General features: G+C 48.1%; 8 protein-coding genes across 16 annotated transcripts; 5 read left to right on the top strand and 3 right to left on the bottom strand.

The window, feature by feature from the left end:
* The first annotated feature begins 8981 nt into the window (after positions 1-8981).
* On the top strand, positions 8982-9891 carry LOC108033044 (uncharacterized). Its single transcript, XM_017107170.3, has 2 exons — positions 8982-9354; positions 9412-9891. Exons 1-2 carry the CDS (start codon positions 9070-9072, stop codon positions 9601-9603), a joined length of 477 nt encoding a protein of 158 aa, XP_016962659.1. The 5' UTR covers positions 8982-9069; the 3' UTR covers positions 9604-9891.
* Positions 9892-26297: 16406 nt separating this feature from the next.
* On the top strand, positions 26298-28697 carry LOC108033035 (uncharacterized). 3 transcript variants are annotated; one of them, XR_007763982.1, is made up of 5 exons: positions 26298-26422; positions 26503-27023; positions 27152-27289; positions 27563-28291; positions 28351-28697. XR_007763982.1 is itself a non-coding variant. In XM_050887531.1 (4 exons), exons 1-4 carry the CDS (start codon positions 26401-26403, stop codon positions 28097-28099), a joined length of 1218 nt encoding a protein of 405 aa, XP_050743488.1. In that variant the 5' UTR covers positions 26298-26400; the 3' UTR covers positions 28100-28697. The 3 variants fall into 3 exon arrangements, 2 of the variants coding, with proteins under 2 accessions (XP_050743488.1, XP_016962651.2); XM_050887531.1 differs by having other exon boundaries at positions 27563-28697; XM_017107162.3 differs by having other exon boundaries at positions 26304-26426; positions 26510-27023; positions 27563-28697.
* A 17717-nt stretch (positions 28698-46414) lies between these two features.
* On the top strand, positions 46415-61737 carry LOC108033206 (probable G-protein coupled receptor B0563.6). 3 transcript variants are annotated; one of them, XM_050890434.1, is made up of 9 exons: positions 46415-46808; positions 46918-47258; positions 51877-52061; positions 52561-52726; positions 53802-53955; positions 57892-58041; positions 58330-58423; positions 58484-59093; positions 60281-61737. In XM_050890434.1, exons 4-9 carry the CDS (start codon positions 52583-52585, stop codon positions 60389-60391), a joined length of 1263 nt encoding a protein of 420 aa, XP_050746391.1. In that variant the 5' UTR covers positions 46415-46808; positions 46918-47258; positions 51877-52061; positions 52561-52582; the 3' UTR covers positions 60392-61737. The 3 variants fall into 3 exon arrangements, with proteins under 3 accessions (XP_050746391.1, XP_016962944.1, XP_016962943.1); XM_017107455.2 differs by having other exon boundaries at positions 59224-60385; XM_017107454.2 differs by having other exon boundaries at positions 58484-60385.
* Positions 61738-61795: 58 nt separating this feature from the next.
* LOC108033013 (putative uncharacterized protein DDB_G0287113) lies at positions 61796-62880 on the bottom strand. The gene is made up of 2 exons (XM_017107140.3): positions 62508-62880; positions 61796-62269 (listed from the first exon to the last, which is right to left on the bottom strand). The coding sequence occupies exons 1-2, from the start codon at positions 62772-62774 to the stop codon at positions 61976-61978; spliced, it is 561 nt and encodes a 186-aa protein (XP_016962629.1). The 5' UTR covers positions 62775-62880; the 3' UTR covers positions 61796-61975.
* Positions 62881-68283: 5403 nt separating this feature from the next.
* On the top strand, positions 68284-69051 carry LOC108033149 (enhancer of split mbeta protein). The gene is made up of 2 exons (XM_017107374.3): positions 68284-68506; positions 68705-69051. Exons 1-2 carry the CDS (start codon positions 68339-68341, stop codon positions 68984-68986), a joined length of 450 nt encoding a protein of 149 aa, XP_016962863.1. The 5' UTR covers positions 68284-68338; the 3' UTR covers positions 68987-69051.
* A 93-nt stretch (positions 69052-69144) lies between these two features.
* LOC108033148 (frequenin-1) lies at positions 69145-98429 on the bottom strand. Of its 3 annotated transcripts, none has more exons than XM_017107372.3 (8): positions 98006-98429; positions 81232-81440; positions 74557-74581; positions 73949-73997; positions 73176-73265; positions 73031-73109; positions 72245-72333; positions 69145-72184 (listed from the first exon to the last, which is right to left on the bottom strand). In XM_017107372.3, exons 2-8 carry the CDS (start codon positions 81293-81295, stop codon positions 72014-72016), a joined length of 567 nt encoding a protein of 188 aa, XP_016962861.1. In that variant the 5' UTR covers positions 81296-81440; positions 98006-98429; the 3' UTR covers positions 69145-72013. The 3 variants fall into 3 exon arrangements, with proteins under 3 accessions (XP_016962861.1, XP_016962862.1, XP_043949138.1); XM_017107373.3 differs by lacking the exon at positions 98006-98429 and adding an exon at positions 87830-88099; XM_044093203.2 differs by lacking the exons at positions 73949-73997; positions 98006-98429 and having other exon boundaries at positions 81232-81324.
* LOC108033147 (uncharacterized) lies at positions 95806-96789 on the top strand. Its single transcript, XM_017107371.3, has one exon. It carries the CDS (start codon positions 95892-95894, stop codon positions 96636-96638), a length of 747 nt encoding a protein of 248 aa, XP_016962860.1. The 5' UTR covers positions 95806-95891; the 3' UTR covers positions 96639-96789.
* A 2537-nt stretch (positions 98430-100966) lies between the features above and the next one.
* Positions 100967-121652, bottom strand: LOC108033154 (frequenin-1). Of its 3 annotated transcripts, XR_007763663.1 has the most exons (9): positions 121294-121652; positions 114840-115090; positions 107058-107082; positions 106907-106955; positions 106340-106429; positions 105442-105520; positions 105246-105334; positions 101606-105145; positions 100967-101540 (listed from the first exon to the last, which is right to left on the bottom strand). XR_007763663.1 is itself a non-coding variant. In XM_017107381.3 (8 exons), the coding sequence occupies exons 2-8, from the start codon at positions 114901-114903 to the stop codon at positions 104978-104980; spliced, it is 564 nt and encodes a 187-aa protein (XP_016962870.1). In that variant the 5' UTR covers positions 114904-115034; positions 121294-121652; the 3' UTR covers positions 100967-104977. The 3 variants fall into 3 exon arrangements, 2 of the variants coding, with proteins under 2 accessions (XP_016962870.1, XP_016962869.1); XM_017107381.3 differs by having other exon boundaries at positions 100967-105145; positions 114840-115034; XM_017107380.3 differs by having other exon boundaries at positions 100967-105145.
* Positions 121653-121896: the final 244 nt, after the last annotated feature.

A 121896-nucleotide genomic window follows, 5' to 3' on the forward strand; every position in this document is an offset into this window, starting at 1 on the left:
GGCAGGCTGGGAGGCAAGCAGGCTGCTGGGCCGGGGAGTCACAGTCGGCGGCGACAGATTCAGATTCGCAGACGAGGCGAAGGCATTTTTGTCGTTGGTCGAGATGCAAACGGAGCGATTAGGCCCGAAATAACTCATTCATACGCAGCGACAGAAACAGAAACAGAAACGGGGACTAGGGCCCAGGATGTGGCATGTGGCATGTGGCTCTGGTCTCCGGTCGCTGGGCTCTCTCTCTCTCTCTAATCTGCGGAATGCCATCGCAGGAGCCGCAGAACAATGGCCCAGTGGATCAGGATCGCGAGCGGCAGTGGGAGCCGGAGGTGGTGCAGCCAAGATGGCGAGAGATCAGCCATCGGCCTGCCAAGATGGCGATGTCCTCGTCTCCGCCTCCGTCTCCGTCTCCGTCTCCTGCCGGCGGGCACATTTGCATAACAGCCCGCCGCACTATCTGCATCTCCCTCCCGCCGCTCTGGGCCCGGCCTATCCCCGTCTCGCTCTCCCCCCAGCCAGCCCTCTCGCTCGCTCCTCGCTCCTGCCGTCTCTTTCCCGCTCTGTCTGCGGCTCGTCGGAGCGTGCTTAATGCGGGCGGACACTAAGCCACGTGTGAAATTCAATCACCGGCTCTCGGCCAGGATCAGCTTGTCTCACTCTCACTCGCCACCAGCGAGCCAGTGAACCACCGAGCCCGGCACCACCGCAGCCCAGGAGAGGAGCAGGGGAGCGGAGGAGCAGGGCCGAGCCAGTGGCTCGAATATCGCCATCGTCATCGTCATTGTCGTCGTCATCGCCTGGACACCTCGTTAGGGGCTCAGCGCAAGGAGCAGGGGAGGCGCAGGAGGCGGAGGGGGCCGCACAGCGGCGTGGGGTCCACGATTCCAGGGCCCACGGCCCAAAGCCCAGAGTCCAGAGCCAGAGCCAGAGCCAGAACCTGAACCTGAGCCCAGAACCCAAGCCGGGGCTCGCTCCAGTGCGGTTTCGGTTTCGGCAGCGGTGTCGGTTTCGGTTTTCATATTTTGAGGTTCACCGATGTGTTAACAGGCGGCGGCTGTCGCATATTAGGCGGCCGGGCCCCCGATCTCGCCCTTCCCGCACTGACCACTTACTGGCCGGCACCACCACCAGTGCCAGCACCGTCGCCATCACCATCACCAATCCCTATCCCAACCCCAATGCCAATGCCAGAGGCCCCTGGCAAGTGTCACGTCGAGCACATAAATTAAGCACCCAGCAAGTAGGAGCGCTTTTTCGACTAGGAGATACCTCGAAGCCGGTAAAAGTTATATTAAACTGTTGGCAAATGATATTTGATGGTTAGCGGTTCGCATAGCTGGGCCTATGCCACAGAGGAACTCCCTAGGATTTCGATTTTTCTAACGCTGTTTGTAGTCTTATAAAAACAAATTGAAAGGTAAGGAATAAATTCAAAATGTAAATGTTTAAATTGCTACATAAATACGAAATAAAACCAAACTAAGGGTTGTTTTAACCGATGCATGTTAACCTATAAAAACCATTTAAACTATATTAAACAAAGTCAGTGAGTTAAATTGATTAATAATTATTATACATATTGGTAGGCTCATATTTTATAAAACATAATAAACTAAAGTAATGATCGTTTTCCCAACTGCTTGTTAAACTAACAGGCGGTCGAGGAAATTAACCGAAGTAAGTTAGTAGTAATAAGACCAGTGGAGAGCAGTATCGAAATTAAATAAAATATAGTATTGTTTTATTATTTTACAGCTGAGGTACTAAGTCCGGCACTTGACAGACGCCTCCCTTTCCTTCCCCACCCCGCCATCCCAAAGACCTGCCCCATGCCCCGCCAGGTATGCCCGACGGCTGGGAAAGGGTACGGACACCAGGTCCGGACACGAGAACATGAATAAGCAGCCGATCGAAACGAGCACAAGACAAGATAAGCAGATAATTTTCTAGCCCAGCTCCGGACTGCGACTCCTGGCCGCCGGCAGAGCCAACAACAATGGGAGCGACGACGAGCGGCGGCATCGGCGACTCCAAATTGGACCACAGAGGCTGCTCTGCCCCGACTCCTGGCCCTGGTCCTGGCCCCTCCCGCTGCCCGCTGCCCGCTCCCCCCTTCCTGACCCAGTGCCTGGTACCCTTAACAGCGACATGATGTTTTACTAACCAGCGAACGGCAACCGGCGATCGGCAGAAGACGGGCTGCTAATAATTTGTGTACGCGACGCCGGCGAACAGGAAAGCCGCGTCCCCGTTCTCGAGGAGCGCTCACAATGGATCCGAAGCCGAAACCGAAACCAAAACCAAAACCGAAACCCAGCCAAGAGCAGGGCGGAGATCAGGGGGCTCCGGCTCCCCTGCACTGCTTTTGGGCCATTGTCGTCCTTCGTTTCGTGCTAAACGTGTTGTTGCCAAATTGTGAACAAGATTCATTCATGTTTCAACACATTGAGCAACACGGAGTCTGGGTCTCCGCGGCTGCGTCTGCGTCTGGGCTGCCGGCTCAGATCGGCCCGACTGGGGACGGGCATGGGAATGGGCCGGGCTCCGTTGCCAGGGCCATCAACCGTCGTCAGCCAGCTCGTGTGAACAGACGCCGCCTCGTCGCGAGGAGCCCTGCCTGCCCCCATTCAAATCTGCACGGTTCGGGGGAAATATTTAGACACGTTCGATCTATGGGGCCGCGATGAATGAAATGAATCCGGGCAGACAGTAATTAGGAAGGGCTGCGGCTGCGAAGCCCCAGACACCACTGACTCATCCGCAGAACTTTGACCCCCTCTCCAACCCCAGGCCTAGCCCAGCCCAGCCCTAGCCCGAACCCTAGCCCGAACCCTTGCTCCAACCCCAACCCCAACCCCAACCCCAACCCCAACCCCAACCCCAACCCCAAGCGCTGTGCGTTCTGGGCCAACCGGAAACGTCCGACATTCCAGCGGCATTCCAGCGCCGCAGTTGGCCATAAAAATAAATAAAAAGAGAAATACACACGAAGTGCGCGCTCGTTTATTGTGTGCCTGAAGATGTTTCTTATTATGAAATTAGACTGAACCGGCGGCGACACTTGGCCAGCGCTCGATGAATGAAACCGAACCGAGAAATGAATGATATCATGCGCATTGTTAGCTGGGTCGCCTTCGCCTTCGCTGTCGCTGTCCGTGTCCGTGTCCGTGTCTCTGCCCCTGCCCCATCCCATCCCGATCCCTATCCCTGTCCCTGTCCCTATCTGTGTCCCTAACCCAAAACCAGAGCCTGCGGGTCGCTGTCGATCCCAGGGACCGGCAAGCGAGAGATCAAATGCGATAGCGCCACGAAAACGAGCCACCAGCAGCAGCGGCGGCGGCAGCGCAACGGCAGCAACGTGTTGCTCATTTAGCTGGCAGCCCGAGCGCGGCCATAATTCAGCGCTTTTGATAACTGCGTTAGGCTTAGGCACCATCCTTGCGATGGGCCGCCGCCAGGAGCGGCGCGCGTCGGCACTTGGAGGGACCCGAGACCCGGCGCAGGGACCGGGCCTCGGGACAGTGGTTGCAAAGAGCTTGCCTTGGCCCTACTGGAGCGGGACCTCCATTGAACTTAGGCATGGACTTTCACTAGATCAACGGGAACAGAATCTTGGAGGAATCGCTTACTTTCCTCAGCTGTTTCGCGTGCTTATTAAAAGGGGATTATTTGGAAGGAAATACAATTGATTTAGAAGACTAGAAAACATTTTCCATTTTAAATAAATTAAATAATAATTGTATAATGATCTTATCTTTGGGAACCTTCATTGAAATATATGCAAGGGGATAGCTAGACTGTTACTGGAACAACATCTTGGTAGAATCGTTAACTTTCCTTTGCTGTTTAATAGGAATGTTCTGACTGATGTATCGGAAGTTGACTATTTGGCTTCTTTCGAGGATTGCAAAAACATTGGCATAAGCGTATTTCATCAGGAGGAAATTAGTTGGGAGGGAATACAGTTGATTTACAAGACTAAAATACATTTAAAATACATTAAGCAAAGAATAGGTAAATGAATTCAGCATCCTTTTTGCACACAGTAGTAATTGAATTGCAATATAAAACTTCACATGCTCTAATAAACCTAAAGGTTATCCACTTTTAAGTTAGTTTTGATTTAAAGTGATTTTTCCTAGTAAGTTGATAAAAGTAAATCTCCACTTTCAAAATATTCTTTTGCAAAGGGTAATACGTTTAAAGACCAAGCTTCCATGGCCTGGCTGTTATAAATTGGAATATAAAAGAACATATACTTTAAAAGAGATATATTTAAATATACTTCTATTCCCTTCCTTAAACCTACCTATTTTTTAAGACCCCATTCAATGTATATAAGTATGTATGAACACTTACCAAGGCGAAATGGTTTGCATCTGTGCAGATCCATCTAAAACATATGTGTTAGAAAAATGAAATACAAGTGCTGAACGATACTCACTCACTTTCCGTTTCCCATAAATGGAATGTTGGTAGTACCAGGACCCATCATAAGTAAGTCCCTTCAGATGGGCCACTTACCCGCTGAATATTTCCGCACCTTGCACCACTGTGCCCTGGAGCCCGGCCTGCCTGGCTGTACAATTTGATTTCGGTGTTTGCCTGGCGATTTGTTGTGTTTGATTTGCTGCCTCGCCGTCCTGCTCCGTCCTGCTCCGTCCCGGCCGGTCCCGCACTCCACCCGCGCACCACTGAGCCTGCACCACCGCACCGCGCTCAGTCGCATTCCGGCGGTGCCGCAGCGCTTACATTGTTCGCTTTTCGGTTCATTCAAATCCTTTCGGTAAAATTCTTTTGTTTGGTGTCAAGTTTAACAAATATTTGCGGCCTCTTGTCTTGTTTGTCCCATGTTCCTCGCGTGTTGCTGCCGCCCGTCATTGTTCGCCGCTCCATCCGTCCAAGTGGCTGCGGTACATGTTGTGTGCGGCACACGGCATGGCGGCTTGGCGGCCCCGCGGCCGGCGGCCGGCGGCATGGGGGCGTATGAGTAATCAGTGCCGCCCGCAATTAGTTGGCCTTAGACGGGGAGCTCTGCGGAGCCATGGAACCACGGAGCTGCAGATCCCGGCGAGTGAGAGTGAGTGGAGGCGGAGTGGGAGTCGCAGTCGGAGTAGGAGTCAGAATCCCGGCCTAGGCAAACCGATTTGCTTCCCATGATTGGCCAGAGTTATTGCCGGGGCAGTGGCTGTGGCTGCCGCAGTGGCCATCCATTGTTGCAACTCCCTTATCAGTGGCTTTTCGAGCCTTTGTGCGAAATTTTTGACGCCCCGCTGCGTGAGTCGCACAAAATGCCACAAGAATAGCTGCTGCCGCTGTTGCCGATGCAACGATCTGCGGAGCAGTGCCCCCCGGTGGGCGGGGCAGGCAGGGGCTGGGGCAGGGAACTGGCACTGCCAGCCAAGATGGAGACTTGCGACCGGCGAGCAGCGACAAAAGTGCCACTGCTGCAACAGCAACAAGAGCCTGGCCAAGCTGCAACTTCCACTGCAACTGCAACAAAATGAAACCGTAATTGTTTGTTTATTATGGCTCTGAGCAGTTGTTGTTGTTATCGCATGTTATTGTTGCTGCTGCCGTTGTATTGTTAAATGTTAAAGTGCTACACAATATTTATATTGGCATTGTCTGCAAGAGCTGGTCAGCAACGAGTGCGGCTGAGATCGAACTGGGAATGCCCTGAGTCTTCTGAGATAAGTAGGAGATCTCACCATCAATCCCTATCGCAGCTCGTCATAACTTGACTAGGGATTATTAAATCCTTCAATGGTACACCATTTGTGATTACAAACATTTTATTGGATAACTAATTGCTCAAAATAATTGCTCAGAATATATATCATTTAACCAACATAGACCTCGTAAGATATTGTAATTTTAATTTAAACTTAAATTGAAATGTATAAAAAAGAGGTACTAGTGTTAGTTAGGCCTTAAAAGATATTAGCTTACTCACCCGACATCATCCGTTTGTCCGATAGCCAGATGCCCAGGTGACTTGGTGGACCCGGCAGAGCGGCAGAGTAGCGTGGAGTAGAGCAGCCCGAGATTACCATCGGAGACACCCTCGCCGACGCACAGAGGGGGACCCAGCAATGTGTGGCACTGCTGACACTTCAATGGAGCTGGGTCCGGGGCTGGGGCTGGAGCTGGAGCCCCGGCCAGCCGGAGGGGCCGCCGAGGGGCACGCGGAGGTTGCCTCATGCTGTGGCGCTATGCTGCGATTATGGCCACGGATTAACTTCCTCTTTTGGCCATCATCATTGTGGTTATTGTGGCGTGGCTGCTGATTTCCGATTGCCGCGCCGGCCTGCACTCGCTCTTAATTATATCTAATTCGAGCGGACCCGAGCCCGAACCCAGGCCGAACCCTTGCCGCCTCTTAGGCGCTGATTGCGCTGCGCTTATCATCCGATTACGGCGACGTGACTTGGCGGCGATAAGAAGCCCGTGGCTGGGACTCGCTCCCCTTGAAAATCAGCCCCGGCAAGCCTAGAACTATGCAACGCCGGGGAGCCGTGGGGCACACATTTCACACCGAAACCCCCGCCAAGGGCAGTGGTCAGCAAAATGAAAGAGTTCAGAGAACTTTGGCCGCTCACTCGATCTGGCTTTGCATGATATAGAGATTTTGCAACAGTTCCTGAAAGTAGGGAAAAGGGAAAACAGATTAATATTGTATTGGGTAGGAATCATTAAAAATAGTTTGTTTATACACTCAGAATAAAAACCCAGTATATTGTGCTTGAATCAGGTATTTTTTGCTTCAAAACTTTGACAGGAACGGAAAACACAGAACCCGGAAACATATACTGCTTTTAAGCAAGAATTGTCAAGAACGAACTCACTAGGTTTAAGAGCTTTAAGCTTTCGATCTTTAATCAAGTATGAATAGTTATGAATATATTATATTATACTATTTGTACTAAAAACAAGAACTATTTAATAGTGAAGTAAGAAAGTTGCAGTCAGTAATGTTTATTATATGCTAGTAAGAGAAATAAGTTTGGAAACTGTTAACAAAATAACCGAGATATACCTAAATTATATTAAAACGTTGTGACACTTTGTTGTTTATGCTATTATGGTACTCCGAGCATTTTCCGAATAAGATTAGAATTATTAGAGCTCAAAGATATTTAAATTCTAAATTCTGGGTTTACAGGATTATTTCATATACGTGGTTCACTTTCCAGTATTTTTCACATCCAACATGAATCCCTTTGAATAGCACATCTCTTCGGTTAAGCATTATCCTTAAGCTCTGCCTTGGCCAAAGTACAAGCCATTCCGGCGGTCTTTAACGCCCTGTGCTCGGCATTTGACGGGGCAGCAGCCGTCCCTGTCGTACCTGGGCAGGTCTAACACCTTATAACACCCCATAAATCAAGTGCTTAACCGCTTTTTACGATGCCCGTGTTTCGCAAGGCCCGAAACCTTTTGGCTTTTTGGCTAAGCTCCCCTTTGGCGGCTGCTGAGCCGGCGGCAAGGTCAGCTCGCTGTGCGCTTGTGCAACCCCTGACATTGAGCAATGCGGGGGAAACGTGAGACTCGGCAGGCGGAGGAGGAGGAGGTCGACCGGTGACCGGTGACTGGTGACTGGACAGGAAATGCTGGCCAATATGACGTCTCACTCTCTTTGGTGGACACTTTTTCACTTGGCGTCGGCGTTGACAGTTTCAGTTTCAATTTCAGGCCCAGTCGCAGTCGCAGTCCCGGCGAAAGAGATGCGAGACGAGTTTTCCCAGCGGCGGCAAAGTAGAAACGGATCCCGAAAGCCGTCCAACAAACCAACAATGCCCCGGGGCCGTGTTAATAGAAACGTTTCGAGATTCGACAGAACGGAGCGACGAGGAGTCCAGGGCGGAGACTGGGACGGAGACGAAGACGAAGACGGAGCCAGCGACAATTCCAGGGAACTCCATAAAAATAGCTAAACGTGCAGGGGCCGCCCAGAACTCTTCTCCTCCCAGCACTCCTCCGGGCCGCTCATTTCATTTCACTTCATTTCATTTCACTTCACTTCAATTGACCGACTGCTGGCATTCTCTGCTGCCAGGGGGAAATTCACTTTCATCTTTTCAATAGGCAGCCGAACGGCCGAGGAACAGGACGATCAGCTGTGTGGGTCCTTTAATGTCTAAATTCCTGAGGCTGATTCCTGATGTGTCATACCGCCCAGGACTTGACCTGCCGCTGAGCTGCGAGTCCCGGGCTCCGAGCACCGATCTTCGATCCTGATCCCTTTGGGCCCTTTGTTCGCTGCTAACTGTTTCGGCCAGTCCCTTCCACCTTCCACCTTTGCACTTCCCTCGCTCTTTGTGTGCCGTGTAAATATTTTCCCAGCATCCTGCAAACGTTTTGACAGTTTTTATTAGATCAAAACCGGCTACAAGTGGCGTGTGATAAATTGCGGCCAAAACGCAGCTAAGCAGAGATGGGCCAGCCCAGATACCCAGATACCCAGATACACGGCGAGGTACCTAGATAGATAGGGAACCGAATAGTTATGGGAGTAGTGGCAGGGGCAGGGGCAGGGGCAGGGGCCAGGGCCTAGGGATAGAGGAAAGATCAAGTGTCGCTCACTTGGCTTCCCTTTTATTGTCTGATAAGTCGTGACTTTAACGCACACACACGGGGTCTCTGGAGTGCCGGCAATTAGGCCACGCCGTCCAGAGTCCTGTCTCGAATCCGTTTACCGGCATTGTTCGGGACTTAAGCACTTCAATTACTTAGACAATGCGATTTTATTATACTTGCCAATCACTCTGATTCGCTGCTAATCCCCGTCGAACCCTATCCCACAGATACTCGTACATCTGCGAGCACCATAACTCATCATCGACAGTCGCTGCCTGTGCGCCGGGTGATTGATGAACTGCCCGAGTGCCCGGCACACTCACAGCCCAAGTATGCAGGATCCCCCATCGACGGCCCATTGATCCACCACTGAATCCCCGCCAGGGAGGCCGTGCTGCGAACGTCCGAGTCCGAGTGATCCAAGCTGAAATACATAGTTCGTCTGGAAATTTCGAGTCAACATATTTCCCAGCCCCAGCACAAGACAGGATTAGGATGCAAAATTCGACAGTGATCGGCAGGGTGAACGCGGGGCTGAGTAGCTGCTTGAGCCACCACCGGCGGCTGTGCCGCGGCATCGCCGAGCTGGACCGCCTCATCTACAACGACGAGTTCCTCAAGGACCCGCGCACGCAGTGGCTGCTCCACCAGAGGCGGCAGAAGGAGGAGGAGCGGGAGCAGCAGCGGGAGGGCACGGTGGGCTCCTTGGGGCGGATGCGCAGTGAGATGGGTCGTCTGCTCGGCCAGTCGCGGACCACACTGTCTCCGCCACCGGCAAAGGTGGGTTTCGTTGTCCCATAGCCTTAGACCGCAGCTCCAACTCTCGACCCTCCGCAGAGTAATCTTGGCGTGACCCGGGCCTTTTGCCAACTGCTCCAGCCCGAGACGCCCAGGCCCAGAGCCCACTCAGGACCTCTTCCGGCGCCCACTCCCCTGCCCTCGCCCGAGAGACGCCCCAGCTTCAGGTCCAGTGCCAGCCTGCCTCGTCCCGAGAGGAAGGCCTCCGCCAAGAGCTGCCGGAGCAACTAGAAAGGACTTGGACTACCTCAAACGCACTCCCAAGTCTGACAGAGATCTACGGTTCGACTAGATCTGTGGCAGATTTGCGAGCGTTCTTTGCGGAGTGTCTTTGGCAATCTGGGAGCAGCGATCGCCCGGGAACCACTGCACTCGAACCCCACACACAAAGGGAGCAGGAGGGGCGGGGGGAGGTGGAGCACGAGGAGGCTCCGTTCAGTATCCGTGCTGCTCTCGTTATTGTTATGAATAAGTTAATAACATGGCGGAAGGCCTCTTTTGTCGTGGCCCAAACAAGCAGCAACGTGGCAGGCAGCGCTTATTAAATGATTGAAGCTTTGGTGGGGCGAGGCGGTGGCACCCGGGGGCCTGCGACTCCGAGATGCCGGACTCAAGCTGGGGGCCCCCATAAAAAAGGTGGAAACCTGGTTCTCGTTTTTGTTGCCTGCTCTTTGTGGTTTTTTCCCTTTGCGGCCAGCGTCCGGCGGCCAGCGTCCAGCGACCACCATCAATAACAGAGCCCGGCGACGGGCCCGGGCCATATTTATGATTTGTTAAGCAACGCCGAACGTGCGAAAGGATAATCACAAGCGCCTGCTGGCACGCCCCCCGCCTCCTGCCCCTTTTTGGTGTTTTAGTTGTTTTTTCAGCGTTTTTTTCGGTTTTTGAGGGGTCTTCGTTTTCGTTTTCGTCGTGTGTGAGGCATTTCCAAAATTGAGTCAATGACTTTTATTTTTACGACTCGCCCTGCGCAGGGAAGTGTCCACGATGGATGGGCCTGCGGATCTACGTCCAAAGCTGGCCCGGCCTTTATGGCACTGCGAATTGAGCTATTAGACGGGGTCGATTGGCAGATCGCAGATCGCAGGCCTAGCCACCTGTGCGGGAGATCCACTCGAACTTTGACCACCGGCGTTGGCAGTTGGTAACCGCCCTCGGCCCAGGCCGATTCCAATCTCGTCCACTCACCGAAATCAATTATGTACTACAAAATTGTACAAATCATTTCGATCGACCTCCGCAGTGTTTCAGCTGCCAGGGGATGGGGATGTTGAGGATGGTGATGCTCCTGGTGATGGGTAGGGGAGGGCAGGACAGCTGTAAGGAGGACTCCTTGACACGCTCGCAGGATTAGCAGGGAGGCGGAGGAAGCTGTGGCCGGAGAGCTGTGAAAATTCCTTGCATCTTTAATGAGCGCCGGCTTATCAATGGCCTCCGCCGTCATCCGCTCCACATCCCCGAGCCCATTCCCAGGCCCATTCCCGAGCCCATTCCCATACCCATTCCCATTCCCGTTCCCAGTCTGATTGTTAACCTTTGAATCGGGGCATTAAAAAACGTTAACAAGCTGCGTAGCGCCGTCGGCGGCGTTAATGTCGAAATTGGCGCTGGCCCAGGAATGGCCAAGACCGGCGAAGGATGTGGTGACTGCGGGCGGGGCAGCAGGCCGGGGGAACTGGGAACTGCGATCTGCGAACTGGGAACTGAGAACTGGGCCCGCGTTTGCGGCTGGGACGAACGTGTTTCTTAATGAAACAAAGCTTGAATTTTAAATGAGCATCATAAAGAACAATGAAAATGCAAGGAACAGCAACAACAAAGCGAGACCGGCGATCCGTTCGATGGACACATCGAGAGGGGGCTGGGCGCGGACAGCGCGAAATAAAAGCGCAGAAATGTTAAATAAACAATAAAAACAGTCCGCAGCCACTCTGCCCCGTCGCGGAGTCTGTCAAACTCGGCCAGCGGATTAAGCGCGGCCTGCGCAAGACGCACCAGAGATGGATATGGCAGCGGTCCCAGGCGAATCCCCGAATCAGCGGTCCCCTAACCCCGATCCCCAATCCCCGATCCCCAATCCCCGATCCACGATCCCCCATCCCGAGTCCCCGTTTCAGCCCACAACAATGCCGGAATCGAGGAGGGGTGGGGAGAAGTCAGGAGGAAGTGCGGCCGGTTGACGCGCCGACTGGTGAATGCCCTGCCACCAAGTAGCCAAACCATAATTAAGTTATAAGTGTTTGCTGCACTGGACATTTCATACAAATCTGAAGTGTAATATACTTTAATGAATTTTAAAACACGATTTTTGAAGATACCTATATCTTTGTAATACTGAACTTACAAATGGAATAGAATCACAATGTTCGGTTGATAGCTTTAAAACCAATTATAATTCATAGTGATCTTACAATACCATAATGGCAGTTACTAGTTGTCAATAAATTATTGACCATCACTTAACAACATTATTTTTCTAATTTTTGCCTAAATATATGACATTATCCCTAAAGAGACAGTAATCTCTTGCAACTCGATTAGTTTGGAATTGAACACTATATTAAAAGGAAGCTTTTATTGCTCCGGGATATTATTTTGTAGATAAATATAGATTCTCATTTGAAATATTTTTTAAATGTTATAAAACCATTATTTAACCCCTTATAACCGTTAAATGTTTTTATTCAGTTGAATATGTTAGCATATCTAGTTCAATCCACATATTAGCATTTAAGTACTAGATTCCTTCATTGATAATGTTGAGGCTTACAGAAGTCGGAAAGGATTGTCAAAAATTCAATAACTAATCTGAGGTCGTAGTAGATCGCCAAATGGGTCTCGCGCGGGCTTGGCCCATCCGAAAGGTAGGGCACAGCCCGATAATCATGTGGGTTGGGATGTAAAACTTCTGCCGTCGCTGCTTAAAGGATTCGCAAATGATTCTGCGGTCAAAGATGAAATGAAACGGGCCCGCAGGATCGCGGGTGGCAGGGGCTGGGGCGGGGGCTGGCCATAGTTGATTCTCTGGTGCTGGCCATAATTGGTGCTCATCTTAATGGCATTAAAATTGCATTATCGCCGTATTTATTGAAACGGTTTGTTTTAACAAGATTAACTCGAGATACCGCCAGCACAACAGCAACAACAGCCACAGCTATAACGACGGAGACCACAAAATGATTAACAGCAAAGCCGCCAAAAACGGAATGCCGAAATAAAGAAGTAAAAACGAGGAAAGAATGAGAAAACGACGATTCGGTGTCGATCCGAAAACAGCGTTAAAATACGTGATATTTATGTGGTTGCTGCTGTTGTTGTCGCTTGATTGGCCCCATCCATTGCTGTTGTGGCTGCCCTTGTTGGCCAGTTGCTGCTGCGGGGCCATAAAATATTTATAACATAATTTCATATCATTTTTAGATGATTAGATTCAATAAGGCGGCTTCCAGTTCGGCAGCCGGGCTTCGCTTGCGATACATTTGTATCTTTTCAGGTGGGGGGTCGTTTTCCGGGGCCCAGGAGCAGAGCAGCCCTGCTGACTCAGCGATGACGCGATGACGCCCACTGCATTCCCGGAACGCTAGAGCAGCCAATGGATCGATCGCTCGATCGATCCTGAGGATGATCCAATGCTGCAACCCTTGCGAGGGCTTCCGAGAAACCGCATAATTATTATTTATGCATACAAATTAAAAGCAGAGCGCAGTGTTGGCCAAAATCCGATCAAGGCGTTTATTTATGGCCGCTTCGGCGCTTTTTCGGCATTCCGTTTCCACCGCGCTTATTTCATCAGGCCCCGAAATGCCAAAGAGTCGGAATGCGTACCCCGCGGGCCAACTAATGCCTAGCCGAGATACAGATACTGCGATTGCTGCCCGTTTCGAAATTACCGTTAGGCTCCGCGTGAGATACACGGCAGGCTAATCTATCGGATACCCGAGCGCTCGCTGCTGACCCCAAGGATCGCGTTGCCAGGGGCTGCTCCCCATCCGCTCCAGATTCCTTTGACGCATCCACTTATCACCGGCCAACCTGCGACCGTGCGTCAGCGGCGACAATTAAATAGATTGAATGCGGATTGCGTCGATTTATGACCTGGCAGCGGCACTTGGCATTTGCAATTGATTGTCGTGTTGCCCAATTAAACTTATTGCGGGCCGCGTAAATGAAATGTCAAATAAGTTAATTAAGCAACGGGCGGGCCAGCGGATGGAAGTGGGAGTTGGGCCTGGGAATGGAAATGGAAATGGGACTGGGAACGGGAACGGGAACGGGACGAGCCTCCGTTACGGGGGCGTGTTGCCGCGATAAGGCAGGCGATGATAACACCCGACGACCTTGTTGCATCAGCAACTATCTCTGCCGGTGGCGCACTCGCTGCACTGCGAGAAAATCCCGATAAGATAAAATTCAGGTGCAGGCCTCGGGGTAAGAGTGTTACAAGCGATAAGAACATACATTTCATTGATCGGGCTTTGGGACGGGAAGTCCGGGACTCAAGACTGTCAATATCTGGAGGTATGGGGGGCTGACAATAAGTAGGAACTAATCGGCTGATGAGTTAAGCCTTAATTGCCCACTATAAAAATTCCATCTACTGTTCAGCGATTACTCCAAGTCATGTGCTTAGAGCGTAGAAAAGTAAATACAGTTCGAGGGAAAAGGAAGGATCTAAATCTGTGCTAGAAAATTTAATATTCATTTTTTTGCGAGAGGCAGAAAGTCTGATTTTGAGATAACAAGTTCGAGTTGCAATGATTTAAAATTGGCGGAATGTCATTCCTTGTTAATACGCATGAAACAGAAAAGCTTGGAGTAATTTACTAGAAGAAGAAGGTAAAAAGTTGAAGCAAAAGGCCAAAATTATTATGTTGGACAAGCTAAATAAATAGGGTCCTACAAATATGAAGATCATCAAGATCCTTCGACCACCTTTTAATTAGCGCACCCCTAGCTTTATTTACTATGGAAAATATGATCAGCATATTAGTCTTGGGTCCAAAAACACCAAGATCGTTAACTAAAGTCATTACCTTAATTACTGCCAAAAAGTATCCTTGTAATTTGAGTTTTCCAACCAGCAGAACGTGATTTAATGAATCAAATGCTTTACTATTATAAGTGAATTGACGTCTGTTTAAAGAAGCTTCTTGGATGTTGATCCAAGTTTCATAAATGATTTGATAACACTGACACATAGCTGACCCACAGAGGTGCTGCCAATTGGGAGTAATACATTCTTATTTAGGGATACCTCTATAAATGTTTGCATCCACTTTGCTACCCTTCTTGTGGAGGGGAATTACAAAGGATTCCCTCCACATATGGGGAAATTGTGAAGATTCTAAAGATAAGGTATGCTAGGAATATGATTGAATTTTTTGTAAGTCAGAACATTAGAGGTATTTGTGCCTAAAATCAAACGATTTATAATTGTTGCTATGAGTTGGACTCAGAAACTTAAATAAGCCTTAGGCTTTTGATTCGAGAGGAAAATATTATACCAAATATGGAACTTAAATAACTAATGGCTTAGATAAGTCTATGTATCTCGCTTTTAACCCCAACCCAACCTATCTCAAACCCTTTAAAACAGCATAAAAATTGAAATCTAAGAAGAACTTTATGAAAAGAATTAGTGAAGTACACTAATTTTGCTGCATTTTAATAAAAACATAAAATATTTATAGTTTTATTATTAAGCGTGTAAATCTTATAGTCATAGCCTATGAGTTTGTAATAACTTTAATTTGAAAGACATTTCATTTTATCTAATTTTAATAATTTCCTAAGATAGGAAACGATTCCTACATTCAACCAACATGAGTTTAAAATTAATGTTGTTCCAATAAATATCTTAAAAATTACAATAAAGCAAGATTGCATTTTAGTGGTAATAGTACCTTCAAGATACGTTGTATAAAATTATGTTAAATATCCCACGATTGTATTTCAAAGTGTTAATAGTCTATTTATGATAGGTTGCACAGACTACGGTTCAAATGGGCCATATAAAAGCAGTTGCAGATTACCTCCCCTGGAGTCCTGATCGTCCGTGATTTCCCGCTTCAAGTGTGCTCCGATTGGATTGGGATTATCGCACTCGCTGACCCCTTTTCCCGCGGTGTAGCCGTGTGCCCCGGCTGCAGCGGTGGCCAATATACCCATTACACCACATACACCGATTCGCCGAGCAACCACCGAGGTGGAGCGGCCGGCGGTGCTGCTGCTGACTCATAGGGTGGTTGCCCGCTTGGCGACACACTCCGACTGGCAGGCCGATCCGCTGCGCCTTTGCGGGGGCTTGGGCCCGCTCCGAGCTGAGTTGGCTTCTCACCTGGCGGCGGGCCGCCAATCAGCGAATGCGAGTCGCGTGCCTTGACGTCACCGGGGCTCCCACCGGTGCCCCGCCCTGCGGCGCACCCCGTCCGGCCCCCAAAGCCGCGCTATAGATACACAAAGGTCGCCGATCGATGTTTACCCCACAATTCCGCGAGACACTGGGGACAGCTCATGTTTTCAGCCGGCTGACGTAGCGCGCTCGATTTCAAGAAACATACAAATGCGCTCGGGGGATCTTGGGGGTTTTCGAAGATAATAATCGCGTATTGTGAAATTCAATTGCGCGAAGCGATCGGAAGTGGGAAAAGGTTGCGGGCTAAATTAAATTGTGTCAAGTGCCTGGTACTTTTTTCCAACTTGACATAGGTTAGGGTTTTCCAGCGACTGCGGCAGGTGGGGTTGTGAAATGGTTGTACAAATAGTCGCTCAACGGGAGGGATTACCCTGCGATCTCTGTGATCTTTGGGTTTCCATCCTAATCAGTGGCTGGCCGAATGCTTTTCCAGCGCAGACTGGTCTGCTATTTTTAGGCCACACCTCGCCGCTCTTTTCACACTTTGTGGGTCAAGACGCTCCGCTTGTGACGTCATGGAAGAGCGGCGCGTGTTCGAAAGCCCAGCTCCGCGCCTTGGCCGCCAAATTCTGCGCCTGAGTGTGTCCAAGAGTTGGCGGCGTCATCTACGTCATCTACGCGTGACGCATGTCCCACCTGGCGGGGCCCAAGTTCATTGCGTAGGTCGCGCGCAGAGTCTTTAATTGGGTTATTAGGAAACGATGAGTGCGCCGCGTTTATTTTTGGCACCTCGTCCGCTTTGCCATGGTTATAATTGGCCATGGTCTGCTACCCCAGTCCCGCGCGTTCCGGAAGCAGCCAGTTCCAGCTCCAGCTCCAGCTCCAGCTCCAGATAGGGCTACGGCTACGGCCTCGGCTACAGATACGGCCACGGCTCCCCCATCTCCGTCTGGCTGCAGTTGCCGGACGGACTGGGATTCGTTTTAATTAGCCGCTTATTGATTGACGCCAATGGAAACATCTGAATCTGGCCCGGGGCTGAATCACGCTCATCGCAGAGATAAGGTGGGCGGGCAGCCGGTTGACTAATTGATTGATTGCTAAATGACCAGGTCTAGGGCAGGTGATCCTTCTCCCGGCCCCTGCTGCCGCCCCCAGCCCAGCCCAGCCTAGGCCTGGCAGCAAGCAAACACAGCCAAAGGTGGAAGCCCCTGGACAATTATGCGCGGACACTCGACTCGTTCTCGGCTTTGCAGCGGCGGCGGCAGCAGTTCAAAAACCTCGAAATAAAATGCAGCTAATACCCCGAGCCGAACTTCTGGAACCCCTGGGCCCTGGAGCCCTGAGCCGCCTGCCCTCCCCGCATGGGCTGTATCAAATTTTGTTTAATTGTCGGCCGGGCTCAGTGCCCAGTGCTCAGTGCTCGGTGTTCGGCACTCAGTATGCAGTCGTCTTCCCAGACATGGATTCTTCAACATTGTAAGCGCTTTTGCTGCATTGGCATCTTGTCAACCGCCTGGGCCCCCGTCCTCGAGATGCTTTTGTGCCGGCGGCAGATGCCTCTCCATTCCAGCCACTGGGATGGATGGCTGGCTGGCTGGCTGGCTGGCTGGCTGGCCGTTCCCGTTTCTGATACTCACTCTGATTCCGATTCGGATTCTGGAGCTTCTGATGCCTCCGATGCCCCAGCCGCTGCTCCATTTGCTGGGCGAGTTGTTTGCGCTGTAAATCGATACATTTGCACTTGGCTACTTACAAATGTCCGTCCAGTCCGCGGACAACAACACAGGCAACAGGCAACAGGCAACATGGACAACAAAACACAGCGACGACGTGATCTCAGTGCGGCTCTGATGGTGGTCATTGCATGCCACCAAAGCCACAACAAGTTGATCAGGCTGCCCGGGAGTGGGGCACGGTGGAGTGGCCGGGGCTGGGGATTGGGGATTGGGGCTGCGGCATGGGGCATCCTCTATCTAGGGCTGGGTCGCAGGCGCAGCTCCGCACTCGCAGCCCTGATCGGGTTGCAGTGCCCCACCTCATTAGCCTTATTACATGTGCCACATCAAATTAACAACAAGAATCTGCTGCGATGCTGCTGCTGTGCCAGTGGCAGTTGCAGTTGCAATTGCAGTTGTTGCGGCCGGGCCAAAAGGAAAAACCAGTAGAAGCGATCTGAGATACTTTCCGACTTGCAGATACTTGTTATAAAACTAAAAAGTACATTATAAACTCATATTTATTTACCAGCTTAGTTACTTAACAAGATATTTTTAGATCCCAAAGATAAAAGTTGCTAGCACGTTAGACCTACATTACAATTATTGTGAAAGTGATAAGATAATTACTACCCAATTTGAATTTTCGATTACTATTACACTTGATAAGCTTTTATGGGCATGCAAAGATTTTCGACAGCCTGACTCATCTGCCACTTTTGTTTACGGAAACCATTCCAAACGACTCAAATGATTAATGGGCCGGAATCAAAGATATAATTTGTGTGTTTATGGGCAGTAATTGTGCGACCCGATAGTATTTATAGGCCCCGCCATATACCCTTGATTCGAGGCCGTTACAGGGTAGGTCGCAGAAATCGCTCGAGAGCAACAGCAGCGACGGTGGGAGCCTGGAAGTGGCGGCGCTGCGGAAGGGGAAAACGCCGAGTTTCCCCCGGGGAAAGCCCCTGCCCGCCGCCGCCCAGCAGTCTCAGCTCGACGACCCTGCCCCCGGCGGTCCCGCTCCGATTTCTGGGTCATATTTTGCCCAACTTCCAGTGACATTTGAAGCTGCCGCCGACACCGTGCAAAAAATACAAATAAAATAAAAACAAAAACAAATGAAAAGCAACAGCTACAGCTACAGAAACAGCAAAAACAAGCAAACAAAAGCGGGCCAAAGGCAAAAAATCAAAAAGCAACCAAAAGCAAAAACAAATAAATAAGAAATGCAGGCAGGCACGACATGGTCAGGTTGTTTTAAGACCCGACTGCGCCGCGCTTTTTATGAGCCAAAGTTGCTGTTTCTGTGGCCGTTCGTATGTAAATCAAGTGGATGCGTTTGGCGCGGCTACGTGTACGTGTGGAATCTTGAATTGCAATTTCAATAACGAGACACGGAACACTTTCAAGAAGAGGCCGCCGGTTGAGGCAGCCGGCGAGGCAACACCCGAAAGCAGCAGCTCCAGTGGAGCTGGGCGAAGACTAGATACACTAGCTGCGGGATAGAGATACTTTGCCAGCAAAGCAGTCTTGTCGCGGCAAGGCAGCATGCAGATGGGGGAGAACCCTTTCCTTTTCGATGCCATAACTGGGGTTATCCAATGGCTGGTGCAGGCGGTGTTAGACTCTCCTAGGGTATCCCCTGTCGACGCCGCAGAACGTCCAACCTTGGGGCACCCGAAATGAGCCATCGGTCCCGAGCTGAAGAATTCGAAAAAGGAAATCGCACTGGAAACGGCAGCGGCCACAGAAGCCGAGACAGATCTGGGGGCACAGCGCAGGCGATCGGAATGCCGTTCCGGTTGGCCCTCCATCCGAGGAAAGGCAAAATGACCAAAGCAACAGAAAAAGCGAGCCCGAAAACCGGGCGAAAACAAAAACATTAATTGCTCATCAATTGCTGGGAAAGGCAATCCGAACGAGTCCAAACTGACCCACACAAACACTTGTTGTTTGCGCTGCTCCCCGGCTGCTCCCCGGCCGTTCTCCTGCCCGGCTCCCCGGGTCTCGGGCTCTTCGGTGGACACTGGCAAGGGATTCCGCAGGGGAGGGGCGGCGTCAAGGCCGTTGCGCCTATGCAAATCGCCAACTTATTTTTGGCAGCCGCATCATCACAGACTCTGCGGGCTCGCTCTTTTTGTTTGGCGACCCAAAGTCGAAACGGAAGTGTTTTCGCGATGTGTAAGAGCGCCAAACTCGGAGCTGGGAGACCGGAGACCGCGGCTCGAGTGAAGTTTGCCGGCTGCCAAGCCACTCATAAAGCGAGTGGAGTGCTTGAATTCACACGCGATGAGGTGGCCATCCGAATCTCGGGGAGAAAACGCTTGGGTTGCCAAGAGGATCAGCAGCTCAGCTTAGCTGGCCCAACACGGATCACAGAGGGTTTGGCCCCCGCATCTCAGACTGGGAGTGCTATTACAAGAGATCCAAATGGACGTTCTTAGGGGAAAACAAAAAAATAAAAAATAGGACAAAGTGAAAGCCATCGTAAATAACCATTAATAGCAAATGTGGCTCAGGTATTTCAAGGGACACCCGCTTGTAAATCATGTTTCCCCTAGCAAAGTATCTGCATTCTGTGGACATGACAACGACAATTAGTACATGCACAGAGCCGACTTAAACGCCATGTTAATTCATTACTCTCCAGTGCTTTGCACAGGCTTAGGAGTATTTGTTGGCATTGGGAATGATAGATGACCCTTTGGGTATCTTAATATGGCACTTAATAGTGAGCTTGCAACAGTCAACACTTGACATTTAACACGTTTAAGCGCTCTATTTGCCAGAAGCTGACTTCTGATAATTAATTTGTATTCCCAGCTGGAAGCATGCTGGCTGTCAACTGGGCTGGGGCAAATTACGTTAATCCTTTCTGTCAGTACTGGAAGCCCTGGGATATACAATAAATAAACATGAAACCCTTCAACGTAAGCTGACCTATCCGTATCAGTCTTGTTATTATTATAATTTAACTCCGAGCCAGTCGGCATTACTGTTTAAAAGTTGATCCACCTGTTTTTAGTCTCCTTAAGAAATTGATCGGGTAAATCAAGCACACACTAACACAAGAAATAACGCAGTGCTCGACGACCTCGTCTCTAAGATACCCGCTACTCAGCTAAGGGAAGTGCGAGGGAGATGGAGATGTGCATGCAGCAAATCGGCTGTTTTAGAGATTTCACACCTTAAATGCTCATAGCTTTTCAATAAGAGGTCCGATTCAAACAATTTTTTGAAGTTTCAAAGATCTCAAATCTTTGATCTTAGATTTCAATATGTAATTTTTTTTTGGTAACATAATATAGTAAAGGTAAATATATCTAACATCGTAACTGTTTCACTTGGACAAATCATGCAATTTAATCCGTTTCGAACAGTATTGTTAATATTTAACTAAAATGTTCAACTTTGTATCAATTAAATATAACAAATTGATTAACCAGTGCTCTTATTAGAGGGAAAAAAGCAATAAAACCCTGCCACCTGACCGGAGTAACCCCAACGGGGGTTGGGGCTAGTGATTCCAATTCTAGTTGGGTTTATGGAGCCCGTTGAATCATCGTGTCTTGCATCTGAGATTAATGGCTGGCTGCCCCAAGCAGCCATGACTAACCATGTAGCCACCCATGCTGCCCACCCCAATCGTCCCAATCGGACGCTCAATCACCCTGCCCTGTCCCAGCCCCAGCCCCATCCCCCGTTGTCAGTTTGCCAAGCGCGGGGGCGGCGAGTGTCAATAGCCCGCTCAGCGCCGGAATCCGAACGGAACGGAGCGCTCCCGCGGAGCAGCGCTGGAAGCAGCGTTCCCAGCGGCGCACGCGACACTTGTTGACACATTGGGGCCGCCGCTGCGGAGCGGCAGCGCTGCCGCGTTGGCGTTGTTGGCACGCGATAAAGTTCGCGGCTCGCGCTCCTCCAATTAGTCATAGAACGGGTCTGCGGCTCCGGCAATGGGTCACATGGAGGGGCTCTGCGACTGGGGGCTGAATGCTAATTACAGATCGGCCGGCGACGAGCGATAAGCGGGCGATTTCAATTATGTAGCCACCACGCATTAATATTAATAATGTCGATAATAATCCGGCGAAGGCGTAGCATTAGCCGTGCGATTTGTAGGCATCAAGGGATCAGGGTATCAGGGTATCGGGCTATCAGGGTATCTGGGTATCTGGGTGTCTGGGTGTCTGAGCACCGGAGTATCAGAGTATCAGCTATTAGGGTATCAGGGCGTCGGGCGCGTTTATCGACTGTTCGCCCCGGCCCCGAAACTGACAGCAGTGGCAATTACAGCGAAATTCGCAATTGGCCGAGGGTCTTGCAGGGGGCTCGCCGACGTCACAGAACACGACACCTACGCAGCGGAGTGCCAAATGCCAAGGGCTAAATTTAGCGCCAGGCGCTGAGCTGGACGAGCCGATTGGGTTAATTGGATGCGCTGGAACGGGGACGCATGGCGAAAATATCACGGGCCTCAGTTGGGATGAGCCAGCCAATTATCCCGGAGACTCTGCCACGGATAGGTCAGGGAAACGCCAAGATGCCTTATCCCAGATGGCTACTCAGCAGACGTTGCGTTAATTACTATTATTAGCCGTTCGATAATGCTCCTTGTGTCACCGATCCCAGTATCTGGCGGATCGCTCGACTGATTAAATTCCTGTCCCCCACCACCGCTATCTAGACTCCCACAAGTGCGAGATACAACTCCCCAGAGGGGCTAGATCCCTCCGGCCGAGGAACTGCCGGTGAGTCAGCCCATTCGTGTGTCCGGCGAGTGCCAAGTGCCCCGGCTGGAGTGATGTGGTGGATGTGCTGGATGCCCCGCATATCCACCGCCGCCCCACTGAATGGAGTGGCTGGTATCTGGTGTATGGCGTTGGCCATATCACAGTATCTGGGTGCCTGGGTATCTTTGCTGGCGGGGGCGTCGCGACGCCCGTCTTGATTATTCATTCATGGAACGGCATTAGTCAACACCCACCGAAGACAATTGGCTGCTAGGTGAATTCCCTGCCCGACGACGCCTCAAAGTTCAGCCTGTGACGACGCGTGGCGATAAGAGTTCAGTGGAAAAGTTGGCTCAATTACTGTTAACCGGCGTTGAATCAAAGCCCTTACTGCCTCCCGCCCCAGGGGCGGTAATTAGGCCCGAGCCATTAGCCCACAGTGGGCCGAAAAAGCCGGCCCATCCACCTGGCCCCTGGTCCGGCGACCGCCCCGTGCCGACCCACTGTGGCTGCAAACTTTTCCACCGGCCCGTATCGCTGTCGGGCCCTAAAAACGCGTCATCGACGGCCTCAAGACCCCAGAAATTTGGCACAATTCCGAAGGCGTCAGCGTGTCATGCTCTGACTTGCAGGCGCGCAACCGATTACGACACGGGGGATGACACTGCGAGTGGATCGCCGATGAGTTAGGGGGCAAAGATCGCCCGTTCGGGGACCGTGGTATCACGTACCAGGTATCTATCAGGGGGCGGGCTAGGAGCTACCCTGCACCGGGGGCCCCGCGGATCGTAAATCACGGCGGCGATCTCGCCGAGATACTGGAGCGGGCCGGGAAACTGGCCTACAAAAGGCTATCGCCGAGCCATGGGAGCGTCCATTCCCAGTTCGATGGCCAGCCAACGGCCAGCCGGTGTGCGTCAGTGGCTTTTGCTTTGGGCAGATGATCTAATTACCGATCAGATTTGCTCGCACTCTTCGCGGCCAGCGGAAAGTTCCGCGGCCAAGTACGTGCCACAGAATGGGAACGTGATGGCCTTGCGAGTGCGAGTGGGCTGCAGTCCGAGTCTGGGCCCAAGAAGCCCGGAGACTGGTCCTAACAGCTTGGGTAGCTTGTGGTTGGCACAAGCTCCGAATCTGGGCATTAATGTGAGAAAGTGCAATAAAGTGGGATGACTAGGCACAAAGCGTAGCTACCTACCTTTGATGACCAAGATCGATAGCTTAGGCTAGTTAATTTAGGAAAATATGAATATAATAAAGTGCTTTCAAAGTAACAAAGATTTGGTGATTGCCTTTATACAACACCTTGATATTAGCCAGCTAATAGCTCCAACTTTCGCTCCTGTTCGCTGTCTGCGGAGGAGGGCTTCAGCCGGCCCGATGTGGCACACGTGGCTGATCGAGCCAGAGATCTCTCCAGGGCGCCCCAAGATTTCCCATGGCCTCTGGCCGCGGCCGAAAAAATCCCCCGCACTTGAAAAACATGATTTTTGAACCCGGTCCGCAGTCAATGCAATTAATTTCGCATTGAGGGCCCCGAAAACTAGTCGCGCCACGCCCACCCCCCCAGCAAGGGCAGTTGTGTGTGACGCAAGCAAGCCTCAATGGCAGACGCGCAGAGTGAAGGTGTACATAATGAGGCACACGGACAGGGCACACGTACGCACACCAGCGCGGCCCAAGAAAAATCCCCTGGCAAAGGTTGTGTGGGAGTCGGGGAGGGTTCAGGGGGCGCTCAGGGGGCGCTCAGGGGGCGTTCGGCGAGGGTTCGGCGCGGGCTCAGCTCGGGTGGGGTGGCTCAGCGCCCGACTACAGACGTAATGGATGAAAAGTAAATATAAATATGGATATAAGTGTGAATGGGGGCTCTGCCGCGCCGCTGCCCAGCCGCTGCCTCTGCCGGCGTCGCTGGCGCGCCAATCATCGAATCAAAGCCAATAACAATTATAAGCGTGGCGCGCACTTCTGACTCCGGTTTCGGTTCCGATTCCGATTCTTTCGCACGACGGCACTTCGGCGACTCCGTGACGTGCGCGCCGCCCGCTCTGCCGGGGAGATAGCACCAGGAGGAGCAGCAGCGGTAGCGTCGACTGCGGCAGCGGCAGCGACTGGGACTGCCTTACAGGGGGCCGGCGATTTTCGTATAAATATAAAATTATGCGACGACCCGAGACCATGAATCAGTTTCGCTTAGACACACGCCAATGCTAATTGTCCCGGTCTGTGCCTGTGAACCGCCCATCAGTCCGCGAGCCACCGCCACCACCACCGCCACCACCACCACCACCACCTCACACATCTCGAGCACAGCCCAGCGGATCCGAGGCAGTCCTGACCACTGATCTCCCCCGATCTGAGATCGCGCAGCCAACCAGTATCGCCGACACCCACCGCGCTCCAGTGCCATGCACGGTGCCAAAATAGAACGTGATCCGGCCCCGAAAATGCGACTCCACGGTAAGTGCGGGCTACAAGGTCCGGGGTTCTCCGGCCCGGCAATTAGATCACCGCTTTCCCACAAGGTAGCTTTCCCCGGCGCTCGCAATTGTTTATAAAAAGATGGTTCGCTGGCCGTGATTACGGCCCGGCCACGGCTACCCCATTACGGAATGCCTTCGATCGGCTCCCATGATTAATGCTGAGTGTTCGCTGGTGCCTTCTGTCTGCCGGGTGAATCCCCTTCCGAGCGGCGAGTGAGCGAGTGATCGAACTGTTAATAATCGGCTTCGACACCAATGCCAGTGCCAGAAAGCGGAGGGTGGCGGTGCGACGAGGCCACCTACCCGCCTCCGAGAGGGGTCCACTGGTTGTGCCAACTTGAGTTTTGTATTCGAGGGGAGTTATCAGAATGAGCAGTGTTCACACATTCGAACCGAATATCTTCCCTCGGCATCCTATCAAAGTTAGTCATCATAGAGTCTTACAGGGAGGCACTTAAAACGTTCCTCGTGTAGTGTGATTTTGCAGGTATTCCCCATCAAAGCTAGTTATCAAGGTGCCTAAAAGGCAGCAGATCAATATATTCCATTGATACTCCCCATCAAAGTTATTTGGCCTAGTGACTTACCATCATATCCCAGCAATGTTGGTCCACCTAGAGTTTTACGAGGTAGTGCTTAAGACTTTCCTCAAATCAGATACACTCCTTACAAGTAAAGCACTCAAAGATACCCCAGATAAATAGAGCCGGTACAATCCGCCAACCTCTCGGATTGTTCCCCAGAACACGCCTCTTAGCTCCCCGATAGCTCCTATCTCGCCAGATCCCTCACATGACCGCGCCAATCGGTCGCGTGCAATCCCCTCCAGCCGCGATCTAATCGGCGATCCGCTCACATGAGTTCCTGCTGGAACTCCGGATCTGTGGTGGCCAAAAGCCATGCGATAAGGACTCTGCACTTTCTCTGTGGCATTAATCATCGGAATCGGATTAGGTTTCGCAGTGGGCCAACACCAGAACCTTCCAATAGCCCGATTAGCGGCCAATTAGCGATTGCGGCCTTGGCCAGCTGATCGCCGGCAGCGGCAACAACAACTAGCCGGGCAGCACGTGCCTTATCGCGGTCGCAGTCGCCGCTGCAGCGCAGCCGCCGTCGGCGGGGCAGCGTTATCGAGTCGCTGACCTACGGCAACACCGCCGGAGCAGCGGCGAGAGCGGCTCGCCGAGCGGTCCGCCGGCTGGTGGGCGGCCAGGTGGCAGCGGCCGTCCGCGGCTACGTCACCGCTGGCCGCAGACTCCGCCGACGTCTGGGAAGCGTCTGGTGGCGAAAAACCCAAATACCTATGAGTAATCTTTCTGGTGAAATTCAGCCAAAAGCGGAGAGGCGGCCGGCGAGAGCGAGAGCCGCAGAGCCGCAGAGCCGCAGAGCCGCAGCCGCGGAGCGTGACAAATGCTCAAAACAATTTCGAAAATTGCTCAAGGCCCGATCGACAGGCAGGCTGCTGTAATGCACTCACTCGCTCGCTCTCCGCCGGCCGAGGGCCTGCGAGATTGAGATACTCCGGCATTGAGTGCGTGAGCACGGGCGGCTGGCTGCCAGCAGCTGGCGGCGGCTTACAAATCTTCCAGCGCCGCTGCAGCGGCAGTCACTTAGCCAGCAGCCGTCGAGCAGGAGAGACCGTGGAGTGAGCAGCTCGCAGCCAGCCAGCCAGCTAGCCAGTAGCCAGTAGCCAGTAGCCAGTTAGCCCAGTTAGTTAGTGTTAGTGATAGACCGGACCACCAATGCCAGCCTTTACCTTAAACGGTACGCCCGGGCCTCCCCCAGCTGCCCCTTGGCCAAGCCCCCACTAACGCACCCACCTCTCCCCCTCCGTTTCCCCGCAGAGAGCAGCCAGCAGAGCCACAGCAGCAGCAGGAGCAGCAGGAGCAGCAGCAGCAGCACACACATCAGCCACGGCCGCCAGGTGCTGCTGGTCGCCATGATCCTGGCCGCCTGGATGCCGTCGCACACAGAGGGCCGCCACCTGCGGGACAAGGTGGCCCTGGACTACGCCTACGAGGAGGACAACTCCGGACGCTCCTCGTCCTCGTCGGCGGGCGACTTGCTGCCCGCCTTCGATGTGAACCCGTACCGCGGCCTGGCCGAGAGCTTCGGCGAGGGCAGCTACGACAGCGACCTCAGCCTGAGCGAGAGCAGCTACGAGGAGATCGCCCAGGCGGCGATCCGGGCCGCCAGGCGGGAGATGCGCCGCCAGAGGACGCGGCACGCCCGCAGCCACAACCTGCGGCTCTTCGCCAGCAAGTCGGATGTGCCGGAGTGGGAGAACCCCTGCGGCGGCACCTACACGGCAGACGAGAGCCTGGGCGACAGCAGCGCCAGCCAGGGACGGGTCATCAAGCGCAAGGTGAGCAGGGGATCCGTCCCCTTGGGGGACACACCGGAGGGTGGGCCGGGCCAAAGAGCTCAGCCCGAGAGTTTTGTCACTCCGAGAAGCATTACTCATCGTTCTCCCTCCGCTCCCTTTCCTTGCAGCACCTCGAGAACCTGCGGAACATCACCATGAGCGAGTACCAAGACATTACCCACCGCGCCACGCTGGAGTACGGCAACCACCAGCACTGGCAGCGCGAGTACAAGTTCCTGCCGAACATGACGAAGCCCACGAGCGCGGTAAGTTGAGTGATGAGGCCGAAAGACCCAGCTGAGACTGCGGCTGCGGCTGAGCTGGAGATGGAGATGCAGATGGAGTGGCAGGCTGAGACAGAGCGCAGCGGACCTGCTCCGCCCTGGGCGGCGCAGACCAGTTTCCCCTGTCGGCCCGCCTCATTTGCATGCCCTTCCCAGGCCGCAGCTCGCAGCTCGCAGTGCGCACTTCCCAGTTGCCAGCTTCTCGGCTACCCTGCTGAAGAGCCAAAGAACTAAAGAACCCCCTTCTCCCTGTAGGTGAAGCTCAAGACCTGGTACCGCCACATGCAGACCTTCGTGGGCAGCTTCTCGTACCTGGGGCGGGCGCAGTACAAGTTCCGCAAGGACCAGCAGAAGAGCATCAACGAGGCGGTCACCAAGGAGCTGCACGACCTGCTGGTCAGCGCCCGCTACATGCTCTGCGAGATCGAGTCGACCATCAACTCCTCGTACCCCAACAGCAACGGGGCCAAGCTCAGCCGGGTGAGTCGCCAGGCCATGGAGGACCGGCTCAACTTCCACACGCCCGCCAACGGCTCGGCGGAGGCGGACCAGCGCGACCTCAAGGTCAGCAAGGAGCTGTACTTCCAGTACCTGGACAACGTGTGGAAGACGCTGCACCGCGTCCTGCGGCGACCGCGACGCAACAGCGCCGAGCGGCGTCACCTGGCGGCGGCGGCGACGGGCCGTGGAGCGAGCGGCCTGCGGGCGGGCAGCTCGGAAATGCTCGACCTGGGCTCTTCCAGCGCGTCCGGAGTGAGTTCCGGCTCGGACGGCGGCTCGGTCGAGTCCTGAGCTGCGCCTGAGCCAGCCAGCCGCGTCCGCATCACGCCCTTCCAGTATTACAGCGAGTGCTGCCGAGAGCCACATTCCCAGCTCAGCGCCGCAGCAGCCTCCCTGCTTTCCAGCTTCCAAGCCAAATAGAGGACCACCCGACCAGCCCAGCGGGACAGAACGAAGAATTTTTGTCGAATGCCATTTAGACACGTACTTTAGTATTTATTATTTATTGAGAGCATCGAGTATTAGAGCGCCTTCCATTCCAGTTGCCAAACGAAGCGGAGGGGCACCCACCCACTCCGGTCCACTCCGGACCACTCCAGCCCACTCCCTTTCCCCACTGCACCTCCATCTGGCCCAGAGCCACCTCGACTATTTATTTCCCATTTAGAATATGGCTATTTTTTCTCTATGTGTAGTAATTTATTTATTTATTGTATACCCATACTGTATTTACACCAATTTATTTGTGAACGGCGAGACAAGCTTGCCAAGGAAACCCAACAAAAACCAGCCACAAACAAAAAAATGCTTAAATCTACTGTGATTTATTTTAAGTACTTTTTTTGAATAGTCCTTAGTGAATGTGAAAATCGATTGTGAACGAAACGAGGCGAAGTACTGTACAGACATTCTTGTGCTTAGTTGTAAGTTTGTGCGAAATAAACCTAGAAAAGACAAACAGGACTTGCGATTCATGGGCAGGGTTTCAGGGGCTTAAGGATGAAACTCAGCATTCTAGATTTTTCTGATATCAGCTGATTGATTGTGCTTGCCGAGGTCTGCTGAGGTCTCTGCCACTTCCGATCAAGAGCTTATCGGGTGTTATTACCATTATCAACCCGGTATGAGTAACTAAGTGCTCTACTAAATATGAAGGCCCATAAAGAAAGCCAGCTTCGGCTTGATTGTTTTACCACTTACTATAAAAAAAGTGTTAGCCATTCACTTACCCAAAAAGTTGAAATTATTGATGGCTTATCATGTGGTATTTTATGGATACCCTTCGTCAATAAATGCATCGATTTTAAGGTAAGTATTTGCCTCTGTCATACGTTCTACAATTCTTCATTTTCTTTAAGTTTGACGGAAATATGACAAGATACTCTTTTTTATGTAGTTATACGTTATTAAATGAATGCAAAAACGTTATTTTTTATCAGACTTACAAAGAATTCAGTAACTTAACTGATATGTAAGTGATTTTAGGGCCCTAGTGATGCCTTTGGATCGTAATATCAAATAGTTCTGAGTATAATAATTCTACCTATTTTTCCACGTCTGGCATCTCTGCTGGTACTATTTCGATAACTGTTAATTATGAATCAAACAAGATAGCTAAAGTACTACTATACTTTTACTCTTATCAGCAACGATTAGAAAAATTAACTTCCGTTGCCGCTTAGTCGATTGAATGCCTATAATGTAACTAATTTGATCTCTTTTCGCGATCTGTGTTGCCACTTAGTGCAGGCAGAGATGCCAGAGTTGCACATCATTTTTAAATCTGAAGTTTAATTAATTTTTCATTCGCAAAGAATGATGAATAATAAAATAGTTTTTATGCACACAATTTTTTCTCATTATACGAAATGATTGCATTAATTGTTACCGTTGTACAAAATATAACCTTTATAAGGGTTTCGAATCCCCTTTGAAAGGATATACAAAGAGTAAAATAAAAAGCCAGAAAATAAATGGTAAAAGGTCGAAGTAATCAGCGGGAAATTCTAAAGCAAGTCAATGGCTAACTCTTGCCCCTCTTCGACTAGTATCCGCCTATACTTAGTTCTGTTTGTTGTAGCGAGGCTTGTCGCCACACTCAGCGACTTCCAATTGATAGCCCGCCGATCGGTTCCCAATGCACTTCAAAAGGCTTTTGACACTTCCGATCGGAAGCTGGCTATCGGGCAATTGTCGGCCGTATCTGCTCCTTTATGGCCCAATGAGCTCGGCACTTGTGCCGTCGTCCGCTTGCCCGATAGAGCCCCTTAACCCAAATATCTCATTTTGGAGTGGCGCCCCTCAAGCCGCAGAGGCCCAGAGGATCGCTCGGTTTCCGTTTGCACTCCACGGAGGAATCCGCACGTCCGCTGCCCGCATTCCTTATCGAGGGCGGTCACCTTATCGCGTTATTCATGCCCGAGGCATTCGACGAATGCAGCTCGCGGTCGCTTAGTTAACTTACCGGGCGTATTGGTCTTGGCCAGTGGTCAGAGTCACAGTCGCACTGTCTAGGCGGCTAGCCGCCGTTGCCTTAGGTCGCACTGCAGTCGCATGCCAGCGGTTTTGCCGCCGCCCCCGCTCGCAACTGGGCGCATTACTCATACGACGCGTGGCCGCTGTCACGAGCGGTGGCGCGCCCCCTGCCGACCGCCGTGGAGAAGCGCTGCAGCGGCGAGCTTTTGCCAGCTCACTCTTGCTGCCCAAAAGTAGGCAACAGTCTGTGGGCTGCCAGTAAGAGTATGCCACAACGGGCATGTTGTGTTGAGAACCGAAAAACAATTGAAAAATGTTAAATACTTACACAATTTAGAGTTTTAAAACATATTACAAAACTGTTCCATTTAATACCAAACATTTTAATTTGATCGAATTCATTTGAAAGTATTTAAATCAAGAAAGCAAACAGTAGAAGTAGTAGTCTATGTCCGCTTTTAATATTTTATGTCATAAACTTACATTTTATATATTTAAAAATATAAATGTACTTAGCTTAAATTTTATATATTCAAGTTTACTATTACTTTTTGAATTACACATTTTTACGTAGGCTATGTGTCTATCAGTTTGGAAGCTATCTCGATTAAAATTCTTTATATTTCTATTGCTGATAGAATATAAGTCGTAATCTATAATATTTTAAAAAATCTAAAAAATATTTATATATCTTCCGTTTCTTCTAAGTATTAACTACTACTCTTGTGATTATCATTACGAATTTATAGAAATCCGGCTGACTTAATCAATGCTGACCTAGGAACGATCGGATAACAAATGTCTAAATAATGCAGAAAAGGATATATATCGTTTTCAGTAAGAGAATCCAATGCAGCAGTACAGGCTTCTCGAAAAACTGCAGTGTTCCTTGGAAAAATAGGTCATAGAAAGCTCTTTTAAAACCTCCCAAGCTCCCAAGTTGAGCCTATGTATAATACACGTAGACCAAGTAGTTTCTACATCTCCACCGGCAGCGCCACCTGGACGGGATTTCCCCCTATTACTGGCAATACAGGTTCTTTATGGCAGGGCCTTTCAGCCCGCGTTCAATCGGTCCCAGGTGGTTGAACGGCTGTGTCAACGCCTCCGCGGGGAATTCCCCTTTTGGGCGACACGAGAGGCAGTGCCTGGGGGCGGGGAGCGTGATATTTTGGCGCCGCAGGAGCTACGTTTCCGCTCGTAAGCCGGGCTTAAGACGCTCCTCGGGGATGGGCGGAAGGGGGTGGGGCGGGGCGGTGCGGACCAATCAACCGCGTGATGCGATGACAACCAACTTTCGATGCTGGCATTCAGGCACAAATCGCCCATTAATAATTTGAATTAACTTTTTTCGCCTAGCCAAACACTCGGCGGCTCGAGCGAGTCGGGGCAGCGGACGCACTCACACTGGGATACGTGGGATCCGTAGGATACGCGGACACCCACGCACACCCACACACACGTACACGGCGGACGCATTAAATTCAATTAACAAGACATTGTAAATATTGTCACACCTTTCACAAAAGTCAACACGAGGCCAACACTCGAAACTTGTCGTTGTGTTGCTGCCACTTTATTCTTTGTGCATGCTGTGTTGCCGCCGCTGCCGTGTTGTTGCCGCTGGTGTTTGCATATGGATAAAGCGGGCGCGGGCGGGGCGGCGGGCGGCCTACACAGAACGCAAAACACGGGCTACAAATAAACAACAGCCAGGCGTGGATAATTGAAATAGGAGCAGTGTGCATTTCCCAAATAATAAGCCCAGAGATTTGGAGCGCGCCTGTTTTGCCCGCCTTTTTAATGAGCCCAAATAAAAAAGGAAAATTTAGCCACAAATAATTGATGCGGGAGACCACAGTAAAAGGGCGTAAAGTTGTGTACAATCGAATGAAAATGTGCGAACAAGTGGGTTAAAAAGTTGAATAAAACTGGAAATTTGCCTGGCAACGTGGAGAAATACGCAATTGCAATGTGTTATCACGGATTTTCAAGATACTTTGTCCTTTTAAAAGCCACACATCATTTCAAAGGAACTTGTATCCTGGTACTTTCAATAATACAAATATTTAAGACTGAAATGACTGCCATAGGTTATTATTTAAATATTCTTGCCAAAGCTGTGAGAAAGAACAGTTGAAATTCAATAGCCTTTTTCGCGACTTTTCAAAACTTTGTCTTTTTAGAAGCTAAAAATCTTTATAAACAAAAAACCAGCACTTCTTCCTCACATTTTTTCAAAGAAACGGACACTTACAAAAAAATATGACTGAAATGACGGTCTTCCTTGCTTTTGGAATAACACTGCTGTCTTTATTTTTCAAAGATACTTTATTCATAAATTCTATTCTTTCTCCGGATTCAATCTTTTCAAAGGGACTTTGTAAGCAGATACTTGCAAAAAATCCAAATATTTATGACTGAAATGACGGCATCATTTTATTTTATTTTTTTTGCAAACGCTGAGGCAAAGCAGCATTTAAAATTTAAAGACATCGTAATCACGATATTCCAAAAAATATTTGTGTTTCAATAAAAAACTGCATTTTTTATTGGGAATAAGCCATATTTAAGGAACTTTGGTACATAATAATTCGCGCCTTTCGAAGATACTACGCGTATAAAAAGATATAACTGTACGACCGCAACGATTGCAATCTTTTATTTAAAAATGGGGATTCGCATTTGGAATTCAATAACATTGTTCTCATGAGCTTTCAAAGATTCTTTAGTTGTCTATTTTAAAAATAAACACATTTATTCACTAAAATTAAATATTTCTAAGGAATTTTCTCATTGTTTGGTAATAGATCAACTCATGCCATTTTAAAGATGCTTTGCATTTAAAATAATAAAAATATTTATGAGTGAAATGACTGTCATTTCTTGTGTAAATATTCCCTGGCAGAGCTGAGAAAAATCAGTCGAATTCAACAACATTGTTATCACGACTCTTCAAAAACACTTTGTCTTCAGTAAATTAAGCACATTTAAAACGCACGTAGAAGCTATTCATTCACTGGAATAAGCAACGCAAAGCAACCTCGGGACCTCTTTTTCTCACTGCACGGGGCTGGTAAGCAGCCAGGTAATGGATCAATTCCCGGCCTGACAACTTGCCAATTTTTGATTCCAGCCCCTCCGCCAGGCGCTAAGGTCAGAGGTCACCCGGCTGCGGGGTATTACGTATGCGAACGTGAGCTGGGCCCAGACTTGCCCTCTGCGGGCCAGTGTGTGCGCAACCGTGTCTATTTGATATGTTTGGCCTGTCTGCCACCCAATTCGACGACTGTCGCGACCAGGAGACGCATCTGGGAGGGCGGACGCGCGCGGCTGGGAGGGCGGACGGGGTACGCTCGCCTGCGGATTAGCGGTCTCGAGGAGATGCACTTCGCACCCGAGTCCTCCGAAGCGGAGGCGGGACCCGGGGATGCCTGACCTACATAGCAGGAGGGGGAACAGGCACCACCCCGGCCCCCAGCGCACCCCCACAAACTCCGCCCATGTAATTACGGAGCGCTCGGCGACCGACTGGGGGCCACTGGCGCCATTAACCCTAACGAGGCGGCGTCACTTTAATGAATATCGGGTTAATGAATATTTTATAGAAAAATGTGCAATGTTCGCAAGGCCGCAGATACCCGGGCACGGGCACGGGCCCGGGCACCTGGACTGGTCAATCCGAGGAGCGGTGGACCGGAGCAGAGCTCTCTTCTGGTTTTTTGCGAGCTCTACTTTGTGGCCCTGTCGCCGTCGCTGTCGCTGTCGCCATGGCATCCCTTTTATCCCACTCAATAAAAATTGCAGCGCAGCGCAAAAGGGTCACGTACTTTAATTTTGCTTACTCCGTGAATGAGTGCAATTGAAATGAATAGAAATGTGCAGCCGCCCTGGTCGTCGAAATGGCAAAGCCGTCGCCTGGACACCCTGAATCCATCGGATGCCTGCCCGACCCCTGGCCCCGCTACGTGTGAGCTGCGGACAAATTGAGCGTGGGCGACCGGCTGACGATGGCTGAAATATTTGCAGAGTGCCCGAGTGAAAGGGTTTCCGGCGCATTTGCATGGCGAGGACGCATGGGATGGCCGGGGTGGCGGGGATGGCCGGGATGGCCAGCCCAATATTAGAGCCCGCCCACTCGATTTGAAGGTGCCATCAGCCGGCTCATAAGACTGGCCAAATCCCCTGGCGGGGGCATTTAAGTTAGATGGGGCAATTAAGCTGCGAGGCTGCTGCTGCTGCTGCTGCCGCTGCTGCCAGGGGCAGGGGCTGGTGTTTTTACTCTACCTTAATGGAACCGTGACACACTTCTGTTGCACTTTTAATGCCCCACCACGCTGCCCTGACAGCCGTACAGCCGGGCTCCCGCCGTCGCTTCATTTTGGTCTACTTCTCGCGCTGCTTGGCAGCCTGAATTATTAAATGAAACGGAATGATCGGAGTCCGCAGCGGCTATTCTTTCATTTTCGCTGCTCCCACTAATGATGTGCCGCGCTTAGCTCCGTTTTCCGACCAGCGCCGGCCATAAATATTCATAATTGTTATCGTGTGTTTTAGCGTTAATTAATAAACCCCGTCCCAAACAGCCTCCCCCTATGGGGATTAGTTTCTGGCCATTTTTTCGGACAGGCCCTTTGTTCGGCCCTGAGTGCCGAGCACCTTTGAGGGCTCCGTACATCCGGGTGTAAATGGGACTTAATCGGTTTATTAACCGGGATCGAGGAGCAAGCCCCTTGACCTCGAGCCTACAGAACGCCCTGGCTTTGGGCAATTAGGCATCCGTTTTCATTGCCATTTGGCCATTTTGAGCCACATTGTTTGGGCAATTAGCCGGGCGCACACCGAAGTCAATAATAACTGGGTATTGCGGATTGCGGATTGGGTGTGGAGCACTGAGCACTGCGTACTGAGCCCCTGGCCAGCAACACCGCCGTAACTCAGGGGTTTTAAGTTGCGCCATTGATTTGCTGCCGGGGATTTGGCCAACGGGGAATCCAAGTTTGGGCCTCTCGGAGGAGTGTGCTCATGCGGGCCTGTTTGGGCCACGACTCGAGAAGAACAACACTGCGAAAAGTCGCAGCGAAGAACTGGCGAGCATTTCCCTAAGCGGGCGAAAGTCAAAGTGGCAGAGGCAGAGGCAGTGGCAGTGGCAACCAGCAGCCAGGAACGCAAATAAATTATTCAACTCTGCGAGTCCCGGCCAAAAGGGCACGAAAACAGGACTCAAGGGCAGCTGCTGGGGTGGGGGCTCGCCTAGGGGAGGGACCCGGGGTCAATCGTTCACGTGAATGCGTTTGGGTAGACTGCGACCCAGCGACCCTGCGACCCTGCGACCCTGCGACTACGCACATAAAGCCGAAAAAGAGAGCGAAATTGGGTCAACTTGGATTGGCGTTTGATGAATACGTTACGAGCCGAGGAAGAGCCAAGGAAGCGCCGAGGAAAGGCAAGTTGGCGGGGAGTCGCGCGCTCTTCTTGTCTGTCGACCGAGGCGACAGGAAGTTTTACTATTTTTGGACCCCGCCACTGCGTGGCCTCAATAGTGGGCGAGGAAAAGCGGAGCGAAGCCCAAAGCACCCATTGATTCCCGATTAAATGCCACAACTCTTCCTGGTAATTGAAAGTGGGCTAATGCTTATCTAGACTGGACACTATAATTGGAAAGTATAGTCCGGCAATACTCAACTCTCATCAGCCTGCGTATAAACATGATACAGGCCAAGGAGGCAGTTTCGCCCGAGAAGAGCTTACTGGAGGATCCTTTTTAATACAGATTAGTTTTCAGGTGGGGTTCCCATTGTTCTGCCCCGATTCGAAACGCTCATTGTTCCGCTGCAACTGCTTTGTTTTCACCTGAAAACTGGGCCTAATCTGTTTATTAGCAGGAGCCAGGGTGCAGCACCCGATAATAGAGGCAATAATCGCCTTGGCAACGAGTGCACGGCAGGGATAAGGCCTGCCATCAAATTAATATTTTGCCAAGTCAATGGGAAACTCAAATTGGCATCAACCCAGCTGAAAAACGGGCATACCCTAAGCCAGGGTGCGGAAAGTTAGGGGGAAAACGAGAGCGAAGTCTGGAAGTTAGTCAACTCGGCTGAAGTCCTGTCACGCACGTGAGCCTTGAAAGGCAGCGAGGCGGGAGGGCGAGATGGGCACAAAGCAGACCTAAGGAGACCTAAGAAGCCCCAAGGCGGAGGACGAGGGAGGGCCAGACATGGCTGCTGACCGCCAACAGGCGGGCTCCACCTGGCCAGGACTCGATAGCTGCGAAACTGATTTATCAGGCAGGACGAGTTCCTGGCACTCGCCAGCTGCATTTTGATTAGGCCAGCAAGGTTAATTGGATGCGATGGGAGTTCGACTGAAGGCCGCCCCAAGCTAGCCACCCCACGTCAGCCCCTGCTCTGCACTCCGGCTGTAGTGTCCCATTACCGGATCCCCCCCTCGGGCTAGGCAAATTGCTGTCAACGACAAAAGAAGCCCATGAAAGTAACGCAAATAAACAATTTCACTTAAATATAAAACACGGAAGGAACCGCAGGGGGCGACGGGCAGGAAGGCAGAAAAACAGAGGCTGCCAGAGGTCGATTCGCTTAGACGCCTGATCGATTTGGATTCGGAAACCACCATGTATTTCTATTACGAGCCGCCGCCGAGACGTGGACAATTAGCTCGCAAGCAAATTGCCCGCAACGCCGAAAGTACGGCAATGTGGTCCTCGAGGGGCGGGAAACCCCACTCAAATTAAGTGACAATGGCAAGCAAATACATAATGAATTATTCCATAAGCTGCTAAACTGGGTCAACTGCTCCTTAGTCACCGTTCTGCGAACTGCGTTCTCCGGCCCTGCGGCCTGCCGGCGGCCAATTGTATTTGATATTTATCGCCCTGCAGTTACGGCGGCGAGTGCCAGCGAAATAAAGTAGAACAGCCAGCGGCCAACGGGAATGTCAAAGATTTGTGGCGGAAATAAAAATATGAACCGGCAGGGCAAAGTGTGACAGCGGCGCAGGAAGAGGGCCCTTTGCTCCTCAGGAAGAGACACCCATTCCTCAGACTGCCTCCAGAAGATACACATTCCTCAGACCGCCCCAGGGCAGCAATGCATCAGCGATTTTATGGCACGTGAAAGTGTTTTTAGAACCCTTCGGATATTGGTTGCCCTTTTGTAATTATTAGTCACTGGAGTCACACTTGAAAGGCTGGAAACGGCTTAAGCAAGAGGGGCACTTTGACCTATATTTAAGGAGTACGGTGCAGCGTAAGAGGCATACAAAATAAATGTTGTGTCGTTACTATCATACATATTGTAACTCACGTTTATCGAAATCAAAAAGTTTATAAAGTTGGGACAGCGATATGTTTGTACGATTTAACTGGCGCACATGTGGTATGAGTAATTCATTGAGAACTTTGAGTCTGCCGTGCAACGCCCTTATCAAAGTCCCGCCACTCAGCTAAAGGGAGTGCGAGAGAGATGGAGATAAGCATGCAGCAACTCAGCTTTTTCCGAGTGGCACACTTAATTTGCTTATAACTTTAAAATAAATGATTGGATTAGAACGACTTTTTGCATGTAGAGAGGTATTGATAATCAGAGCGGAATCCCATTTACTCTTCAACAAGATATTGAAACTAAAATAAACTTTTGATGGGTAAAAACCTTAAGAATCAAGAACATATATACTTTAGAAGAAGGTGAGAATTGATTTTCTATTCGGATTTTTGCATTTTCTTTTTAATTTAAGCCTAAGACAAGCATTCACTCGTTCTTTAAGGCATCAGAAAGCTTGAAATCTTCAGAAAAAGGTGTCTCGAAAATGACTCAAATCCAGACATTAACTCTCAAGATATCTTCGACACAATAAAATGCCCCTCCTGATTAATAGCCCGGGCCCCGCTCATCGATGGCTCCCCCAGCAGAGTTGAAACATCAAGTGCCGCTATTAGATGGCTCCACTCCGATCTCCGGTTTCGCCCCGTCCCCACGGCCTCCGGAACTCGGGGTGTCATAATTAGCCATTGTTCAGCTCGACTTCTGTGCGAAAGCGCGCTGGCAGCGTTTTGCTCTGGATTCGGTTACAGTTGCTGCTCTGGTTTCGGTTTCGCCGTCGGTATCGGTTTCATTCGACTCCCCAAGCCATCCCGTCCTGTCCCATACCATCCCTTCCCATCCCATCCCGACCCATCCTGTCCCTTCCCCCTTTTTCCAGCTGGGGGCTGTCACGGGCTCGACAACAGCTGTTCCCGGCACTCGGGGCGTATGAGTGATAGGCGGGCAGGCGAGAGGACGGGCGCCTGAATAAATCATCGCCATTATGACCCGCGGCTGCCGTACCGCTCCGTGCTCCGTGCTCCGTGCTCCGCGCCGCGTACTCCGCTCCACTCCGGCCCGCTCTGGGGCCGAGCATATGCACTTCTGGTGTATCTTCCCAGGACCTTAGGCCAATCCCGGCTAATGGGTTCTATCATCGCAGTGCATTAGCTAATGCCAGGCACTGGTTAAATCGCATAATTGATGGCGCTTGAGTGACAGGCGGTGCGAATTGCGCAAATGGATCTGGACATGGGGCAAATTTACAGCGGACTCGATGCTCTGATTAATGAGACATTGGGGCAGGACTCAATTGTGAGTTTGAAGCGGGCGGCCCAGCATGGGAGTGTGGTGGCAAGGCAGCAGAGGTAGCTCCTTCAGAGCGGAGGTCATCCTTTGAGAGGAGATCCTCAGTAGTGAAGTAATTAAATAGCATTCCAAAAACATGACCTACTCTAATTACTTATTTTATTGAGGTGTTGCCTTTCGAGAGCTGATCTCCAGTAGTGAGATAATTAAACAGCATTATAAAACATGATTTAGTCTAATTACTTCTTTTATTAGGGGCCTTTGAGCCCAGTTGCTAGCCGCGGGGCCTCCACCCCTTCTGTGGGCCCATTGCCAGGCAGTCCTTTCCTTCCGGCTTCCAGCTCCCAGTGTGCAGTTCCGAGCTCCTCTGAATGGCTTCCACCGGGCCGCCTCCTCCTCCTCCGCTCGATGTCAATGAACTTGGTAAACAATTTTTAATCACATGCCTCGGCAGCAGCGCCCGACTTGACGCCGATGCCAAATTAAATTGAATAAATCTCAGCACGCCCACGCGCCCACGAAGGCAGCCCAGCAGTAATGAAGTTGTGCCCGCTGCTCGCAGTCAGCTGCTCCCGAATTAGAGGGCCAGGCACTCGACTCTGCCAGGAGCCCGTCCCCCAGGGCTCTCCATGGCGCTCCCGGCTCGGGCTTTCCCGCCTTTTTGCCTGCTATTTTTGTTCCTTTTTGGCACCGAGGCAAACAAAGGGCCGCGTGAAATGTGCCAAGGAGCAGAAGGACCAAGGAGGGCGCGAGGGGCGAGTTCAAAGGGCGACCTGCGTCAACACGCAATTGTTGACGAGTTGCCAAAAGATTTGCCTCGGATTTGGACTGCGGGCCGAGCCAAGGACCAGGACTCCACCTGCGTGCCTGGCCAGCGTTCGTCTTGCGCCGGGGTCAGCGGGTGACCAACGCGAGCGGGGTCAATGGTCGGGCGATTGGCCTCCGCCACGTTGCGTTACGTGTTACGTGTTGTTTTTAATTGGCAAAACAAACGTAATTAAAGCATTTAGCAGCCAGATTGAATAATGAGTAATCGCCGGCGGAGCCCCGGCAGCGGCAGAACAGCAGTCGGAGCCGGCGAACCAGCAATTAGTGGCCAGTGCGAGTCCAACGAGGAGCGATAACCAGGAGCAGCCGCCCTCCACCACCCACTCTGCTAGCCAACTGGCTAACCTGGCTAACTGACCGACTGACGGGCAGGGCAAGGACGTCCACGGCGTATGAGTGATATAATTGGAATTGGGAGAAGCCACGAGCCAAGAAAATGGAAACCTTCAACAGATTAGCTGCTGATTCAGGCTTATAAACTTAAGTTTGGAAATTAAATTCCTCCTTTTAAAATCAATAGGCACCAAATATAATAAATATAAAAACAAATGCCCTTTTACTTCGTGACTTGCTCCTTAAGTATAAGTATCAACTTGTCGCCCTTGGATAATTATATTAGTAAACAAATATATATATTACATAATTCAAGGCTTATCTTTTATATTTCCTTAATAAAAATCCAGATAGTTGGCCATCTTTTCTCCCTCTGCACGTTGGCCCACGCTGCGATTATTATGGCTGCCATGCAGCAGATGCCATATTTTTCCGCCCGGCACAAAGCAAAAGTTTCAGGCACTTGTGCCTCGGGCGGCGGAGTGGAATTAGGGGAACCCCTACCATAATTAGTTGGCAATTGTCTCGGCCTTGAAGCCGGCCCGCCGAGTGGCCCAAACCCAGCACTTTGTCAGCCTTTGGGATACCTTTAAACGACCCAAATGTCGCCCTGACTCGGGTTGGGAGCGGGAAATGGCTGGGAAATCCATTTACATTTCGGCTGCTCGACACGCTCGATTAACAATTCCAACAAAGCACAAATCCTGATCAGGAATGCACTGCCAAGGCTGCTCCTTTCGGGGCATTTGGAAAACTTTTGAATGCATTTCAATTATTTTGCATGTTCATCAGATATGCAAACGGGGATTCCAGCCCGGAGCGGGCCAAGGAGGTGCTGGGGGAAAGCCGGTTGAGCATCTCAAAAATGCCAGTCACCAGGCAAAAGTGCATTAAACAACTCAAGTTACGAAACATGACGATGGGGATGCGGACGTGGACGGGGACGGGGACGGGGATGACGTCGACGATGACTACGCCGAGGACGTTGACAATGCCAACCCCGAACTCAGCTGAACCAAAGTGAACTGGCAGAGGATATGCAATGGGTGACGGATGGATGGGTCGGACGAGGAGTGGCGGAGGGAGGATTGGCTCGGCATGAATGCCACCTCACCGCATCGCACACTATTGATTTAATCATTCAAACCAGAAGAAAAAGCCTCACTGACCTGGAATCGAGTACCGTGCAATTGCGAGTTATGATTAGGCGAAGCCCAAACAGGAGTTAACAGGGCTTAACAACAGTCTAAAGCCTTAGTAGCTACGGCTTCGTATCCCAGTTGCTTTAGTTTTTAACTTTAAGCAGTATGTACATAAATGAGGTTCAATAAGAATCTGTGCAAAAGTATAGGTAAGATATTTTTAAAAATATTCACCCTGTGTAACAACAGAATATGGTTGGCTTAGGTGCTCCAAACTGAGATAGGTTCGCGAAGAAGTTGGCCCACACAAGGATTTTGAGAATTTAAGTCAATGCAGGAACATTTCAGTTTTTGTTTAGCCAACATGAAAAGAATGACTACTTGACAGCTCCCACTCCCTTTCAGTGTGCTAAGTGTTCAGTTAATGCAAATCAGCTCTATTTACGGACAGATCGAGTCGATCGACAACACAAAAATCCCCTCTAATAGTGCTGGGAGTCGATCGATATTTTTTGCTATACATTGTGGTCGTCATCGATTTTTTCGATACCACTAAAAATTGCTTAAGATCAAAGAAAACATATTAAATGAAAGAGGTAAAAACTTGTTATAGAATTTACTTATTTATTTATTATAACGCTAACGTTTATTTGCTAGCCAATTTAATTATTTAATTATATATAACAGCTATAGCCATTCATATATTCAGATTTTATATAATTTCAATATTTCAATAATTTACATTTCTTTTCTTTGGTCTATTCGATATATCCACACTTTACTGCTCATATTTTAAAGCACCCATTCTGTTCTAAGAAATAAGCCTCAAAAAGCCCTGATTCAAAACCATACATAATATCGATAATCTTATCGATTGTTTTACCAACCATTTACGAAAGCCTTTGTTTAAAAAGTGTTGCTACTCATGCCTGTTAATAAGCATACTGCATATTCAGCCCAAAATATTATCTTCTGTAACCCATAACTTTTCTTAAATCCGAGCCCTTCCACTACCAGCTTTAAGGGCTCTCGAAGTACAATTAGAGCAGGGGAGTTAATAGGGCCCGTCGAGGGTATCAAAGGAGGCGGCCGTCGGGGAAGGGCTGCGCTGCATATGCAGATGGAGCTGCAGGGTGGCTAATCTACGGCCCCACTGCCAGAGCCCGGCACCCAGGACCCAGAGCCAGTGGCAGGGCCCGTGGATACTGCAGAGCACAGCCAGCGATGCCGAATGTGGAACATGCTGCGTCAAGGCATTCTTGTGGCCAAAGCCAAAGCCAAAGTCAGAAAGTCTGAGCCGAGCAGTGGAGGGAGCAGGAACGGGTGACTGAGCGTAACTCAAGCGGCAAGGGAATGGTGCCACTGGCACCACTGGCACCACTCGCAGGACTGCCGGGCGGTGGAGCAGCAACAATGAGCATCAAAGGACAGACAACAACAATAACTAACAAGAGCAATAACAACAGCCATCGGAAAAATTGGGCTGTGGGGCGAGTGCGACAGGGGGTGGTGGCTACGGCGGGCGCACAGCATTCTTTTGAAACTCTTTCACGGCAATTTCGCCTGTCTTTTCTCTCCTCTCGTCTGTATCTTTTTCCTTTCGCCTCCTTTGCCCCCCTTATTACATGTCTCGAGCTCCCTGGCAGGAGCATCCAATTAAGGGGCGTCCTAAGGATTCGGCAACTAGTTTCGAATGGGGGCTGGCCTGGGATACAAAAGCTTTAACAGCTGAGATGTTGTAAAATAAAACTTTAATCAGATTTACACTGTTCAGGGAAACTTGAAAACCATTTTCTTCTAAGCACGAACTGGGGTTGATGGAAACTTCATTTTGATTAGTTTTGATTTCACTGCACATATTTCACTTATGATTGGTGGGCAGTGTGTGGCATCCTTCTTGTGGCCAGTCCTAATTGGATAACCGATCTTTGGTGCATGGCTTTGTTTGAACACAAGGCGGGGCGGAGAGGTTGTTGTAGAATTCCTGCAAGCTGTACAGCTTTGCACCTACAGAGCTTATAACAAAATAATAAGTAAAATTCGTTTTTGTCTTTAAAGGTAATTCCATAGTAAGCACCTTTTCATGAATAAAAATCGTATTCCTAATTTAACATATCTGGACTAATAGGTGGCTATGCAAGTAAGTTTTGAAAGGACAGCATAAAAAATGACAATGAACAACGCATTATAAAACATGAAAGTTAAACAAGGAAGAACGCTAAAGTCGAGTGCCTCGACTATCATATACCCGGTACTCAGCTCAAGGGAGCAGAGGGATAATGAAGATTTTTTTTTTTGGTGAGTCGATAGGAATTGATGAGACAAACACATTAAAGTTAAAACTTTGTTTCTATCATAAAAACTGTAGGCGCTACAGATTTTCGGGTTGTGGGCGTTAGAGTGGGCGTGGCACCCAGCTGGAAGCCCAGGAAGCAGCATGCCAAGTATGAATATTCTATGTAGCTCTTAAAGTTTCCGAGATCTCAGCGTTCATACGGACGGACGGACATGGCTAGAGCGACTCGAAAAAGCTTCCTTTTACTTGTTACATACTTTCTGACGAATAAAAAAATTATGAAATATTTATTCTTTAGAATTTTGAACTCTAGTATATTTCAATACCATCTTATTCCCCCAAAAACGAAGAAAAGTAAGAATTAAAATATGGCGATACTATCGATACTGTGGGAAAACAATCGATGTTTCAAAACTATCGATATGCTATGGCAAAATTAGCTAAGAAATGACTAAACCCCCTTTAGAGAATTTCGGATGTTAGGTAAGACTTTTGTAGCAGGGAATATGCTATACCATATACACACCTCCGAAAAAAGAGACAATTCCTTCATAGCCATTGTCTAGCCATCGACAACCCGTGTGCCCACCCTCGTTTCGCCAGCTCTGCCACTGACCTACTTACCGAAAAATGGCTGACTCGGCGCGGGGCGGAAAGCGGAAGACGGAGAAAAGGAAGGCAGAAAGACAGGAAGGGACGAGGGGGGAAGGGCGGCGGAAAAGCGGCTCTGTCTGCCGAGCCCGAGGAGCAGAACGGAGCACTCCGCGCTTGTTTGATCTGCCTGGACGCGAACGTGGACCTGGACCCATCGGGGGCATTTCGCGGGCTGGCTGCGCCGGCACAGCCCACCGCGCCGCGCCAAAAGCTGGAAAGTCGCGTCGCAAGGCGACAATAATTGGCGCAAGGTGGCCCAGTCAAGGAAAAACACGCAGGCACACAGACAGGCAGACACTTGAGGCGGCTCACGATGGGGGCTCTGTCCTGAGTGACAGAGATGACAATCAACAAAGGAACCACACCGCACACACACGACAAAAATGACAGGAAACAGCGACGCCAGCGCCGACTGCAACCGAAATCAAAATCAAAATGAGAATCGCAAAATGCAAAATGTAAAACGCCGCAAATTGCTTGTAGGCAACGCAGACAACAACAACGATGTCGCTGGCGACGGATGGCAGAATGGAACTAGAAGATGAGCGGATGAGCTGGGCGGTGCCACGCTGAAAAGCGGTTACTCTAGGCGAGACGGAAAAATATGTTTAGGAACCACAACCCATGAAGAATGCTTGACTTAATACCTTACTTAGATGAACACTTAGTAATTAAGAAAAGATAAAAATTGAAAACTATATATAAAATGATCTTTGAAAGGAAAAATATTCCTTAGTTTAGGGGCATACAAAATTTAGGAGCGATTTGTTCTTGATTTCTAGGAACGAATAGATGCGCGCTCTTGAATCAAGAATATATCATTCTTAAAATCGAAATTATTACACAATTTAAGCGCGTTTCGTTCTTGATTTCGGATAGTTATTTTTGGACTTATTTTAAGAACGAACATTGCATCAAGAATAAATCATTCTTAATATTTTAAATATCAAATAATGCATAAAAATGTAGGCGCAATGTGTTCTTGATTTTGGATAGTATTTTTCGAATGAATCAAGAAGAAAATATTCTTAAAACCCAAATTATCAGAAGATGTGCTCTACAGACATACACTGTTCACCCCAAATTTAGACATAAATAGCTAAATTTTCAAGCCGCTGTTTTTAAACTAATCAAGTGCAAAAAATGTTACAAAATCATACCACCCCGAGCAGATCTAAAATCTCTTCCAACCAAGTGAGCTCTACCTCCGGCTGGAATTTCGCTCTTCTTTTGTTGGCCAAGAGGATGGGCAAGTGGCGTGGGGTGGGAAACGAGAGGAAAACTGCAGCGAGGTGGCGAGCACACACTCACACACTCTCGCACACACAGTGACAGTGGGAAAACAGGGTGAAGGACAATGCGTGCATAACGCTTATTGAAATAGTTCTCAAGTGAGTTCGACGCTGGCGTCGACGTCGTCCTCATCGTCAACGTGGGCTTGCCAAATGGGCCGGTAAGGGCCGCCCAGAGGGCGGGGGCGGGGCAGGGCCGCGGCGGGGCTGCGTGCCCCAAAAGGGGGCTGTGTGCTAACTAGGAGGCTGCCATTTAATGCCCCACCAGAACCGGTTGAGACAGCTGATATTTGCAGGCTGTGCCTGCCTGCAACTGTCTGGGTATTACACGACTGTCTCTCGCACAGTCAGCCACTACTTCTGCCCTTCTGCCACCACCTTCCACTTTCTCCAGGGGCGCAGGGTATCTGGTATCTGGTGGCTGGTAGCTGGTATCTGGCTGCCATTGCCGTGATTGTCAATACGCAATCCGTAATCCGGCGAAGGCTTAGGAAACCGAAAGAAGATAAGCAGCAGCTTACCAGCAGGGCTGCTGCTGCCTTCAGCTGCCAACTTTTCTGGGTGGCGGTGGGTGGCCACGGCTCTCGTCCTGGTTATGGTTCTGCAGCTGCGGCCACCGCCACCTCGGCGTGGTATTTATATTTGTTTTGATTTCTTGCGCTGCTGGCTGGGCCCCAACCTGGGCCAGATTGTTTGCCCCTGCCCGGGTTACATCACAAAAAGAGGAGAAGGAAGGCAAAGCAGCAGTTGCCGCAGCTGCAGCAGCGCCATCCTGTTGATCAACCAGCTCCCTGCAGCCAAGCAGGGAAATGCGCCTGCCCCAGTGTTCCCCCTGTTCGCCGAAAGGCAGGGAAATTGCGCGCTTTCAACCGACCGTTTCAACCGGCGTTCAATGTCTATAAGAGGAGGCGCCCCAGCCAGCTGGCACTCAGTTGCTCGTGGGCAGTCGAACGGCATGGACGTGTCGCAGCAGCAACAGCAGCTGGAGCAGCAGCAACTGGAGCAGCAGCAGTAGTTCCTCAACTGGCCAACGGACCTCCGACCAGCAGCAACAGATCATACTGCCAATTCTTCTGATTATTTTCTGCGTTTTTTGCCTTTTTTTTTTGCTTTTTTTTGGTTCGCTGGAGGCCTTGTGAAAAAGCCAAAGTAAACCAAAGTGCGCAAACAATTTGAGTGGAGCTGCCGCAAGTGCAGAGTACCGAACTCGTTAGTGGTACAAAAAAGGAAAAACTAAAAAGATACAGAGTGTCGAGCAGTGAGTGTTCAGTTTCAGTCCGAAGGCAAAAGGATTAAAAGGCGAAACAACTTTTTGGCGCACAAAAGTAGGCAACGGCAGCACCAACTTTCTGGGTGAGTGTGTATGCGTGCGCTCCTGTGCGTGTGGGCCCTAAGCCCTTTGCCCAACTGCAGCCGCCGAACGCACTTAAGTGCAGATTTATGTTTCGCCCCTCCCACACAGATCCTCCTCGTCCGCCGCCATCCATCAGCTCGCCCACCGAGACACTGCCAATTAAGGTTGCCACTGCGGCTGCCGCGCACAGTCACTGCCAAAAAACTAAGACTCCAGCCAGTAGCGAGTAAGTTCCCCAAGAAGCACTGCCACTGCGACTGCGACTGCCATTGCCACTGCCTCTGCCCCTGCCCCTGCTTCTGCCAGCAGCAGCAACAACAATAGACCAGCTTTGGCCCCAGCAGCGGCAGCAGCAAGAACAACGCCAGCTGCAACAACAACGTGTTGCTGCCACAAAACGCAGCGGCCGCAACGAGAGCGTCATCTCTGCCCTTCGCACGCCTCTGCGGGTAAGTTGACATTTCATTTTCATTTTGAGTGCATTTTCCCGCCAACGACAATCCACCGACCACGCCCCCCTTGTGCCCCTGTGCCGCCCCCAACTCACCCTTGCAGCGCGTTCATGTGTGCGTGTTGTGGCAGTGCCAGTGTTGGTATTAGTGCTCTTGTGTGTGTTCGTGTCGGGGTCAGCGCGTTATTACAAGTTATGTCCTGTGCCAGCAGCTCGCAGTCCGCAGTCCGCAGTTCGCAGTCCGTAGCTCGTAGCTCGCAGATTCAGATTCAACAACAATGGCCCTGGGACGGCTACACCCCTCTTCAGTGTCAGTTTGGCCACCAGCTCCGGTCCAAGTCCGAAAGCGAGAGCGAAAGCGAACCCAGTCCAAACTGGCGGCACAAGTCACGTTTGTCGAATGGCAACACAACATTATTTAGAGCCAAGTCCCGCCAGTTGAAACTGACAAACTCCGGTTGCCCCGACGAGCTCAGAATGTGTGGGTCAAATGTTAAACGGCCATCAGCGGCATCAGCTGGCAGCAGTTAACGGCAGTCCCCCGGGGCACACTAATCGGAATATGGACTGAAAATCGCCCAGGGACACGGCGAAAAGGATCAGAGACTCCCCAACAACTTTTGAAAAACTTAAGATTAATAAACCTTAAATGTAAATTTGATGCTTCGTCGTTTTGTCAAGGGTGTCGAAAACACTCAAGTTTTCAAACCACTTACAAAAGTGTTTAAAGGTATGCAACAATATATTTCGGAGACAAAAAAAAAGTTAGCAATCCGCAAGACGAATTTGTCACTGCTTTCTTTTAGACACCCTAGCAAGCTATTCTGACAGTGTGCCGCCAAATTCTTAAGTTTGCAAGCCACTTATAAAAGTGTCTGAAAGTATGCTACAATATATTTGAGCCAATACGCAATTCGATTTTTTTCACTGCCTACTTTTAGACACTATAATAAGTGAAGGTGTCAACTGTACTCCATTTAAATTAAATTATAACTTTAAAAAATAGTTTAAGACAGTTTGAACCCTTATTTAATGTGAAAAATGTGCAATCAAAGCTCACTTCACTAACGAAAAGCAAAGGGAGTTCAACTCATATTTAATGCTGGTTTCAAAAACATGCATTTTAGGCTCACTTCACTAAGAAAAATAGAAGGAGAGATCATCGCGGATTTAGTGCCAACTTCAAACATATGCACTCCAAGCGCACTTCACTAAGGCACTCTAGGTTTTCCGCACGCCAGGCGCTCACAGTAATGTAGACGTGCCCCTAAGATCTTAATAGGGCGTGTGCCCACTAGTTTCTCCCCGTGGATACGCACGCTGGTGACCTGCCAGGACTCTAAGGACACACACTTTGCATGTTTATCTCGCTGTGGGTGGCAATCCCGGCGGAACGACCATCGCCGTTGAGCAATTTCGATAACTGCCGAGCGACAACGTCAACTGGTCATGCCAATTTATGGCCAAAGTTGCTGGTATGCCGTGCTGTGCTGTGCATACAAATGTAAATTTAAATTGAAAATTAATCGGGCAGCGCAGGCGCCACTCTTTGCCGCTCCTTGCGATAAGTTTTCGATTAAAAACTCGTTTAGCGGCCATCGGAAAATAGGCAAACCGAGCAGAGCAGAGCGTGCGAAGTGCGAGAAGTTTCTGTTTCTGTTTCTGTGTCGGTTTCGGCTGCCTTGGGGTTTTAATTAAAAGCTTAATTGGAGGGCGGAAAAATTAAATAAAATGATTGCGTAATTAAAAGCAAACAAAGCCGAAAAAATGCCAGTCGCCAAAAGGTGGTCAGCAAACAGAAGCAGCCATGGCAGCAGCAGGAGCGGCCATGTCCTGCCAGGGAAATTAAAAACTTAATGGTCAGAAAGGACACACATGGGAGGCTGTCAGCGCTCGGCGCTCAACGACTTTGGCCAACAGATGGAACAAGTTTATTGGGTGTGTGTGTGCGTTCCGTGGGGGCAGGGAAGGTGATTAGGCAGCACCACCGCCAGATTGGACAACTTTTCCGGCGGGAGGCGCACAATGGTGCCGAAAGAAACCAATCCAAGTCAGCTAAGATCTGATTTAACAGATTATCAATCTCGTGCCACAGATGCAATAAAAGTACGACGCTATAGTCGACGACCCGGACTTTTAGATACCCGCTAATCAGTGAAAGTGCGACAGAGACGGATATATGCGTGCAAACCTGCTGTTTCGGGCTTCCCCACTTCATTCGCTGATAACTTTTTAATGACTGGTCCGATTTGAATAATTTTTGGCATATAGTTGGGTTTCGGAAATAAGGACATTATGCCATTTACACTTTTACAAAATAATAACAAATGTGAACGGGCGAGCAGACTGACAAACGGACATGGCTAGTTCGGCTACCTGTTAAATACTTTCTGACGAATATAATATATCCCATTACTCTGCGAACAATGATGACAGTTTTTTGTTTTCAACATACATATAGTATTTCCCTTCCATTCAACTGAGAGCATTACCTGAAGTCAAAGTGGAATTTACTTTTTTAGAGGTAGCTATCCCATTCAAACCCACTGTCCTTGACTTTTCCCTTCTCCAGTATTCTGGGAATCTACTTAAACTTTGTCTTGAGTTGATTTCCTTTTACAGTTTGCTTATCCTTGTTGCTGGAAAAACTTAATTTGCCGTCTGTCCGGGTGTGGGCGTCCACATGAGTGTGTGTTCGCCTGTGCGTCCTGGCTGCCAGGGCTTGTCCTGCTAGCTTGTCCTGCTGGCTTGTCACCAGGGCCACATCATTTTGTGTGTAAATTAAAGAGCCAGTAGCCCAGAACCGTCCAGAAAATGGAAAAACTGTCCACTCGCACAGGCATATGGCGGGGCACACATGCAAGGATATTCATCTATGTCGCACATCGTTAAGCGCTGCCAGTTTGACTTAATTTGCGTTAAACTTTTTTGTTAAACATATCATTCGCCTGCCAGGCCCGGCCGCAAATATACGAATGGGGTGGCAAACGGGGAAATGGGGAAAATTGGGGAAAGCGGGCGGGCCCCAAACACCAAAAGAAAATAACCGAACGTGAAGCGGCAAATGTAAACAAAGGCATTAATCATGCCAGCACACATGCGGCAGCAGACAGGGATAGAGATAGATGGATCGCTGTGGAAAAAAGTAGGCAAAACGGGGAAGAAGGGGGAAAAGCGGGGAAAAACCCTAGCAGGTCCATTAAGCTACGCTTCGGTTTTGGCTTTGCTTTTTTATTCTTGTATCCATTTTTTGCGTTGTTGCTGTCCTGCGTTTCGGTGGGAAGATAAACAGGCCAAGTCACTCTCGCCTGGCATTTGTCCCCGTTCCCCCTGCCCGAGGCCCCGTGTTTGTTTAAATGACAAACTGCTGTTTGTTAACCGAATAAAATGGAAAAGCCAGGCAGAAACTACACACAGCGCGCAAGAAAGGGAAACGTAAAATGTAAAACAAATCCCTGGCGCGGGGGAGCAGGTCCTGCCCGCCGAACCGAGCCCAAGCGAATCCAAACGAGCCCAAACGAGCCAAACCGATCCGATGCGATCCGGGCTGCTATTTATTCGCCAGGCAAACTAAACCGCAATAACTGTAAGTGCTCGGCAAACAGCAGCGGCGAAGAGCTCGAAAACCAAAAACTAACAAGCGACAGTTGACAGTCGACACCCCAGCACCGCCCAGAGCCACCCTGAGCCACCGGAGCCACCAGAAACCACCCTGGCCACCCTGGCCACCCTGCACCACCCCGACCCACGACAACCAGAAACCAGCGAGGCAGTCGTGTGTGTCGGACTGGTCTGGCGAATTATTATGATAATCGCAGGCATAAATTATGCCAGGATCCGGACTCGGACTGAGGTGGGGCCGGGCGGACGCGCTCAGAATCCGAGACCCGGACTCAGTGCAGGTGTACAGTGAGCACTCTCGCCGGCAACCGCAATCCCCAGTCCCCAGTCCCCGGTTGCTCTCGCCTTCGATGGCTTTTATGTGGTGCCTTGGGGAAATTAAGTTTGTGTCATGTTTGTGTCACCGCACAAAGCTCTAAGCAAGGTGTTCCGAGTGCCAGCCATGCCATGCCATGCCATCTCCCAGCGCGCCCACAGTGCGTATGCGTGATATGCAAATGTCGAGCGCCGCAAAGAGTGCTGCATACTTTCGGGCAGCTGCAGCCCGGGGCGCCGCATCAAGCCGCACCAAGCCGCGCTTTTTGCCATTTCACCATTTCACCAGCTCGACACACGGGCAGCCCGACACAAAGCCATTAGCCCTTAAAGCTCGGCACACTCAGCTCCGCCATTCCTTGCCGCAATTCCTACCCCCGGCATTTCCGCTCGTTGGCCACGCTCGGGGGCAATTTATCAAATATTTTATACGAATTTCTGCTGCCTGTCAACGTTGATTTTAGCGCTTAGCCGGGCGCGTCAAGGGGGAGTGGCCGCCCACCCTTCCTGTGCGTGGGAGTGGCCACAAATAAAGCACACCTGTTGCCGCAGCCCACACGTCAATAATAACGTGAGACAGAGTCGCCGCGTGTCCCGAGTGTCCTGAGTGTCCTGTCGCATAATAAAACACCCGTGTGACGGGACAGGAGCTCGACAGCTAACAGCGTTTCTCTCCCCAGGCGCCCCACACTGAAGATGCAGCCTGCCGGGATCGCCAGGATCGCCGGGATCGCCAGGATCGCAACCAACTCTGCCCGGGCTTGTCACCGGCAACGATTCTATGAGCCCAATGCCGAAGTACGCTGGCAGCACTCCGAGCACTAAACCGGCTGAGTGGAGCCACTAGCACCCCGGATCCGAACAGGTGAGCCGCCCCCAGATCCATAACTATGAACAGCAGCCCCCGCGACAGCCCCGCTCTGTGAGGGGCAGAGGGTCCTTCGGGCCCATTCATTGCCAACTTATTTACGGGCCGCAATTATTTCCAGCATTTTATTTTTACGGCTCCCTGGCAGTTGCTTTTCAATTTTTCGTTGATTTGTTTGTGCTGCGCGTCGGCAATCAAAGTCGCAATTGTTCCGCCAACTGGCAGCCCGCCCCTTATCGCCGGCGTTCGCTGGGGTGAGTGCCTGGGCGGCGCTTTGTTTCTATCGCACTGTGTACAAGTGAACGCTTCCGCTTCCGCTGGCCGCGTCACAGTCGGTTTGGCTGGGCTCTCCCTATTTAAATTACTTGGCAATCGCAGGGACGGGCTCTCGCAACCGGCATTCCAGGGCCATTCATTCACGGGCCCGGACTATTTTTACACGCAATTTCTCGGGGGTTCGGCCCGCTTACTTACACAAATTAAACTCGATTCGCAGCGGAGGCACCATCGGAGGAACTATGATAACGAGGCTCTACAACACCGAAGAGGATCCCGCCTACTGCTCGTTCATCTGGGGATCCAATCTCACCAGCAGCGCCGAGGTCCTGGCCGCCAATGCCACGTCCATCTTCAGCAGCGACCTGCGGGACGACTTCTATCGGGTAAGTGTGCTCCGCCGTCCACTGAGCAGTGGCGATGCCCCTCTGGCTCGGGCGGCTCGCACCTTGGGCCAGTTAGTTGGCCCGAGTCCTGCGCGGCCTTCGAGGGATGCCTGCTGCGCAGCAAAACTGTTGCCTACTTTCGGGCGCCGCGGGAAGTGTTTTTCTCAAATGTTTTCGCCAAACAGCAGGGCCATCGAGGGGGAAATCCGGGGAATTGCTCATTTCAGGGCACAGCAGGCTCGGTTGCATGGCCTCCGTTTCCAAGACGCCCAGTTGCCAGGCTCACTTAACTCTTTAAAGTCAGCTAGCCTGGGTAAACAAGACGATTTCTGACTTTGACTCAGCCAATAAAACTTTTTAACAAAATGTGGCGGAAATCGAAAGCCTGCATCCCTTATCGTTGGCTTTGGGGCCAAGAAATGAGTTTCTTTAGCCGAATTTTAAAACAACAAAATGTTAGGCCGAAATAAACAATACTTGTTATTTATCAGCCAGTCAGTAAACTCACAGTTCCTAGACTTACACAAAAGGCCGCCTTTTGAAAACATGTAATCTCTCCGTTATAGTGAGCTACTACCACAAACTATTTTAGCTTTTCAGTTATGAAAAACATTTAAGACAATTGTTTAAAATTTTACATAGGTTTGCCCCCTAATTTCCATAAATTAGTACATAGGAAGGGTATCTTTATGGAGGCTTTTGGGGCCCTGAGCCTGGTACCTTGCTAAAAAAGAGCCCCAGCTTGCTGACTGACAACCAAAAGCTGCTTTGTTCGCAACTCTGGCTCAAGGCGATGCAAACATGAAAAACAAAAGGCGGCAAGGGGTGGCAAATGGGGGCACATGAGGCAGCAAAGGAGCAAAAAGCAAGGGGCTTAGGAATGGGGCACGGGGCATGGGGAATGCGTGTGTGCATAAAAAGTCACAAAATAAAAGTGTCAAGTTGACTATTGAATTTTTATCTGCGGCAGCCCATCGGAGGGCCAACAAAGGAGGCGAAGCCACAAAGAGATGATTTACGAGCTGCCGTCCTGTTCGCCACCCCGACTCACACCACTTGTTTACTATCCTTGCAGGATGTGGAGGATCCGCGGACGGAATCGCTGAGGGAGTACTGCTACGGCCTGGTGCTGCCCATCATCTGCGCCATGGGCATCATAGGCAACGTGCTCAACCTGATTGTGCTCACCAGGCGCAACATGCGTGGCACCGCCTACATCTACATGAGGGGTAAGCACACACTCCATGTGCCACACGGCACCTCCTTCGGGGAGTCCTCGACCACACACCCACACACACCGGCAAGGCCAACTGGCACATTCCTTGTGCCAAAAGGCCAACCTCACTGCGATATCCATTTCGGCAGGCGGAATTCCAATTAATCGGCAACCGCATGCAGGCCAATATTCCAGTATTCGAGCCACCGAGGTGAATTCCCAGGCCAGTGGTCTGCTAATATGACGCTAGCCGAGGACCGAGGCCTGCACAATTACCTGGGACTGGCATTCAGATTGAACAGGCAACCCTTAGTTTTCAGGCTTCTTGATTGCAACCATTACTTATTATTCATTAATATTATAAATATCACATATTAACTTTCCCATGGCCAATGAGTTCCTGACCCCACAGATTTTTCGAATATTAACTTAAGGAAGCGATTGCTAGAATAGATTGGGTTGCAAAGCCGCCACTGTGAAACCGACAGGCCATTGCAGTTTTCATCAGCCATATCTTTCGCACATTTTCCCAGTAAACAATGCAATTTGCGCATATGGAAGAACCTTCGGAGCTTATTTCTTTGAGGTGTCCTGCTGAACTCCACTCCAATCAATTGAGTAACCTTTTTCGAATTTAAGAAGTATCCAGCTCAAATCCTTGTTTGCCCGAATGAAATGTCCTTTGCATTGCTTTGCGAGGCAGTGATTAGTGAATTTACTGTTTCCAAAAAGCATTCTGAGGCAGGCTGAGCATTTTCGTCAGATACGAACAGTATCCATTTCCAATTTGCCGGCTATTGACGCAAAGTGCATCATAATCCCATTGTTCACCAGGGCTCCAACACAGTAGCGCCTAATGAATCCGCCGAGGAGCTCTTACTCCGCACTCGATTAGGGGGAATTATTTTTTGAATTTGCAGCACAAGCAGCCCAAATACCAAGTTCATTTCCCACTTCGAGTATGATTTGCGATAGCCCGTATTGGACTTCTGGGCCGGGGACGCACTCGTACGTCTTCGCCCACGCGAACATTGAATTTCCTCAGCTTCATTGGCATTCCTGGTGGGCTGGAGTTGGCCGTGGATTCGGCTTCAGATGGCAGCCAAGCGGGCTCGACTCTTGACTGATTGCCAAATTGAGTTTCGCTTTAGAACATGTGTATTCCCTGCTCGGCACTCACCAATCCCCAATCCCCATCCCCCTTCCCCACTGCCGCATTCGGCCATTGTGCGCCCGAATTTATTCATTAACCTCGACGATTTCTGGCGAAATTGAAGCTGCCACAATGCGGCTAATGTATGCGCACCGTCGGGTGCGTGTGCAGCCTCATTGAAAGTTATTTCATTAGACGAGGCCGGTTAGCCCGTGGAAATTTATGCAGAGCCCCTAAGCCTGCCCCGGGCCACGCCCCGCCCAGCCCAGCCTCCGGCCTGCTGCTGTATTAGACAGCATGTCAACTCTATTAGACACTCGTTTGCTTTATGGCGCTTTAATTGATTAATGAGCTCCACTTCCGGCCCACTTTTCGGGCGGGGAAAGGCAACTTTGTCAACGCCGCCACTTGCTGGTAATTTTTTAGCCTCGACTATCAGTCACGGCAAGCCCAACCCCGCCGAAAAAGGCGGCGAGCAAGGACGACAGAGGCAGGCGACTCACTTCGCCTGTCAAGGGACAAATCCCCGCAAGCCGAGATGTGGCATACCCTTTACGGGACTACGGAGAAAGTGAAATTTGGGGATCAACTTGATGTTCGCATGGTGAATTTATTAGCATTGAGTGATGTAACATTTATTGCGATGGATGAGGTATCTTTGAGATTAAGGAATGTCATTTCTTCGACTTCCTCCCTTTGCAAGCTCTGTAAGAGCGAAGGGGAGAAAAAGTAGCAGAATTGCTTTGGGTTTGAAAGAGACAGTAGTACAACACTCTCCCAAATAGGGAAAGAGAGAAAACACTAGATGGCAAACGTATCAAAGTGAGACCCTCGAAGTCTAGAAAGGAGTGATAAAATCATCATAGATGATTGGATTAGATTGGTTTGTTTTCCCTAAAAATAGAGATATTGGAAAAATTACTTTGGGTTAGCAAGAGACAGCAGTATTGCAACACTCTTCTATATAGGGAAAGAGAGAAAAAACAAGATTGTAAACATATCAAAGTGATATACTCCGAATCTATAAAGAAGTGATATTGAATTTTATAAAATAATCATATATGATTGGGTTAGATGGATTTGTTCTATCGAAATAGAGAGAAAATATCCCACTTTCTCTGGGTTAGAAAGATACAGTAGACCAACACTCTCCTAAATAGGGGAAGATAGCTAGAAATAAATGATACTAAATTTCATAAGATCATAGATGATTGGGCTGGATGGATTGTTTTCCTCTCTAAGCATTGAGATTAGACGCAAATTCCCCGATCTATCTGCATTCAGACCTGACGACTTGAAGCCATTACTTTTATAGATTTCCGTTCCGAACTTTGCTATCATTTTCGGATCAGGATAAGAACTACCTCGAGGCTCGTGGCCAATTACCGCCCGATAACCCCCGGACTTTACGACCTGCCAGGGGCCAAAAGTGTGTGGCCGATCTGACTGGAATTTTAGTACCCCATAAAAGGGTATAGGGCCAGGCGGGATCCGGAAAGGGCCCCTGCGAATGCGAAAATAAAATGTAAAACGCTTCAAATGTAATACGCATGCTATGGCAGCATAATTGATTGCCCTTTCGACTGCCTTCGGTCGGGACAAGTGCAGGAGTAGGGGCCCTCGAAGGGACTGGGCTCCGGGGGAGGGGCCGGAGAAGACCCAGAAGGATAACCAGAACGAGAAATGCAAAGCGAGACCCTTTGGCTGGTGACTCTGGCTGAAATATCACCAGCCTCCTTCGCTCTGCTCAAGTGGCAGTAAATAAAAGTTGTGAGGAGCCTCGCCGGCGTGAGTAATAATGACCGAAATCAGAGCGCCTCCCAGCACGCTGCTCATTTTATTAAAATAACAAAAATATTTTGCTGCTCGCAGCCTTTTACGATGCCCACCGACTGGCGGCCCATTTGTTATTTGGCGGTCATTGCCACCAAATGGTGTCCTCCCGCCGCCCTCGCCCGTCCCTCTGGAGCTCCTCGTGTGTGTTTTGACCAAAGTTATGCAGTCGGGGATGGGCAAAAATGTTTTATGGCCAACCGGGGAATGCCAAAGCGGCAAGCGGCCCCGGGGACACGCCGGGCAGATCCCCGATCTGGCTGTTTAAATAAATTTGGCAAGGATCTCGCCACAGGCCACTCCATCACCGGACCGGCAGTCCGAATGGCCAGTCCTTAAAAAGAAATTCCGGTTACGGGAAGGCAGGCAGAGGAGATTTTCGCGTGGCAGGGGCTGCTGGGCAGGACACTTGTCAGGCTTGGCGCAAACAAACTGACATTTATATTGATGTGTCCCCGTGCCCAATTAGATGCCCATCATTGTGGCAGCGGGCTGGCCAAGTGGCCTCCCCCCGTTTCGGGGAAGTCATACATCGAACATTAGGCCTGTGTGCACAGCAATTTGGCGGGAAGCAGCAGGGCAGCAGGACGCACATGATATTAGTAATAATGTAATTATATGGTCATAAACAAAATAATAAATCAATAAACAACACACACGCACTCGCACGCGCACGAGAGGAAAAGTTATCAACAAGAAAAGAGGGAAAAACAGGAGGCGGCGCTGAGGAAGTTGAGAAAAGGGAACCGGAAAGCAAAGCCATTCATTTGGCCCGCGACTCGAGTGTGCGGCAGTGTGTGTGTGCCAGGACTTCCTGTTGCCACATGGTCGGCGGAAACGGCGCCATAATTATGCCATAAAGCCAGCCATAAAGGACATTTTTATAGATTTGCCCGAGTTAATCCCTTTGTTGTTCTACTCCTCCCCACTCCGCTCCTCGGCATCCCTCTTCATCCCTTCCAGCCTACTCCACCGCCGCCCTGTTGGCCATCGTGTTCGCCATCCCCTTCGGCATCCGCATGCTGGTGCACAAGGATCGGGGCCAGTGGGAGGAGTTCGGGCCCGCCTTCTACACCGCCCACTTGGAGCTTTATTTGGGCAACGGCTGTCTGGGTGAGTCTCGTCTCGGATGTTGGGTTCGCCACAGGGAGAGCTTTCCAGGGCGAAGCTCTGGCTCCCCTAGGAAGCTTGAAGGTGGGACCCAGCTTTAAGTTCGACACTGCGTAATCTTAAGTAGAAGTAGAGTGGTTCCAAAATAGTATTCGCAGTAACTATCCCTTATCTAGGGTTCAACTTATTTTCTTGATTTATTTAGTTTTTTTTAATAACATATTTAGACTTTCTTGACTCAATATTGACCCCTGTTTTCCACCCCAACCCCACCTTCCCGGGGCTGCCTAGGCGTCGGCGTGATGATGCTACTAGTGCTGACCATCGAGCGCTACGTGTCCGTGTGCCACCCCGGATTCGCCCGACCGGTGATGGGACCTCCAGGGTAAGTATGCGTGCACTTCCCGAACCGCCTACTCAAGTCCGCTCTCCCCCATCCCGACAGCGTGGTGGTCTTCCTCACCTGCTTGGCCACGGTGATCGTCTACCTGCCGAGCATCTTCCGCGGCGAGCTGATCAAGTGCATCTTCGGCTCCAGCGACGTGTACGTGTACTTGCGGCGCGATAACACGATCTACCAGCAGACCATCTTCTACCGCGTCTACAAGATCATGCTGGAGGTGATCTTCAAGCTGGTGCCCACCCTGGTGATCGGGGGCCTCAACATGCGCATCATGATGGTCTACCGGCGGACCTGCGAGCGCCGCAGGCAGATGGTGCTGAGCCGCCCCCACGCCCACGGCTACATGAAGGACGATGACCCGCGCAAGTTCGCCGAGGAGCGGCGACTGTTCCTGCTGCTCGGCAGCACCTCGATCTTGTTCCTCGTCTGCGTCTCGCCCATGGCCATTCTCCACATGACGATCGCCTCGGAGGTGTACCCCAGCTTCCCCTTCCAGGTGTTCCGGGCCAGCGCCAACCTGCTGGAGCTGATCAACTACTCGCTGACCTTCTACATCTACTGCCTGTTCAGCGAGGACTTCCGCAACACCCTGGTGCGGACCATCAAGTGGCCCTGGCTCAAGGGCAAGTTCTGCCACCAGGCCGAGCACGAGGTGAGTGCCAGTCCCCCGGCCACCGCCGGGACTGTAGCCGTAGCTGGAATCGTAGCCGGAACGGGACCCGGAACCGGAACTAAATCTAATTTTCACCCGGCAATACCGGCGCTGACTCTCACCCCCGCAGAACCCGAGGACCGCCCCCGGCTTGCCAATGGCGTGCTTCACTAAGGTGGACAAGGGCCATCAGAAGCACCACATAACCACCACCTCGGGCCTGGGACGATCGAGTAGCATTTAGCCAACGCCCACCACCCAACACCACCACTACTACCCATCCGCTACTCGAGACCCGACCTCCGAACTCCGAGACCCGACCTCCGAGAACCCTCCCAGCCCAGAGTAACCCCACCACCATCCAATAACATCACTTCCCCCCAGGTCGCCGAGGTGTGAGTGCCCCTTTCTCTGCTCTCGCCTGAGATCCTGCGACACTGAGTGTGTTCAGGTGGCGATGAACGATACACAATTACCGATAGACGATAGACGATAAACGATATGAGATAAACTATAAAGATAACCAGCGCCACGCATTGCGTATATAAGTGTCTGTGTATGTGTGTGTTCCTTAAACGTATATATATGAATACATTTTTTTTGGTAGCACTAGGATTAGGGATAGATACAACTTAATCGAAAACGCATCAGTAATCGGCAGAGCGATAGCAGGAGTTCAGCCATCGATAGGCAAAATCAGTTAGATAACTGTAAGGCTGGCCCGTCGACGGGCAGCATCAGTTCGATAACTGGAACGCTGGACACTTGAGCCAGGGAGAAGCAAGAAATGTCTTGAGGGGTTTGTATGTCGCAGGATCAGGGTCCTTAAATACACTTAGAGAAGCGGCTACGACGATATCGTAAATGGAACGCTTGCCATATGAAATGAAGGAGCTCGTATACTCTAGTTTTAGACGAATTTCACAGACAAAATCAGCATCAGCATCAGCATCAGAAACAGAACAGCCACAGAACATCAACAGACAGACATCTAGACAGACACGACGGAACACAGCGAGAGAGAGCGAGACGTTGATGATATACAGTATACAGACATACAATACTTATATATACACTTGCATAAATCTAAATGTGAATGATATTTATGTAAACGACGTATTTATGTATACACGCCTAACTTTAAGCGAATATATTTATATATGCATATATGTATCTATTGATTATAGCATTTAAGTGTGCGCAAGAGGAACCCCGACTCCAGCCCGGCCCCAGACTCGGGTCCAGATCGAGGTCGAGATCCAGGTCCGTCTGGCATCCTGATGAGCCCTTTCGTCTGACGAAACTGTTTGAATTGTCGCGTGAATTGAGATTGATTGTTAAGTTAATTAGTTGTAGTCGCACTACCTATAGTTCTACTTTTAATTCTAGTTATAATTCGAGGCCTAAGTTATCTAGTTATCTAGAGTTGTCTAGAGTATCGACGCGATTCGAGAGTCCCCGTCCTTGGTTGTCAGTCTGAAGGGGAAGTCCCGTCCCCGAACTCGAGCCCAAGGAACCCTGCCCCTGACCTTCTGAGCCCTTGCAGCACGCGTAGCTATCTTAACTAAATGTGTGTACCTAGTATTAAAACAAAGCAAAGCAACCGAAACTGTCAGTGATGTCTATTTACCCAGCGCAACGAGGAGTCAGGAGTAGGTGCTTCGCAACCCACGGCCAAGCTATGGATTGCATTGCATCAACTATCTAAGTGTATATCTTGCTAGAGATGGAATAGGAGCAGCGAATTCCCGGCGGCACGGTCGTAACGAGTAGCGGTGTAGGTCGACTTTTCTATTTTCGAGAGGAGTTTCAAGAGCGCAAGTAGGTTACTTTGGCAGCGACTTTGGTGAATTCAACCCGGGACAAATTCTGAAAGTATATCGGAGCGGTATGTTGGTTAATGGTACGTGTTGAGATTCTCCTCGTTAAATTCCGCGCAATTTTAAGGAATTTTTTAGGACGTAGGTTACGGTTTTACGATATTCTTTTCCATTTGTATTAGTTCTTCGGAAAATGTTAAACCATATTTTAAAGCTGTTTCAAAATAATAGAATACGTTAAAGAAAACTTACCAAAGACGAGGGTATCCCAAAAATATATACAATATTACCGAATATGTTAATTAGTTTTAAAACATAAAAGATACTTTATGTACGTTTAAAGCGGTAAATTATGAATTTACAACATTTTAATTCAAAACGATAGTCATTTCTTCAAGGACCAAGGCCGTTACAGAAAAAGTTGCGTACTCGTCGGGACGCAAAGAATATCCATGCATTTGGAAGCCACTCAAAGGTGAATAATCGCATTGAATGAAAGTAGATCCTTTTGTTTTCGTTTTCCAGAGCTCAGCTCAAAGCCAAGAGAGAAATTAATATTTAGGAAAGTAGATGAACGAATTGAAAAAGCGAAATGTCAGGCAACTTGAGGCATTTAGGACACCAGAAACCCGGAAATCAGAACAGGCAGCACGAAGGCAAATTAGGAACATCCAAAAATAGAGTCAGAGCAGCGTGAACGAAGGCAGACGGAGTTTGAACAAGAAACCATTCAATACAGTGCATAACTTACCATTACAGAATTCAATATCTGATATGAAATTTTAATTGGTGTCAAGTTAAATAAAAAATTTTAGGCTTGCCAACGGAGACTTTCACTTGGTGTGGCGCTGACAAATGGGTTAAACAAAGGTCTTGTGTCCAAAAAATCTTTATTAGTAAACTATAGTTAACAGCAAAAAAAAGTTGGCTTGCAGAGGCGTGGGAAAATGGAAGAGCAGCGCGATCATCACACGGCAGCAGGAATAATACCGAAAGCATCCTTACAGCTAACCCTAGACTAGTCTCAGTTCCCGGATCTCTCTCCGTCCTCTGGGAGGTCTCCTACCAGGGTCGCCACACCACCAGGCGCTGCTGCACCAGCTCCGCCAGCTGGCGCTGCCTCTGCCGCTTCCTCTCGAAGATCTGGTGGCGGATCTTCAGCAGGATGCTATCACGTGGTGCCGGCCCAGCGGAGCTCGAGGATGTGGCAGGCGAGGACTGGTGGAGCTGCTCGATGAACGCCAGGTCCATCTCGTGCGGCGGCGGTGGAAAGTGCTCCTTCTCCGGCTCCTGGTCCTGGTCGTGATCCCGATCGGCGGACAGGTCGCACTGGGATTGCAGCTTGAAACGTTGGCGCTGGGGAAAGCAAAGATATCATCCACATTAAAGCCTTGTATTTATTTCTTCCACGTGGAATATGTTCTATATCTTATCTTGATCTAAACCAATTATCTATTATTATTAAAAAAAAGGTTAACAATCCATCTCTAAGTTCCCTGGTTATTCCTATGGTGCACAATTTTTCCAAGCTTTAGTGAGTTCGGAACTAATTCATGTGACCATTTTCTACTCCATTCGAAATTTCGGTGCTCACCTTCTTTCGTGCCGCATTCTCGGCCAGGAATCGGCAGAGCTGCTGCAGCTGCTGCTCGGCCAGCTCCTCCTTGTCCTTCGCGATGTGATCCGGGTCTGGGTCCTGCTCCTGATCCTGCTCCTGCTCCTGCTCCCGCACCAGGTGATCTTCCAGGCGGCGCTGCTGCTGGCGCTGCTTGATGGCCGCCTGCACCTTGCACCTGGTGGCCGAGCTCAGACTGAGGTCCATGCTGCGTTGCTGCTTCAGTATCTTGTAGATGACGCCCATCGAGGTTGCTGGCTCTGTTGTGGTCCTGCTGTTTCACCGACGTATAGCAAATGTATCTCCGAGGTTCGAGCGCGTCGAGCGGCGGCCAAAGACTGTCCCGAACCGCTGGCCTATCACGTCTTATATGTGCTCTCTCCGGTTTGTTTGGAGACCGACTCTCCGAGTGATTAAAAATAAAACAAAACTCGTGGGCCCATGTGTTGCTGGTCGCCGTTTTCTTTTTTCCGCCTTTGCGCGCCAAACCCGAAACTCCGATTCCGACTCCAACTGCAGCCCGCTTTATGGGACATTGCTCAAGTGGAGTCGGTTCTATTTTCTGCTCTCATTACAATGCCTTTTAGCAGCGCAGCACACAACACATGTGGCAGCACCAGCGCAGCACAATCGCCCCAAAAATAGACTCTCTGCCACAGCTGCAACACTTTCGCTGCACCGACCGCTGCAACATGCAACATCCAGCGGCGGCATCGGCGCATGTGGCCGTCGCACAGTCAAAGTCCCAGTCCCAGTCCCAGTCCCATTTCCATCTCCAACTCCTTCCCCTTGCCCTTCTCCAAATTCAAAATCCGGGTCCTGCTCCTTCTCCTCCATCATATCCATTCCCAAATCTCGAACCGAATTTTTTCGAGGCAATCCGCTGCGAGAAACCGCATGTTTTGGCGCCTGTTTTCGAATTGACAGGGTAGCTGGGGTATGCTTGTTTTTCGTTCATAGAATTAAATAATATGTATTCATTAAATAAATGAATATTTTATAAATGTTTTATTGCTTATGCGCAAAAATTATAAAGAATATTATGTACAGTCAAAAATACATATAGAATTTTACAATTTCTTATACTTTGATATGATAGGCGTATCTTAAAATCAATAAAATTAACATCTCGAGATCTTCTTCAGGTATCAAAATTATTTTTCTGGAAGGCAAGATATTAAAAGGTATAATAAACTTATTTAAAAAATAAAATTTCTCAAATTATAATATTTTCTAGGAGTTGATTCAAAATGTAGGAGTCGTTAAACATTATTTAAAACAAACAAATCGTAACAAATTATATTTTAAACATTTTACATGATTTTTTAAAACGATCCATGAATATGAAGATAAATATTTTCTAGGAACTAAATTTTTTTTAGGATATATATATAGAATTTGGAATTTTAGACTGAGATATGATAGGAGTTTCTCAAATCCAAAAAAGTTAACATCTTGAGATCTAAATAAGTTATCATAACGATTTTTTTGAAGACAAGATATTTAAAGAAATTTTCCAGAAGATCTCCAAGGGCAGGGTACTTCGCTCGGGAATCCCCTTGAAGACAGCGTCGTGTAGAGCGTCATAATCGTAGTGCCGCAAGATGGGATCGGATCGGATATTATAAATAGCGCCTGGGAAAAACACTTTGCAGAGAACACTCATCTGAGCGGTGCGTGTGTGTGTCTGTGTCACGGCATGCACTTGAACTCTGCATTCACATGTTGTGTGTGCGATGCAACCCACTCCCCGCCCCCTCCGGCTCCGCAGCCCTCTCGCTCGCACCCTGGTATCGTACTATCGCATGCCTGGCGTGCCTGCGCCTGGCCCTATATATATTAGTGATGGTCCTCCGCTGTTTTATTTGGACTTCAAGATGTTTCAGAGTGCACTTCAAGTGCGTTACAATTTGTGTCTATTTTTGGCCGCTTGGGAATATCTCGGGGAAGGCACAGCGATAGCGGGGATGTGGGGAGGGACGACGGGCTGTGGGGCACAAAGTACCCAGATAACGGGGATTTTTATAATGTAAATCATGGCCCCGCAACCCCTTCCATATCGCTACAAATGGGCATAATTGAAACATTTTTAATGAGCAACTTTATGGGCGTTTCAGCCCATTGTCCGTGGAATTAGATCCGCCGCTAGGGAAAAGTAATGCCTGATTGTCGCAGTGATAGGCGCACAGTGGGCCTAGTTCTGTTGAAAAGCCAATCGAGATTTTAGGGGTCCCTAAAATGTTGTTCTCTTATGTTTATGCTATGGATTTCATGATATTTAAAAGGCGTATACAATTTGGCTGACAGAGAAGACGGACGGATGATAAAAAGTTGACACCAATTATTTTATTCCATTTGCACGCTATAAAGCTGCATGTATGCAAGAAAAAGTGTATCCAAACGAGTATTACATATTTTTAGTGAAAGAAAACGTCATTTGTTAAAAGTATGATGTTTTCATGTATTTCTATCGATCTGGCAACTGCAATAATTATATAGAGTGACCAGAGTTAAATTGTCACCATGTCACGCGCTTTGAGGAAAGCACGAATCGACTCAAATCATGAAATAAAAGCATGTGGCCATCGCAGAGGCGCAGTAATAGATAAAAATAAATAAAATACTATTGAATTTAAAAGTACTACAATACAACTTACAATGAATACTGGGCCTAAAAAAACAATGGTTCCGACGGTATCCGGGTTGAGTTCCATGAATTATGGGTTATCAATAACTTTTTCTGTTTTCCTAAGTTAAGTGTTCGTCCCACTGTGCTTTTAAGATCCCTATCCAAGCGCCTGATTTGCGCGTGTGCGACTTCCCCTGTAGCCTCTACTAAGTGTGTCTGATCTTGGGTTTCATACAGGAATGTCTACATGTTTGTAGGCCCCATTAGCCGGGGAATGTGGACCAAAACGTCTGTTACAAATGTAATTTCGATACTTCACTCGGGGAGAAATTGAAGCCCTTCACTTGACTCAGATCGCTTGGCTTCACTTGCCTCCTTATCTGTCGTCTGGGCTCCGGGGACAGCCCTTAGAGTGACAATTAGCTGTTGGCCTGGGAAAACATTTCCCACAATTTCGGTCGGTTGGGGGAATACATGCCCAGGGCAGAACGGTAGAGGGATCTTCTGGGGACTCTATTCGAGGAAGCGAAACCGAAGGGCAGGGCGACCGAAACGAAGCGAACCCAACAAGTGCAGGTCCCTGAGAGGGTAATAAAAATATGTCTCCCTATCCCACCGATTGTCCCGGGCTAATCGATACTCGATACGATCCATAATTTATGAGATAGGCGTTTATTTCTGGACTTCCGCCACTCTCGAATCGAAGTCAATGGGGATCCACGAAAGCTACGTGCCTGATTTCGGAGTCTGGAATCTGATTTGTGATCCGTGTGACCCACTGATGCCCTGTTGAACGCCCAACGCGTCGTTGGGCGCGAAAAGCTGAAGAGTTGTCAATGTCACGCAGTGGGCCCCCCGAAGAGCGCGCCAATTTCCACCGCCCGACGTCCCACTACCACGCACAATTTCCCACGCTCCCAGTGAAAACTTCGGGGGAGGAGGGCTGCGCAGAAGGGAGGCCTTCCAGGGGGAAGCCCTGACAAGTTGTCAGCGCGGCTGTTAATGAGCTGCGTGTGTTGAGTGAGGACGTGGTGAATCTACACTAGGCCCACTTGGTGGGCTAGGGACTCGCCAGTAATCCCCAGGTTCTTGAAGATCAGGCGAGATCAAAACACGAACTTTGATGTCTTTAATAGCCGAGATCAGAGCAAGATGTCAGGTGAATTACTATTATACAGCTAATATCTTGTTTTTTCTCGTATTGGGAAACTTGAGAAGATAGTTTTTGGGGTTTCACACTTTTAAACTCTAAAACTTTCTTTGGATTTATAGGTATCTTTACACCTGACATGATATACGTTTCATTAGCAATGCTTTAAATTGTGTTATTTGTAATACTGATTTGGTTAGATATTAAGAAAATCAGTTCTATAACACCGTTTCGAAGCCCAAGTTTTTATACCTTCTGGGCAGGGTAAAGGCAACATACGAATTTGCGCACGAGCAGAGCAGACAGAGGGAGCAGCGACATCTACGAGATGATCTGGGGATCGGACCAAAGTTCTCTGGCACACAGAAGCCCCCAACATGTGTCGATCCCCACTGTCCCCACTGTCATGTGTGGCGTTTAATAGCTTGCCTCAGCAGCTTGCCGCACTCGCGTGCACCATGGTAAGTGAGATTCGAGCGTGGGAAACCCGCGCTTGCCGCAATCTCAAAAGGCCATTTGAAAAGCCCAGGCCCGCAGAAAGATCAACATAAACAGGGCGATCGGCAGCAATCGAGATACTTCAGCTGGCGCGGAAGCCACCGCAGAAAAGCCAAATAAACAGAAACCCCAGAACCACATTCTTCTCATCTTCGTCCCCAACTCAAGTTGTATTATCGTCAAATGCAAGGAAAACAAAATTCAAAAGATTTAAAAAACCCTGAATGATAATTTATGCCGCATGATATGACGATTATAAATGTGTCATCAATCAACCAATAGCTTGTGTGAAATAAATCGAAATGAAAAGAATCTGTATTAATTTTGTTTAAGACCGCAAGATAAAAAATTCATTTTAAATTTGCTTAAATTCAGATATTCTATATAAGTATTTTTTTCATTAAAACCGGACTTTAAAACTCATAAACCAAATTTTTTAAGCGTAACGTATTGGTGGCATACAAAAATCAAACCGTTTTCGACTAATACATTTCAACTCCCTCCCGCTTAAGTAATCAAAAGTTGGCGACAAATTTAGCTATCGACACTTTTTCCTCAATGAAGCACGCATCTGCAGACGTTGGATCATGCGCCTCGTCGCTGCTTTGATTGCAGAAGCTGACGGAAATCGGAGATGGGTAATGCAAAAATGCAAGTAACTGCATGACGACTATCAAATACCTCGCAGTATTTTTTAGACGTTTTGCTAATCAATGCATATTTCGAACTGGAGAAATGCAACATACAACAAAACGTTGACAATCGAACTACATTAAACTACATTTACAGGCATATTGCGAACTGGGGAAATGAAAATGCAATAACAGTGACTTGTCACTAATCTAAAAAATGGGTAAAGAATTTTTGAGTTCCCAAAATTATGTTCATAAGGCTGACTTACTAAATCAAAACAAGGGAAAACGCTACAGTCGATTGCAACGACTATTAGATACCCGTTACTCAGATAAAAGGAGTGCGAGAGGGATGGAGATATGGTTCCATGAAATCACTAGCGCACCTATAGGTAGCTCTATATCGTATGCTTGCGCCACAAAGAAGCGTAAGATTTTATACAGGTTGTATTAAAAAGATACAAGAGGTTGTTTTAAAATTCAGATACTGTTTCAAAACTAAATAATAGAATGTCTACACATTACATTTTCATTTGTTTATTAGTCAGTTTAGAATTTAGATTTGCGGTATAATTTTTATACCAGTTAATATGTATTTATGTATTTTGCATTTATTTAATACTCATCTTATCGCCGGCAATTTATTTAATTAATTAATTAAAAATTTTAGAATTGATATATTAAAATAAGCTTTTCTTTGACTGTACAGTATAGATTTCTGCATCCGTAACAAAAAATCGTTTTTCTCTACTTAAGTCACTTCCAGTAAATCATAGATTTGGTGAAACCAATATACCCAGAACTCTTCTCCCGAGGGCATATTCAAACTGGCGCTGCTGCTCGAATTCGCAGAGCCATTCAGTCGCTCAAGACCCGGAGGAGGAGCTGGGCCAGGCTTACGATGTCGAGTCTCAAGGAGCAGGCGTGTCCTGGATTAAAGGGAGGGGCCATGTCCAGGACTCAGCAGTATCGCAAGGTGATGAAGCCACTGCTGGAGCGGAAGCGAAGGGCTCGCATCAACCGCTGCGTGGAGGATCTGAAGAACCTGCTCCAGGAGGTGATCCACATGGTGAGCGGTGTTAGAAAGCTCCGTGTCCCGCACATTTTAGCTTGACCAAAGCTTCTCGAAGCGATCCTGAACGTCTGTACACACAATTTTGGATGAGTTATTTTTGGTGACCTGATAACGAAACCTGTAACTCTTAGAAGTTAAAATATGTCAATATCTATTGTACTTCAAATTAAAGTGTTACTTTGTATACCTTAGGAGGCTGAGGCTATGGCCAAATTGGAGAAGGCTGACATCCTGGAGCTGACCGTTCACCACCTGCACAGGCAGCGCCGTTCTGCGGCCACGCCCACTACGCCTTCCGCCTCTGAGCCTCTGCACGAGCAAGTTTCCGCGGAGCGGTACTGGAGCGGCTTCCGACAGTGCGCCCTGGAGGTGTCCCGCTTCCTGCAGCGCAACAACTGCCGGCTCAACGCCAAGTTCGTTGAGGAGATGGAGCAGCTCGTGCCCTTCGAGACACTGTACTGGAGGCCTTGGTAGCCCCGCGGGTCGTTCGCGCAGAAGTCCTTACCTCACCATTTCGCAATGGACCAGCCACACCACTGCTGTGGGCTAGTTAGGGTTATGTAGTATTTAGTTAAGCAAGTAGCTCTGTAAGTCAAGTTCTCCACTCTCAACCCTAAAATAAAACTGCAAAATCGAGTTCTTCTGCTTTTAGTTGTTCTTTTTCTTTTCGCAATAATTCCAAAAACTTGTTAGTTATGTGTCTGTGTAGAATGTGGAGTGTAGAGTGGGTAGTGAGAATGAGTTGCCGCTTGGGGTTTATTTATTTGTTAAGAATCGATTTAAGTGTTAATAAACATTGCTTAATGCATCCGAATGCTAAATTAAGTATTGCTTATGTTGAATATAATGCACACAAAGTAAGGTTTCACTGTTTCCAGTATCGTTAACGTTAACAATGTAGTAGCTTACTAGATACCCAAAAAAATACATATCCATAGAGTAGTCGACAAAGGTGTTTTGAGATTATCTTTAAGCCTTCTATTGGCTTTATAGCAATACGTGTGAGTGCCTGGCCGTGGTATGGCACTTTCTTACGGCCTAGTTTGGATTTTGTCGGGGTTCTCAAGCCTTCCGCCGCTGTATGTACAATATACGAGTATGTAGCTCACAATAACTTAGAGTTCGAGTGTAAGAAGCGCGAAAATTGATTGTTGCTGCAGTTGGTTTTACTTTGGTTTTTCATCGACCTGTTGATTTGTATCTGTTGCACATATGTATAGGTATATCGTAGTTCGTATATATAGATATCGATATCTTCTCAGCTCCGCTTGATTTAATTTCCCATTTTTGTTTTTTCGAGGACAGGAAGGCATGCAAACTTGTGCAGTGTGTGTGGGTGTCTCTTAAATTCAAATCGTTACCAACAATAAATCTATGCAAAAACAATTTGCAAATTGCACAAGTAAAATACAAAGGGGACTTCTATATAATAATAGATGTATATATAATTATCAATATCTGTGTGTGTATATATATATTTATATATATTTCTCTCCCTATATGTATAAGTGTGTATATCAATTTATTTGGCCATTATCTAGTATATTTAAATACGAGTGTACAACTATAAATATGTATCGGGTGCTGGGCAATCAAAAAATATGGTGGAAACCTCGGAATCGGATTCGGGATCGGAGCAAGGGTGTCGGAGAGGATGAAACAAGCTTTTCTAGGGCCGATCCAATCTGAAACCTCAGCGACAAGCAGAAGTCTTCAGTTAGCATATCGAATTTGGAAATCTTGGACTCCTAAGCGGGAAGCAGAGGGAGTTTTCTACAGGGCAACACTACGCGGGGAACAATGCTCATGAGGGCGATGGGGTGGTGGATGGGATAGACAGGGACCGTTGGATGTGGGTCCTTATAGACGTGTTCGGCTAAGTGGCTACGGAGAAAGTATCTTTACAATAAGTTTCGTTTACGGTCTAAAGCTGAACCACATATAAAATATAGAAATTATTTTAGCATGGTGATTGGATGGCTCTTCTTCGAAATAGAAGAAGAAGCGCTCATCGAACGAAAGAGAACCAAGGAAAACATGAGTGTGTATCAGAGAGAGATGGAGCGATAGAGGGAGATAGAGAGTGAGTCCATGAGGGGCGACAGTTGTAGTTTCTGGTAAGGCATTGGGGGTTTCCCCCCACGATATACTTTCAAGCTCTGGTGAGGTGTAAAACAAGTACAAATACGAGTAGAAGCACACGGTTTGATATTATCATTGCTCTGATAAGGCATGCACAACAAACACATAGAAAGGGGTTAGAGTTCTACCAAGGATTCTTCTAAGAGTGGGCTCCTCTGCTCCTTCGCGTGACTAATCTTGGGTGACGGGTGAGGTGGGCCATTGCATGGCCTCGGCAAAATCAGGTTGATTGTCAAGCTCAATGAGGGCGAGTGAGGGATGCAGACTGGCGACCGGAGACTGGAGAGTCGGAGGAGCCCAGAGGAGCCCTCGAGCCGCATGCTGGCTATCGATAGGTTATCCACATGCAGGTGTGTCCAAACTTTGGGCCCCTTCCTAGGAGGATTTCTAGTAAGAGGGCTGTCTGGGTTATCTGATTAGCTAGGCGTAAATAGGTCTGTGTGTCGGTGTGCGGAGTCCTTGGCGTACTTTAAGCTTTATTTCGATTATCAACACGTTCGATTATCAACAGTTTGAACAGCTGGCCCGGCAAAGGAAACGATCGACGGGGCGTCTAAGCCAATAGCGAATTGTTATCGGATAAGTATCCGTATATATGTGTGTTTGAGTATAAGTACCAGCTTAGTGGGCGCTGCTCTGTGTGTTATCCGTATTTGGGTAGATAAGATGCGGCCTCACGTGGCTCTGATTTTTGGTTTTCGCAAAAGTTCCAGCTATTCGCTGGCCTAATTAATTGGCTATCGCTGTCGCTTGGCTGGTGGTACTTATCAATAGATGTCAATTTGAATTTATCGTTTGCTTGGCAAGCATTTCAATAAAAATGCCTTAGATCATTACGGAGCAAGTGCCTAATAGTTAGTTTAAGTAGGTTTCTTTTATTTAATCCCTATTTGTATCCATACCGGCTGCACACACATAAATATATATTCAATATTTTGTTAAAAAAGCGTTTCTTTGACTTAAATTGGTGTTCTTTTGTTTCCATTTAGCTTGCGAATTCTTGAACCACTTTTGTTTTGTTTTAGCTCTATGCGGCTTGGCTGTTGTTAATTGAAAGTTTATGTATATGCATATGCGTAAATAATTTGCTATTACTTGGAATTTCACTTAAGACGAGTTTTCAAGGGGCTAATTTTCATTTGTTGTGTGTGTGCGTGTGTGGGGCGAGCGGGAGGCTGGGGGCCGACGAAGTGCCGCCCAAAAGGTCAAATGGCATGTGGGACGCGGGTGTGTGGGCGTGCTGGTGGGGCGTGAGTGTGGGGCGACCTTTGACCCTTCGGATCGCCGATTCGCTGTCTCCTATCACCGTCACTATCGCTCCCTCCCCGCCCCTCCTCCGCGCGACTACAGGTCCCGCGGTTAATCACCACCTAAACTTAACGCCTGCACTATACGTGGATCAGCTTTACTGCCCTCGCGGAACTCCTCGAGCGTCAGGCGGTCGTCGTGGTTCTTGTCCATCTGGTCAAAGATCTTGTCCACTCGCTTCTGCGGCGTGTTCTCGTCCTCCGTCTGCTGCTGCTGCTGGCCCTGCAAGCGAGAGTCTACTGTAGCTGACAAGGACAACTGACATAGTGCAGCGATACTTACTACCATCTGGTAGATGGCGTCCACTATGTTGTACATCTCCTCGCGGGTTATGTAGCCATCGTTGTCCACATCGTACAATCGGAAGGCCCCTGTGGAAATGTTGAACAAGGGATATTAGTGATTGATTGCTTCTGGCCCAGGCGGATCATATCTCATAAATGTCGTCCCCTTACATAAGCTGGAATAATAAAACAAAGAACTTATGATACGTAGCTGCTTTTTAAGTTTCTGGCCTAGTAACTCCTAGACATAATAGGACCAATTGCTATTTCACAGGTAATCTATGGATCTATGCTTATAAGCCATAAACAAAGCATTTATCGACAGTGTGAGTCTTCGGAATTGAGCCAAATCGAACAAAAGTTGTTTGTGGAAGAAGCACTTGGAACCAAATGGTCTCCTGGTCATGTGTTGGCTTTTCCGCTTGAGCAACGTGAGATGGTACATTTGAAGTGGTACATTGGAATTTGTTGGCCTGAAGTCTTCGAAAAATCCAAAAAAACGAACAAAAGAGGCCGGATCATTGTGTACCATGACAATCCGAGCTCTTACATCAGCTCAAGCCAGCGCCTTGTTTTGGTTTGAGCGCATGCAATAGTGTATAACTCTTGTTGGAGAATATTAAAAGAAGAGTTAACCATTTCTCATGATATATATTCGCATTTTAATAATTAGGCCAGAAACATTTATTGCGACCATCGTACGTATATAAGCACCCAACCCGCTTTATAATACAACTATGAAATATTAATAGTGCAACTAAGCCATACTAAGTCACCAACTTACAGTGCAACTTCTCGTCCAGATTGCCGCGCGATGTTATGGACAAGGCCCGGATAAACTCCTCGAACTCGATGGCGCCATCCTGCAGGTTCGCGGAGATACAACAGATAAGATACACAATCGAACGTCGCCCTGTCACCGTACTCACATTATTCTCGTCGAAGACTCGGAAGACCAGGGAGGCGAACTTGCTGGGGTCCCCGTCGGGGAAGAATTGCTTATAGATTTTGATGAAGCCCTGCGGGGAGAGCGGGAGGCACGAGAAACAGACAGAGAGGGGAGATGGCAGAGGAGAGCGGTTAGACAAGTAAGTGTTTGCATTGCCGGCGACTGGGGTTCGGCGGAGTTGAGTAAGCAAGTCGGAACTGGACACATAAAATAGCATTAGAGTGAAATTTCGGAATTCTCCGGCTAAGTGAAATAAACGACTGCCACGCATGGGTGGGCGGTGTGGTGGCTCGGCTCGGCTGGCCGTGGGTGGTGCTGCGGAATGCGATATGTAGGTGTGAGCTCGGCAAACGGAAATTTATGCTGCAACTGCTCCGCGGGACGGGAGTGCAGCTTGTTTGCTGGCGCTGCAGCTGTGAATCGAAATGCTTGAAAATGTCAAATCAATGAACGGATTGCCCCGCTCCGACGTCCGGCACACGCGTGTGTGCTGCAACTTGTATTTATTTTATTCATGCCGCAAAAGTCAGCCACAGAGCACCGAGCGTTGGAAATAGGGACAAACCGCATTTCAGGATTTCGGGCGGTGTGTGGCTTAAATATAAATGTGTGTGAAATGCATATACGTATGTGCCGTTGCCGGGGATGACCCGAGATAAGAGGATTCCGTTTGCGGTCGGTTATGATGAAGGCCGGGGGATGACGCTAAATGCTGGTGATGGTCGGGGGTCCGGGGTGTAGCGGGGTACTCACTTGTTCGGTCAGCAAGCCGTTCGGACAGTCTTTGAGAAAGCCCTTGTGCCTTCGGTGTGTCAGAGGTCAGAGGTCGGGATAGCGGATAGCATAGCGCACAGAGTTCACAGGAAGAGACAGCGGGTGTACAGAGAGACGGGGCGAGATAAATAGATTAGCAGGGGAGAGAGAGGACAGAGGGCGGCCAGAAATAATATAGATCAAAAATTAAATTAAAAACCAATAATTGTGGCGGCGCACAACAAATGAAAGGTAAATATTGGTCCGGGAAAATGTGTACCTCCGGGAAAACTCGCCCGCGCGCACGCACGCTTTGCATTTAAAATGCTATTTACATTTTATTCCGTGCGGCCATTAATTTCAGCTTTTCCCATTTTCCCAGTGCAACCGCAGACAGCAAGATCAAATTTGCTGCCATTCCACCATTAATTACGGCCGATGCACAAACGCATCGCAAAGTGGGGCATTTAAGTCCTGGGCGCGTAATCGAATCGGGGGAGACATCGAAAATGCCCGTGCACAAAGGGGAAAATCGCCCAACAAAAAATAAAACAGGGAACGGGGAGTCGAGGGGGCTGTTGGTGTGGAAAATCCATGAACACGCTTACCATTGACGAATTTCCTTTTCAGTGACTGCAACGAGAGGGAAAGGGAGAAAGGAAGAGTTTCAGATTAGTCGAGCAATTGCAGAGCGAGCAATAAAGCAGCGGGCTAAGCGGCCGCACTTAGTTGCGCCTCAAGGGTCCCGAGGCTATCACTCTTAATATCAACATCGGCCCCACGCCCCCCTATCAATACCCCATCGCCCTCTCAAGCCCACACCATCCCGAGGCATCCCTCTTATCCAGCACTCAAGTGCCTTTGCTGAGCCGCTGAGTTATGGCGGCTTAGGTTGCTCTAAGGCTAGACTGCCCTCGGAGATTGATGGCGTTCACTTGACAGGCTTAGCGGACACGTCCGCCTGCCCCCACATCCGCACCCGCACCCGCACCCGTATCTGTATCTGTGTATCTGAGCCTTGCTGATGCTGCTGCCCGCGCCACGCTGCGTATGAGTGATAAGCAGGCGCAATTTACGAGCGGCGATAGTGCATCAGCCACGGTGAGTGCACAACTCATTTAATAAATCATTTAATTAATTACGGCCTTTCAGGGTTACCTTTACACGGCGGGAAATGAACGGGCCGCGTCACACGGAGCTATTTCGAAATGTATCTCGTACTGCGCGCAGCAAGTGGGGAGTTCGGGGGATCCACAGTTTGAAAATTATATCAAGTGGAGCTCAATACCGGGCACATTTGCTGTTTCAATTATCAGAACTGTGTATAGGTCTGCCCGCTCAGCCGTGTATTCCCGTGCACCGCATAATTATGCTAAACTTTCGGGCACGTGCTTGGCCAGTAGGCGGAGAGGTGGGCCGAAAGCACTTTGAAAATGAAAAACAAAACGGCACCGGGCTGATGATGATGGAGATGCAGGGGCTGGGCTGGCCAGTGCCTGCGACCCGACCCTGCAAAGGGGCAGACCTTTTTTCCGCCCGGATATGGGCACGCGCTGGGCGCCAAATTCAACTTCAGCTGCTGCACGCAATTGACAGCGGCCGCAGCCTATGCCCATCACATTCGCCACACACAGTGAGCGCACATCTAGATACGTGTGTATCCGAGTAGCCCACAGATTGCCCCGCAGGCTTGTTAAAACTCTGCGCACGCCAGCGCGTCGGCTAAGTAAGCTCCGAGGAGCGTTATCCTTGTCGCTGTCGATGTCGGCCGACGACTTTTACTGCGGCTACATGAATAATACATATCGCCGGCTGACGGCGATGGCGGTGGCGGCGCGCTGGTGTTTGTGTTGCGCCGGCAGCTGTAAAGCAAATTAGTACATAGTCCTCCTCGCCAGGACGGGCAGGACGAACAGGACGAACGGGACTGCCGGGACTGGCAGAAATATTTCGATTTAAATGCTTATTTGCACAGGGCGGCGCTCTTTGCAGCAAGCTGTTTGTGGCCCGCAGCGTTTATTCAATCTCTCTCGTTTTTCCCAAGCCGCACAAAAAGGGCCAAAAATGCCGCTAGTTTGGCCTTTTTGTATTTGCTTAATTTAATTTTTAAACTGATTTAATTTCAACTTTTCACACACACACACTCGGGCCGAGGGGTGGCGACACAGCAAGGACCTCCCGCTGGGTGTGGCCACATGCTAATTAATGAATGGCTGGCAGAGCCACCCCCTGCACCCCTTCCTGGCTGCCGGCCGCGGAAAAGAAAAGTGGGAAAACGAGAAGTGAACTTTAAATGAGCTGCGAGCTGCATGCGGGCCGTACACACTCACACGCGGGCACAAGGACTGTGTGCGTGCTTTTTGGCCACCAACTCGACAGCCTTGCAGCCAGCTCCGCAGGATGTGCGTCGTCCCCGGCTCGGCTCAAATATTTACCAAACTTGATTAGATCCCAGCTATTCCGAGGCGGGGCAACAAGTGACCTCGCCAAACCCGCCAAACTCGCCTCGCCGTGCTCGGCTTAACCCTGAGCACAGCCACATCGCATGTCTGCGGTTAACCCCTTGGTGGCCTTGCACGCAACTGAAACGCAACCGCTCACCTGGGGCGGGGTTGCGCCCCCATTGCCACCCCCATCACCATCGCCATTCGCAGGCCCCATTGTCCCAGGCTCATAGTCATAGTCATAGTCGTAGTCATAGTCATACACACCCAGCGCACAGACAAATTGGCCTGGCAACTGGTGAGCAGCCAGCCACTAGCCCCGACGCAGATCCTATCTGAAATTGGTTCTCGGAATGTGGCCCAGATGCCGGTGCATTCACCCACTAATTAATCATGATCATATCTAAAATTAATTCTATGAATTTCACATATGTATACGTGAGGCCGCTACGCAGCGCAAAACTATCCCCAAAGCTGTGGCTATTTTTAAAAGTCTTTAATCTGCGTTCTTTAAAGGGTTAGGGATTTTTAAAGAATCGTTTGGGTATCTGGTAGATCAGATAAGAAATCACTGGGGTTTCACAAAGGTGTATTAAAGTATACTGTAACCCAAGCCACGCCATATATTATTGCCTACTTTTGGGTGCCCCAATAAGCGGTTTCAAAAGCAATATGGTTTCCAGTCAATTATCTAGGCCTTTAACTTATTTCAAAAAGGATTTTAAAAGAATCATTTGGTTCTATCATCATATATCATAACGCAGAAATCACTGGGGTTTCACAAAGGTGTATTTAAGTATACTGTAATCCAAGCCACTCCATATATTATTGCCTACTTTTGGGTGCCCCTTTAAGCGGTTTCAAAAGCAATATGGTTTCCAGTCAATTATCTAGGCCTTTAACTTATTTCAAAATGGATTTTTAAAGAATCATTTGGTTCTATCATCATATATCATAACGCAGAAATCACTGGGGTTTCACAAAGGTGTCTTAAAGTATGCTGCAAACCAAGGCCCTCCTAAATTGTTGTCTACTTTTGGGTGCTCTTATATGCGGTTTCAAAATCAAAGTGATTTCCAGGCAATCGCCTCCGTTAACTTGCTTTAAAGGGGATTTTTAAAGAATCATTTGGTTCTATCAGATTTAATCAGACAGTAGGCCATAACGCAGAAACCACTGGAGTTTCACAAAGGTGCCTTAAAGTATGCTGTAGCCAAGCCCCTCCATATACTGTTGCCTACTTTTGGGTGCCTCTATAAGCGGTTTCGAAAGCAAAGTGACTTCCAGCCAATCGTCCAGGCCTTCAAGCATCGTTAGCTTGTTTCAGCAGCCCTTGCTGTTCGCAACTGATTGAGTTTGCCCCTTTGTTCTAATTGCCTGCTGCAATGAAACCCTATCGTTTGGCATATTAGCAGTTCAGTTTCCATTGATTCGATTCATTGCCGAGATTGAGTTTGCCTGCGATTCCCCGCCATTGTTCTTGCCTTGCTGAAACTGAAACGTAGCTGCCAGTTGGAGTTGACTCAAAGCACATCATAATTTCCCATCGATTGGCAATTTTCTAATGTCGTTATATGGCAATGCGCCCGGTCTCAGTCCGATATGCCCCAGCCCCGCCGTTTCCCCGGCGAATCGCTTTCTGTTTGTTGCTTTATCAATTTGCGTCTATAAACGAGCAGCAGCCAGGGAATGGCAGCGCCAGAATGGAACAGCACAGCACAGGACACGGCTGAACCGACTAACTGAGTCGATGAATGGACGACTGATGCGAGAGGGCGGGGGTCCCGATGCAGAGGAATGGTGGCGAAGGGTGCAGGACCCTAGACGGGGTGGTTGGGTGAAAGGGCGCCATTAGCAAATTATACACAACATGTGTGCACAGTGGGGCAGGACTGCAAGAACCGACATAACGCGAAATGGAGACCAGGCCTCGGCCCTCCTGCTCAACCTTCGATCGACTTTTGATTTCTTTCCTTACACTCGAAGGAGCTGACAAAAAACGTTTTCAATATGCTTGTAAAAGGTAAAAGAACAAAATGTTATTTACTAATTGTATGATTTTTGAATATTCAACACTATTATATCATGTGATCTCTTAAAACTGTCATATAATCAAATATGTTTTGATTGCCAGTGTTATGTTAATCAAATATGATTTTAAAGATCTATTACATTTTGAGTAATTTTGTTGGCCTCTAAGGACTTTGGGTAGGTTTATGATCAATATTTATTAAAAAGTGATAGGATATTACCTTTCACTAACATCTTAAGAGAAAGAAAGTACAAAAAACTAATAACAAAAAATCCTTAAAGGGCTTACTCCTACCTTAGTCAGAGAGTCAGAGTCCCCAAAATGAGGGGACCCAGGTCCTCTAGCAGGAGTTTTTCCCCCAGTGCCGAGCCTGCTGGGCGCCGGCTGCTCGAGTGTGTTCTGTTCTGCTTTGCTTGTTGCTGGTACACATTTGATTTCCACTGCTAAATGCCCGACAGAATGTCAGGACGAGCTGAGTGCTCCCTTAACCAGCCGCCCACTCAGTCGAACCCCGTCCAGAGGGGCGATGGAGAACAGGGAACACAACAAGTGCAATAATAATTTCAACATTGAAGTGAATTTTGAGTGCCAGCCAATGCGTGCGAAATCAGCTGGGAGGAGCCATCAGGGCGGATGGGATGGGGAGTGCTTTGGCAGGGGGTGTTGCAGGACATGGCAGCTTTTCCCCATCCCCGACAGCAACTGCGCTGTCTGTTTGCATAGCGAAATGCATGTGCCAAAGCCAAATGAATGCGGTTCCGAATGCTATTGCAATATGACATTGCTGCAGCGTGTCGTAAGCCACGGGAGTGTGTCGAAGGGGGCTGGGCTTCCTCGGCCCCTGTCCCTCCGTCCCTCGGCAGGGGTCGTGCATTTTAGTTTTATAAGCGATTTGGCCCCAAGTCCCGGCATACCGAAACCCCCCATTCTGCGACTGTTTGTCGAAGCGTAAAACAAACAGAAATTGACATGAAAGCCATGCATGCTGTGGGAAGGGGCAAGAAAGGGTAAGGAAGGGCTAGGGGAGGGGTAAGGAAGGGTTCCCGAAGGGGTGAAAAGAGGGTGCGGGCGTGTGGTGAGCCAAGGGGCGGCGAAAAGTAATCAAATGTTGCACACAGTTCCACTTGCTATTCTTTCGCCCGCCATCCACTGAGCTATTGCGCCCTAATGCGTTCTTATTGGGTTGCCAGTCCCATTCCCCTACGCTCCCCCTTGTTTTCCATCGCTTTCAGCCCTTTCAATTAAGATTTTGATGGCCGAGCAATAAAAGCTGAGTCCGAAGTATAATAGGAATTGCACGAAATTCGTAAAGCCAAAACTAAGTCAATGGTTTTTGAAACAATCTGCAGATGGTAAATGCATCCTGCTTGCATTTTAGAGAGTCAACCTGCTGAACCAATAAATTGTACTAATAGCTCATTAGTCACATTTGAAGCTAATGAATTGGGTGCATAATTGTTTGACCAGTGCGTACATTTTGCACACTTAAACCGCAATAATGAACCACTAATAGCCGAACGACTCTCTTTGGACAGATGCAATGCCCCCAATTTATGGCCATGAAATAAGGCCTTATCTAACCGCCGACCGCCAGCTAAGCCGCTCAATAAAGTTTCAAACAGTATCAAGAGCCCATACAGGCGGCTTTAAGCCACCTACTTTAAACTTACACATGCCAGTGCACTTGGAGGGGCGGTCAAGAGAAGGGCGGCGAAAGTATTGCCTACTTATGGGGGCACTCGAGGCAATAAACAATAAAAGAAAACTCTTAAAGCCCACACAGCCGGGCGCTTAAACTGCAATCGAAACGCAATGGGCCAGTGGAGGAGCCTCCGGTGGAGGACCCTGCGATGCAGGACCCACTCCAGGACGAGCTGGCTCGGAGTCGGCACACACAGCCCTCGCACACACGATGGCCGTCCCCCCAGGGCGCTCTGGCATGTGCAACTATTAGAAAATATAAAACTGTGCGCCCCGTCCGTCGGTGGGACGCCGCACACACACGCATGCGGATGTCCAAGAGAAATTACATAAAAAATTAAATGAAACACAAGCCTTGGGGGCCGTGCCCCGCCAGGGCAGCGGAATCGAAGAGTGTTCGACGACCATCGTCCATACGGCCTGGCACCGAGCAATTTTGCTGCATTTGTGGCAGCTAAACAAATTAGAAGGTTCACAGTTCGACACCGCAGGGCTGGGGCTTGGTCTACCCTCGAAGTTGGTGATGTTTAACGACAGCTCCATTGCACTGTCTCAATCGAAACACTTTAAGTGCTTTCCGCCACTTGGCAGCTTTTACTGGATACTAAATTGCTCCCTTATTCATCTGCCATAAATTCTATTGGCATGGAAAATGCATTTGGTTAACCAACAAAAACTGATATAAATTATTAGGCGCTGATTTCAAAGCGTGATCATAGGCTGGAACCCTAACTGGAACACGTTTAACCACCGTCGAGGATTGGCTGGCCATCCACAGCTAAGTGGAATGGCATTTGCTGACCAAATCCCAGGAATAATGAATGGCCAGCGGCGAGGAAAATGAGCAGTTCAAAGGGATGGCGCTTTTCCCGAGCACTGCGAGAACTTTTCCACTGATATATGACGGCCGTAGCGCCTGGGGCATGGGGACATTACAGGAGCTGCCAAAAAGGCTTTCAGGCAACGCCACCGGACCGCTCGTAACTCACTCCGGGGAGTTCAAGGCTGCCAACGCATCCGCACCCGAGCTCCGTGATTTGTCGCCGGAATACGCAGCCAGAGATATATGGCAGATGGAGATGTACAGGGTGCGGGGCAGTACTCACAGTATGTGTCTGTTGTCAGCCGATCGATGGTGTCCTGCTTCAATTTCGAGTTCTTCTTGCCCATGGTGAAGGCTCCTCCTGTTTGCGATGACGGTACTGCCGGAGCTGCTCCTCCTCCTCCTCGGCTGGCTGGCTGGCTGACTGGCCAAGTGGGTCAGTGACAGGTAATTGGGGGAGCGTGTCTTATCCCGAATCGGCCTCAGTTCGATCTGCAAATACAAGTGGCAGCAGATTAAAGATAGTCATCCCTAGGCAGAGTGCCCGAAAACTGCACACTGTCAATGCGAAAGCGGCGCTCATCGCCTGCACAGGGGAAAAAATTGGGTAACTTATTAGGCATCATGTTTACCATTAAAGAATGACAGAATCTAACTAGAGAATAAACATCTGAGTAGCCCCTAAATGTATTCTGTATGTTTGAGAGATACTGAAATGGTCAAAAATCTCCTTTTTTTAGGAGAGATAACGCTATAGTCGCTGGACTATCAGATACTGATTACTTCACTAAAGGGTATGTGAGCGGGATGGAGATATGCTTGCAGCAAGTCTGCTTTTTTCACTAGAACAACTACCGTGTAGCGCCACCTAGCCCACGGCGCCGCCTATCGGCTTGGTGGCGTATCCGTGATAACATCTTGATTAAATTAGACTATAACTTGTTAAGAAATGGTCCGATTTCAATTACTTCGGTTTTGATTACAAAATATTAAAAAAATGTTCTCTACCTGGTACATACTTTACGACGACACTCTTATAATCTGTGAGCAATGGGAGGTAACAGGGAGTAAGAACAAAGAATGTCAACTGAATTTCGTCAAAATTATCACAACGTCTTATAAACTCTTTTCTCTGTGTGGGCCTGGGCCTGCACCTGCCATCCTGATGAGCCGTTGCCCCCCAGGCGAAGGGTACTTTGATATTTAAGCACGTCAACGCTGGCTTTTTGTGTGGGCCAGCAGGACTAGCGCAGGACCACCCACAGCTCACTCTCCACCACCCACCACCCACGACTCAAAAACCACCTCGAACATCACCGAAAACAAGGCAAGGAACAACCGCAACGACAACAGCAGCCGCAGCACAATGAGGGGGTGGCAAACTGTCCTTCAGGTCCTCCAGGTCCTCCAAGTCCTCCACTGCCCGACCCCCCGATCCGCCCATCCGTCAGTGCGTCATTCAACTCAACTAAACTCAGTTGAGCCGAAACTTACAGCCGGGTATAGGCCGCCTTTATCGGACGGTTCGCCTACAATTTCGGCCAATTTCAACCAAATTCCTCATTTCCATAGACCGAAATAGCACTTCATTTTGGCAATATGGTTTCCTAGACGAAATGCAATGTCCGCAATTTATGTAAAATGACATTCGATCGGGGATATGTTTAAATTCCTATTATCCTTCCGCAAGTTCAGTCGTTCCCATAAACATTTCCGCGATGCCAATTTATTTAAATTAACGTTAAACATTAACATTTAAATTTGTTTTTCTAGAATTTTTATATTTGTATTTATGTAGTGTATGTACCAATAAAACATCACTAACATTTTTAGCGTGCATAAACCAGAACAGATAATATAGACTTTTGAAGTTGGAGTTTTGTAGTTCTGCTCGTCTTTTTCCTTTAAAAACAAAGGGCACCCTCTGCACTGCAGAGTATTCCAACTGTCGTCCCTGAAATCACGGTAAGCCCCTGTTTGCTTTACCTTTTGCAGTTTTGTGTAACGTCAACCATGACGACAATGGCGGCGACGACACAGCGATGTCTACAAGTTTTTCCCGTGGAGTTGCGTAATTAAAATTTTAATAATTTCCAAGGCAAGTTTTCCCACTCCCTTTCGGCGCCCCGGTGAGAGCGGAGTGAAAACTTTTTTAATTCTTTGTTGCCACTTGACAAGCAAATTGCGTGAGACTTTAATTGACTTTGAATTGACAATGGAGGCGGCCGGCGAAGCCCGGCAAGCCCGCAAACCCGGAAGCCCCTCACGTGTGAGCCGTAATAATAATTTATGGGCCCCCAACAGCAGAGGACGTAATTAGAGGCGCAGAGTCCTCGAAGAAATCATGACAAATTAGACAGAAACTTGCATAACGCAATCGTAAAAGATCTGACTGTCCCTGCGTCCGTCCGTCAGTCCGTCTGCCCGACCATTTTCATATTTCGTTTTACGAGTTGCGGACAAATTTTGATGGCCCGGCGGAAGCTGGCGAAGAAAATGGCAACGACAGCGAGGCAACTTTTGATGGAACCTCCAGCTCCAGCTGGATTCCCAGCCCAGTCAACGTGTGGACAGGCCACAACGACGCCGACGACAACAATTCTCGACGGATGTGGCCAAAGTTAACTGCTGACAGTGGGCGCAGTGGGCGGGGACCAGGAGCGGGACGCAGGACGCCCTGGACTGCTGGCTCGGGCAGAGAGGAAAATGAAGCAGGGCCCGCAACGGAACCCTATAAATTATTGAGCAGATCCAGCCTGGAAATGCAGCACAATGGGGCTACGAATCGGAATGAATGGATGAATGTGCCGAAGGAAACTGCATATTAGCCAGGGAAAGAAGTTCAGAAGTAAAGCAAATATTTAACCAAAATGCGAAAGTACATACACAACAAGAAAGCCAACCTCTAAAAACACTGCAGCTAAAAGCATACCATAGAATTAACATTATATTTATATTAAAAAAAAACATTATGCACCATGCATATGTGGCAGATTTTTATATAAATACTATGTAACGTAGTTGCCATGACGTCTATATAAAATCTATCTAATTTCAAAGTCCTATAAAAAGCTATTCTGTAGATTGGAAAAAAATGTTTCCTAAGACAACGAAGGTAGAATTTTGTTCTATTATTGTCCTCATTCCTATGAAAAGTATGGGATGTATTCTTCCAATCGTACCCGTCTTGACTCTTATACTATCTGCGATTAAAAAATATTTGTAAAGATATGGCCTTAAAGCTAAGGAATTAGTTTCTATAGAAATAGACACGAGGAAGCGTCTTCAGTTCTGATTGAAATTAAAATAAATATAATAAAGGAATAAAACTGAACCTAATCACCTTTGTGGCAGTTCCAACAAAAAATTAAGCAAATATTTATCAAACAACACACAAATATTTGCCATATTTCATTGCTCCGAGAGAGAAATCCCTCACAGGAGGGAAATGAATTAGATAATAATAAAATGAAAGGCCAGGACATGAATAATCCACGGCACAATGAGGAGCTGTGAAAATTGATTCCTCCCCGACGTCGCCCCGTTGAAGATCATTCGGGGAGACATTTTAGGCAGTCCCCGGAGCCATGGCGCAAAAGTAGGAAGCAATTCCGGCTGAAAAGGGCAAATGTTGCCAAGGCGATGGCCGGGTGCGGGGAGCAGGGGTCGCACTGACGGTGATGCAACTGCTAACGAACAGAGGGCCACCGACGTGTCCAGTGCCACGTCCACATTCGAGTCCACGCCGTGTCCCTTTGAGTGTCCTGGCTGGCGGGCTGGCGGGCTGGCTGGCTTTCTCCTCGCCCGTCCCAGGCTGCTCTGTTCCTGCCATTCTCCGTTGTCTGCCGCCCCGAAGACCCTTCGCCCGTGCCCGCCCCAGTGCCTCATATTTCCCCCGCCCTCGGAAGTTGTTTGTGCCAACTGCCTGGGGCGCCTGTCTCGTCCTCGCGCCCGTCCTCGCCGCCCTCCGCCGGCTCCCTTCCAGTTCCAGTGTCCATGTCTGTGTCTGTCAGAGTCGGAAATTGAAAGGAAAGAAAATTGAGCATACTTTAAGGCGCCTCCGCCGTGGCCTTCTGCCTGTCTCAGTGTCAGTCATGGTGCGCGGGCTCTCAGACTCTGCTCGTGATCCCCATCCCCATCCCCATCCCGTGCCCAATCCGGCTCCAACTCCACCTGGCTGTCCGGGGGCCTTACGCGATTTCCGGCCAGCTGTAAATGCATTTCCCCAACTTTCAGTCGGCGTCGGCCCCAGCTCATTGGAGAGAATTATATAAAATGGCCATCGGCGCTGCCATTGAATTGAGTAATTGCCAAACGACTTGTAAACAAGTTGGCCAGGACAGCTGAGGACACCGCTCGGCTAACGACTCCTAATGCTAATTTGTTTGGTATTTTCGCCAACTTCGGGCCCGTGGAACGGAGACAAAGGCGTTGCTCCGGTCCGGTCCCAACTTGGCAGCTTTAATTGCCCGGGCAGGGCGGCCAAACTCAAACTCGATCAAACTTGGGCTAAGTAAATTAGTCAATGGCTTGAATAGCCGGCCGGTAACAGGTCCAACTCCTGGATGGGCAGGAGGAGCAGCAGCAGGAGGCGAATTTCGGAACCCATAATTTAGGAATACCCCAGTGAATACTCATATTTCGTGGTGGCTGCGAAACTTTCGCCTCGAACCGGGCCCAATCATAATTTTCCGGCACACGGCGATAAGTTGGCCCAATAAATTGGCACATAAACAGTGCCTGCAATCCCTTCATTAAAGCGTGCAGACCACATCTCGGGATGCCTTAATGCGGCGCCTGCCCCTTGGAGCAGCAGACACGTCTTGGTTTATTTCGGCTTTTAATGGAATTTTTAAGCAAACAATTATTCACACCAGCTGGAGGGCTGGAGCTGGTGGCCCCTTCGAATCGGGAATTGCAATTTTTGGGCAGCCAGCCAACGTCTCGGGCGGAAAGTTTTCTGGCAGCTTTGCTGTGCCAGTTCTTAACAAGTTTCTCGGTGCGTTGGAAACTGCGAAGTGTGGCAGGGAGAGCTCCAAAAAGTGTCCAGTGATTGCGGTCCTTTGTGCGTGATTGGAGACTGATTCGTCAGCTGGTTTTGCGATAAGCAAATGGCATTATCACAGCCAGCGTCTGATGTCCTTGGCAGCACCCTTGGTTACCTGAGAGCCGCCCCTCCCGCCCCAACTTGCTCTATTTACAGCAGATAAGCTGGCAACCCCTCCTCCAGCACCACCCCACAGCTCGAAAGCTGCCGGGGTCTCATGTGTTTGGCTATTAACTCGGCCCGTGAATTATGCAAATGCCGGCGGAGAAAGCAGGGCTAGAAATTAGTAATAAAAGTTACTTTAGGTCGAAAGGAGCGTAACGGGATAGGATATAAGCAGGCCCGCACACACGCCAGCCCAGCCAACAGCATACACCCACACGTGAGGGAAATTTACATAACCTCTTTCATTTTGATTTGATTATTTTCATTCAATTTCGTAAGCCACGCGAACTGGCGGGGGCAGGCGAGGTGCGAAGGGGTCGGCGGGAGGGCAGGGTCGTGGGCACCGGGGGTCTCGAAACGCTGACGTCGTCTGGCGCCTCAAAGCGCAACAGCGGGATAAGGAAGAAGCATCTACTGGACAGCAAAGAGCAAAGAGGAACTAGCAAAAAAAATATTAGACATGGTGAAGAGTTTTTGGTGATGTATGGGGGTTTGAATACCCTCGCAAAGAAGGAAGCCCTTGAGAAAATTAGTATTTTATATTATGACATAATCGATATATACACAAAATATTGAGTCAAAAATGTTAAGGTAAGCCCATTACTTTATTTAAGTTCAACACCTAGCCAAGAAAAGCGAAGGTTTCTTACTCGACTACCATACACCACTTAAACCAAGTCACTAATAATATTAAAACAAGACAAGTAAGCCCATATGTTGGTTTTAGTTAAATAATGAAATTAAAACAAAATTGTAAGTCTATACTCGACTATCATATACCCTTGATTGAGTACCTTATAATATTAGAGTAAGGTACTTTAGCCCCTTGTCAGCCCATAACCTCATTTAAGTTAAATACCTAGTTAGCTAAAGCATAAACTTAAAGCTTGACTATCATATACCTCTTGAATGAATTGCTTATTGAAGGTAAATACCTGGTTAAGAACAACGTATGATCCTTACTCGACTATCAAATACCCCTTGATCCAGGCACTCATAATCCCAAGATAAGACACGTTAGCCCATCGTGAGCTCTCTTCAGCATAAGCAAACATTATGTCCACTTATCCAATGGTAAACCCATGTCACGGTGTCCGCCTGACAGAGAGTTGATATAGGGTATACGTATATCGGGGAAACAAACAGTGGGCACAAAAATTGAATATTTTATCACTGGAGAGGTGGGCGAGGTGCGGAGGGGGAGTGCCAGTTACAATGTGTTTGTGTGTGCCTCTCAGTTACCCTTTTATGGGCTGCCTGGGCAGTCTATTAGGCTGCGTCTAACCTGGGGCCCCGAAAGCCCCGAAAGCCCCTCTTTCAACACTTTGTCAAGGGTCATGTTATTCTATGTCCTCGTACCTTTTCAGCATTTTTCTTTCGGCTCCGGTCCCCCGCTTTCTATTTGGTTCTTTGGCTAAGTAAGTCGTTAAGTTGTCAGACTTGACTCTTCTAGTGTGCCAGGGGGTGTGTGTCAGCGTGTGTGTGCTGGCTCAGTGTGCTTGTGTTCGTGTGGCTTTATCAATAAAGGAGCTCTTTGACAGGACATCAACTGGCAAAAGCCTCACACTTGGCTGAGCAATATTTGCCTGGCCTAAGCCCTTTACACCCGACCAAAACCAAATAAACAAACACTGGGATCGCCTAAAATATTTTCCAAAATTTGTCTTACATTCCTCAACAGATTTTTCCTCTCGTCTGCGGTTATGGTTTTTCGGCTTTTTTCGGCCACGGCATCAACATCGGGTTTGGTTCCTTGTTTTTACATTTGTTAGCGCTGCACCAACAGTAAACAACAACAGAAAAAAAATGGGATGCGGAAGAGGCGGCTGCGGCGACTCCGGCTTTTGGGTGGGCGGAACTCTCGGACTCGGATACGGATGCGGATGCGGATGCGGACTAGGACTCGGATGGCCCCGGACTCGGGTTTTCGTTCCGTTCGTGGCACGGTCTGAAAATCAACTGAAAAGCTTCGGTTCGGAGCGGAGCGCAATCAACAGTAGGTCGAATGTCCTTACTGATACGAGCCGCCGACGAAGTTTAACGAGGCGCGTCCTCGTGGTGCCTCACCAGGCCGCGCCGCGCCACTCCCTCGCAACTCCCCCGCAATCCCGGAGAGCTTTCTGCAGAACGCAATCATCGTGGCAGCAGCGGCAGCAGCCTCCGCCGGAAGCACCGGGAGGGGCGGCCCCATGGCCGATGGCGACGGGCAAGGCAGCTAAGCCAACACAGATAGCGCTCGAGTAGTTTAAATAAATAAATAATTCGTGGCTTATTTTAATGGCATCAAGTGGCGCGCACAGCCTCTCTACTTCTGTGCGTGCTGCCCGGGGCGCTCTGGTCACACTGCTGGAAATCCCCTCGAAGGAGCCGGAGCAGCCGCCGTGCCCGGGGGCCTTGAGATCCGGCCGACGAGATTGCCGTCGAATTGGCCGAGGTCCTCGGGCGGCTGACAGCCGAAATCTGATCATGGAATCGGATAATATTTAAATTCCTCTCTGGGGAAGTGCCTGCCCGCCAAGTGTCCCTGACGGCTTTGCGGTCAGTGCGTTAAATTGCGGACATTTCTGCACCAGCTCTGATTCAATTAGCCACGCTCGCGGCCGCCTTTTACTGTCCCGTTCGCCCTGCTTTGTCTTTAATTATGTAATGCAGTTTATTAATTTCCATTTGCATTCGCTTTCGCATTCAGCTGCGCGCACCTGTGCAGGAAGCCCGCCGCCAGCGAGCTCGTGCAGTGCAAATGGGGGCAACGTGCCGTATGCGTAATATCGGCGCATTAATATGTGCCGCAGAGCCCGTGCGTGTGCGGGTGGTGTGCGGGTGGTGTGCGAGGGTGTGCGAGGGTGTGCGTGGGGCTGACAAGAAAAGGCAGCGGCTTAAAAAATATCCATCGCTCGGTTGTATAAACACGGCGGGAAAGGCGCGGGGCGGGGACGCAGTAATTCGACATTACGAGCATTAACTCCCACGCCACCCTGCCGCTCGCTCCCTCTCGCTCACGCCCTGGTGCCCTCTCGCTCCCGCAACTCACCACTGGAGCGCAGCTTTCCTTCTGCGGCACAAAAAGCTCGTGCTGCGGCGGAGCTTTTCCGTGTGGTCCAACGGTCCAACAGTCTAACGGTCCAACGAAGTTTTTGGCGCCAGGAAAATCGTATCGCAAACGGAAAATCTCATCTAATCTAATCGCATTAAATCAGCGATGTTCACGCCAACGCCACGCCCCCGCCGCCGGCCGCACCTGACCGCCCACCGCGGCTATCAGCCGCATAAACAACGAAAATTGTTTATCATAAGCGGCGTGGGAATTTCGGGGCAAGGGGTCGAGGATGTTCAGCGAAGGAGCACGGACCCCAAAAACACCCCAAAACAAGGTTGTGCAAAAAGAATTATGCAAATTCGTTCTCCCATTCTCTTCAGTTGTTGATACCGAACTGCTGGACGGACTGGCTTAATATAAGGGTTGCCCCGCTGAGGTGATTATTTACCTTCTTGAGTTGTTAAAACCTTCTTTCTTATCTACAAACATGAACTCTTCCTGAGCAAATTGCATAATAAATTTGTTCTGCTTCGAATAATAATTGTGTTAAATTTTGCTTTGCTACTATAAAATAGTTAAACTACATTCAAAATAACTCTTTAAAAATAATAACTTTTTTGGAAAGAATCTAAATAGCTTATAATTTCCAAGTGGTTCTAGCGCTTCGTGAAGAACAAACTTTGAAGAGTTTGGATTTTTCCTTAACTTATTTTATAGATTGAAAAACTTTAAAGTATAGGCTAGATAACTCCAATGGATGGTCTTTCTTCTTTTTCATAGTTACATAACTAAGTTTATTTACGTAAGAGATACTATTTCGTGGCTTAAATCGTCATTTCAACGAGTTTGGAATATACCATCTACTAGTTAGTTCTGGCAATCAGCTATTTTGCTTCAACAGTTGGTTAAACTTCTGATTTCGTTGTTCGGTAATTTCGAGCAGTGCCAGACCAGAATTACCCAGTTCGAATGGCGTCACAACTCCAGTTGTAGCCGCAATCAGGGGGAAATCACCGCGATAATATATCATACGCCGTGTGGTCAGGTGCCAAACCAGCCGAGTCCCTGGCCCTGCGGCCCGCCTCTCACTGCGAATGCGAAACAAAAATATTTATCATACGCAGCGTGGGCCGAGGAGTTTGGCCCACTGACGTCGCTGATGCAAAGTTGATTTTCACGGGTCTCTCGGGCGCTTTCCGCCCTCGCTCGAGCGCCATATCGTTTAGCTGCCTCAAAGCCATTGTTAATTAGTGCACCGACCTTGTGGTAATTAGTGCGCACACTGCACATGGTTGGGGTTTTTCCGGGGGCTGGGGTTGGTGCGGGGCCTGGCGAAGGGCTAAGGAGCAGTAGGCGAGGCAAACCTCAAGCCGACAAAATTTTATGTTCAGTTTTGGCGAGTGCCGCCGGCGTTGCAGGAGGATGTTGAGGAGGTTGAGATGGGGGTGGGGCGGCACGAAAAGGAGCGAATAGTTGCAAGGGGCTTTGGGCACGTAAGCCGGCGCAAGCGGATAATAAGTTTTGCATTAGTCGGGAGCCAGGCAAATGCAATTTTCGGTGGGCGAACGGCCCCCAGGCCGATGGCTGCTTTGCTGGGCAGTTCTGTTAAGTAAGCTAATGAGCCGAGAACCAGAAGGAGCCAGTCCAAGCACCCCTTAAAGTTGCCAGGGAAAAACGAGGAAACGGGAAATGTAAGGGGCAGAGACTGGCGCTGAGGTGCCGGGAGTACGCAAATTCAAGGCACTTGCATTCGAATGCGTGCAACAAACACTATGCTAATCAACGGCCATAAAAACTGGCTACGAGGTAAGCACGAGCCGAGACAAAAACAATGAAGGGGCAACCAAATGCAGAGCGAAGTGCATAAATCTCGAATGGAAATTATGCACACACACGCAGCCAAAACTAGAAAAACCAGAGGAAAACTAGAGGAAAACCAGAGACGGAGGGGGAGGCGGGCGAAACGCCAGCTGACGCCTGCTGCTGGGGAATCAATCTGTACCGGGAGCTTAGAGTGGCTTAATAGCCGCCATTCCTCAGCCCACCCCCTTTTACGGCCCCGAAATACTTTTCAGACGCGCCGCAGATGTCTATTAGCTGGCTCAGTGCCTGCCACATTTAAATACAAATTAAAAAACAATTAAACATTTTCCCCAGCGTCTTGGGCCTGCCTACGCCCAAAAATAATTAAGCGCATAATTATTTAATTTGACGAGTGTGTGTGCGGGGGTGGGTGTGTGTGGCAGCCGGGCGCATTTACGAGGAAGTGCCTCATAAGCCAAAACGAGCGAAGGACAGACACGAGCGTATTGAGAAATGCTGGCGATATGAAAATTAATAGACGCACTTCCAAAGTGGCAAAAACAGGAACAAACAAGGGCCCAAGGAGGCGGCGGAGTGGGTGGCGGGAGCACTTGAAGTGTCGCGTGAACGGGTGCTCGACAACGGGCCACCCGATACCCACTCCCCTTCGAGTCCCCCTCCATTCCTACTACCGAACCCACCCCCGATCCCAGCCAGAGGCGACAGCTTCCAGACACTTCACCAAATGCCGGCGCCAGCATCAGACTAAACAGAGCGGCGGGGGAGAGGCGGACGGCAGCCAGGACGAGGGCGAGGCACATCGAGGAGCGCTGACTGTGTGCCCTGCCGGGGGCAGGAAAACGTGGCGTATGCTTGATATTTGAGTAGGGACTCAAGAGCAAGTTGCAACTGATTTGGCAGACTGTCAAAATATTAAAAACTCAGCTCTAATTGATGATTAGGGTGTGGATCCCAGCGCCATCTCGCCACCGAAACTATCCCAGCTGAAGCCCAGATAGCGGTGGAATGAGGGATCTTTAGACTCGCCTGTTCAACCCCCGGTGGCCAACCCCCGCATCAGCACCATTTGTTGTTATTATTAATTTTATGCGCCATATAAACGGTGGAAGGACCCTAAAAAGTCAGCAGCGTCAAGTAAACAAAAGCCTCCGACGACGCTCCATTGACTACAACAAGAAAAGAGGCAACAAAAACAGGTCGCAATATAAAAAAAATGGCCACTGTGTGGCAAACACATATTAAGAAAAGGTCAGGCGACAAAGAAACGAGGGGAAAGTGGGCAAAAAGACACAAAAAGAACCATAATATAGGGCATAAAAGCTGGCAGGCGTGGCCAACATAAAACGTAGAAATTAATTATAATTTTTAAGTCGTTGAAAACAATTGGCGGGCACTCAGCTTAAAATGAGGAAAAATCTTTGATTCAAGATTAGGAAATGACGAAAGGGAGGTTGCGGGAGAATGGCTGATTAACGAGTTGAAAGTCCGTCAACATAAAATTATTTTAAAAAATTACACAAAAAAATTGTAATACTATATGGTAATAATAAAACTGAAAATTTTAACGTTACAAACATTTTAAATCCATATTAATTTCGATTGCAGAAAAGACAGATACTTAAAGAAAACGTCACACTAATTTTTGATTGTCCGGCAACTCTCTCATCTGAAAGTGAATTAAAATTTAATTTTGTCTGTCGCATAAGCAGAAGGAATTTTAATTTCAGGCTTCAAATAAACAACGAAATGTGAAATAATTAGACCTTGGAATGTATTTGTAAAATAGTAATAATGAAGTGCCAGCTGTAGGAAAGACAGATACCTAATTTTCATTGGTCTGGCAACTCCTTCATCTGATAATGAATACAGTCGTGATTTTGACTGTCCCATAAACAGGGAAAATTTTAATCAGGAAATCAATCACGTATAAGGTATGCCCCTCGAAATGTTAAGTACACTTTGAATAATTACACATTGGCTTGTATATGTAAAACAGTATTGAAAAAAACTAAGAAATTAAAAGAATATCATATTAAAATTTATGAGTTGTTAAGATCTCGAATATAACACTGAACTCCTAGAAACGACAACTACAAGCGCCATCCGCCACAAAAATGAGCTAGAGCCCCGACATTTTAGTCGCCTGCCAACTATCGCACATGTGCTTTAATGTGTGTGGGTTCTGTGGTCCATGCCATTGTCATTGCCATTGACTTGGTCCTGCTCTCGGTCGTGGTCGTGGTCTTCGGTCTTCGGTCTTGGGTCCTGGTCGACGTCATATTGTGTTTGGCAAATCGTTTGCGATAAAGCCAACTACATAATGTCTCTGTAGGCCAGGGAACGGCGGATAAGGCTGAGGCGGGGGAGTGGGACTGGGATCCGGGGCCGGGACACATAAAAATGCTAAACCAGCGCTATGCTGGCGTCGCAGCGACGCACACACAAATACCAAATACCAATTTCCAACCCCGTGACCCCATCGTTACCCTCCATATGTGGGCCTCGGGATAATGCGCGTTATCCTTGATTGCCTGCCTCGATATTGGGCCACGGGCTAAGGCTAAGGCCCGGGCTCGGGATCAGGCCAAGGGATATGGAATATGGGCAGGCTGCAAACAAGCCGCCTAAGCTCGCCTCCGCCTCGCCAGCCCGGGCAAAGTTGGATGCCCTCTGGGAAAAGGGTAGCTCGGCTGTGAGATGAAGCCGGGAGCATAATGGCATATTATTTCTTCCACTCTAACTGCCAATGAAAACTGGGAGCACAGCTGATGTGAAAATCAAATGACGACTTCTCCTAAATGCAAAGATTGCAAAAATCAGCCTAATTTATTTAAAAATTAATTTACTAGCCAGTAGGCTTTAATTGCTAAGAGCCCACGAATTTTTTAACCCATGAACATCATATTTATTTACTTTAAAGTAATTTAAATGCACTACAAATGAGAATAACATGAAATATATTTACTTGCAATATCTCATAGATGGTATATGTGGTATTCAGTAAAAATGGTTTACATAGTATTTATTTTAAAAACGGGTGGAATAAATAATTGCTAGGAACCCATTACTTTAATATAATGTTACCCAATGCCTTTTCCCATCTACTGGCTTGGACTAAGTTAATCATATGACTCAAAACTGTTCGCAAAAGTTCGCTAGGAAATCCTCTTGCCTGAGTGGATTGCTACACAGTAATCGAAACTTTAGTGTCCCACACTGGCAAGTGTGTTGGCCATTAAGGAAAATTCCCCATAAAAGCGTATGCCCCAGTTCGGCGTCTCGGATAAACCGGCTCCGATTGTTTCACTTTACTGTGTTCTTGCCGCTGAGCCTATCGTGATGTGGTTTTTTTCGGATCCCAGCTCCCAGCTCCCGGCTCCATTCAGCTCCTGATGCCTTCTGGCCCCTTGCCTTTGTGCTTTATGCTCATCACCATGGCCGGGGCTGAGGAATCGCAATGGAATCAGATTTTTGCCTCTTTCTCGGCGGCTAATTGGTGCCCAAATGCCAACTGCCGAATGCCTCTCCTTCCACGAAATGCGAAATGTGGAATGGGATGGGATGGGTGGCGATGGAGGTGGGGCTGACTGTGGGGTGGCCAGGGAGCAGCGTCGTCCAGGGGCAACTAGCTAAACAACAATTTTAATTGCGACCAGGCAGAGTCAACGTCTGGGACTCGGGCCAAAGGCAAATGAGCGAACGCTCCAAGAAATATGAACGAGGTCAATGATTGTTTACACTACCCTCGAATGCTGTTTACTTCGAGCCGGCGACGAGGAGGTGGCGGGGTGGGGTGGGGCGGGTGGCAGTTGGTGGCGGCACGGTGGGGTTAGTTGTAGCCACCAGACACCTTGGAGGCAACGCCTTCGGCCAAAACCAGATAGTGAGAAGCACGGGAAAATGCAGTAATTAGAAAAACACCGAGATGTAATTATTTACCTTATCTTTATGTGCCTGCAAGATAATCCGCAGAAACCCTGAAATGCGAACTCCTCCCACATTTTTGTAGAGGAAAGTAGGTTTTTGCAAAGATGGGATGAGCAAACTAACATTTTAAACATTTTGCCCACATGTCTTCGTCACATTAAATAACTACTTGATTTCAACAAATTCGTTTGTGAAGAGGTAGGTGTTTACTACGGTATATATATTTACTCCAAAAATTAGTAGAATAAAGTAGACAAGCTATTTACCTTGCTTGCCTTTTGATTTGCCTTGACTTTTTCACTTGCAATACACGAATAACCAACTAGCTTATCAAACATTTTACTAACCTTCAATATCTTCTAGATTTAAAATAAATGTTTTAAATGTTTTAATGAAATTATATTATGTGGTATTTAATACATAAGGTATACAAGATTTTAACAACAAATGGTAACTTGCCTTTTACTTGGAGTGCCTTCAAGACAAAGCCTGTTTTTAAATGGAAATATGTGGCATTCATTCCACTGTGGCAGCCATTAGGCCTCGAGGCCCCAGTGGGCACGTGTGTGTGAGTGTGTCTGCGGCACACATAGCATGCGAGGGAGGGAGGCAGATAGAGGAAGCAAGGGGAGAAAGAGATGCACGAACACTTGGCCGTGCCACTACGGATTCTTCAGTTGCTCCTCATTTAAGGGAGCTCCTAATGCGAATAAAAAAGCTAATCGAGGCCTATGAAACAGGCAAAAACCCTTATAAACAGCACTAGAAATAGATGTTGGCAACCTTCGACAAAGCCAATCGAAGTAATCGTCACCCCGAACCTCAACGACAAACCCCAGAGCATCAGTGTCTACATCATTCCCCCACCAACCGGTCAACATACAACCACCTCTGATCAACTGTTTAGTACTCTATCTCAGACTGTTCCACTTTCTGATCGAAAATGATGCATCACCATCGAAACTGCAAGGTAGCTGCGGAGATTCTGCGCGACCTCTACGAGTCCTGGCTGATCGTGGTCGCCGGGATGTTCGTCAACTGGAACCACTGGCGCCTGCTGGCCTACGATCCGCTGTCGCCGCTGGATCCGCTGAGCAAGTTACCCATGGGCGAGAACCAGCGCTGGGCGGGACTCTTCTTCGGCTGCGGCGTGATCCTGGCCATTCTGCAGTACCGGCCGCGCTGGGTCCGCCGGTGTCGCCACCGCGTCAGCCTGCTGATGGTGCTGGCCGAGCTCGTGCTGGTGCTCCAGCTGACCGAGTGGACGGACCGCCAGCTGTGGCAGCCCTTCCTGGGCATCGTGCGCGAGCTGTTCCTCGCCCTGGGAGGCGCCCAATGGGGCTCCTGGATCTTCGCCCACTTGCCCGCGGCGCGATCCCTGCTCCTGAGTGGCGTCGCCTTCGACTTCTTTCGCCTGTTTGCCTCCTTCGCCATCTTCATCGCCGCCTTCGACTCCACGGCAGGCTGCTGGCGGGTGTCCGTGGAGTTCCTGCTGATCGGCTACCTGCCGGAGACCTCAATCAGGAGCCAACTCATCCAGGAGAAGCACCGGAAGAGGTGTCTCGAGCGAACCAGGAAGGGCCTTCTGCCCACTCCGTCGCCCGAGAGCCTCATTTACAAGCGCTTGTGCTACATCTGTATGCAGAAGATGAACTCGGAGCACCTTGATCCGGGAACCTCGGGGCTCTAGCAAACCCTAGGCCCGAGAACGAAAGCCAATCAACCCACAAAAAATTAAACGTTCCAAAAACATGTTTGAAAGACACACCCCCACCCAAGGACACTCGGTTCCTTTCTTTAACTTGTGATAACCTTATTATTTAAAATAAATTTTGTTGAGTTGTGACCTAGTACAAACGTGTTGGGGCCAGGACAAATAGTTCATTGTAAGAACGGAATTCAGAGGTAAGTAATAGGAATGAAGGGCCTAACCTATCGATTGTAGTTAAATAACTTCTTGTGGTCATTCAAGATATTAATTATAGTTCTCTGTTCATAGTAAATATATATATAAAGGCGATTGCGAGGGAGATGGCCATATGATAATCCCTCACTTCTTTATAATTTTTTTCAGTTGATCCGGATTGACCCATAGCGTCCGCTAGATTCTCTATGGGCGCTTGGGGGCGGGAAACCATCCTAGAGATATTTTGAGTATGTGGTTCGAAAGGTAACAGAAAAAATGCGTTCGCCTGCAATTGCGGTTCAAAAAGAAGAAAAACTAAATTTTGTTGTTTTAGGGTGCCTTTTCCCCCAGCGTATTTTTTGCTAAACACATTTCAAAATGGGGATTCAAATGGATTTTTAGCAGCTCTCTAGGTTAGTAAATAATGATCAAACTTTGTAGCATAGTGCAATAAAATCGTTTTACTGTCTAAGGAATCGGGTAACAGCGCCTTTCTTTTGCAATAACAAAGTGCAGTCTTCGCTTAAACGTAACTATGTTTTTGTAGTTAAACAACTAGCAACTACAAATAAAGTATTTACATAGCCATCGGCATTGATCGATTTAATTTCTGATGGTCTGATAACCACAGGTTAACAGCTCGAGTTTATGTGACAATGTTTTCAAGAACTAGAAACCTAAGAACCTTTTATGTACATTTCCGATAAACATCGGTAAGTAGCAGCAGCTAAGCAAAGGGTTTAGAAGATCTTCCAATAGTATACTAACTCGAGTCTGTTTTAGAGAGTTATTAAAAAGTGGTCACCGAGGCTAAGTGATTTGTATGACCGCAGGTTAAAGAGCTTGTGCATACTTTGCAAGCCAGAAACCAGGGCTGACATCGCTTTCGACAGCCTCTGCTTATGAGCACGGAAAGAACGCCGGAATACCAGCCAGAGTCATTGCTCCGAGGCCCCAAACTGCCGGAACAACCGCAGAGTTTGGCACAAAGATAGCGCCAACCACAGGCGGACCGCAAATCGAACAGAACTGCAAACCGATGCCAGTGGCCCTCATTAAACCACCCCCCGCCACGGGTATCTGCCTAATTATGGGGTTTGCGCTGGAAACGGGGTAATATTGTTTGTTCGGGGAACGCAATAACGACATACCTGGCTCTCATTTGCGTGGTCATCGAACGCTGCGGTGGGTCTTTGGCTTTCCCGTGTTTGCGATGACAGTAATCGACTGATTAAGCGCAATTATAAATGTAATTCCCACTCAAACAGAATCAGCAACAGAAACAGATACAGATGCAAAGGCCTTTCGTCTTTGGCTTAAAACGAATTGCAGAACCGTTTAGCGCATTAGCGCGCACACCTAATTAGAATTCACTGGTTGTTTTCGGGGGGAAAGTGGGTGGTGCGAAGGGCTGCCAGAGGAAGTGATTTAAAGTATGCACAGCGCACGCGAGCAGCCCAAAAAAATATAAAAAAAATTCGGAAAAAGGGGAAAACACAGGGAAACAGGAAAACAATGAGGGAACCGAACCGAAAATCGAGCCGCGAACATGCAACTTGTGCGAATGGCAATCGAATGCCAGCAGCCGCACAAATGGCCTGGGCCTCGGTCGCAGTCGCTGCCGCAGTCGCAGCCGGCGTCGACGTCGGCAGCGCAGCCGGCGGGGGCAGAGCAATTGAGCAATTGAAGAATTTACTTTGCATTTCTTGCAGGTACCGCCTGTCGTGGCTCGGCGGTGACTAATTATTGCTCAGGTTCAGCCGGCCCTCCTCCCCTCGGCCTCTGCCTAAATATAGTAAATAATAAAAATTCTGGCGAATAACAAAAGGCAAATAAACAATAAAACGGCGGCCGCAGATACATATACGGACTCAGATACATCTGCAGACGAAGATACGGACACGGGAAGCGGGCGAATCAAACGAACCGTTTATTGGGCTGCTGCTCCTATTTGCAGACCGCTTGGGTTATCAGCAAAACGAACTCTGCAGTCACCTCTGCCAGTCCATCGATCTCAATAGATTAGTATCTTCCATCGTTCCTTTAGCCTAAATAGTCGTTTTTAAACAGGTAAGGTGGTTTCCGCAGAGTATTTATGCCTTCTAAAAAGTAAAATAACAATAAAAAGCGATTATTCCAATAGCGGAAAATAAAACAAGACAGGTATTGTCACTTAGCGCATGCCGCATTTCCCTTCGTCCACAAAAACAGTATCAATTTGCTCAGCTCTTTATTGGGCTGGCTCATCACCTCGCCTCGCCGACACTAGAAAATACTTTCAGATATTTTTGGAACAGTCTTATCGTTTGTTTATTCGCTGCTAGGCACTGCGATGGCCAGCAAGAAAACAGAAATATTCCAAATATTATAATTAAGCCTTCCGAATTCAACTCAGAGCCCATAGATCTCTGTGTTTGTAGTGTATGCTGTTTGCCTACAAAGTATTTAAGTTCGAATTCCTGCCACTATTAAATGCGCTCGAAAATAATCTATAATTAAATGCACTGTGCTTGGACAGCCTTATTGCTCCCATGAATCACAAGTCTTTGGGTACCCACGTATTGATTGGCTTCCGAGTGCCACTGTAAGTGCCGCCCTTTGGCCTCAATTAAACGCTCTGCTCGGACCGCTTTGGAGCCCATTAGCTGCGGTACTTCCCGTGGGCTCTCATCCGCGGATCGCTGATGGCGATCAAGTGGTGATCACTTGCCGGACAGCCCGCGCTTCCACTTCCCGTTTCAATTTGCAGCTCAGGCCGGCGAACGCGCGAAGAATAAATTCGCAGTTGCGTACACAAGAGGGGCCTTAATGGGCGCACCTACGAGGGGGCTCTGAAGAGGGCTGGGTCGACTGACGTCGGCGGCCTACTCACGAGGGGAATCGAACTCGAATCCGAACGGGCCAATTATAATTATTGTTTATTTGTGCTAGGGCAGGTCAGGGGCGTGCGCAGGGGGCCCATGTAAGAGTTGTTGCCTTCCTCAGCGGCGTGCCATTGTTTTCGCATTTGTTTCGTACACTCTTGCTGCCTTCCCCCTTTGGCTGGCCCAGCAGTGGAGCGGGTTGTGTAGATACATTCGGATTCGGATACAGCCGCGGATACAGATGATGCAGCTGCAGATACAGAATCTATTTCGGTTCTTAATCTGGCAGCCTTTTATTATAAATAGTTGGGCTGCCTAGATAAACACGCTGCCGACGCCACTGCCGCCGCCGCTGCCCCGCCGCTGCCGAAGCCTCTGCCGGCGCATCTGCGGGCGAAATTCATTACTAATTCATGTCCAATTTCCAACGCCCGCGGCACGCACAAAAACCGCAAAAGGTAATCAAAAATGCGCACCCGCCCCAAACGGAAAAACAGCCAAATGAAAATTATCAAATGTCAACACTTGTGGCGAGGCCTGCCGGGAGAGTTATGGAAAACTGGGTGGATGGCGGGGAGATATTTAGAGCTCACTCCAGTGTCTACTTACCTAGGGCATTTTAAAGCATTTTTCTGCATTTTCCCGTAGTAGATGTTCACCCCTTAAAGATACTTCCTTGGCTGCTTTGTAAGTTAATTAATCCCCTGAATCCCGCCTCATAGTCTTGCCCATTTGTAGTGGCATTCCTGTGAATCGTTTCGCCATCAACTTGCCAGCCCACACAGCGCTGACATGTAAGTACATCAATTAGTATTAAGTACGACATCAATCCGGCAAATAAAGTTGACCCAACTTGCTACACACTGTTAACATGTCAGCCCGAGCAGCCGGGCACTCGGAGTTTGCTTTGTGCAAACATTATACATTTATGTGCCCACGCTGCGTATACGTTACGTTCGGGGAATCCATGTAATCGCCATGTAGCTGTCTCCGTTGATTGCGCATACGCCACGTGTGACCGGCCGTAGCCGTTGATGGCCATTAAGCAAAACGCTCGCTAGCCCGACAATTAGGTTGAAACTTTCAGGCGCTCAGAGGGTCCCCGGGCGGGAGCCGGGCGTCCGGAGCAGCTGGCGAGGTCCCAGGAGCGGGGGCTACTTACCGCAATCAAAATAATTACTCATACGGCCCGCGCCACCTCCGGCTGTCCCCATTGAATTTTTAATTGACCACAGAGACGGAGGCGTGCTCGCTTTAAAATTTTTATTTGAAGTAAGTAATATTTTCTGACAGTAACAAGATAAATTTCCATTCCCCCTTAGGCGATACTTAAAAAAAATAATTACGTTTCCTTGGTAAAAGAATTTGATTTTCGTTTATGCTCTATAAAGTGTTAGGATTCTTATAAGTTTCGCAAGTGTTTACACGGCAATCGCAATCCTCGGCGTTGCCTTTTAATCATAGTTACAACAATCGAATAATAATCGTGACAAATAACCGGAAATAGAGTAGTACAAACGAACTGAAGGTCGAGTCCGGGTAGATGGGAGAAAAAAACAGTTTGTTCTTAGCATTGCCTCTCTTGTTTTGTAAAATACACGACCCTTGCTCGTTGCATCTCGGCTTTGGATTCTCCTGACTTTATACACTCGGCTTGTTCCTAGCAAGGAATCGGATTCAAGTCTGCTAAAGAATATCACTAAGTGGTGTTAATTTCCCTCGCTTTCGTCTGGTTTCAAGTGTGCCGCACACCAGACACTCGCTGGATGTCCGGGTGCCTGCCATGCTTTATTATTGTTATTTCTATTTGCCGGTCGACTCGCTATGGCGGAGTGTGTATATAAGTTATGTATATATTTATTATCGTATATTATTATATATAATTACCCATATATATATGTATATAATGCATGTATAAGTATGTAAAATATTGCTTGTGAAACGTTTAACTTGACATTCGTGTGGTTGTCAACGGCGGTGGAAAGAAACTCATCTTCGACTTCCCTCGGTCGTGTGCTGCCTTTCTCCGGAAAACTCCTCTCGCCGGCCCTTGTAAATCAATATAAATACTCAATACTCAATACTCAATACTCAATACTCAATATTCAATATTCAATCTTTCGCACTCGCTCGTCGGCCGTTGCAATTGACTTGATTCGTTTCAAACCCGTCCAATTCAATCCACAAAAAAAATTCCTTGCTCTAACTTACTGGTTTCGTTTTCTTTTCGCATTTTCGCATTTTCTTATTGTTGTTTTTGTTTTTCTTTTGTTTTTGCTTTAGTTTTTGTTACTTAAGACCCGTTATATTTTGGTGTTAACAAACTTATGCGGTACTCCTCCTCCTGTCGGTGTGTGAGTGTGTGGGTGTCCGAGTGTTTGGGTGTTTGGTGTGCGCGTGTGTGGGTGTGTGGGTGTCTGGTGGCGTGGTGTGCGTGATTCACTCAGTGTTATTTACAGTTTGATTTCCCTACTTCCGCCTCGGCTGCTTCGCGTCGCCCTACAAAAACGAGTCTCCCTCTCGCCTCCACTTTCCGCCACATAAGTGTAGTTAATATTATTTATAATGTTACTTTTCGTTTTCTCAATTTCCTTTAACTACTAGACTACAGACACATTTGTTTTGTCAGCTATATCACTTTCGAATTATTTAATTATTGATTAACTTTCGCATTACGTTTATTGTTAATATACTCGTACAAGTGTGTGAGTGCGTGTGTGGGCGTGTCGGTATGCATGTGTGTGTGTTTCGTATCTCCCGGTTTTCTTCGAAGAATTTCAGTGAGGTTTTTAGAAGCGTTTCGTATTCGTATAGTTCCTTAACTTGCTTTCGATTGCAGTGCTTACTTTATAGGGTATATATAAGCTAGGCATGTGTGTATGTACACATACATATGGCTATGGGTGTGCGTGTGCGTGTGCGTGTGGGTGTGGGTGTGTGTCGGTGAGTGGGGTTGCATGGCATACTCTTAAATTTTCATCGTGTGAATCTTTTAGTTCTGTGCTAGGTACATGGAAAGCATAGGAAAAGATAAACGTAAGTCGGTCAATTGGGAATGTTCTCAAAGAAGGCAAAGCAGGCGAAATCATAGGAATACCACTACGTACATAGGCACTACATAGATACATAGGTAGTTGTGTGTGTGGGTCTCGGGTGAGTGTTAGTGTTGGTGTTGGTGTGGTGTGGTGTCTTCGGGGGACCACGATCGCCCCTGTCTAGATTACACAAAGTCTACTGGGGCGTGAGAAAGCGGGTTCGTATCTATAGATAGTCATCGGAATAGTAAACGGTTGACTGGTTTATTGTAAAATCAATGCAATAATAAAGCTGAACCGCATATAGAATAGAAATTAAATCGTATGATGGATTTGTTTCATTGTTATATATATATCCCACTGCTCCGACTCCTCGCTCGGCTGCCCTCGAGAACAGGGATATACGTCGTGTATATAAATATATATGTTCATGTTCTGGCTGTTGATGTGGCTCTGGTTGTAGCTGTGCGTTCTTTGATTAGTTTATCATTTATTGATGGCTCGATTTCGCAGCTATTCCTGGAGTTCTCGCTTCTCCACTGCTGGACTCATGGATGGGGCACTGGGCTCTGTTTCAGGACCTTCGGATCGCCGCCTATTGTCAATATGTTCGTGTTGTTCTTGTTGGTATTGTAAATATGCTTGGTTATTGTTGTTGGGAACGTACTAAGTAACGCTGAACGGAAAACAAGGCAAAGCGGGAAGTACAGATAGAGAGAGGGAAAGAGATAGTGATAGAGGTAGAGAGAGAGAGAGAGAGAGCAAACGAAAGCAAACACTTTTCTGCGCCTGTGGGTATGCAACACTCTTTGCAATCGCCGCTGTTTGGATTCTATCGAAAGCCCATCTGCAGATTCGATCTCCTGTCGAGGGGAACTGGCTAACCTGCGTTCCACGGCTGTAGGGCAGCTGAGTCTGATCCGGAGATCTCTTGAAGAAGCCCCACTCTCAAACGAAATTCAAGATATCGGAATATCACTAATAATAGTATAGCACAAATCGTATTATTTGAAGTGGATGTTATTTCCCCGAAGAACCCTAAAAAACAGGGTCCAAATTCTAGACCAGCCCTGTGTGTATGCTCACGAGAACTGAGGTCAGCGGTACTGCCGAAATATGAAGCATGAACTCAACAAAGGCACTAATATACAGAGGCCTATCGTGTGATGTATCAAAGTCATTATTGATGGCCTTATCGAGTGTCGCTTACAATGCCATTTATTTTGGATATTTAAGTATGGCCGTTCTAGGCAGGAGAGGGGAAAAATGAAAGTACAGGGGAGACTATCTATCCTCCATATCTCGCAATAGGTTTGCCATAATCAGGGGCTCCAGCCTCTCGGGCCAGCCGCCCTCGCCCGGTTGACCCCCTCTAAACTGCGAACCCCGGACTCTGTTTGTCCTGCCTGCGGCCACTCCTCGGATGCATACATGTATCTATATGTACTCATATATTTAGTGTGGGTGGGTGGCTGCTGTTGGCTGTCGTGAGTGGAATTAGCTGACTGGGATCGAGTTCAGACACTCGCTTTATCATTAGCTTTGCTTTGAAGGCTGCGCAATTGATTCGTAGGCTTAGTTCGGCTCTAAGTGCGCCGTTTAATCGTATAGTATAATTATGCTGGTTTATTCGTAGGTTTAATTAGTTTACTCGTAATTGGTGTATGCTTGAAAAATTGATTTGCGCCTGGCCGCCCTCCGATTCAATTTAAAATTAGTATAAGTTTATTTATTCTTCGCCTTGCTTTTGTTTTTCCATTATTGCTATGAACTGCGCTCTGACTACGCCATGATTCCTATATATTTATACTTTGGTGTATATTTAAAAATTAATTTCATATCGATTCGTTTCGTTTTCGGTTCGTTTATTTGGTTTTCCATCTCGTTCAGTTATTCTTTATGCATATATCAAAAAATTATTATCATCTTCAGTGTCGCAGGCGACGCGCGGAGAATCGAATCGGGAATTGAGAATCGAGAAGCGTAGAGAGAAGAGAAGGTGAAGAGTGAAGAAGCGAATGCAAACGAAGGGGAGGGGCCGCCCCCGCCCCACTAACTTTCTTTAACTTTTACTTTTACTTTCCGTTTTCTGTTTTTAGCGGGTTTTGATCAAATTTCAGTATCAGTTTCGGTTTCAGTATCGGATTTTTGAGTTTATTGCGCGCTTGGTTTTTGTGGAATTGGAATTGGGTCTGTTATCGGTAAACGGCCGTTGTTAATCGGTTTAACCACCACCTAAACTTAACGCCTGAACTATACGTGGATCAGCTTTACTACCCTCACGAAATTCTTCTAATGTTAATTTGCCATCGTGGTTCTTATCCATTTGGTCGAAGATCTTGTCCACTCGCTTCTGCGGCGTGTTCTCGTCCTCCGACTGCGGCTGCTGGCCCTGTGTTTTGAAGGGGTTTTAAAGGTAGTTTCGATGATATTGTAACGTTTTGCTATGCAAGGTGTTAGAGGACTAAGGGGCTTCTCCCCAGATCACTTACCACCATCTGATAGATCGCGTCGACTATGTTGTACATCTCCTCCCGCGTTATGTAGCCGTCGTTGTCCACGTCGTACAGGCGGAAGGCCCCTGCGGTCGAGGCACAGATAGTGGCAAAAACAATAAAATTACTTATCGATTGTTGGACTTATGGCAGAGACGTTTTAGGGTCTCTCCGAACACATGGCACCACTTACACTGCAGTTTCTCGTCCAGGTTGCCCTTCGATGTGACGGATAAGGCGCGTATGAACTCCTCAAACTCGATGGAGCCATCCTGGGGACCCATAAAAGCGGAAGCGGAAGGGGCGGCGGGAGGGAGAGAGGGAGAGAAAGGGGGGGGGGGGGGGGAGAAAGCACGCACACACACAGGGGGAGACACACACGCGCGGCGAGACAAAGAAAGCAAATCAGTGCAGACATCAGACAGTTGACATTTTTGCGGTGGTGGGTGGTGGGTGGTGGGTGTTTGGGGCGGGCCACGCCCATGGGCCATAAATAATAAAAACGAAGAACAACAAAGGCACCCGAAATTTATGATCGCCCACCCCGTAAGCCGGGCAGGACACTAACCTGCTAAACTCAGTTTATTTGTGGCCGTCTCGAGTTTTCAGCCCACGTCAGCACGACCGCAAGAAGTTGGCCCAACTCTTTTGTCGGACAAAACAGAAAACAAAGCGAAATTAACATACACAAACTGTGAATACTTAAGTAAATATTCATTTTATTGTAATTCTGCTTGCTGGAAAAAATCTCTTTCCAAATGGGAAATTTTCGGCAACATTGTGGAGGAAAACCAACTATTTAGTAAATATTTTCTTGCTTTTTGGAAACGATGTTTGGGTTTGCACAACAAATTGTACACAAACTTAGGCAGGCTTTTAAACATTTCTGTGAATTTCCTAGTTTCATTTTAATGATAGCACAAAAAAACATATTTTCCATTCCCCAGGGGCTAATAAAATAAAATAGATTTGGTTATATGGTGGCTAATCTCAAGACTCGTAATTGTTTCAACTGGGTATTCAGCGGATTGTGAGGGGCGTGGCCTGCCCCTTCTCGGGGTTGGGGTCTTTGGATAGCTAGGCATACTCACATTGTTCTCATCGAAGACGCGAAAGACGAGCGATGCGAATTTGCTGGGATCGCCTTGTGGAAAGAATTGTTTGTAGATTTTGATGAAGCCCTGGGAAAGCGGCGGAGAGAGGGGGGCACAAGACAGATGCAGATGAATCAATTAGGGGCGTGGCACATATGTCGGCGGCGCCGGGTTCGTGTTTGAATAATGCGCGCATTAATAAACTTCATTATCAGCAAACAGCCGACGACGACAGCAGCAACATCAGCGTCCACAAAGGCAATGTCATTAGCAGCCGGGGTCGTCAACACATTTGGCCACCCCCATTTGTATCTTCCGGCGGGGGTGGCGGGGGTGGCGGGGGTGGCTCCCCGTATCTGATGTGGCTGCTGTCGCGGAATTAGCAAACATAAATCGCGGGGGGAGTTGGGCGCCAGGCGGAAAATTAACTTAATTAACCGTTTGACTTAAATGAATTGGCCACGCTCAGGTGCTCGGCGGCACCCCACACACATGGCAGGCACTTAAAGACTTAAAGTCCGCGTGGCGTGGCGCATCCTGGCGCCACCCGCAGTCGATACTTACTTGCTCTGTGAGCAGGCCGTTGGGACAGTCTTTCAGGAATCCTTTGTGCCTGGCGGGCCGAAAGCATGGTTGGCCAAAAGAGAATGGATACATATTCAGTTAATTCCCAGACTTCGCCGCCGCCCGCCGGCATTCTCGCCAGCCCACTCACCATTGACGTATTTCTTTCTCTGTGACTGCAAGTGAAAACAAACAGAAAGTCGAAGTGGATTAAATTTTTATGCGGTATTCGAAATATATACAAGGTGCGAGTGAATTATTTGAGGAGCTCGCGGGGCGGGGCTTATGGTAAAATGTTCAATTGAGCGCAACCCATGTGGGCTGTGCGGCCATTAAATGGTACAGTGCGTTTCAATGTTGCCAGCCGGCTGACAATAGCAATGGCTTATTTTGCCAATTGTTTATTTACACAAGAGCTGTCATTAGATCCCTGGCAAGCACAGCCTCACTGCCGATGGGCGGGTCTTTGTGCATGGCAAATTCAGATCCAATCTAGCTGCTGTATGGGCCTAAATCTATCTTTCGGCGGCTGGCAACAGTGTTGCTGGCTTAGCATGAGTGAAATAATAGATGTTCAATTTGAATATATTTGAGTAATGGGCGATTGAATGGGTGTTAACCCCTTAATGTCCATGCCTGCATATGAATTCACAAAAGGTGACTTTTGAAAGTGATGCCACTTATGTAGTTAGTCTAAACAATAGAATGCAAATGTAGCTAAGTTAGTAGCTTAAATTATATTAAGCTCGGGATAGATTGTAAATTTACTCCCGACATTGTAGACAGCTTGATACATTATTGAGGACGATCGCCGAAAAGGGTTTTTGGACAGTCGAAAATAATTACAGCCCGAGGGCTCACACACAACATAGTTGGCGCCGCTGGCTTCTAAATCAATTCGGTCCCTGCTGCACAACTAATGAAATCACCGATGATAAATTATTCATTTACTATTGATTGGCGTGCGGCAGGAGGAGGGATATTCCCCGAATGACCTCTTCATTATCCGTTTCTATCTGCTCCCGCTCCACTCGCATATGCAAATGCTGAACTCATTCGGTTCGAGTCCTGAATTATCTTTCATTGTCTTTCGACCACGCCCTGGGCTTCATCTGGACCTCCTGCTCCCACGCCACTTTCTCCCCGAGTCCCCGCCACATTTCCCCGCCATTCATGCATATAGAAATTTTCTTTGTTTTGCTGGCATAAAATGTTCTGTTTTCTTTTTTCATTTTGTTTGGCCATCGCCGTTGGCCTAATGGCCGTTTACCAAACGTTTAAACGCTGCTCCCCCTCGGGAGGACCACCCCCGCCTCCGCCCCTGCCCCTGCCCCGGTTTCTGGCCATGTCCAACCTGACCAGGGCCACGTCCTGGTCCCAGGTCCTGGACTGACTCCTCGGCGTGTGAATGGCGCACATGTTCTCCGGCCAGGAGCAGCCGGAGCAGCAGGCAATGGAAAAAATGAAAACGAAAACATAAATTCACGCAAAATTACACACATTGGAATTGCTTTTGAGGGGGTGCTGCGTGGTCAATGGCCGGCAATTTGGGGGGCGAAAAGGGGGTGGCGTGGCCGAGGGGCCAGTAACACCCCCCGGGGACTGGAGAATCGGAGCCGGAGCTGGAGACGGGCTATTGACTCGATGGCTGCCAGTTATCTGCAGCGGCCACTCGCATTATTCATGGCCCTGTGCTTCATATATCATCTAGCGCCCCATCCACGTGCACTGAGGGAAAACACTGAGAGATCGTCACACCTGCTTATCGGGTGTCTTTCTTCTGCATAGCTATCCTGCGGTACCAGTCATCGGTGATTCATCAGAGGCTAACCAAAAAAGTCAATCTTATTGATGAATCATGCATTCACTTTCATACACATGATTGATGACATTAACACGGCCGTGTTCTATGCTGTCATGCATGACAAATTCATCACTGGACATGTCAGCGGCAAAAACTGGGTTTTGTCATCAGCACTTTATCGAAATGTTATCGAAATTAAATCAATTTCGTTTGAAGAGATAAAATTAGACAGCAGAAGAGTGCGTCACTCGACAAACAGTTTGATTTCGCGCAAACCATTTGAGAGAAAAAGGTCTGGCATACTTTTAGTCACAGGAATAAATTCTTTATTCCCAATGGTTTCTAAATAGTGAACATTTGTATTTATTCCCCCAGATAATCCTCTGCGATTAATGTTTTACTAAGCCAAGTGTACTTCGTATTTTTCCAAAGTGCAGGCCCCTCCAATTCCTTGGCATATTTTTCCCCGCTTGGATATCATTTTTCATTTTGATTAGCCGACTGGCAAGGAATCGCTGCAGCATTTGCATTTTAATTAGCCGCAAAAGGAGGAACGCTCTGCGGGCTCATCCCCGACGCATCCCCCGCTCCGAGATCCATTATTTGCAGTCCTTATCCCGCGGGGAACGTCAATCCAATGGAGTCAACAATTGGCACAGCCAGCGCCAGGAGCAGAATTGATTGGTAATCGATAGCCCGGCTAAGGGACAGCAGGACAGACAGGCGGGCAGACGGACGGACAGACGGACGGACAGACCCTTCCTTTTTCGTATTATTGACGTGTGGCATGTAAAAATATAACGGCATTTACGGGCAGCATTGTGTGCGCCCTTTCCGCCCCCTTTTTTGTGTGCCTCTGTGCGCCCGTATTGATTGTAAATAAAGCGCATATTGCTCATACGACTTGTTGCCATCGGTTCCCCTTGCCTCGCCAGCAGCCGAGTTGCATTGTCATGCGGATGGCAAGAGTCACTCTGCCGGCTCAAGTTGGGATGGAAGAGATTGCGGATCAGCGCGAAGGATGTCACGGTGGGGGACAGGCCCACCTTTGGCGGGGACTGGGGAGTGTCCCAATCGATTGATGGCCGTGTATAACATATTCATTCCGCTGTGCTCGATTGCCATGGAACCACTGGCTTTCCTGTTTTCCCCTGGATCACCGTCCACCGACAGCGCGCAGAGCGTGAAAATATTTAAAATACCATTTCTATGATGGCTAAGCTGATAGTAATTACATTTTTCACTTTTTCAGCCACTCAATTGCCCTGTCTTTTCATTCCTTTTTCATTTGATGTGTATCGAATAAAATATGCATCCAATTACTATTAAATTTTATATGCAAAATCATAAAAAAAGAGTTGTAACTATTTAATGCCTGTATTATTGCTATCTTTTCAAACCTCTTTGAGCGTATTTTCCGCTAATCATGGCTTGTTTCATTGTCATGTTTAATTATTTTTTTAAATTTACAATTAAAAAGACTTACAGTCTGAATGAAAGCATGAGGCAGACAGAAATTATAATGTTGGTTTAGTAAAAGAAATAATTTTAATCAGAAATAAATTATTTAAGTGCGAATAAAAAATGACACCTCTTAATATCACGAAAATATGTGTTGAACTTATGGAATTGACTAAAGTAAAAACTAATACTTTAAAGTAAAAAAAAACTCCCTAGTTTTATTTATTGTTATTTATTAGTGAATAACCGGGAAAACCCACAACAATATTTTTATAAAGAAGTTAGTGATTTGACTGATTTTCTAAACTAATTTCCTGACTCCTTTCATTTCAGTTGTGCAGTAAGTCTTTCAAAAAGTATTTAAAATTGTTACAAATCTGGAAAAAATATTTTTGATAGTTTTACAAAATGAATTGATGTGTAAGACTTTATTTTCTTTTTAAAAATTGGCAAACATTTAAGTCATACAGTGATATGGAAATAGCCTTTAATACCTCATAAATATAATACAAAATAATTATAAATACCTAATTCAGACCTTACATTATTATTTGACACATAAACATTGAGCTTGTAAAGAAAATTCTTCTAATCATCATGATCATTGATTTATTGATTAAATAGTTCGATTAAGTTATATTGTGTTCCTCTTCTTATTAAATTAACTTGTTTCGAGAACTAATACGGCTCTAGGTTGAATCTAATAGTTGACACCTTGACTCATTTTTATATTAATATTTAAAAGAATGTTAAGTAGTCAAAGGAATGCGAAAAGGCTGGGCCCTTAAGTATTCTAGTATAAGGCAGAGAATACGTATAATTAAAAAACTATTAAAATAATCAGCTTCAGCATCGTGCTTGTACTGGATTTTTCTCTATTCAGGAACAACCATGGTTTCTTGTTCTAAAAATCTTCAATTCTTTGCAACAATAGAAGAAATAGTGATGGGAACAGGCAAGTTTATATCGCATGAAAAAATTCGCAATCAGCATTTCAACTAAAAACAGATAGTACCTAATACAAAAAAACATTCATCAAAAAGTGTCCGGCTTTCAACTTGGCTGCCGGCATCACTGGTCTGGGCCCCGAGCCGGGCCTCCATGGATGCGTGTGGCCTAAACGCACTGGGGAATTTGCATTTCCATCCCTTTCCCGAACTAATCAAATTTCTGGCTGTTTATTTATTTATTCCATTGCGGGGGTGTTGGGCTAGTTTACTGCTGCCGGGCCGAGGGGCCGGGGGCGGGGGCTAGTTTAATGTCCAATTGATTGGCATGTCAATGGACAGGACAAATATTGACCCAGGCCGGCAGAAATTGTTCATACGACCCGTTGGCAATAAACTGAGTCCTTAGTTGATTCATTTGTTTTGCTTGTACAAGCAAATCCCGAGCAGCAGCTGTTGCACACAAAACGGGCCTGGGTGGAAAATGGGGGAGTTTCGGAGGAGACTGCAGCGTTTGTGTGACGGGGATTACAATTATTGAGTTGCATACTTAAGCAGCGCCCAATGAATTCCATTTCAGCAGAGCAGGCCCAGGCCCGCACTCTCTCCGCCACCCGGCCAAGACAAACAACTCCAAGGAAAGGCCATTAAAAAACGGTGAAAACTTTGGCAGCAATCTGTCAACACTTTCCTCGGCCCTCTCCCTTCGGCCAGGTGCCCGCAAATGCCCAGCGGTAATTATTTATACGCCCTGCCCTGTCCCCCGCCCGTTAACCCATGACCCGGAGCGGACCACAGAATAAGAAAATACAGAGAACACTGCGCACACAGGGAGGAAAAAACGAAAGCAATTAGTCACAAAGTTTTGGGCTCGAAAAGTTTCTGACTTGCATTTTTAAGGAGCCCAAACGGCCAAAACAAAAAGGGCCAAAGCCAGAACCAGCTAAGTAAATGTAATGTCCGCCTGGCAGCAACGGGAGCAGATGAAAAGAAGTTCCTGCTCGAGATACAGGGGGGGGCGGAAAACTGGGGGTCGTAAAGTAGGCAGTAACTAATAGTTACAGTTAACGCAACACACTGTGTGCCCCAACAACAGGTAACCACAAACGGCTAAGGTGAACGTAAAGGTAAAGGCAACTACCAAGGGTGGCGGTGAAGCGGGCCAACAAAGCATACAATTAGTGTTAGAACCGGCCTGGTAGAGGGAAATCGTGGTTAGACCAGCTAAAAATAGCTCTATTAACATGAACAGAAAGCGCAGTTCTAAAAGTAGCACGGCCTGAGGTATGATATTGGCAGTAACTAAGAGGGTGGCTATCAAAAACCAGCTACACTGTATTTCGCGGAAGTGTTACGTAAATGAAAACTGTTTAGCAGTAGCTGGTATTTATTAAGTATAAATAATAAATTTATATTACTTCTTTAGAATTAAAAACACTGTGAAATCCTTCTCCCAACTTAAGTCCACGTAGCTATAGCTACACTCAGAAAAAACTCCTGTGCTAAAATCAGTTGAAAACAGTGATGATCTAATACCTATTTCATGCCTTACATTTTAAGAACGTTTGTACTGGAAAAGTCTTACATCGAGAACAATTTGTATTTAAAAACGACCAACTATTAAAATTCCCAGTTTTTGTGTGATTTTATATCAAACTATATTGATTTAAGATTATATATATTTATAAAGAATTAAAATTTAAAAGTCCTTAAACCATGCCTGCAATTTTCTTTTTTTAAAAATAAGTGTACTTGTTTTAGGTGCAAATTTGTTCAAATTTAGGAGCAGTTACGAAATCGCACTGAAATGGTGTAATTTAAGGGTTCACTTTGTTCTCAAACTATCTCAGAACCAGAATATAAATAAATGTGTAAAGAAATCAATAACTCAAGTAATAGATACACTGTGCAGTGGCTTACTCAAGCACGATTGCATCTATAGATGCATTACATTCAATAGGTAGATGCACATTGATCTTTATTTATGACCAACAGCTGTGTGCTTAGGAAATACAAAGTGGTCACTACCATACCATCACACCATTTGGGCAACCTTTCATTACGGTTGGGCAACGAAAAGTGCAACCCCCTGGTTTTGGCCGAGCCGAACTCAAAAGAAGCAATAACTGCAGCTGTCAGTTCCAGCAACAATAACATGTCAATTTATAACAAAGTAGCAGCAAAAGTGGCTACGGGGAAAGCGATAAAATTAAACCATAAATGTCAAGTGCTCCGCCAGATTCCTGGCCGTCGGGCGGGGACCGGCCGGGGGATTGGCTCCTTCGCACTCCATTTGCGCGCCGAACTTGAGCCGGCTAATCCCGGGCTGCTCAATCGAATCGGGCTCAGATGTTCGCCGTCAGTCGGGCGACTTTATTGCCATTCGCCCCTGACGGATGAGTCAGTCTCCCCGCCGCCCCCGCCTGACGAGCGGGTTCGCGGGGAAAACACTTTTGAATTATGCATCTATCGGATGGCAGATACGTTCTGCAACGTATGTGCGGAAAGCGTCTGCACCTTTCCGTGCTTTGATTGATGCTCGGCGAGCGAAAACAAAAACAAATCAAAATGGGAAAACGGGGAAAATGCCAATCGGGGCAGAGGAGGGAAATGAGCTGGGCCAGGGCGAAGGGCAGTGGGAGCTGCCTCGCATAAATGCCCGGCAAAACAAACAAATAAATAAGGAAATGGAATTATTACAAGGTAGCTAGGGGGCGGGCGCATTCCCGTGGATGGAGAAATAATAAAATAGGGTGGATGTGGAATTGATATAGTGTTTATTAGGGGAGCGGGGGTGGGGTCACGGGGGGTGACCTGTGTGTGAAGTTTGAAAGCCAGTCCACGGACCAGCTGAGCAATGTAAAGTACAAATCGTTGAATATTGGGGATAAGACGTGTGATTGCAATGCCTATGTTCCAAAATTCGGATTGTAACATAAGCAATATAAAGCCATTAATATTCAGTCCTCTATCATTTTATTATCTTCATATTATTTATCTGACTATTAGTAAAAGAGTAAGTTAGTTTTGTCTCTGAACTAGGTAAACTGTTTTTGCAGTGGAAGGATCGTTTAAATACTGTTTTTTGAGAATATTAAAAATGAGTAAATGGCACGGTAATTTGAAACTAGTCGAACATAGTTTTCCTTAAATCGTTTCCATGTCATAAACATTTTCGGAAAGGACCATTTTGAGAAAATCGCCAAAGTTTAAGTATGCTGCTTGGGTAACCAGAAGTAGTTACACCGGAAAAAAAGTCATAATAAAGCCTCTATTGTAACATTAATTGCAAGCTTTTTAGTATCGAAATGCCATCGATAAGATGAGTATAAAATGTATACTCCCCAAAGTGTTAGTTGAAATTAATTGGTTTAAAATAATTAAAATTCTGGTCTCTTTAATATAGAAATTAAACATTTATTACTTTTTTCAATAATACCCCTTTTAATTCTACCGATATTTAAACATAAATTTCTGTTTACTTTTGGGTGAAGCTATAATGGTAAAATGGTTTGAAAATGATTCAATTGATGGGATATTTTGTCTAAGTTTTTTAAGCAAGATTAAATGTAGATAGCCCTTGGCGAGTTCGAACTCTCTTCTATTAGAAACATATTTATGTCCTAGCTGATACCTATCAAGTTAAGTATCTGGCATCTTCTGGAACGCACTGCACCGTGTGATTGGCAATATTATGTTATACTACTTTCGATTTACTTACAGTATGTGTCCGTTGTTAGGCGATCGATGGTGTCCTGTTTCAACTTGGAGCTCTTTTTTCCCATGTTGTTGTTGTTGCGGCTCCCTAGTTGCTCCTGTTGTTGCTGTTGTTGCTGTTGCACTTGACTGCTATTGCTTTTTAGTGGCAAACTTTTGCTGCGCAAGTTCTTTTTACTCTGCAATTCTTGTTGCTGCCCTGGTTTCGGTATTCAAAACTTTGCCATAAGTATTTTAATATGCTCTATAATTTGCCTATAAAAAATTAAATGCAGCAAAGGAGAAAGTATGGCAGCATAGTGCACAAAATATTTGCAGATATTAAATGTGTGTTAGTATGCATTTATAGATTCGCCTTTCTCCCGTCCAATATCTGGCGAAGACAGTTTATGAAAAGTTTGCCGCACTTTTTCTCGGCCAGAAAGTTTTTGGCCAGAGCTTAAAGGGAGTGTGAAGTGATCTCAGCCGAAGGATGCTTCTGGCCGAGTTGAATTTTGTTTCGCCACTCGAGACTCATCCATCAAACTTATCGATAATCCCCCTGTCCCCTGTCCCCCTGTTTTGATTAAAAACTATTTCCAGTTTTTGGCGATGTTCAATTAGTGATTTCCCAGACAACTCGAGCTATGGCCACGTCGATTACAACGAGGCCAGAGGCGAGGCGGAGGGGGCGTGGCAGAGAAAGCACACAGCAGCGGGGAGGGGCAGGGGTGAAAGGCATAAAAATACACAGAGCGACACTTTTCAGGTCAACTCTCGACTCGAACTTTTCATGACAGTTGGCAACAAAAAAAGCGTGTGGCAGGGCGGCGGCGGGGCATGGTCCGCTGCAGAGGATGCAAACAAAAGCGCATAAAAACTTAACCCTGTGTGTGCCGAGGGGGTGGCTGTGGGCTGTGGGCTGTGGGCTGCGGGCGGCGGGGGCGTTTCTCTGTGTTGCCTTCTGCGGTTGACGCGAATGGCATAAAAATAAGTTGCCATTGTTTTTTCACTTTTTCCCCTCCAGAGAATGCGGCGAGGGAAGGGAGCGGCGGCAGCCGTATGCAATGAAATAAATTCTGTTAATTTCAGATGCAGTCCCACCGGGACGTCGCATGCAAAACGCTCGCATCAAGTGCAGCGGCGAAATCAGAAACATTCAATCCCCGAGGGGCCGTCGGGAGCTGCGGAACGTGACGGAGCTGCTGCTCCTCCGTGGCAATCCGGGCTCATCCCCGGCCGGGAACTCGAAACTTAATTTGCAGTTCGAACAAGACAAGAAGAAACGAAGGTATTAAGTCAGTACATTTAAATACTGTGTCCTGGGAAAGCGACAAGAAGTATTTATGATTTTGGTCCCTTGATCTTTAGGGGATATTGAAATAAAGATAGAAGGGAGGGGCCAAGAAAAGGTAGGCGTTTATACACAATCGATATGGTCTTAACCCACCTTGGCTTATGAGAGCAATTAAATTATTATTTCTATAATACATTGAGTTTTTGAGGATCTAAGAAGGTCCGTTCAATGTTTGAGAAACCATTAAATAATTACCACATTAAGGCAATATATTCTTTTTTTTATTTCGGGAGAACTAATTTCTTTCCATTTTAACAGAATTATTTAGGACCTATATGTATAATAAGTCACCTAAAGCTTAGAAAAATCGTTGGTACCATATCTTGGTAACACAAAATATTTCTTTTAAATTAGTTTCTTTAGGGAAATTCTATAAGGTCTATCAATTTGAAGGTTGCTTGCCTCGAACGAACCCTTTTATTATAACGAATAAGGCACAGATTCACAATAAGTTGAGTACCTTAGGATCCAAGTCGTTTGCTCCTAATAACCCCTTTTTAGGTGATATTATGCAGAATTATTAGAGTTCTTTAAGACCTCATTCGTTAGCTTAAAGTAAGTAAGTAAAGTATTATATGCCAATATGCATAGGATTATTATAACGACTTGTGCCTAATAGGCTGAGTACCTTAAGATCTAAGTCACTTGCTCGGAATAACCCAATTTTATATGCAAATTTATGCATAATTCTTGTACGATAAATAGAGTTTTGCAAGATCTAATTTGTTTGCTTTAAATAACCCTCTTATTATATGCCATTATGCATGGGATTTGTCTTAAATTAGCTCTTTTAAGGCAATTCTTTGAGGTCTATTACCACGAAGGTTGTTTCGAACTAACCCTATCACTTCGAAATTTTATTTGCTTCGAAGTAACCCTTTCATTATATCGAATTGGGCACAGATAAGTTTTAAGGTTTATTCGTTCGCTTTAAAAAGCACCCTTTTTATATGATGTTATGAATACAATTCCTTTTTATTAGGGTTCTTTAAGATCTGATTCGTTTGCTTTAAGGCACCCTCTTACTATATGGAATTTGCATAGGATTCGTATTAATTGAGCTCTTTTAGGGGAATCCTATCACTACGAAGGTTGCTTGCTTTGAAGTAACCCTTTCATTATATCTAAGATTTAGTCGTTTGCTTTGAATAACTCTTTTTATATGATAGTATGCATAGAATTCCTTAATAAAAGAGTTATTTTAGATCTGATTCGTTTGCTTAAAGGCACCCTCTTACTATATGGAATTATGCATAGGATTCGTATTAAATGAGCTCTTTTAGGGGAACTCTATCACTACGAAGGTTGCTTGTCGAACTGACCCTTTTATTATAACGAATTAGGCAAAGACTCCTTTATAACGAGCTAAGTACCTTAGGATTTAATCGTTTATTTATATGATAGTATCCACAGAATTCCTTTATAATAGAGTCCTTTTAGATCTGATTCGTTTGCTTTAGGTAACCCTCTTATTATATGGTATTGTGCAAGGGACTCTCCCGGAATAAAGTTTCTCGAGACCCAGTAACGCCCCCAATGTCTCCCCACCAAAAACTGCAAGTGTCTTCAATACCGCTCGGGGAACGGCAAGCACGTGGCATTACTTGGGCAACGGGGTCACCTGCTTTCGCTTTTAATGAACTCCCTCCCGGCCCACTCGAGGGCGGGCGCAATTATGTAAAGCCTGGCTGGCTGAGAGGCCCTCCAATATCTTCGTTCGGGGCGGGCGAAGCTCTTGTTGCTTTCGACTTTGTTTGTTTACAAAACTGTCGCACCCACACACGCACACCAGAGATACACCGAGGGACACACCGAGGAATACACCCACACCTGCAGGCCCCTGCCCGCCTCCTCCCTCCAACCCACTACCTCGCCTCCGCCCTCCGCTCTCCGCTCTCCCCACGAGCCATTGGCATTTGCTAACTAAACACAGCTCGTTGTGCCTGTGTGGGTGGGCGGCGTGGGCGGCGTGGGCGGCGTGGGTGTGAGTTATCATGTCAGGTGTGCTGCGTGTGTGTGTGCGTTGTCGCAGTGTTTCAGCTCCGCTGTGTTGTTGCCTTTGCAGCGAGCGACGAGCTGAAATTTGTTCACACTAAAAATATTTTTACGTTTATTTCGTTCACAGCTGGCTGCTAATGCAGTGCCAACGAGCGAGACGCAGATAGAGGAAGGTCCTTGCTGTCTCTCCTACTCCCCCTCTCTCTCTCTCTCTCTCTCTGCCCCAAAGTCCTGGCTTGTAACTCGACTCGTTTATCTGTCTGTGTCTCTCTGTGCCCGTGCCTTCGCCTGTGTGTGTGCTGGTTTTTTATGCTGCTGCAGTTGTTGTTCTTGCTGTTGTCTTCAGCCTCCTCCTCCGGCCACTCCCCCCGGCCTGCCCGCCCACGTCCTCCGCCTTTATCCTTCAGTTGCGTGTTCATCTCGCGTTTAGCCCGCGAGCATGCAACACTTTTCTCGCACTCATCTACACTCGCCAGCAGGAGTGGGGCGGCGGAGGCGGCAGTGGCGGCGGGTGGGAAAGGGGGTCGGAACGCGGTGAATGGAACGGAGCTACGCGCAAAGTTATTCGAATGAAATGGATTGTAAACGATACCCAAAGCTGGCTTACACCGCCAGAAACGCTTCGATGTCGAAAACCTATATTTTTCCACTTTGCAACACGTAATTCCAGGTTTCTACTTCTGAATCCTACTAAGTTTGCTGAGAAGTATTTTATGATTTATAATAAATTAAAACCCCGATAAACAGTGTCTATAACAGTGTTCTTTCAGTCCTAAGATTCAATGCAGAGCCCAAACCTGTAAAAAAAAAATCCTATACTTTAACACGTATTTTTACTATAGATGTGGTTTTTGCTAAATTATTATTTTTCCAGACTTTTAGTTAGTTTTTACTAAGCAGGGACCTCAAATAAGAGTTGTTTGTGATTTTTATTTACTGCGAAATTTAAACGTAAAAAATGATATTTTTGAGCTCAAACCAAACTATGTAAACGATTAATAAAAAAAAATAAAAAACAATACTAGCTTGCCTTTCTTAAACAATAGTGAGCAACTCTAAAAAAAAGAAATTAAAGAATTAGTTACATATTTTTTTAGGATTTTGTAAAAATTTTATAAAGGTCCCTATTATAATATATCTTTTCTATGCAAGTATTAAGAAAAAGAGAAAATAGTTTTTAAAAAAAGTTGAATATTTTTCCTACATTTAAAAAATTTATTAACAGCAATGAATTTGCTGATTTTCATTTCTTAGAAAAGAAATAATGACTTTTCGGACTGATTTTGGAAGCAGATCCAAAGGAACCAATTTGCCGACAGCTCGGCCAACTGAAGACGTATTTGCGCTGTGCAGAAATGTAAAAGAAGACTGGGAGACTGGGGACGAGGAGAAAGAGGGGTCGCCCGAAGGGGCGGAACCCGCAGGGGCGGCGCCGTCACCCCGCATCACCAGCGGAGGTGGTAAATTAATTTTTACATCCACTGCCAGCCGAACGGATGAAGGACAAAACGCCCCGAATATGAGGCCCGAGACTCGATGCAAACAATGCACAACTCGAGGGCTTCGGGGAGCCGCGAGGGACGCGGGGCGGCCGGGAAGGTGGGCGGCCAGAGGATTGCAATCAAGTTGGCGGACTGCCTAAATGTCAGTGCCTACCTTAAGGCGATTGGATTAGGCCAGCCGGAGCGAGGCGAGCGGCGGCGGCGAAACTCATCTCGGCAATGGGAATTCCTCGGAGCATTTAATGCGGCATTCCTCGGAGCAAACTGTGATTGGCATCGCAGGTCCTGGCGAGTAAGTGCTGCCATCAGAATTGAAATATTCATGGCACGATCTCGACGAAATTTAGCACGAGCCAAAGCACAAATTAGCCCAAGAAACATATCATTGCACCTACCTAAACAGCTTTGAGTAAGTAAATACCTCAACAAATAAATACCAATTAAGTGATTCTTTGAGTTCTATGTATTCATGGCACAGCAGAGTGAATTTCAACACGAATAAGGTTGAAAAATCAAATGAATAGGTACTCGAAACCCTTCAAAAACACATAAAAAGCCGAATTCCAACACTGGAGAATAAATAAAATAAAGCAAGTCGGCTTTTAGTTGGTAGATAAATATCTGAAGAGGCTTTTAAGCCAATTGGTTAACGTGATGGCTGCAAAGAGGGCGATTACTATTCGGCCGAAATGTGGAAGAACAAAATGACAGGACTCTCCCCTGGAAGCGTACAGCGTGGCAGATGCAGATTGCATCTATTAAGCCACGACAGATTGCCCAATTCGGGCGCAGATCTTATCCAGCTATTTTCGTACCGATTCCGGGGTTCTTGCGCCCGATTGACCGGGGCAATTATCAAGTAATTGATGCAAATTAAAATGCATTTTGTAGCCGTGTTTGGGGAGCGCTGCGCCGTTTTGTCACTCGAAAGTGGGAGAAGGAAAGGGCCCTGGGCAGTGGAGGCGACACGCAAGATGAGAGCTGCACTTGTGATTGCGGATTACGGACGGATTGTGTGCGGATGATTGCGGCCATTGACGGATGGCCGCGGGCGGGGCATGGGCTCGGGGACAGAGATGCGGATGCCAGCCCGAAAGCGAGTCCTTGGAGGTTAAGTCGGAGCGTCGCGACGCGAGCTCGCAGGGAGGGAAGCCTATTTTTGTTTACATAATCCCTCCACGTTGTCTCGCTGTCGCTGCCGCCCCCGCCCCAACTTTCTGCGCCTTCGCCGCCCCCGCAGGCCGTGTTTCGTGCACACACACAGACGTGTGTGTTTTTTAGCGGCAGCTGCTGGACCGCAAAACGTAAATTTGGGTCAAGTTTTGTGAGCACAACCAGAGCCGAAACCAAAACTAAGCCCCAACCGAAACCGAAAGACATCGCATATGCATAAATGCGAAAGTAACCTTCGCCCCCCCCCCCCCCCCCAACCACACACACACTCGCGCTGGCTGTGTGTGCGTGTGTGCGGATCCCCTTGTGCAAATTAATCTTTGGCTGGCGCACAAAAGTATGCTACACAAGTATAAATAAACACTTAATCCCTTTGTTGATTTCCTTGGGCACAACTATTATCGCTGCTTTGTCCGTAATGTTTTCGTTTCATTTCGCACTCTGCTTACTTTGGCTGGTTGATTTCGCTTTATTTATCGTGGCTTTAGTTGCTTGTTTGTACTGTTTAACCGAAAAAAAATGTCAACTGTTGGCTGGCGAACTTGCAAAAAAAGTGGCAGCAAACCAACTGCATGTAATGCTTTATTTGTTATTGTTGGTTGTTGCTCTGGCTGCCAGGCTGTTGTTGCTGTTGTTGCTGTTGTTGCTGCTGTTGATTTCAGTGGACCGGAGAGCGCGTTTGGCCTTTCTAAGGTAAGCCGTTTTCGGGGAACCAGCCGAGCTGCGTTGCGTTTGTTTGGCGGTCAAATCGGCGACTGAAAGCGCTCTGCACGCTCCACGGCTGCGGCAAACGGAACACGAACTGCGAGATACGGAACTCGGAACACGGACTGCCAGATACGGATTGCGGCTGTGTGTGCGCTATCAACAACTGAGAACTCTTTGGTAGCGTTCTCAATGGGCCGTGGTGGGTTTCCCGGCGCACGGCTCGCTGGCGGGGCGGGGGCGGGGTGGCCGTCCGACTCGCGACTCATAACCGACTTATGTAACGCACACACATGCAGGCGGGCGGCGAACCCACCACTCGCACGATGACGAAGGCGCAGGCAGCG

This window comes from Drosophila biarmipes, chromosome X (assembly GCF_025231255.1).
Source record: "Drosophila biarmipes strain raj3 chromosome X, RU_DBia_V1.1, whole genome shotgun sequence".
Classification (NCBI taxonomy): Eukaryota; Metazoa; Arthropoda; class Insecta; order Diptera; family Drosophilidae; genus Drosophila; species Drosophila biarmipes.

Bases quoted from the DNA above. Each gene is read 5' to 3' on its own strand.
- LOC108033148 (XM_017107372.3), bottom strand. From the start codon at position 81,295: ATGGGCAAGAAGAACTCGAAATTGAAGCAGGACACCATCGATCGGCTG. The intron at 73,110-73,175 runs GTGAGTACGGTG...GCGAACCTGCAG, and splicing joins GAGTCTTCGACGAGAATAAT to GATGGCGCCATCGAGTTCGA. The intron at 72,334-73,030 runs GTAAGTTGGTGA...ACATTTCCACAG, and splicing joins TCTGGACGAGAAGTTGCACT to GGGCCTTCCGATTGTACGAT.
- LOC108033149 (XM_017107374.3), top strand. From the start codon at position 68,339: ATGTCGAGTCTCAAGGAGCAGGCGTGTCCTGGATTAAAGGGAGGGGCC. The intron at 68,507-68,704 runs GTGAGCGGTGTT...TGTATACCTTAG, and splicing joins TCCAGGAGGTGATCCACATG to GAGGCTGAGGCTATGGCCAA.
- LOC108033035 (XM_050887531.1), top strand. From the start codon at position 26,401: ATGCCAGCCTTTACCTTAAACG. The intron at 26,423-26,502 runs GTACGCCCGGGC...GTTTCCCCGCAG, and splicing joins GCCAGCCTTTACCTTAAACG to AGAGCAGCCAGCAGAGCCAC. The intron at 27,024-27,151 runs GTGAGCAGGGGA...CTTTCCTTGCAG, and splicing joins GACGGGTCATCAAGCGCAAG to CACCTCGAGAACCTGCGGAA.
- LOC108033044 (XM_017107170.3), top strand. From the start codon at position 9,070: ATGCAAAATTCGACAGTGATCGGCAGGGTGAACGCGGGGCTGAGTAGC. The intron at 9,355-9,411 runs GTGGGTTTCGTT...GACCCTCCGCAG, and splicing joins TGTCTCCGCCACCGGCAAAG to AGTAATCTTGGCGTGACCCG.
- LOC108033206 (XM_017107454.2), top strand. From the start codon at position 52,583: ATGATAACGAGGCTCTACAACACCGAAGAGGATCCCGCCTACTGCTCG. The intron at 52,727-53,801 runs GTAAGTGTGCTC...CTATCCTTGCAG, and splicing joins TGCGGGACGACTTCTATCGG to GATGTGGAGGATCCGCGGAC. The intron at 53,956-57,891 runs GTAAGCACACAC...CATCCCTTCCAG, and splicing joins CGCCTACATCTACATGAGGG to CCTACTCCACCGCCGCCCTG.
- LOC108033013 (XM_017107140.3), bottom strand. From the start codon at position 62,774: ATGGGCGTCATCTACAAGATACTGAAGCAGCAACGCAGCATGGACCTC. The intron at 62,270-62,507 runs GTGAGCACCGAA...TGCTTTCCCCAG, and splicing joins AGAATGCGGCACGAAAGAAG to CGCCAACGTTTCAAGCTGCA.
- LOC108033147 (XM_017107371.3), top strand. From the start codon at position 95,892: ATGATGCATCACCATCGAAACTGCAAGGTAGCTGCGGAGATTCTGCGC.
- LOC108033154 (XM_017107381.3), bottom strand. From the start codon at position 114,903: ATGGGAAAAAAGAGCTCCAAGTTGAAACAGGACACCATCGATCGCCTA. The intron at 106,956-107,057 runs GTGAGTGGGCTG...TCGGCCCGCCAG, and splicing joins GAGAAAGAAATACGTCAATG to GCACAAAGGATTCCTGAAAG. The intron at 106,430-106,906 runs GTAAGTATCGAC...CCGCTTTCCCAG, and splicing joins ACGGCCTGCTCACAGAGCAA to GGCTTCATCAAAATCTACAA.